We start from the raw sequence: 144,179 nt of genomic DNA on the forward strand, positions 1-144,179 counted from the left end.
ACTATGCCTAGTCATGAAACATTTTCCAGTTCTATCGGGATATCATTTTAGCCATCATGCTTCAGAGTTAAACTATGTACAAAAGATATAACGTGTCGGTTCAACAGAAAAAGTAATCAGTCTTTTGGGGAAAAAGAACACAGGCAAGAAAACCCCAAAAGAGGATAGTGAGTTGGGCTACTCGACTTCACCCTAACACTCACTTTCCATTTACCCCACCCCCAAAAAAAAAGCATGCAATTGTCCCTAATGCATAAAAAAATCTAAAGATTAGAGGGGTAGGTGAAGCAAACCTGTGGCGCATAGCACCGTTGATCAGCAAGCTGGTGGGTTCGGTTTCCAAGAACCCACATCCTCTGCAATCTGGACACCCTCAGTGGTGTCCTCAGCAATCTGGACACCCTAAGTGATGTCTTCAGCAACAACCGCACCATCAGTATTGCCTCCTGCTGTCTCTACAGTGCGGGAGCTAGACGCCCCAACCGCTATCTGCAATGCTCTGATTTGGTGTGCCTCCGCCTCAGCAAGTGAGGCTCTCCTCGCGGCCTCCATCTCTCGGTGCTCCTTCTTCCTTGCTCGCGCCTCATCCTCTGATCGACCCCTATGCCTCTTGGCACTCTCTCGAAGGGAAGGTGGGTGAATTTCTGAAGTAGCAAACATGGCCGCCAATACAGCATCCTCAACAGGCTCGACAGGCTCTGGCACTCTCGCCTCTAGGATCGTGTCGATGTCTGCACGAAGACTGTCGACTGCAGCCTGAAGAGTCGACACATCTACCGGAGGGGCTGGGCGGGCTAACACTCTCAACTCAAATGCATCTAGGCGCTGGTGAACCTCAGCAATCTTCCGCTGCATCTTCCTCTCCATACGCGCTTTAGACTCAGTAATAGACTTCTGCATCCACGGCTGGATATGATGCAGAAGAGTGGCCATTTGTGCCTCCAGTTTTTGGACCCTAGCAAGCGGGGCTAGTAACGGTAGAGGGGCTGTGCGAGAGGAGCTCGGGGCTAGGCTACTACCCGGGATAGACTCGACCGGGGTAGTGTCAGTGGACACCTGTGTAGCGGTGCGTGCCTGGGCCACCGTATCCGCAATATCATCAGCAAGTGGTGGAAGCTCGGGACGGGGCCCTCGACGCGGGGCCAACTCATTGGCCTCGTCTCTGATGAGGCCGACGTCAACGGTGCCCTACGGGGTCTTCAACTGATCTATGTGTCATATGGGCACACCTGCGGTCCTGCAAAGGGAAAAAATCATACACGGGAAGGGGTAGGTAGTAGTGACCTTGAATTCCCTCTCGTGCATGACTGCCTGGAGAAGCCATGCAAAGTCGACCTCGAATCCGGCTATCATCGCCGCTATCAACACTGCTCGATCCCAAGTGACGACGTTATCAACAACTGTGGGGGAAAGGCAGTGACGGACGAGCAGCCACAAGAACTTCGCGATGAACGTGAGGTTGGCCTTCTTGATGGCCCCCTTCGGCTCAGTGACCCAATCTGCACCCTTTCCGTCGACTGATAGGTGCAGGGCCATCCACCTCTTAGTGGTATCTCTCATTGACTGCTCGCGCAAGAACTGGCCATCCTTCACTATCTGCAAGCGGTAGTCAAACTCGACAATGTGGGGAGTCCGCGTAGCATCTGCACTCTCTCCGTATAGGAACTGGCGGATAGCTGGCAGGGAAATGTCAACCTGCACACCCCGGACTCGAACCTGCTCCAGTGGGGCCTGTTTAGCGAGAGCAGCCCGCCTATCGATCTATGATCGGAGAGTCCTACGTAGGATGCGTAGAACTCTCGGACCACTTCCTCGCTGTATCATCCCAACGGACGGGCTGTCCACTCTAAGCGATGCCTGGTGAATAGGTCGTGGATCTCCGGCATCGATGGGAGACTCCCTGTAAGTACCCACCACTCCAAGGTGAGTGTTCGAGTCATTACTCCTTTATCAGTCAGGAATTTAGCGTCGGAGTAAACTTGAAACTGGCCTTCGACGCACCACCGGTTTGGTTGGTCAGAGGCTGGGGTGAGGACCTGGGCTGGTGCGCCGGATGTAGAGTCTGAACTGTCAGCCTCATCAGACGAGGCTGACGCTGCAGCAGTGGCGGGTGCGGGAACCTCAGCAGAGCCTGAAGCTTCCTCGGACCAGGATACTTCTAAGGAGCCAGACGCTCCTTCCTCATGTGTGGCTGACCCAGAGGGTGTGCCGTCAGTGTGCGCTCCTCATCAGACTGGGAGGCAGTGACTACGCCGGACGCCACCGTCTTGGGTGTGGCCTCTGGGGGCACGTGCAGCACGGGAAGGTGCAGAAGTGCCTGGGGGCACATATTAAGGGTCCCGCTCATCATCAGAGCCTATGATCAAGTGTGCAGACGGGGCAACAGACTTGGATCGCCCGCGTGCGTAGGCTCAGTCTTGCTTGGGTGCCATAGTAGATAGTACCTGCAACGGATCACTATTAGTACGAGTAGTGTCAAACAAGACAGGCAAGCCTATACAACATAAAACATTTAAAATAGTGTGTTAGTGATAGTGAAACTGTATCACACAACGGGCTAGATGACGGCTCGTCGTGGATATGACGGACCGTCAGGAGGTCCGTCGTGTTGTACTTAGTCTATGTATATAGAAAGAACCCTGAAGGAGGGGTCTCTGACCATCATGACGGTCAAGCAGGACGGACCGTCATTGGTACGATGGTCCGTCGTAAGAGTCCGTCGTAGGACACTTAGAAAATGTTGGGAGACCCTTATCAGAGGGGTCTCTGACCATCATGACGATCGTGCAGGACGGACCGTCGTCGGTATGACGGTCCGTTGTAGGACACGTAGAAAATTTTGAGAGACCCTTAGAAACAGGGTCTCTGACAACCAGAATGGTTGTGCAGGACGGACCGTCGTGAAGACAACGGTCCATCACAGGCGTCGTTGGGCAGGGGTGCTAGGGCTTGTGCAACAGACCCTACGACGGTCCATCGTGTGGGCGACGGTCCGTCATCGGGGTCTCGTTCTGAGTAGCAGTGTTAGAACTGGGGGTACCCTACGCATCCATGATGAACCCTCATGGTCTTGTAGTGTGGTGGACCTATATGTGTCTATCCCAACGACCTAGGAAACTACCAAAGCAAAATCACCTATGCCTAGGGTTATCAACATGGCACATACGAACATTTTGAGTCTAGGTTTAGACATAATCATATAGAGGAAATAGTATATGACTAAGAACTAAGCTAATACTAACTACAAAACCAAAATGCAAGATAAATAAGTATAAATGTAGAGACACATACCTTGGAAATGGAGAAGAAAACAAACGGAGAATGATTCAGTTGGCAAGGTAGACACCTACAGCAGCAGCACCGACTAGTGGATGATAAGTATAAGGCTTAGGAGGATTTTGGGAGCAATGATCAGTGAGGGGAAGTGTGGAAGTTGAAAAGAGAGGGGAGATGAGGGGAATAAGGAAGTAATGGGGTGAGATATGGAGGGGGGAGTATAAACGGTCAGATTTTGAAAAGGGTCCAGCCGGGTCGGGTCGGGTATAATTCAGTAATCACGCGACGGTTCCCCGACGACGGTCCGTCGCATCTGTGACGAGCAATCGTAGGTTCCGTCGTGTGTGCCCTAATATTCAAAATGACAGAATACGTACCTGGTGTGACGGATGCATACAACGGTCCGTTGCATGCGCAACGGTCCGTCGTTGTATCCGTCAGTGGCTACTGCGGAGTAGTTTTCTGCAGAATTTCCTGGTGATGTGCCTGCAAATTTAAAACCCATTAATAGAAAAAATGCTACCATTATTAAAAAGATGATAAGTATTGGGTTGCCTCCCAACAAGCTCCTGATTTAATGTCGCGGCACGACTAGGGCCACTTGATTACTCAGACTTCATCAAGATGGTATGCCTCGATCACTTCATTCGCCGATTAAGCATGCCCGAGATAGATTTTTATGCGCTGTCCATTCACCTTGAACCGCACACCCTCCTTAGTTTCCAACTCAACTACTCCATGAGGGAATAGTTGAGTAACCGTGTAAGGACCAGTCCATTTGGACTTGAGTTTGCCTGGAAACAAGCGCAATCTAGAATTGAATAGAAGCACTAAATCCCCGACCATAAACTCTCGTTTTTCAATTTTGTTGTCATGATACTTCTTCATCTTTTCTTTATATAGGGCTGGGCTTTCATAGGCTTTCAAGCGAAATTCATCAAGTTCATTCAACCCATTTAACCGTTGCTCTGCAGCTTCGCTCCAATCCATTTTTAACTTCTTCATAGCCCACATGGCTTTATGCTCTAACTCAACCGGAAGATGACAAGCTTTCCTATATACAAGTTGGTATGGAGACATACCTATGGGAGTCTTATAAGCTGTCCGGTAGGCCCAAAGAGCATCATCAAGCCTCCTTGACCAATCCGTTCTACTAGCATTCACTGTTTTGGACAATATCTGTTTGATCTCCCGATTCGATACTTCAACTTTCCCACTAGTTTGAGGGTGGTAAGGAGTGGACACATTACGGTGAACACCGTATTTCTCCAATAACCCCTTGAACAATCTGTTGCAGAAGTAGGAGCTTGCAGAAGTAGGAGCCCCCATCACTAATAATGGCCCTTGGAGTGCCAAAACGGGAGAATATATTCTTTTTCAAGAATGCAGTGACACTCTTCACTTCATTGTTTGCGAGGGCTATGGCTTCGACCCATTTAGATACATAATCAACTGCTACAAGAATGTACTTCATCCCATGAGAACTCACGAAAGGGCCCATAAAGTCAATACCCCATACATCAAATAACTCAATCATAAGAATGGGGTTTAGAGGGAGCTCTTGCTTTCTTGAAATACCACCATCTCGTTGACATTTGTCACATGCTTTAGCAAACCCATGAGCATATTGATGAAGAGTTGGCCAATAGTAACCACATTGCAATATCTTGTGAGCGGTTCGTATACCACTGTGATGTCCGCCAACAGGTGAAGAATGGCATGCCTCCAACACACTCAACATTTCACATTCTGGCACACAACACCGAATAAGCCCATCGGCACAACTCCTATACAAGTACGGTTCATCCCAAAAGAACTTCTTCACATCGTACATGAACTTTTTCCTTTGATGAAAGGACAAGTCTGATGGAACAATATCACTAGCCAGATAGTTCGCAAAATCTGCGAACCATGGAATCAAGTCTTGTGAAGCAGCCAATACATGTTCATCGGGGAAAGTATCATCAATGTCAGTCTTATCCCCTAACTCTCTCATAGCTTCATCCTCTAGACGAGACAAATGATCAGCAACTTGATTTTCAGTCCCTATTCTATCCAGCACTTCAAAGTTAAATTCTTGCAGCAGTAATACCCAACGAATTAGCCTTGGTTTTGCATCCTTTTTCGCCATCAAATATCTCAATGCTGAATGGTCAGTATGCACTATAACTCTAGTACCTAGCAAATAGGAATGAAATTTCTCAAAAGCAAAGACTACTGCGAGAAGTTCTTGCTCAGTCACTGTGTAGTTCTTCTAGGCTTTATTTAGGGCTTTACTAGCATAGTAAATTGGGTGAAGGATATTGTTTCTTCTCTGTCCCAATACTACACCAAGAGCCACCCCACTGGCATCGCACATTACCTCAAATGGACTGTTCCAATACGGAGAAATAATGATAGGCGCAAACACTAACTTCTCTTTTAGCTCACCGAATTCTTTAAGACAGGATTCATCAAAACAAAATTTACATTCTTTCTCCAGCAATTTGCACAATGGGTGTGCAATCTTTGAAAAGTCTTTGATGAATCTCCGATAAAAACCTGCTTGCCCAAGAAAGCTTCTCACACCTTTCATAGAGATCGGCGGGGGAAGTCTCTCTATTACCTCAACTTTAGCTCGATCAACCTCTATGCCCTTTTCTGAAATGCGATGACCCAACACAATACCCTCTTTCACCATGAAATGACACTTTTCCCAGTTTAGTACCAAATTGCAGTCTTCACATCTCTTAAGAACCTCAGATAAATTGGTCAAGCACCGCTCGAATGAATCACCAACCACAGAAAAATCATCCATAAAAACCTCTATAGTATCCTCCACCATGTCAGAAAATATTGACATCATACATCTCTGAAAGGTTGCGAGTGCATTGCACAACCCAAACGGCATTCTTCTGAACGCAAAAGTCCCATATGGACAAGTGAAAGTGGTTTTCTCTTGATCTTCTGGTGCAATAGAAATCTTATTATACCCCGAATACCTATCAAGAAAACAATACCACCCTTTTCCGGCAAGTCTATCCAACATGTGATCCATGAAGGGCATAGAAAAATGGTCTTTTTCAGTCCATGAGTTCAGTTTACGGTAATCCATACACACCCTCCATCCAGTAACCGGTCTCATTGGAACAAGTTCATTCTTTTCGTTGGGGACCACAGTCATTCCCCCTTTCTTAGGTACACACTGAACCGGGCATACCCAACCACTATCGGCGATTGGATAGATTACTCCAGCATCCAACCACTTGATAATTTTCTTTTTCACAACCTCTTGCATAGGAGGATTCAAGCGTCTCTGGTGCTCAATACTCGGCTTATGATCAGGCATGAGTTGGATTTTATGAGAGCAAATACCAGGAGGGATCCGAATAATGTTCGCAATGGTCCACCCAATAGCTCTTTTGAACCTTTTTAGTACCTTCACCAAACTCTGAACCTGTTGTTCATCAAGGTCTGATGCAATGATTACCGGTAAAGTGTCACCATTTCCTAAGAATTCATACCTAAGATGAGGTGGGAGAGCTTTTAATTCAACTTTTGGAGCTTCCTCTGTAGATGGTTTAGCGGGTGGGGACTCACGATTCTTCATATCAAGCTCAAATTTCTTCGGCTTAAACCGAACATCACCTCGGTCAAGAGCCGCGACTAATGACTCATACTCTTCAATGCAATCGCTATCAAAGTTCATTATCACTGCCGCTAATTCTTCGACACCTAGACGTTCTTCTATTTGTGTCTCAAATGTCTCACCCATGTTGTAGCATATAGCAGATGCCGATTGGAGCTCACCACTCTGCCTCATGGACCTACAAATATTAAAGGTCACTTCCTCACTGTTCAACTGAAATTTCATTTGCCCCTTTTCCATGTCTACTAAGGCTCTTCCCGTAGCTAGGAATGGCCTCCCAAGGATAATAGGCACTTCAAAATCAACCTCACAATCAAGAATAAAAAAATAGACTGGAAAGATGAATGACTCCACTTTTACTAGCACATCACGAAGTATCCCTATGGGCCGTTTTACTGTTCGATCAGCCATCAGTAGCTGCATCGCAGTGGGCTTTGGGTCACCTAAACCCAACTTCTTGTAAACCGAGAGGGGCATGAGATTTATGCTTGCCCCCAGATCACATAATGCTTTCGCAAAATGTAATAGCCCGATTGTACAAGGAATAGTGAATGCACCCGGATCTTCTTTCTTTTGGACCAGAGATCTTGTAGCAATAGCACTGCAATGCTGTATTCTATCATCATCCTCAAAAGTAACCGATCTTTTCTTTGTGACCAAATCTTTCATAAACTTGGCGTAACCGGGCATTTGTTCTAAAGCTTCTACCAAAGGGACATTGAAAGAAATTTGCTTCAACATTGTTATAAAACGCCGATATTTTCCATCCTCAGTCTTTTTCACTAATCTTTGAGGAAATGGGGGTACCTTTTTAGGCACGGGAGTTACCTTTTTAGGCACTTCAGTATCTTCTGCACTGTTATCCTCTAAATTAGCATCAACATTTACCACTTTATCAGTGTCTTTTGTCACCTCATTCTCATTAGATGGCATAGGTGGGTCAATGGTTTGCTTGCCACTACGAGTAGTAATTGCCATACAATGTCAATCATTTTTAGGATTTTGGACAGTGTTTCTAGGAAGAGTGCCCGGTTGCCGTGTGTTCACAGTTGCAGATAATTAGGCCAATTGTAACTCAAGTTGCTTAATCGATATTGCATGTGTATCAACTTTTTGCCCAATACCCGCTAAATCATTCCTCAACTCTTTATTGTGCTCATCACTAGCATCGAACCCCCTCATATTTTATGCAACATATCCTCAACTCGCGACATACTACCTCCACCATCCCTAGGAGTAGCTTCACGATTTTGAGGAGGAACATAGGGTCCATTCCTGTCGTTTCTATTACCATAGTTACCCCTGTTGAAGTTGTTGTCGCGATTGTAGTTTCCATCTCGCACATAATGACCCTCACGATTGTAGTTACCATAGTTCCGACCTTGCTTCCCTTGACCTTGGCGCCAATTCTCCTTATTAGAGCCTTGGGCACTTGGTCGGAAACCCCCCATCTATTCATTTACTGCATAGGAATCCTCCTCATAATAACACTCATCGATTGGAGGTGGTGGTTTAGCCAAGTAGTTGACTGCATTAATCTTTTCTGCACCCCCAGTGACATGTTTTAGTACCAACCCAAGCTCAGTTCTCATCTGAGCCATTTCTTCACGAATATCATCTGTGGCTGGGTTGTGAGTGGACTGCACTGCGAAGGTGTTTCTCCCTGTATCGAACTTCCTAGTACTCCAAGCTTTGTTGTTACGGGAGATTTTCTCTAATTTCTCAGCGATCTCAGCATAAGGGCATTCTCCATAAGATCCACCTGCTATAGTGTCCAACACCGCTTTATTGTTATCATCCTGTCCCCGATAGAAGTATTCCTTCAATGACACATCATCAATACGGTGATTTGGAACACTTCTCAAGAATGAGGTGAATCTATCCCAAGAACAACTAACTGACTCTCCTGGTAGTGCCACAAAGTTATTCACCCTGTCTTTGTGGTTTAATTTCTTGGAGATCGGATAGTAGCGTGCTAGGAAGACATCCCGTAGTTGGTTCCAAGTGAAGATGGAGTTGTATGGGAGCTCAATAAACCACATAGCAGCCTTTCCTGTCAGTGAGAGAGGAAACACTCTGAGACCTATTACATCTAGATCCAAATTAGGCCTCCCCACACAACTTTTACACACTGACCTTACCTTAGCTATATGGGCATGTGGATCCTCAGAAGGTATCCCTGAAAACAAACCTCTGGCAGTGAGCATTTGCATCAGACTACTAGTTACCACAAAAGTGTGGCCTGTGGGTAGAGGGGGCAAGACAAGTGGCCCATCCGAGTCTGCGATGTTATCATACCCTCTGTAGTATGCTTGGGGCCGTGGAACGGGATTTTGTCCCCTCTGTTGATGTTCACCCGGAGCGTCGGGTAACATCTGACCATGAACGTCCACTAGATTTGGGATGTTCTGGTTTGGATCCTCATCATTTATTCTCAAGTTTCGTTTCATATTGCGCAGTGTACGCTCTAGCTCGTCATCGTAGGGAAACAAGGGTTCTCTTCCTCTCCGTGTATTTGGCATACAAGGAGGATAATTCTGAAAAGAAATCAAAAACAATAAAAAAAAGTAAAATCAAGAAAATATCAACTAAACTTTAGTAATAAGTTCAGGTTAATCTAAAAGCTAATTTCCCCGGCAGCGGCGCCAAAATTTGATATGCTCAAACTTACTTCTCAAATGAGAAGTAAAGCGCTCGCGTCAAGTAAATAACCCAACTAGTGAGGTTGGGATCGTTCCCACGAGGAAAATAGTCTAGACTTAACTTCAACTTGTTATTACTATTGTTCGGTTGATGATTTCCTTAGAAAGTGAAAGCATAAAAAGGGGGGTTTGTATTTCCTAATGAGTAAAAATAACTAACGAACTTGAAAGAGACATTTAACAGCTTTTAATGTTGGGTTTTAATCAATTAATTAAAGTAACTAGGGTTTACGTGTTCCCCATAGGTTCATAACTTGATAATTCTAACTATAACAATTCTTTCCTAGTATCTTGCATGCAAAGTGATAAGTTATGTATTTCTAAATCCTTGGTCCGGCATCTAGAAAATCTCACTCCGCACCTTGGTCCGGCTACGTGTGTTGCTTTCCTAACCCTTATCTTTACCTCATATTAAGCATTGTATTCGATATTTGACTACGTTATTACCTCGTACCAATCAATACTAGCCTATTAGATAGTATACACTAAATCTATGTTAATAATTCTTTTCCTATTATCTACCTACTTGGTCCGGCAAGTAGCATTAAGGCGAGTTCTAACGTTGATCATCCATTAAAAAGACTTCTAAGCGAAAGAATTATTAATACATGCAAGACACTATTCTAGAATTGTTATTTTAGCTAGGGTTTATCTCATTATTTGCCTATGGTTCCCACAACCCTAATTATGGAGTTTAGTTCCTCATAGCCATAAACACAATATTCAAATATGTTAAACAAGAATTCATGTACTTACTTCAATGAGAAAGAATAAAGTCCGAAAATTTGCTTGATTAATCACCAAAAATCACTTGTAAGAATCTCTAAAAATCAAACACTCAAACACAAAGTCTAATAATATGATGTTTTATCTCACAGAGTCTAACCTCATAAACGAGGTTTTTCGAACTATTTATAAAAAAAATAAAAACCTAATTAAACAAGGATTTTAATTACTGGAAATCTGCCAAAACGCGGTTGGGTCGACGGACCACGCGACAGACCGTCGTGGTCATGACGGACCGTCGTGGACTCCTTCGTCCCATACTTGATGCAATTTCTTCTGCTGCTTTCTTCATTTCCCTCGACGGCAAGTGTGACGGACCGTCATAGGCACAACGGTCCGTCGAGGTTCTCGTTTCAAAATACTTCAACTCTTGGAATCTGGATACTGGGATCACTTCTCTGATCTTCACGAAGAACCTGCATGACGGACGTCATAACCATGACGGACCGTCACAAGCTTCGTAATCCCACACTTGGTCAGACTTCCCCATCTTCCTTCAGCAGCTTCTCTACGCTGCCACCTACGGACCGTCACAGGCACGACGGACCGGCATAAGCTCCGTCGGTGGTCTTTTCTGTATTTTTCACTCAAAATCTCGGCATTCAGCTTTAGACAGATTTCCTGCAAAACAAAGAGAAACTTATATCAAAATTAGCACAAAAAAGGCTTTCGGACACACTAAACTTAAGGAAAAAGTATTAATTATACCGTGAAACCATGGTATATCACTCGTTATATTGGAAGCTGTCAGAATTTGCCCATAGTGGCCTAACTATTCTGATTTTGTCAGGGTCTTGCCAGAAATTGCCTTATAGTGGTCTGATTTCGCCGGGAACTGCTTGAAAATCACCGGAACCCTAATTCCGGTGATCGGATCTAGAAGAAAATTGACTGGGTTCTGGTCGGATATACTGGGCGACCCTAATGGAAGAAAACTGCTAGAAAAAAAGTGACTGAAGCAGCACTCATGTGCCAGCGCGTGAACAGATCTCATCAGAAAACTATCACCTCCGATCGGCGCGTGGGGGCGTGTGGAGGGTTATTTTACGGTTGGTCTGGTTGGGGTTTGGTCGCCTGATCTTCCCAAGCCTCGTGATGATGTTGTCTTTTGCAAAACACCTTCAGAACAAAAGATGACACAAATCAGTCCCACCGTCGTCGCCGAAATTTGACGTGGTATTCTCACCAATGCTCTGATACCATGTGTAATTAGGTCTTAGGTTTAACTTACACCCAAGAACTAGCTCAAAGGGAGGAGTATTGCCCAAACCTTATAAGGAGTCTACCCATGTCATTAACCATCGATGTGACACTTTTGTCATTTTTTAGCACCCAACCTCACGCCCAGTGTTTAGCATCTAGTGCGTGGACAATTTTGATTTTGGGGGCCCCAATATCGGGTGAGACAGGCCCTGCTCTAATACCATGTGAGAATTATATGGGAAAAATATTATTGAATTGTGTATCTAAACTATTGCATTAAGACCCTATTTATAGACACAACATTAGAATCTTTTTCCAACTAGGAATCCTATTTCTATTCCTATCCCCATTTTAAGTAGGAAATACTTATTTCTATTCTAATAATTATATATTTTAGTTCTTCTTTTATATAGAATCCCAGTAGATTGTAGAGCTTTCTACACTTTCATCCTTGACAACATTGTCAGAACGGGACAGGGTATTGTAAGAACGACTAGTGAAAATCAGCATGGCGTGTCCTAGACAACCATAGTCAATGCAGTAAGTGTTACTGGGTCAGTCATTGAAAATAAGCGCCACATCGTAGAAGGGTCACCATCAATAAACATACTCCCTTTGCAAGGATCACTAAAAGTTAGCACTGTACAATTTAAATTACGACTATAGATAGAAGTGTGCCGCTTGAATGGAAGAATTTACTTGATCCCTCTGCCAATGCCTTAGTGGCTGAGATAAACTTTGAGATATCTATGGAAAGGAAGAGATAGATTAATAACATGATGATTTGGTAAACACTAAAATACTTTTTTGTAGTTTGTGGTTTGTCATGCACAATGTAAATGATATTCTAACTTTAACACACTAACAAATTAGAGCTTTGAAGAAGTTTGGAGCTTCCACTGGTCCTTTTGTGGAAAAAGAAAGATAAGAAGAAAATCTAGCGGGACAAGCACATAAGAAGGCCACTAGATAACTGAAAGTTATTTGAGTGTCTATCAAGATAGTTGAGGCTTTGATATAATGTGAGAAAATAAGAGAGATATTTTGATTAAAGAATGCAAGATACCTGTTTCCGTCGTTCTCACAAGACACATGATAATTTGGCAACACGAGGAAATATCTAACATAAACTTAATACTTCAAACGTTCTGACAATTATATTTATAGTCATTTAACATTTACAAACTCAAATCTCTATGCCCAATTTTTTATTTTGAAGCTTGTTCCTCGCTCCTGAGGGAGGAAAAGGAAAAAAATGAAATGTTAAGACATACCACTCATACAAGCCTGAATTGGTCATTTTCGTAAAGGGTATGACCCTTGATCTTTAGCTTGTTATGACAGATCTCATTTCATTGGCAGGATGGTTATGTTTATCTGGTAAAAACATCCTTGGTGTGGACTACGTGATGAGAACTTGATAAACTTTCTTGATAAAATGAACAGTCCATTATCTGTGAAAAATAAATAACTAAACAGTTCATTTGGTGATCTTGATTCTTTTGCATGTTCTCTTACCTCATTTGATCAGACTTGTGATTGAAAAAATACTCAAAATTAATTGAGACATAAAAAAAGGAGTATAGTTATCTTTTCTTTCCAATGATTCTGGTCAGTCTTAATTGATTGTGACTTTGTTAAACTTAGAAATAGCAAAGAAGAGGATGAAGAAGTGAAAAAGGACTACATGATAAGATTGAGAGACAGATCATTACTTATACAAGTTAACCTCATGCTTAATCGAGTACAACACTTAAACAGTAAGTGGCTCCACTTAAGAGCCGGTAGTTGCTAAACATCTTCATTTCTGTTCTATTTTCCTTTCCATTCCTTTTCTCTTTTTCTTGGGGATTGAGAGTGTGGCAAGTGCTGAATTTGCTATGAAATTGTTTTATATTTTATGATTCTCTAAATGACAAATTCTAACCTTAGTGTCGCATCACACCATCAGTTCCAATCAAGCTTTTCAGATTTTGTGAATCTTCTTTCATTTCTCTGGGTATGTTAAAACATGTCATACTTTTTGAAGTTTCTATCGTTGAGAAATGTCTGCTTCTAGAAAAAATTACCCTCATCTTGATGTTCTATTTTTAACTACCAAATTTCCAAAAATAGACATTTGATTGAGTTCATCTGTTTTAAATATTTTGCAGGGTGGAGAAAGTACACTAGAGAATTGTTAAGTTTTGCAGGTGAGATTTTCTCTCTGATAGAACATCTTTGTTTGTGCTTGCTGTGGAGTATCTTGAAATTTCCTTGCTGCATCATCGTATAATCACGGTTTCCTGTTATTGTATGATTTGCTTTCAGTTAATCTGTCTTTTAATTCATAGTATGTGCTACTTTAGTTGAAGATATTATTTCATTGATATTTGAAATATATTCTAGATAATTCTTTCAAGAATACAAGGAGTGTTAAGACTACTTAGGGATTATGTATCTTGTGCCTTTATTTCCTTAATCAACTTGATGCTTGGTTCTCCATCTTTATCGATGTTATCTGGACGAGTTATTACTCCCTCCTGACGACTTTTATCGTCCTTATTAAAATTAAATTATCGTGTTAACCAAAAATGAGACAAGTAAAACTGGCCCAGAGGGAGTATCTTTTACTGCTCCATAGTGATTGCTAGAAGTGTATCTGTTCCATTGACCCAATGTTGATCTCGCTGTTCGATCAAGTAAAGGAAAATGAATGGAATTCATAACTGTCTCAATCTTATTTTTTCCGTTTTTCTTTTTATTGTCTGAATATTCAGGAGCTAAGACAATATTGAAATGCAACTTTGGTGCCTTGCCTTCACTCCCTCCTCTCCTTCACCCAAAGGGATGGGGTGGGGGAGCAGAAGAGAAACGAAAGGGCTATGCTGCTTCTGTAGAAAGTTGAGGGAAGAAAATGGGGAATCTGTGTGTAAAAGTTAGATAATTGATGGGATAAGTCTCTTCATGCAGGCGACAGTTAGTAGATCGAAGGGGAACTGAACTGATATATCAGAAGTTGAACTCATTCAAAGAAGTTCGTATTGTCGGGTTTCAGGTAGATGCAATCTTCTGTTCAAGTCTTTGGCACTCAAGTTTGTGGTCATCTATGATAATATTAACCTTTTAAAACTTTATCCAGGTCGCGACATGGATCTTCTTGAACTTTCTGCCTACGGCGATGTCCGACGTGGAGAAGATTCTGGGGGATGTAAAATTCAATGAGTCATTTTACAACAATATACTCAAGAATGACATTGTATGCTTCCCCTTAATTATCAGTATGACACTAGTTATTCCTCTATTAAATTTGTAACTTACAATTATTGGAAGTTTCATATGCCTGTATGCATCATTTTCTTGGGCAATAGTAATAGAGTTACATCATAAAATCTTATATATATATCTGCAGAAGTTTGTACATATGCAAACCAAATGGAGTCCTATTAACTATGTTATTAGGTTCATATGTACCACTGCTAAAGCACAACAAGTTTCTAGCTTTCCACATTTGCCGTTAAAGAGACTCAATTTAAGTATCTCAATGAATTCTGGATATTGACTTGTAAAAATATTCTCATTTCATCATATTGCAAAAGTCAACATTTTTCAAATTAAGCCAATTGTTAGGGGTCAAATTCCACACTAATTGAGTTTTAGGACAACTAAAAATTATATGGTCAATTATTTTAGTTAAGAGGTGAACAAGATTGATTCGAAAATCTTATTAAGAGGAAAATCTTTTGACTGTTAGTTTGGTATTAAAGATTAAAAAAAATGAATATATTGGGTTTATTTGGTTTTGACTTTAAAAAGTCAATCCAAGATCAAACCAATATGACATCATACATATAATTTTTAATAATTATTTCATGCATAAAAATATTTCTTTTGATATAATTTAGAAACTGTTTCTTAATACGTTTTCATAAATTTTATCTTTAACAAAATTTTTGAGTTTGACTTAAAATTTTGAATAGTTCTAAAGGTTATATTCCATAGATATTAGTAATTTTAACGAAGCTCAATCAAATCAATATTATTGCTAACCCAAAATAAAAACAACTAAATACTAAGAATAACAATAATGTTCAATAATTGTTCTTTAATTATATCTTGATATAGACTAAATAAACTTATCTTAACATGATTTATAATTTAAAATTATGATTGTTTTCGTTTTGGCTTATTTATTTGCAATATTTGTTTTACATGATTTCATTATTATTGTGTTGAATATTTTACTGTCATCATTATCATATTTCATATTATTTTCTTAAAAAACATCTTTGATAAATATATTTTGGCGAGACTAAAAAAATGTTTAAAACACAAGTTAATTATTATGTATATCATATGAATAATTTGTCGGAAAACCCCCAAAACTCGAGAAATCTGGAAAAAAAATTCTAAATTGAAAAATCATAATTTATTAGTTTAATTTGATTTATAGATTAAAAATTTAACACAATTAATTTGATTTGATATTTAAAAAAATTCAAACCAATTAATTTCATGTACACCCCTAATTTAGTTTACAGACCCCGCAAACATAAATTGAACGCAATCTCTTAGAAATGTAATAATTAAGGAGAAGGACATAAAGAATGGAAAATGTTTTTAAAAAAAAGTTTCAGTGACCACCAAAAACTTTTTTTTGGGGGAAAAGATTGAAGGTTTTAGAGTCTTGAGTAATAAACACTGTTTCATAATTGTTAAATAATTTTGTTAATTTATTACCAAATAAATTGAGATCTTATCGACTTGTTTGTGAATTAGTACATTTAAAATTGAAAAAATTAGTGAAGTAGTCATAATTCCTAACTTAATTAGTAAAAACATTTACATTTTAAAATATTTAGTCAAAATGTCAATATTTTAAAAATAATTTGTAAATATTATTATTTGTCTTTCTTTTTATTTCTCAAAACAGTCCAACATTAAAAATATTCACTATCCATTTAGACTTCTTCTAGAATTTAATAATATTAAATTTATTTCCATCTTTAAGATTTTCAAATTTTTTTCTCTTTTACCATTTTCACCATTATTGTCTCTCATTGTTGAAAAAGAACTAATTATTCAACTTCATATCAATTTGTTCAGATCTATCATTCAAGAATTCTCTCAATATATAAAGGTATTTTCGTAATCATCTTTTATTTTGCGAGATTTCATAAGATTCTATTTTCGAAATAAAAATTATGTTGAATTTTGTATTGCATGTATTATAATTTTTTTGTCATTTTTTTATTTTTGTATGAGTTTGTTAACATACTCATCAAATATTTATACATTTTGGAATTTTAGTATTTGAAACACTATCTTTATGATTTTATTTTCATTTTTGAGATTTAGTAGATTGTAATTTGTTAGTAAACCACAAAAGCATTCATACATAATATATTGCTTGATTTATATATATATATATAAGGTTATAAATTCACAAAATAAACACAGATTCAGATTTAAATTTGGTGAAAAGAATTGGGAAAAAGGAACATAGCAGACGACGAAGAAAGAGAGAGTCAAAGAAGAAGTTTGCGAAATTATATTCATATCAGAATAATATTCATATTAATTTTTGTTTGTCAATTATTTTTCTTTTACTTATTATTTGTATTTTTATTAAGAATATGGTATTTCTTTTTATTTGTAGTCATTCAAATACGTATCTTATATGAATTTGTATTTCTTAAGCATAGATGTATTCTATTTTTTAACAGTCAATTTGTATTTTTTAGAATATTATATTCTGATTATATCATTTTCACTATGTATGCTATCTCATATGAATTTGTATTTCTTAAACATATATGTATCCTGTTTTTCAACAGTTAATTTATATATTTTTTTAGAATATTGTATACTATTATATTATTTTACTATGTATGCTATTTGTTTTTCATAATCTTGTATTCTTATTTTTTTCATAGTTAATTTGTATTTATTTTTTTGGAATATTATATTCTTCCTCAGAAAATTTAGTATTTCCATCAAATATGCTATTTCCCCTCAAAAATCTTGTACCCTTTCATAAATCATATTCATACATATTGAGATACGTATATATATATGGTAATCAAGTAATACAATTTTGATCACCGAAATAAAATTTGTAGTTTGAAAGAAGAAAAAAATCGATTTTAATTTGAATGGTAAAGTAAGCACATAAAATGTACAAAATATTGGTATACAATTAAAATAAAAACATAACAAAGGAAAGTTGATCTAAAAACTATTATCTCACTTTTTCATCATACTATTTTTTTGTATTTATATATTATTATACAATATTCTAAATAAAAATTAGAATAAATAGAAATACGAATAAAATACATATTGAAATGAATACGAAATACAAAATTTTCGAAGAAACAAATAAATACACATGAAAAAAATATATGAATACAAATATGTTTCTTAAATAACTATAAATTCATTTGGCATACCTATTGGAATGAACACAAACTAATAAAACAAAGATTAAGATTATGGAGGAAAATAAAAAACAAAGTTTGAGTTTTATTTGAAAATGTAACTGATGAGAAAATTAAGTGATCTTTATCTTTTTTTGAAATATTCTTTCCCTTGATTTTCTTCCTTTTATTATTAAATAATTTTATTTCTTTAAATGAAAACAAATAATATAAACATAAATAAGATACATAACAAATTAAAATTTTGACATTTTTATTAAATATTGAAAATGTTACTAATGAGCCCTCTTAAATGTTAAAATATTAACATTTAAAAAAATTTCTGCTCAATAAGCAGCCATGTGAAATAAATTGACCTCGACTATTGAGCTATTATACTCAATAAAGTAAAAAGTCTGCATAGTATCTTAAAAGGCTTAAAATAGTATAACAAAGTAAATTTCACCTATTATCTTAGCACTTATAATTTATTTTTACATTTATATTTAATATTTTTATTTATCATTCAAGTCATAATAACAAATTAAATACGCATTATTAGTTAACTAGTAAACTTAGTCGCGCTATGTGTGGTGTATAGAAGTTTTAATTTAATTTTATTTTCAAATTTAAATAGATTAGTCAATAAATTTTAACATATAGATTTGTAATTTCAACTCAATTCATGAACTAATTTTATTAAAAAATAAATATCATTAAATTATGTTAAATACCTTTACTTTTTTTTGGTTGAATAGTACCTATTATTTTATGTTAGTTATAATATATAATTAAGAATTTATGACTTTATTATCCATTTGAATGAGTTCACAAAATTAAATATAGTAAGTAACCTTTGATATTTTGAAAAAAAATTAAAGAGGGATTTTTAGTCTTTGAAATTTTTAAAAAATGTCAAAAGAATTAAACTAGTAACACATATAAAACCGGTCTTAGAAATATGAAAAATTATTTGCAATAGATAAGTTATCTATAATTTGAAGACTTAAAAAAATACTTCAATATTTTGCATATTAAAATTTAAAGCTTCTTCTCTATATGTTGATTCTTTAAAAGGAAATAGGATACATGATTTTAGTTCTGCAAAATAATTTTTGGTGATGAAGAATTAACAAAAAATATATATATTATATTGTTAGAATACAAAATAAAATGAGTAATAAATGAGAAATTATAAAAGAATGATAAAACATTTTATGTTATAATGATAAAAAAAAATTCTTACAATATCTAAATAAAACTTATAATTTGACTCTAGGATTTTTTCTAAATAAGGTAATTATAAAAAGAATTGTTCGCAAATAATAGGAATATTTATAATTATTAACGATAAATAATATTTTCATATAATTTAAGTGTAAGATAAAAAGTTAAGTAAATTTTTAGAAAAACTTCTACTAATTTTTAAAAAGTTAAGTAAAATTAGTACTAATTTATATTTTTTTAAAATATTAACAATTAGAATCATATCTTAACATAATTAAGTTAGTTTGTCTTTAGTTCTTTCACTAATTTATGCAAAATGTTAAAAATCCTCTTAATTAATTTTTCTAATATTTTTCACGATTCATATTTTATAAAAAATTTAAAAATAACTTTATAATAAATATGATTATCTCCCCCCACTAAGCGTATCCACAACTACATTTTAATGCTTTAAAGAATTATTTTGTATGCTAACTTTTTATTAGTGATCTTGCTCTTATAATTTCATACAAATAAATAAATTAATTATTATCTTTATATATCTTATTTTGTATCATCCTTATTAGAAGTAAAAATATTTATACAAAGTAGTCTTTCTCTATAGGTTTTGCATTACAAAATTAGAGTAGAGGACAATTAAGCTAAACATAAATGTATTTTGTTAGAAATAATTTTTGATGTACTTTTAAGTTGTCATAAATTTAACAATTTATGTAATTGAGAGTTATGAAGGTTTAAAATTGGAAGTTAAAATAAGTTACTAATTAACTATATATAGAGGTTATGAAAAATGAAGAGGTGTGAGTTCATGATTAAAAAAATAAAAATATATAAAAATAAGAGAAAAAGTGAAAGAGATTACACATTTTTCTAATAAACCCATTTTTATGATTTAATTTTATTAAATGATCTATTTTTTTTACCTCATTTAAGAAATTTTAAATTAATTAAAAGTCTTTAAATATGCTTCTATTAATAAACATTTCTTTTTAATAATTACTATTATTTTGAACAATATATACTTTAGGAAAGAAATCTATTAAGGAAATAATTATTTAAGAACGAATTTAAAAACGGTAGAGAATCAGTAAGCTAATCAAAAGGAGGAAAAAATTTAAAATTGTCAAGAAAGGTAATGATGTGGATGTCATAAAATAAAATTTAAAAAAATACTTAATTTTTGTTGATTACATTCTCAAAATTGTGAAGCAACTTTTTGGCTTATAAATAATTTTCTATATAAATAATATAATTAAGAATGTAGCGTTAAAATTATGTATTTTTGATCATATCATTGTTATGTGACTGTGAAATACAAAATTGTAAGAGGAATCGATTTATTTGTTTTTTAGCTATATAACATGTTTGTATTTAATATTTACTATTTTATTATACTTTATATTGAGATTTGAGATACTACTTTTTCTTTTATTAGTTATATTTTTTATATATTTGTATAACAATTTTATAGCTAGTGAGAAGGAAGATATTGATAGACAAATTGAATATTGAATTAATAAAAATAAGATACATTGGTGGTTTTTAATTAACTAATTAAGTTGATTAGAAACAAATTAGCTCTGTTGTATTAGAGGTTTTACTGGATAACTATAAACAATCCTTACGATAATAACAACAAAAAGACATAAAATTATAGTTAACTTATCAAGCAAAAATAATAAAAATATTTAGTTATGATTTAAAGAGGAAAGAAGGATCATGTTCTCAACATAACATAATTCAGTTCTCCAAAATTTACAAAGAGACAAAGAGAATAAAAACAATCACTGTCTTTAGAAACTACAAAAATAAGAAAAAGAATTTCAAAAAAATATAAAGAGAAGCAAAAGAGAAAATGAACAAATTATTTTTTTCTACAAAAAGAATCATGATTTGTGTCATTCAGAATCCAAAAATAATAACAGTAAATGTATAATTACAATAGAGAAAAAGTGATAGTAATAATTATACATGTCAAATTATTGTACCTCTCAAAATCAAACTATCCAAAATATCTAACATTTTTCATTATACATCCTCTCTTACAAAATTAGATCAAAGAAGGTAAAAATTAACCAATCAAAGAATAAGAAAAAATGAAGAATAAGAAAAATAAAAAATAAAATGACCATCATACATTCTAACGATCCATTTGGTCATTTTGAGTACTAGAGCTTTTTATTTCATAAAAGACTCTTTCAAGATTTTAAATGATTGTTTAGGACTATTCGTAATTACAATTATGAAATTAAGGAGGTAGTTTAAATAATAAATTTAGTTGGTGGTTAAAGAAATTAATATTACAATTAGTGATGGGCCACTTTCATTATTCATATAATTAGTCTTATATAATAATTAGGGTATAATTCATCCATCTCCAGAGGAAAAGAAGTTAAGGAGTTCATTAATTTTTGGTGATAACACAAAGTGATTGTTGCACAAACCCTTAGAGGAGAGAACGACAAGATCTATCGCAGGTAAACAAATTTTAATTGAAATCTATTATCTACCAATGTTTATTATTATCCGTATGATGTTATGATTAGAAGTTAATGGATGTATAAACTCAAATTGACAAATTCCCCTTCTTTGGCTTATATAATTAGTTCTCTGAATCAAGTTACTTATAATTTGGTGGTCCTTATTTTATTGTATTGTCATATGATTATTATATTGTAAAACAGTATGATTATATAAGGATGTCAATTGAATATTAATGGTGTATTGTGATTGGAAGGTGGAGACCAAACATTAATGAGAAGGAACTAAGGTTATACTATGATTGTTTATCAAATATGGTTATGGGCGTGTAGTTGGATTGAGTTTGAATTAATGTTACTTTGTCTGCTAACCAGTGGCCTCAACTTTAATCATTTGTTATTATTATTATAATATATTATAAAGTGGAAATGTACATTTGCATTGCATTTGATGTTAGATGAATGCTGCTAGAAAAGTTAGGCCAGAACGTTAATGAATTAAAGAATTGGAGTATCAAAGTGTGGGTTAAGGTGTTCATTGTCTCTTGAACTTTAAACATAAAAAACTTGTTATCTTATTTTAAAATATATTTTTAATGCATTGAGATAAGTAATTAAATATTATTTAACTTTCATTAAAAATTATGCTAATTGGAAGAATTTAGAAAATTCTTAGGCTTGAACTTTGGGAAATTGATTGTAGTTTTGAGTGTTTATAGATTCAATAACTCAAAAATTACGCATATTGCATAGATTGGAAGGTTCGGAGGCACTGAGAAAAAGAAAAGTATTTGAAAAATAGCTTGGTTGACTTCTGTTCTTCGGTGGAGGTAGGTTGTAGTTTATGCTATTTGATAGTAAACTCTTAATAGTAATTGATATGCATTGAGTGATTCTTTAAAGTTTTCTATGTACTTGATTGTGTGACTTGATTGTGCGGTTTGTGGTTGGTCTAAGATCCTGAGAGCGTGAAACTGAAAACCTCCTTATCGAAGTGATGTCTTGAATAAAGAAGGCTTGATGAAATATTATCAATGAATTGAAAGTGATGATAATAAATGATAAATTAATAGTATAATTGAATCGGAGTTTCACGTTCTGACACGTCACTCTTGGATTGGAGTGTCACTTTCCAACACAATAATATTAAAGGAAAAATATATCAAAATAACAGAATGTACTCAATCTCAAAGAACTCAATTCCCTAAATGGTTTGGTTAGAGGCATGAGTCCTCATGGATGATCTTGGTATTATTGACTTATTATATACTTACTTTAGTGTTGTTGACACTTGTTCATGTTATTTCATGTTTATCACCTATTAAGTTCTATAGTTGAGTTCACACTATTATTCATTGTATATTAGTTTCTATTTTGGTTTGGCCAATTATACCTACTCAGTACATGTTGCCCCGTACTGAGACCTGCTTGTGTTTTTCTTTATTTTCCTTTTATGGAGTGCAACGAGTATACCAATGATTTCGAATTTCCCTCAGCTCTAGCAAGTCTCAGCATATCAGACTCAAGGGTGAGCTATTCATTCAAGCTTGGGTTGGATTCTCTCTGTCATTACCTGATATCCTTAGTTTTCGGACACAAATTACTTTAGTTCATTTATTTTGATATTTTTTATACTCATAGACTTAGAAATCGGAGATTAGATGTCTTTGTTGTGATGACTTTCAGGTTTTGAGAAAACGATAGTTAATAAGTTTTGGAGTTTCCACGTTATTTTGTTATTCGTAGTTGAACTATTGGTATATGTTGGGATTTGGATTCCTCCGTTCGCCCACCTAGGAGGTTAAGTGTGGGTGTCACTCACGACTCATTTTGGGTCGTGACATACATGTCTCAAAGTAGGTTTTTATAGATGTAATATTTAGAAGTTATAAATTTTATATTAAATAATTTGCAGGATATGAATATGAAAGGTTAAGAGTTACATAAATTATTAAAATATTAGAAGCTATATATATTATAAAATGTTTGGGATTATCTATATTGTTAAATTAATTAAGATTTGAATTTATGTAATTGAAAGGTATAAATTACAGATATGATTTTATAAAATAAAACAATTGAAGAAAATAAGAAAACATCAAAAAACCACAAAAATAAAAAAAATTAGTGCGTGCGCGTGTGTGAGAGAGAGATTGAATTTTTTATTTTTTATTTTTAAAAATAATAGAAATAAAAGGTATAATAATAATAATAAAAACTAAAAAAAGGATATATTATATTGTGAGACGAAAAATAATTCATCACTAAAAGTATACAAAGATGATTTTGTTGAATATATTATATTAACTACAGAAAGAAAAGTCGTCCCCAAATCCTTAAACAGTTGTGACAAATTTATTTATCATATAAGGTATGTCCACTTATTTGTACTGAATAGTATGTTTGTCACTAAAAAGGTTATTACTACATACAAAATTATATTGTTGTTATTATTTTACTTCAACTAAATGTATTTTGTAGTTAAAGAAAATCTAATTTCGCTTTTATTGACTATATTTTATATACAAAAAACTGTTCTGTTCTTTAATCTATTAGGGATAATTTTATCATTACAAAAAAAATTTATTTTTCATATGAATATTGCATAATTATTAAAATTACTATTAGGAATTTTCTATTTTTGTCATCTCTTTATGAATATTAACCAACTTAAATTTATTAACTTCTCTAACCCATGTATTGATTTCATGGGTTTCAATCTTAAGTTCTTATTTGAGACAAATGAATAACAATATTAAGTAAATAAAATAAATAATCTACTATAATTAAATAAATTTTAATTTAGTTAATTTTAAAATATAAAACATTTTACCATCAAAATATTCTTATTATCAATGTACATAAAATTGAACAGAAAAAATATTATTATTTCTCTTCAATATTTGATTCACAATATTTTAAAACTCTAACCAAAGAACTATTATTATGAATTTAGTAAGACTCTTAGTTTACTTTAATTTCATTGTGACTCGATTGGTGAAATAGTACCACTCTCCCAAAAAGCACATTTTTTTTACCGACGCACAAAAAAAATATTTTCTTGCGAATGAACAAGATATTGAGAAGTTGTCATTAGTTTATCTATCTATCTATCTATCTATCTATCTATCTATCTATTTATCTATCTATCTATTTATTCTTTATTTTTTATTTAATGTTCCCTATTAAAGATGTTTTTACCGCCATTTGATACAATTTAATTCATATTTATTTTAGTGAAAAAAGAAAAGGTGTTAATGAAACAATAAAAATAATAAGCACTCTTCTAAAAAAATGGATCCCACAATGTTAGATAAACACATAGTCTTCATAATTACAATATTATATTACCCTGGAAAATGAGATTATTTACAATTTTGTCATTGGTCGTCCCTCACTTTACTCTTCAATATAGTACTAGATATCGCGTTCCTGCGCTAGCGTAGGCCCAACGTATGTTAGTTTTTTTCTTTCAATTTATGTGATATAAATGAAATTTGAATAAGTGAACTTAATTTTTATATGTGTTTTTAAAATATATTTTAAATTATTAATTTATGTACCTTTTTTTGCGATATTTTCGAATAATATATGTTACTATATCTATTTTATTTTATGTGATACAAGTGATTTTAAGAAAGGCAACGGAATTTCTCACATATTTTTAGTTGTCATTTTAATGTGATTCATAGTACTTTTTAGTTCTTATATTGTTCTCAAACAATATATGCATTTTGTTTTTTGTTTCGATAAAAATAAGGGAGTCAACCAAATTTCATTATGTTTTTTAACTATGTTTTTGTAACGACCTGTTTAGTCGTTTTGAGGAGCAGATTTTATTTCTGGAAAAACAGGCTGAGGCGACGGACCCAACGACGGACCGTCAGGGACACGACGGACCGTCGCAGGGTCTCGTTTCAAAACACTTAGAAAATCTGAAATTGGGTACTGAAAATCGACTCTCTGAACTTCGTAACGGAGTGGCAGGACGGACCGTCACAGGCCAATCACCCAAAATCAAGTTTCTGAACTATGCGACTGACAGCAGGACGGACCGTCGCAGGCGCGACGGCCCGTCACAGCTTGCGTAATCCCAGTTGAAGTCAGATTTCTGGTTAAGTTTTAAGGGACGTTTTTGACTATTCTTGCCTTAATTATATCGTGGGTTTATATTAATAACTCAAATTCTTGGGGGTTAAAAGAGGTAACCTTAAGTTAATTAGTGGGGTATTATTTCCATCTTTTATTCTTAATTATATGCTAATTAGGGTAAAAGAAAGAGGGTTTGAATAAGAAAATAGAAAGAACAAGAAGGGAGAGAGAGAAACGATCGAGAGAAGAGGAAAGCACCAAGCTTTGAGGATTAACTTGCTTGATTTCAATTCTTCGGTGGAGGTAGGTTATGGTTTTCATGCTATTCGTAGTAAACTCTTAATAGCGAATGATATGTGTTAGTAGTATTGTAAACCCTTCTATATGCTTAATTGTATGCTTGCATGAATGATGTGATTATGTAATTATGAATAAATAAGCATGATGAAGCTATTGAATCCCAAATCTTGAAAAGAAACCCTAATCTACTTTGTTAATGATGATGCCTTGGTATAAAAGAAGGCTTGATGAATGAAAGTAGTGAGATTAGGGGATCGGGTGCCACGTTCCGGTACCAGTATAGAATATGGATCGGGTGTCACGTTCCGACACCAGGATAGAATATGGATCGGGTGTCACGTTCCGACACCAGGATAGAATATGGATCGGGTTCCACGTTCCGGTACCAGGATAGTATATGAGGATCGGAGTGTCACGTTCCGATACCAGGATAGTATATGGATCGAGTGCCACGTTCCGGTACCAGGATAGAATATGGATCGGGTGCCACGTTCCGGTACCAGGATAGAATGAGGATCGGAGTGTCACGTTCCGACACCAGGATAGTATATTGAGGAGCGGAGTGTCACGTACCGACACGAGGGGAATAAAGATAATGAATCTTGAAATATGTTAATATATTCAATCTAATGAACTGAATTCCCAAATGAGTATGATGAGGAGGTGTGAGTCCTCATTGATGTGCTTGGTGTTGTAAAAAACGGTTATGGTAACTGTAAATGCTGCATGCTAAGGATATTAGTTGATTTTGCGATATTGCTTAATACATACTGTTTTCTATTTTGAGTTGGCCGATGATATCTACTCAGTACCCGTGTTTTGTACTGACCCCTACTTTTATTGTTTTCTTCTTGTTTATTTGTGGAGTGCAGCAAACGTGCCGTCATCTTCGACTTAACATTAACTCAAGCCAGTCTTACTACATCGGAAATTTAGGGTGAGCTAATGCTTCTAGCTTGGACTGGATCTTCTTCTTCAAGTCTTGATGCGTTGAACTTCCGGCATGGACTAGCATCTTATGTATTTTTAGCTTCTTAGAATACTCTTAGTTTAGTAATTTGATTATAGATGTTCTTGTGATGATGACTTCCAGATTTTGGGAATAATAATAGTTATTGATTTTATTAATGAGTTTAAGTCTTCCGCGTTACTTTATGTCGATATTACCTTGAAATGTTAAGGTTTAGATTGGTTGGTTCGCTCACATAGGAGGGTAAGTGTGGATGCCTGTCGCGGCCCGGATTTGGGTCGTGACAAACTTGGTATCAAAGCATTAGGTTCGTTGGTCTCATCACAAAAGAACAGGTCTATTAGAGTCTTAAGGAACGGTAGGGGGACGCCTTTACTTTTCCTTGAGAGGCTATAAGACTTTAGGAAAATTTCACTCTTTAATTCTTTCTTTCGTGCTACTACTTGAGTCCAATTGGTATCTAGGCGATACGAATTGGTATCTGACCATCTTCACTCTCTTTCGCAGATGGTTAGAACTAGAGAAACGACTACGCCAACACCAACACCGGCCAGACAAGAAACAACTGAGCCAGCCACTGGGCTATGGCTCGAGGAAGAACAGCGGCAAGGGGCCGTGGTAGAGGTCGTGGGAGGACGTCCTCTAGGGGAAGAGGACGAGCGCCTAGACCATCTGATACTAGGACAGTGACTCCTCCACCGACTGTGGAAGTAATAAGAGAAGGGGAGGATGGGGAAACTGAACAAGTGCAGAATGAGGGATTGCCACCCCAACCTACCCCAGAGATGATCAATCAGGTTCTGGCTTATCTTAGTGGGTTATCTGATCAGGGCCAGACACCCCCAGTGTTTTCTGAACCAGCACCTCAGGCTCCGGAGGTACAACATGCGGCTACTACGTCTCCCCGCATGGATGTTCCATTGGAAATAGGCACGTTTCCACGTCTGACTACTGGGCCTATAATGACAAATGATCAGCATGAACTTTTCAGTAAGTTCTTGAAATTGAAACCTCCAGTCTTCAAGGGTGCGGAATCTGAGGATGCTTACGATTTTCTGGTTGACTGTCATGAGCTACTACACAAGATGGGTATAGTAGAACGGTTTGGTGTTGAGTTTGTGAGTTATCAGTTTCAAGGGAACGCCAAAATGTGGTGGCGGTCACATATCGAGTGTCAACCAATAGAGGCACCACCTATGACTTGGGCCTCCTTCTCTGGCTTGTTTATGGAGAAGTATATCCCCCGAACTTTGAGGGATAGGAAAAGGGATGAGTTCTTGAGCCTGGAGCAAGGTAGGATGTCGGTCAATGCATATGAGGCTAAGTTTCGTGCATTATACATGTATGCCACCCAACTGTGTTTCAGTCCACAAGAGCGAATTCGCCGGTTTGTGAAAGGGTTGAGGTCAGAATTGCGGATTTCGGCCTTACAGATAGCGGCAACGGCAAAATCCTTCCAAGAGGTGGTAGACTTTGTGATAGAAGTGGAAGGAGTGAAGCCAGATGACTTCACTACGACATCGACATCAAAAAGGTTTCGAAAGGGAGGTGAGTTTAATGGTGCTTACACTAGAGGACAGGGTTCAGGAAGTTACTCAGTCCGACCAATTCAGTCTTCACTACAGACTGTAGTTGGGGTCCACCTCCGACCGGTCAACACTTCTCTGAGAGACCTATGCATGAACCCAGAGAGTGCTATGGATGTGGGGAGATTGGACATATTAAGAGATATTGTCCAAAACAGAATTACAGACCTCCAAATGTTAGAGGTAGAGGTGGTCATGGCAGAGGCCATTATTTTGGAGGACGTGGTGGTCGAGGAAATGGTGGTCACCAAAACGGCCGAGGTGATGGGAAAACTGAAGCCACTACATCACAACAAGGTAGGGGCAACGGACAGACGAACGATAGGGCCCATTGTTACGCTTTCCCTGGGCGGTCTGAAGCGGAGGCATCTGATGCTGTCATCACAGGTAATCTTTTGGTTTGTGATTGCATGGCTTCTGTATTGTTTGATCCTGGATCCACATTTTCTTATGTATCTTCCTCATTTGCTAATGGTCTAACTTTACATTGTGAATTACTTGATATGCCTATTCGTGTTTCTACTCCGGTGGGTGAGTCTGTGGTAGTTGAAAAGGTGTATAGGTCTTGTTTGGTGAACTTTGTGGGGAGCAACACTTATGTAGATTCGGTTATCTTAGAAATGGATGATTTTGATGTAATTCTGGGTATGACTTGGCTTTCTCCGCAATTTGCGATCTTGGATTATAATGCTAAAACGGTGACGTTAGCCAAGCCTAGGACAGATCCGTTAGTGTGGGAGGATGACTACACTTCCAATCCGGTGCGTATCATCTCCTTTCTTCATGCTAAGAAAATGGTTAGTAAAGGGTGTTTAGCTTTCTTGGCACATCACAAGGATGACACTACCCAAGTGCCTTCGATTGAGTCGGTTTCAGTAGTCCGTGAGTTTCTGGATGTGTTCCCTGCAGATCTTCCTGGTATGCCACCAGATAGGGATATTGAATTTTGTATCGATCTCGAACCGGGCACACGCCCCATTTCTATACCCCCTTATAGAATGGCTCCCGCAGAGTTAAGAGAGTTAAAGGCACAACTTCAAGAGTTATTGAACAAAGGCTTTATTAGACCAAGTGCATCTCCTTGGGGTGCTCCGGTTTTGTTTGTGAAGAAGAAGGATGGGAGTTTTCGAATGTGTATAGACTACAGACAACTAAACAAGGTAACCATAAATAACAAGTATCCTCTTCCCCGCATTGATGACTTGTTCGATCAGTTACAAGGTGCTTGTGTCTTCTCTAAGATTGACTTGAGATCCGGTTATCATCAATTGAAAATACGGGCAACGGATGTGCCAAAGACTGCTTTTCGAACGAGGTATGGGCATTACGAATTTGTAGTGATGTCTTTTGGTCTTACGAATGCCCCTGCTGTGTTCATGAGCTTGATGAACGGGATTTTTAAGCCATATTTGGATCTCTTCGTGATCGTATTTATTGATGATATATTGGTATACTCAAAGAGCAAGAAGGAACATGAAGAGCATTTGAGAATGGTATTGGAAATGTTGAGGGAGAAAAAGCTTTATGCCAAGTTCTCTAAGTGTGAGTTTTGGCTAGATGCAGTGTCCTTCTTGGGGCACGTGGTTTCTAAAGAAGGAGTGATGGTGGATCCTTCTAAGATTGAGACAGTGAAGAATTGGGTAAGACCTACTAATGTGTCAGAAATAAGGAGCTTTGTTGGGTTAGCTAGCTACTACCGCCGATTCATCAAGGGATTCTATTCTATTGCTTCCCAACTGACGAACTTGACTAAGCAAAATGTTCCATTTGTATGGTCGGATGAGTGTGAGGAAAGCTTTCAGAAGCTCAAGACTTTGTTGACTACCGCACCTATCCTTACCTTGCCAGTAGAGGGTAAGAACTTCATTGTTTATTGTGATGCATCCTATTCTGGTTTGGGTGCAGTACTAATGCAAGAGAAGAGTATGATTGCTTATGCTTCAAGGCAATTAAAGGTGCATGAACGTAACTATCCGACCCACGATTTGGAATTGGCTGCGGTGGTGTTTGCATTAAAGCAACGGAGACACTATTTATATGGGGTTAAGTGTGAGGTCTACACGGATCATCGTAGCCTTCAGTATGTCTTTACTCAGAAAGATTTGAACTTGAGGCAGAGGAGATGGATGGAACTACTGAAGGACTACGACATCACTATTTTGTATCATCCGGGGAAGGCAAATGTTCTACCGGATGCTCTAAGTAGAAAGGCGGGAAGCATGGGAAGTCTAGCTCACTTGCAAGTTTCTAGACGACCATTGGCTAGAGAGGTTCAGACTCTGGCTAACGACTTGATGAGGTTAGAAGTAAATGAGAAGGGAGGATTGTTGGCTAGTGTGGAGTCAAGATCTTCTTTTCTTGACAAGATTAAGGGAAGACAGTTTGATGATGAGAAGCTGCGCAGAATTCAAGATAAAGTATTGCGAGGGGAGGCTAAGGAAGCACAAATCGATGAGGAAGGTTTTTTGAGAATCAAGGGAAGGGTATGTGTACCCCGCGTCGATGATTTGATCAACACTATTCTGACAGAGGCTCATAGTTCAAGGTATTCTATACATCCGGGTGCAACCAAGATGTATCGTGACCTAAAGCAACACTTTTGGTGGAGTAGAATGAAGCGTGATATTGTTGACTTTATTGCCAAGTGTCCAAACTGTCAACAAGTAAAGTATGAACACCAAAGGCCCGGAGGAACACTTTAGAGAATGCCCATTCCTGAATGGAAGTGGGAGAGAATTGCAATGGACTTTGTGGTTGGTCTTCCCAAGACGTTGGGAAAGTTTGATTCTATTTGGGTAATTGTGGATAGATTAACTAAGTCTGCTCACTTCATTCCGGTCAAGGTGACTTACAATGCCGAGAAGTTAGCCAAACTTTACATCTCGGAAGTGGTGCGATTGCATGGGGTTCCACTATCCATCATATCAGATAGAGGTACGCAGTTTACTTCTAAGTTTTGGAAAACATTGCATGCGGAATTGGATACTAGGTTGGACCTTAGTACTGCGTTCCATCCTCAGACCGATGGTCAGTCTAAGAGAACGATTCAAGTGTTGGAAGATATGCTTCGTGCATTTGTGATAGAGTTTGGTGGTCATTGGGATAGCTTCCTACCCTTAGCGGAGTTTTCATACAATAATAGCTATCACTCAAGCATTGATATGGCTCCATTTGAAGCATTGTATGGTAGGAGATGTAGGTCTCCCATTGGTTGGTTTGATGCGTTCGAGGTTAGACCTTGGCTACTGATCTCTTGAGGGATTCGATGGAAAAAGTGAAGTCTATTCAAGAAAAGCTTCTAGCGGCGCAAAGTAGACAAAAAGAATATGCAGATCGAAAGGTTAGAGACTTAGAGTTCATGGAGGGTGAACAAGTCTTGTTGAAAGTTTCACCAATGAAAGGGGTGATGCGGTTCGGTAAAAGGGGTAAACTAAGTCCAAGGTACATCGGACCATTTGAAATACTTAAGCGAGTAGGAGAGGTGGCTTATGAGTTAGCCTTGCCTCCAGGACTGTCCGGAGTACATCCGGTATTCCATGTGTCGATGTTGAAAAGATACCATGAGGATGGAAACTACATTATCCGTTGGGATTCAGTTTTGCTTGATGAGAACTTGTCTTATGAGGAGGAGCCTGTTGCTATTTTAGATAGAGAAGTTCGCAAGTTGAGGTCAACAGAGATTGCATCCATCAAGGTGCAATGGAAGAATCGACCCGTTGAAGAAGCCACTTGGGAGAAGGAGGCGGATATGCGAGAAAAATACCCACATCTGTTTACAGATTCAGGTACTCCTTTTCGCCCTTGTTTTCCTTCTTGTGATCGTTCGGGGACGAACGATGGGTAAATTGGTATCTATTGTAACGACCGTCAGGGACACGACGGACCGTCAGGGACACGACGGACCGTCGCAGGGTCTCGTTTCAAAACACTTAGAAAATCTGAAATTGGGTACTGAAAATCGACTCTCTGAACTTCGTAACGGAGTGGCAGGACGGACCGTCACAGGCCAATCACCCAAAATCAAGTTTCTGAACTATGCGACTGACAGCAGGACGGACCGTCGCAGGCGCGACGGCCCGTCACAGCTTGCGTAATCCCAGTTGAAGTCAGATTTCTGGTTAAGTTTTAAGGGACGTTTTTGACTATTCTTGCCTTAATTATATCGTGGGTTTATATTAATAACTCAAATTCTTGGGGGTTAAAAGAGGTAACCTTAAGTTAATTAGTGGGGTATTATTTCCATCTTTTATTCTTAATTATATGCTAATTAGGGTAAAAGAAAGAGGGTTTGAATAAGAAAATAGAAAGAACAAGAAGGGAGAGAGAGAAACGATCGAGAGAAGAGGAAAGCACCAAGCTTTGAGGATTAACTTGCTTGATTTCAATTCTTCGGTGGAGGTAGGTTATGGTTTTCATGCTATTCGTAGTAAACTCTTAATAGCGAATGATATGTGTTAGTAGTATTGTAAACCCTTCTATATGCTTAATTGTATGCTTGCATGAATGATGTGATTATGTAATTATGAATAAATAAGCATGATGAAGCTATTGAATCCCAAATCTTGAAAAGAAACTCTAATCTACTTTGTTAATGATGATGCCTTGGTATAAAAGAAGGCTTGATGAATGAAAGTAGTGAGATTAGGGGATCGGGTGCCACGTTCCGGTACCAGGATAGAATATGGATCGGGTGTCACGTTCCGACGCCAGGATAGAATATGGATCGGGTGTCACGTTCCGACACCAGGATAGAATATGGATCGGGTGCCACGTTCCGGTACCAGGATAGTATATGAGGATCGGAGTGTCACGTTCCGACACAAGGATAGTATATGGATCGAGTGCCACGTTCCGGTACCAGGATAGAATATGGATCGGGTGCCACGTTCCGGTACCAGGATAGAATGAGGATCGGAGTGTCACGTTCCGACACCAGGATAGTATATTGAGGAGCGGAGTGTCACGTACCGACACGAGGGGAATAAAGATAATGAATCTTGAAATATGTTAATATATTCAATCTAATGAACTGAATTCCCAAATGAGTATGATGAGGAGGTGTGAGTCCTCATTGATGTGCTTGGTGTTGTAACCAAGGGTTATGGTAACTGTAAATGCTGCATGCTAAGGATATTAGTTGATTTTGCGATATTGCTTAATACATACTGTTTTCTATTTTGAGTTAGCCGATGATATCTACTCAGTACCCGTGTTTTGTACTGACCCCTACTTTTATTGTTTTCTTCTTGTTTATTTGTGGAGTGCAGCAAACGTGCCGTCATCTTCGACTTAACATTAACTCAAGCCAGTCTTACTACATCGGAAATTCAGGGTGAGCTAATGCTTCTAGCTTGGACTTGATCTTCTTCTTCAAGTCTTGATGCGTTGAACTTCCGGCATGGACTAGCTTCTTATGTATTTTTAGCTTCTTAGAATACTCTTAGTTTAGTAATTTGATTATAGATGTTCTTGTGATGATGACTTCCAGATTTTGGGAATAATAATAGTTATTGATTTTATTAATGAGTTTAAGTCTTCCGCGTTACTTTATGTCGATATTACCTTGAAATGTTAAGGTTTAGATTGGTTGGTTCGCTCACATAGGAGGGTAAGTGTGGATGCCAGTCGCGGCCCGGATTTGGGTCGTGACAGTTTTCTAAAAATATCTAAAATTGCTACTTTGCGTTTTTAAGTTTTTTTTTCCATGTAATTTTTAAATATGTAACAAATTAGAAATTAAAACGAACAATTAGAGTTTTCAAATCATTATATTTCTATATTAGAATGTCCAAATCTTTAAAACTCCACATCTATGCACAAATTAATAGAAGGAAGCCAAACGACTTTTAAAATATATATATATATATATCTATATATATATATATATATATATATCTATATATATATATATATATATATATATATATATATATATATATATATATATATATATATATATATATATATATGGGGAAGCTTATTTTAATAATAACACATATATATTTCATTTTCAATATATGAGTCTCTCATTTTCGATTTATATGAACTTATTTTTTATTTTGTTTCAAAAAGAAAATAACTTCTGAATTTTAATTTTTTTATATAGTATATTTAAGATCAAAAAACTAAAAAATATTTCAATACACAAAATTTAAGTATACATATAAATTTTAGTTTTTATTTTAATTGATTTCACCTAATATTATACTTGATATATAATTACTAATCGCTAAGCTAATCATTATTTATTTACTTTCATATAATAAATAGATATCACAATAACTCTTAAAAAATGAAGAAATAACAAAAATGAGGTAATACTAATAATAATAACTAAAGATGATTCTAGAATTATTTAATTTTCTTATTATCGTTCATGGTAGATTTTTACTTGCATGAAATTACATTTTTACCTTTGATCATCATTTACTTTATATATAGAAAGATGTTTATATAATTACTTATTCTTAATAGATTTTTTTAGAATGAAATTAAATTTAATTCTTCTTCGTCTTTAATACAAATATATCATCGTATTCATATTTATTTGTAAATTTACCTTTTAACATCTTTTTCTTTAATTTCAATCTAATATATATTATTAATTTTATCACACTTATTTATTTTCAAGTATACTATTATAGCCAAAATAAAGATGAAAATAATTAATTCATGGTAAATTTTTATATAAAAAGTAGATATTTTTTATAAGCATGATGAATAGAAAAAAGTATTAAGAATTAAATTAAAGTTACAGTAACACAAAGTAATGTTAAAATAGATATCATAATAACTCACAAAAGAAAAGTAAGCGAAGCAATAACAAAATAAGTTAATGGTAATAAAGTAACTTAAGTGTTTCTAGAACTATTTAATTTTTTTTGTTATCATTCTTGATACGTTTTTTGTTAGCGTGAAATTACATTTTTGCCCTTGGTAGTCCTCCCACTTGACTCTTCTATATATATATATATTGATTGACATTAAAAGTTTCACTAATACCAAAATTAAGATAATCTGAGTGTATACCTAGAATCTTCAAATCCTAAGTTTGCTTTTGCTTGTAAATTTAAGTTCCTCCCCATTTTTTATTATTACGGTATTTCAAGTTGGGCCAAATCATGGTTAATAAAAGTATAACTTACATAAATCACATAGTGTAAGGAATAAATTACATTTTATCCCTGATTTTATTCTAATTACAATAATCCCTTAAATTTTTTACTTTTTTTGATATATAACTCACTACCCGTATACATTAATTCTAATACAAGAAAAATATGTTTATTGAGCTAAAAAAGGGAACAAAATCTTTTTTGTTGCACTTAAAATGGAAAAAATAGGTAAATTAACTATCCAATCCATAAATTACGTAATTAATTTATTGTCACTGCTAATCAGTCTCTACCAAAGCAAAACAACTTTAGAAAAATTCAAATTTTAAATTTGTTCTCCCAAATTGTTAAAAATCTTTTATATTTCGATTCAAAATCATTGAAAAATCGAGTTGATACTTCATAAATATATCTATTTTATTGAGAGATTCAAGAATCTAATATGAGAAAGAGAGATGAGTTGAATCAATCATTGTAGCTTGGAGATTGATGAGTTGAGGAAAATCTGAAGATCCGATACATTACAGAGACGATTGTTGTTTTATCCCTATACAATTGTTTGACGACCCTGTTAAAAAATTTTGAGATTCAAAATTCTTCTCTGTGTTCATTGAAAATCGTTTCAGTTTTGTTATTATTCTTGTTCTTCTAGTAGCATTAGCTGGGCAAAATTATGGTGAAGTTTTGAGTGAAATTTTTTTATTTTACGAAGCTGAGAGATTTGGGTATCTTGCTCATAATCAGAGAGTTAAATGGACGAGTAATTTTGAAATTAATGATGAAAAATCTTGCGGGGTATGTTATAAAATTAATTAGCTATATTTTAGTTGTGATTGGTTTGTGATGAATTTGAGTTTTAATTTTTTGGAGGAATTTTTTTCCAGATTGATTTGCTTGGAAGTTATAATGATTCCGGTGATATATGAATCTAGTTTGTCCGTGGCATGTTGTCATGGAGTATTTTGGAATATGATAGACAAATGGTTGCTAGTGGTGAACTTAGTCATGATAAGAATGTTGTTAAGTGGAGTATTGATTATCTACTCAAAGCTCATTCTGAACCTTATCTTCATTACGGAGAAATATTGTGTAGTTAATTTTTTGATTTGTGATCTCGAGATGTTGTGGAATCAATTTTTTGTGAATAGTTGTATCATTAGTTATTGTGATGTATCCGATAGTTGATTTTAGATTGATACATTGTATGTGCTAGTTATTAAGTATCAAATACCATTTTTAGTTGCCAAAAGAATGAATATTTAGTAGTAATTTATGTTCATGTATCATAGTCATCAATGTATATCAAATATGTGTGATACACATTAGCTATTAATATGTATCTGTATTGGTTGTCAATTTGGATTTTTTACTTCTTCCAAAGGTAGTAGAAAATTACATCAATGCGCTTCATAATGAATCATAAAAATTAAAATACAAGGGTTAAAAAAATAAATATCATAATTTGATACATAAAGTAGTTAAACATTGACAATGTTATGTATCATATACCTATTATTGAAACTGATATGTAGTACTCTAATTATAAAACATGATGATCTATGTATCAAGATTATTATTGGATAGTATATAGATATACATATACATAACCTTCGAAATTGGATAAGATTGAAGAATCATGAAAGACTGTAGATACATAACATACAATTGATTTGGTATTGTCTATATAGCCTTTTAAACTTGAATTGAATTGAAGATACATTGTAGAACTCGATACATATAAATTATATATTAGGTAGTGTTTATGTCTCAAGTACATTTATATTGAGCAGGATAAACACTACACAACAACGATATTAGAAAATTATAGATGAAAAAGCTAAATAAATATTTAAACGATAATTCAAGAACTAGAAGAAAATTTAATGAAAAAATAGTTCTATCTCTTTAGGAACTAGAAATTGATAAACTAGAAAAAGAATAAATTTGAAATTAAAAAAAAAGTAACAAATTGCTAATCCGTGAGAGTGATTTCAAGACTGAAAATAGGAACAAAAATCTTTGGGTTAAAGAGTTGTGAGTTATGTATATGGAAAAGTAGAGATGGAAAGGAATATAGGAATTTTTCTAATATTTTGAAATGGTAGGAAACTTTAGAAAAAATGAAAAGAAAGATCGTATAGTTAAGTAATTTTTTCTTAAAACAATAGATATTTCCATGTATTTGCTCCGAAATTTGTAGTACAACCAAAGTGTTGTAACGTGTAATTTGTTTATATTAGACATAAATAATATATTTTGTCAACATAAAGAAGATTTTCACAAAAAAACATTGACTCCTTAATACTACAACAAAAATAACTTTTAGCGGCATTAAATATTGACACTAATAAAGAGTGCTAACATCTTTATCGACATTAGTTAAGTGCTATTAGAACCAATGTCGCTAAAGGCTTTAGAGACATATATAAAGAGTGATAATTACCGCTAAAAAAATATTTAACAATAATTAAGAATTAAATATCGCTAATAGTTATTTTTGTTATAATGTAACTAAATAAAAACATTCATTACATAGATTTATGTGGAACAATTGGTCAAATATATGATAATTTGTTGTTCCAAAAGTTAAACGTTTTGTAGAGCATGAAGGTGTCTAGAAGCAAGTGATTAAAAATGGGTTATTAAGTAGTAGAGTCTTACCCTGACAACACGTATATCATGTGCACAGTGACATGTACTAATTAAAGAGCATTTTGTGTGAATATATAAAGCTACACATAGTCTATACTTGCAAAAAATAATTGAAAGATAGGAAAGAATTATTACAAAGTGACTATTCCACTTGTAACTAGATAATGTAAACCACACCATTCATGTCAAAGTTCATGTATCAATCTCAAAATCATTATAATAATTTTATTTTTACTTGATATTTAATTTTTATATTGGAATTCAATTAAATTTAAATTTGCATTGAAAAGTCACACAGTAGAAGATAAGCAATTCTTAGACTATATACCTAAGGAAATTAAGACCCAAGACCTTTCTTTAAGAATAAACAAATAGTTATCACTCCATCATAATTTTGTGAGTATTTTTGTGTCTTGAAATTATTCATTATATGTTCCACTAAGGCTTGGCTTATATTGAGACACATCATTATTACTTGGTAATCTTCCACTACCGGAGTGTGCTCATCCTTGTTCCCCATTTTGACTTAATAAATTTCCTCATTATACCTACCACTTCAACCTAAATTCCATTCTCTCTCTTAGCCTTAATTTATATTATATAATATATATGATCTTCAAGTTTCATATCAATGGTTCACATACACATTATCTTTTATCAACTCACTCTATAACATATATTTAGAAAATTATTATGATAGTCGTATAAATTCTTATAATAAACATATTAGTAATTAATATACTAAAAATACTATTTCGTCCGTCTCATTTTATATAAAGTAGTTTCGGTCGAAAAATAAAAATTTTTAAAATTAGTGGTTCAAAATGAATAATAGAAATTTATGTGACTTAAATCATATTATTAAGGATAAAATAGACAATTCATCGTTAAATTATTACATAATATAGAAATGTATCATTCATTTTGAAATAAAATAAGTCCCATAAATTGGAATAATATAATTTTGTTGGTTTTTCAAAATCAAATGGAATAGCAAAAAAAGGTTGAAAAAGTCTCTCTATAATTATCTTTAAATAACCAACTTAAACATAAAATCTGTCAAACTTAAAATTCAAAAATCCCAAAATATCTCAATAAAGCTGACAAAATTTTGTGATTTGTTAATACACACATATGGTATTTCTTAATTATATAATACTATATGCATTGGCTAATAGTGCACGTCTTTGTATCATAAGATAGTAGCTTGCTAGAATCACCTTTTTGACTTTAATTTGTGATTTGATTGCCTCAAGCAATAGGTACACTCACTCTCAAAGTGCTTTAATTTTATATATATATATATATATATATATATATATATATATATATATATATATATATATATATATATATATATATATATATATATATATATATATATATATATAATGAGTGAATTTATAAAATGAGGCACTAGTCTCAAAACACTTGATTAATTAGGAAAATGGCTACCACTTTGTTTCTGGCTTTTCTTTGTTTTTCTCAAGTTATCTACTTGAATGCCATCCCAATTACAAGTAAGTTATATTTCAAATTAATTAACATCCATCAATACATATATATTGTTTTTTTTAAGGTTGTGTTACATATACTTATTTTCATTGTTAGGACGCAATAATTTAGTGTACAAAGCTCAACAACATGAGAACACACAAACTATGGTAACTATTTGTCTATCTTCTTTATTTCTTTCGAAGAAACAATATTACTCCTTTCTTAATTTATTATTTTATTTTGGTCAAATATTTATCAGCAGAATATGGAGGCCGAGAATATGAAACTAGGTGATGTTGTCATTAGAAGAATGGATGCTGAGGTCAATGACTATCCAAGTTCTGGAGCGAATAATCGCCACACTCCGAGCCACCCCTAGAGATATATGTATGTATTTAGAGGCGGATTTGGGATGTCAAGCTAAGATCAATGCGTTCGCTCACGATCCGGCCTCAGGCTATTTGTGTGTTAGTAATAAGTAGTGATAGATATGTGTGCTTTAGATGTTTAGGACTATTATGTTATTATGGAAATCTAATAATTAAATGGATTCATCTTTTGTCACGATCCAAAAATAGACGTGATGACACTGGTCTTATCCCACCAAGACAAGTCATCTTAAAACTCAACTATTAAAATAAAATGCGAAAAGTTTACTATCAACTTACATTATACCCCAAAACCTGGTGGTCACGTGTACAAGCCTCTAAAGTATTACAATTGAATCAAACGAAAATATAAGCCTCAAATGAGCTTGTTTCTAGAATAGAACAAGATCAAAACTATGAAGAAAGAGAGTCCGCTGAAACAACAAACAACTACCTCACAAATCTCCAAGAAGCCTCGGAAAAGAAGAGAATGACAAGTACAACAAAAATCCAGGCTTAATAACCTACAAAAAAATTGTAGAAGCAAGGGGTGAGTACCAAACTACCCAGTACTCAGCAAGTAAACCTCTAAGCACAAGCCATAGAAAAAAATACAGGTACTCCTACCAACCCCAACTGAACCTCCACAACTACAACTTGCATAAAAATAAGCCCAACCTAACAACTCACGATTTATAGTGCACATAGTTCAACAAGAACACTTAAACAAATTATATATTCTCAACTACAACACTTTGACAAATTACACATCCTCAACAACAATACTTCAATAAATCACGTATCCTCAACAACAATACTTCAAAAAATTACATATCCTCAATAACAAGCTCAATATTAATCAATCACCAATTCCGCAGAAAGGCAATCACAAGATCAGTAAAACACGATATCAAGTTCACTAATGATAAGTTTGTGCAATGCAATGGAATGCAATGTCAAGTATAATGATGTATGTCTGACCTAGTGATACACACCCGCTGTCTCTCAGTTCGGGACCCATGGGGGATATATCTGTCCATGCATCTGTCGTGGCGCTCGACACGACCCTCGATAAAAGTAACCATTGCGACGCGCGATACGTCTCTCAAAATATTGTATCCATCGCGGCGCGCGATACGTCTCTCGAAATATAGTATCCATCGCGGCGCGTGATACGTCCCTCAAAATGGTACATCCTCTTTAAGCTCTCATTCTTTCTCAATGCACATAACACTTGTCGCAACCATGTCATAAAATAATGCAAATGACATGTTCACACAAATAAAGAGGATATGACCATTTTCATAACACTGCACAACTCACAACAACATAAAAAATGATTAAACAAACATTTCAAACCATTCTTTATTATCAACACATCACACACAAGCAATTACTCACATTGCCTTTTATTACCTTTTGTTTTCCATCATTAGAATTATTCAATGTGGACAAGTCAACCCATCAACAAGTCCCATTACTCCCACACATATACCACAAAGAAGTACATGCATTTCATACACTTAACAAGAGTTTTGAAATCCACTTGCCTCAATTAGTCGAATAATCTCGGGACTTGAGTCTTTCCTTTACGTTGAACTTCCAACTCAAAACAATCTATTCAAATAAATGACCACGATAAGATTTCAAAACTAAGAATACACGTGTTATTATGTGTCTAGCCTTTACCCAGAAACTCACTCCAATGTATAAGAAACTCACTCCAATGTATAATAAAGTTCCTAGATTTTTATTCCAACCAACATGTTAATTTCCATATTTTCTAAATTTCAAGTATAGGATTAAATCATACTTTCTCCAAAAAAAAAAAGGCTAACACAATTTCATTTTAAGAACCCTAGACCTAAAACCTTTATTTATCAAAATTATTGTGATAATTCTATGCGATATACGCACATTAGCAGCTAGACTTGAAATTGATCGTAGTCAAACCATTCGGTAACCGTCATTAATATTATGCATAAAACACACTGTTATCCAACATTGAATATCATTATATAATTATTTTTATATTAAATTCCATCAATTCATCACCAACATTCCTTCCTATCATTTAGTCTAATATTACCTAATCTTAGACTGAGGCCTTGCCATTTATTATTAACCAATATTGAACTATTAAAATTGAATCCTATATGATAATATAAACAACAATAACAATGTCCTGCCATCCCACTCAATTTTGTCTCCTGGCCCTAAGTGAATTACGTACTACTACCATTAAAATATTAATACAATTGTTATTCACTAATATTATAACATGATGCTAGTAAATTATAGAAATTAAAGGCATTCCAATAAGCTAAACCTTGCGTTACTTTCCTTTCTTTTACTGAAACAATACTTGTGTTGATCATCATTCCACACATCATCCGACACGAGTAAATACTTTCTTTTTTGTATTGCAAAACCTCTCCCAAACAACCAGCCAATTAAGCTTTCGCCTCCCTTTCTATTTTCTTTTTCTGCTTTTTGCGTGAATGCTACGAAGCAACAACAATTTTTAACCCTAATTTTTTCCAATTGGGTGTAGCTCATTTATTATTATTTTGTTATTAAATAAAACTTAAATAACTCTTGATGTATTTTATAAATTATAATACTCATTTTCATAATTCATAAATTATTTATAAAAGTTACTAAAAATGTTTAACTTATAAAAATTGGTAAAATTCATAAACCGACTAAGAGGGTCATTACATTATTCACCACTAAAAATCATGTTCATCCTCGAACATAATAAAGTAAAATAAATAATAATCGATGTTATCAAAAGCCTGAGTTAAGACCCACCAGTCAGTGTTCATCTCTCTTAGTGAGCTCCTCCTTAAGACCATTCCATCAAGATCAACTACTAAAAGCTACACTCTTAAATCAAACTTTGGAGCATCTACAAATCAGGAGTGATAATCAAGCCACTGACTAACCCATGAACCCAATCTAAACTTAAACCCATTGGATCTTAGCACAACCATCATGATGAATATTGTCTCACATAAACAAGATAACATTCTAAATCGATATAGAGTACAACCAGAAGTAAACTTTAATCAACCATCACATACTTATAATGCTCACTATCACAAATTTTATCAAGATTTTTCTTTATACATCACAACCTTTTCACGAGCTTAAGTTATAAAAATCTGATCTTTAAACATCGGGTACCCATCAAGGTAGAATCAAACTTATCTAACCCAAAGAAACATAAGATTAAGTAAACACCCAACACGCGATACACTTCAAATGTAGAACCTCTAACAACACTCTTAGACTATTTTAACTCTTCATACGTCTTATATGAGTTCTCATAAGCAAGGTTATAAATGTAGACCTACTTATATACTTCAACTATCCCAATGAAAACCAGATCTATCATAGCTGAAATAACCAATGTCTTCCGAAAGATCTGACCCTATTAAGAGGACATAAGAGGATCGGGGACATAAGAGGATCAGTACATCTGATGTACCACTAAGGGTTCACCCACAGATATAGAAACATATATGAGCATATGCAACGAATCATACTCTAAACCATGTCTGGAACAAAGAAAGTGGATCAAATAAAGATGCACGAAACCAAAACCGAATAACACAATTTTCCCTCCATAGTGCCCATATCAACATTTTCATTTAGTCCATCCTTATATTGTCTAGACTTAATTCACCAGTTTGGTTTCATTAAGATTGTACCTATACTCGATTTATTAGACCCAACATACTTCTTACAGTTTTCCATTTAAGCTAATATTCTTAATACCAACAAAAAACATAAGTACACCAGTCATTTACCCAAATTGTTTCTAGTATCAAAATCTTCTTAACAAACACATTATCGCCTCCGTAATTTTAAAACTATGTCTCCCTCTTTTTTTCCATTTAAGCATTTCATGAAAAATACAGGTCACAATTGAGACTGATAGCACTAATTTCAGATCTAAAAGTACTTTACCATCGAGATACAACCATTGAATCAAACATAATGTCAATTCCACAAAATATTCGGATACAAAATTTTCATTAATATTCAAAACCATCGTATACCTCATACCAATACTTAAAAAATTCTTGGTTACTCTAATAATTAATATACCATAACCTCATAACATCTACTCACTATCGAATGCCTATGTAACACATCATAACAGTCTGTAACGTCCCATCAACGAAGTAGTTTTGATATCCTCATTAATTATTTAAAACTATAGGTCCACACTGTTTAACATAAATAAATTACCTATCATAATTTGAAAATTTTTAGCTTACATAAGAATACATAATCTTACAACCTCACTGTTTTTCACCCAAATCAAAATTCTATATTCATAAAAATTGATGACAAATTCCTGGTAAGCCTATACCGAACAAATTCACATCCATAGAAATATTAGAACTTATATATGTAAATTCATACATCCTTCAACTTCGAACCAAGAATTCTATATTAGAGGTCTTATTCCTTAACTTCTCTTAAATTCTTCCCATAACACAAAATTATGAATATCTTGAACTCTTCAATACACTAACTCTTATTCCTTTAGGTCACTCGCTTACCAATCTTATCCTTTGACCAACAACCCATGATATTTTTACGTTATCCTCTAAATCAAAATATAATGTGTAATCCCCCTTCGGTATAACAATCAAAAGTAACTAAATTTACTATTCAAAAATGCATAAGTCCTTCCAAATGCTTCATACTTAATGTGATCAATCATTTCTTAGCCTACCAATCCATACCTTGACAAAACACACTACCACAAATCTAAATTCACAATGAAGAATTTCAATTTATTCCAACCGTGTAACACATTCTTATTATCTATCAACATTAATTCATACATTGAAGAACTTTATGAATTCACGTTTGTTAACTTATCATTGATCGCCTCTCCATCGACCTTATAAATTTTTTTTGCTAAAAATTCCTACCATATTCATTATCAAACTCAAAACCACAAAAAAATAATTACCATACTCGAGATGAACATCCATACTCTCCTTTTTAATTTTTATCTAATAGTTTTTAACCAATATGATGATCCTGTAACATTATATATTACCATAATCAAATAAAAACAGGTGAAATCACGTATTTGTAAATTCAATTCTCAAACCCTCTGAAGATACCTCTTGAACCCTTGCAGTCAAAGGAAATATTCTTCTTCTCACCTCTTTCCAAATGCTACACTATATCCCGCTAATTTATTTAATTAATTTCTTATTATGACTCTAGCCCTTTTGAATTCTACTCGAGCAGTGTTTCAACACCTCCTATAACTTTTTTTTGCAACTCTCTACTCACCAAATAATAGCAAATCATAACATTAGATACTCGCAAGTTGTCATTACCATGCAAAAATCTGTTTAGCCAACAATCTTTATCATATAGTTCACCTCAATCGTAATTCATCACGAACTCTTATCACCGTCATGCTTAGTTATCTCTATTCATCACCACGAAATCAACCTTTTCATCAATATGCCACTTTAAAATCCAATTAAACCAATCAATATCAAAGGACTAACCAAATATCATATGCACTTTCTTACTAACATTTTCAATTACCTCATACTCATTGAGACTTCCTTTACCTATAAGTTTTTCATTCTGGTATCTATCCATTTACTTTGACTACTTCTCATTTAGAAACCTCGAGATACACTCCACAAATTAACGTGTTAATACCATACCAACAATCCACCACTAAAATATCCTTTATAACAATGTTTTAACTCAAGCACCCGTAGTAATAAACTAGTTAGTTTCTCAAATATGAATGTAAAATTGAATCTAATTATACTAGCATGTTATACAACTTATAACTCTTTACGTATTTAATATTCATGCTTAACGATAGACATATCCGTCTTCGTATATCATTAGTAGCACAAATGAAAGTCTGTTAAATCCACCACTAGGATTCTACATACACCTCGAGAAGATTATACTCAATAGGTCACACATTTCTTACCATAAAGTAACTGCAATGCACTACTGAATTCATTCGGTCTCTCACCTAATGTGATTCATTAATAGATCAGGTCAATAGTACGAGCAACACACTCCATAACTCTTACCAAGTGATGATCGATACCTTTATAGTAGTAATTTTGGAATTCTCTTTGTCATTCCATCAATCTATGAAACTAAAATAAAGATTCTGACCAATTAGTGTAATATCACTCTCATCATTCACTAAGTAGCCCATATATAATATAAAACTTTAATTAAATTTAGCTTTTAAAGTTATCACATTCATTATCTAACCTTATTTTTAGTCTTTTCACTCTCAATTGTCAAACAACTCAAGATATTGCATGTACCACACAAGTATAGATCCCACTACTAGATGACAAGCCTAAACAAAGTATAAGACGCTCATGAAGTCCGCTAAACCACTGTTCAACCTAATCCTCAAAATTTTTCATCAAGTAATCACCTAACTTAATCTATTTGAGTCGTTGAACATTCCGAATATGATACACATCTTTCCCATAAATATATCACTTCAACATTCGTAACAAATCTGACATCAAAGATTAATACAGTACACCAAATACTTAAATGAGGAACTACGCACGATCATCACTATAAGTGAGAGTGAACCAAATAAGGAGATAAGAATCAAAATCGGACCAAGTATGCACGATAGAGATTAAAGAAGTAAAATATTTTCCTAGAAGTCATTATAACCTCTCGAAGATAAGTACAGACGTCTAATTACCGATCTTCGAGACTTTACATAGACTCGACTTGTACACATGTTAGACCTACAAACCTAGGATCTGATACCATTTTGTCACAACCCAAAAATGGACGTGATGGCATTCGTCTTATCCACCATGACAAGTCAGCCTAAAACACAACTATTACAATAAAATGCGAAAAGTTAACTATAAACTTACATTATACCTCAAAACCTGGTGGTCACGTGTACAAGCCTCTAAAGTATTACAATTGAATTAAACGAAAATATAAGTCTCAAATGAGCTTGTTTCTAGAATAGAACAAGATTAAAACTATGAAGAAAGAGAGCCCGCTAAGACGACAAACAGCTACCTCAGAAATCTCCAAGAAGCCTCGGAAAAGAAGAGAATGACAAGTACAACAAAAATCCTGGCTTAATAATCTACAAAACAATTGTAGAAGCAAGGGGTGAGTACCAAACTACACACTACTCAGCATGTAAACCTCTAAACACAATGTAAGAGAATGAAATACAGGTACTCCTACAAACCCCCATCGAACCTCTACAACTACAACTTGCATAAAAATCAGCCCAACCTAACAACTCCCGATTTACAGTGTACATAGTTCAACAAGACCACTTAAACAAATTACATATCCTCAACAACAACACTTTGACAAATTATATATACTCAACAACAATACTTCAACAAATTACATATCCTCAATACTTCAAGAAATTACATATCCTCAATAACAAGCTCAATATTAATCAATCACACGTTTCACAGAAAGGCAATCACAAGATCAGCAAAACACGATATCAAATTCACTAATGATAAGTATGTGCAATGAAATGCAATGTCAAGTATAATGATGCATGTCTGACCTAGTGATACACACCCGATGTCTCTCAGCCCGGACCCATGGGGGACATATCTGTCCATGCATCTGTCGCGGCGCACGATATGACTCTCGATAATAGTAACCATCGCGGCGCGCTATACGTCTCTCAAAATATAGTATCCATCGCGGCACACGATACATCCCTCGAAATGGTACATCCTCTTTAAGTTCTCATTCTTTCGCAATGCACATAACACTTGTCACAACCATGTCTTTAAATAATGCAAATGACATGTACACACAAATAAAAGAGGATATGACCATTTTCATAACACTGCACAATTCACAACAACATCAACAATGATTCAACAAACTTTTCAAACCATTCTTTATTATCAACGCATCACACACAAGAAATTATTCACATTGCCTTTTATTACCCTTTGTTTTCATCATTAGAATTATTCAATGTGGATAAGTCAACCCATCACCAAGTCCCGTTACTCCCGCACATATACCACAAGGAAATACATGCATTTCATACACCTAACAAGAGCTTAGAAATCCACTTGCCTCAATTAGTCAAATAATCTCGGAACTTGGGTCATCCCTTTATGTTAAACTTCCAACTCAAAACAATCTATTCAAATAAATGACCATGATAAGATTTCAAAACTAAGAATACACGTGTTATTATGTGTCTAGCCTTTACCCAAAAACTCACTCCAATGTATAATAAAGTTCCTAGATTTTTATTCCAACCAACATGTTAATTTCCATATTTTCTAAATTTCAAGTCTAGAATTAAATCATACTTACTCCAAAAAAAAAAAAGGCTAACACAATTTCATTTTAAGAACCCTAGACCTAAAACCTTATTTATCCAAAGTATTGTGATAATTCTATGCAATATATGCACATTAGCAGCTAGACTTGAAAATGATCGTAGTCAAACCATTCGGTAACCGCCATTAATATTATGCATAAAACACACTGTTATCCAACATTGAATATCATTATATAATTATTTCTATATTAAATTTCATCAATTCACCACCAACATTCCTTCCAATCATTTAGTCTAATATTACCTAATCATTAGACTAAGGCCTTGCCAATTATTATTAACCAATATTGAACTATTAAAATTGAATCCTATATGATATTATAAACAACAATAACAATTTTTTGCCATCCCACTCAATATTTTCTCCAGGCCCTATGTGAATTACGTTCTACTTCCATTGAAATATTAATACAATTGTTATTCACTAATATTGTAACATGATGCTAATAAATTATAGAAATTAAAGGCATTGAATTAAGCTAACCAGAAACAATACTTGTGTTGATTATCATTCCGCACATCATGCGACACGAGTAAATACCTTTTTTTGTATTGCAAAACCTCTCCCAAACAACTTGCCAATTAAGCTTTCACCTCCCTTTCTATTTTCTTTTTCTGCTTTTTGCGTGACATTTACGAAGCAACAACAATTTTTAACCCTATTTTTTTCAATTGGGTGTAGCTTATTTATTTTTATTTTGTTATAAACTAAAACTTAAATAACTCTTGATCTATTTTAAAAATTATTACACATTTTTATAATTCATAAATTATTTATAAAAGTTACTATAATAGTTTAACTTAGAAAAATGGGTAAAATTCATAAAACGACTAAGAGGGTCGTTACATCTTTCTTATATATATTAGATGAGTATTGTCCGTGCTATGCGCGGGCTCAAAAACGCAAATCTGATGATATTGTTTTGAGTTTAATTTGAATTATCACAAGAGATCTAGGACCTAATTTGTATATATATATATATATATATATATATATATATATATATATATATATATATATAATATAATATAATTGTTTATATATATATATATAAATATATATATAAAAAAGAAAGATTACTCGATTCAGAATTTTTTTGATTTTCTTTTACAAAATGAGAAATTCATCCTACTTGTTTGGCATGGTATACACTTAAACAATAATCCACAATTTTATTAAATATTTATTTAATAAATCGGTTCGATGCAATTTTTTTTGATTGGTTCGGTCGATCTTGGATATTCTTTTTACACCACTACATACAATCATATTTTTTCACACTTACCAATTACTTCCTTTAGTACACTTGTAAAATCAAACCCAAGCGTATGTGTCATTACTCTTTACACTATCCACCATTATATGCTACATGATTAACACAACGTATCACTTTTCTACCAGTGTTGGTACTTCAAAGTTTGCACCATGAACACATAAATTACATAGGATATTGAAAATGTTGTCCATAGCCAGAATATTTCGTTGTTTTGTACTTTTGAAGAGTTGTTCCTATTCCAAAAATAAAAAAAGAAATTATTTCAAAATAGAAAACGCTTAATCAATAAAAATCCATAGCCTCATTTAATATTACTATGAAGAATATGTGTGTGTGAGAGATAGAAAGCAAGACAACGTATTTGATCAAATCAAGGAACAGTGAAAAAAACTACTTATAAGTACTATACCCAATAGTCTAGACTTCAAGTTATACTCCTTTAGAGAGGGGCAGAGGAGGGCACAAAGTTAATAAAGGCCAAAAATTGTTTCTACAATTTAATGATATATCAAAATTTTTTAATCAAACATGATAAGTAATTATTATAAAAAATCAGATGTCCCTCGTGATTATTTTAACATCATGTGAAACATATATATTGAATTAAATAATTAATTTAATGATATTATTTTTCTATTTTATTTGAAAATCATTCAAGAAAATTGATCAAAATTTTGAGTCTCAAGATATTAAAAATTTTCCTATTGATCCATCTGTAGATTAATTTTGAGTACACTTATATATTTGTTTTTATAGGCGTTCAAGAAACAAAAATAATGACCTGCTTGATAAAAATTAGAATGAATCATCTCATTCTTTACAAAATGATAAAATGATAAAAAGAAAGTTATGACTTTATATTTTGCCTTAATATTCATCAAAATTGGGTGAACAATTAAGTATAGTAAGGAAATAACTTTTTTTAAAACTAATTTATATAATTGATGAATGCATATTTTATCTCAAATAATGGGAACTTTAAAAATATTAATAAAAGATATATCATATATATTGCAGTAATTTAACATAAGTGTCGCTATCCAAAAACGGATGTGATGACACTCGTCGTATCCCACCAAGACAAGTCAGCCTAAAACTCGATCATTACAATAAAATAAGGAAATTTCATAATTTACTCAAAAATACCCCCAAAATCTGATAGTCACGTGTACAAGACTCTAAACTTTTACAATTGCTTCTATTAATGTATTTCGAGGGAAGAGGGGATACATTGTGAAAACATGATATTTATCTTTCATTACTAACTGATTTTTATTTCCTAAATTGGAGTTATGAACAAGCAAGATGACTTGGGATTTAGCAACGTGCTCCATTCTTAGTCATTCTCAAATACCCTCTGTGTTTTACATTAATTACTACTTATGTTTATGTCATACAATCACTATGATCATGGATATGTTTTGCCACTTCATTGTTGTCACGACCCAAATTTGCAAGTCGTGATGGCACCTATGTTCCCAACCAATAGGTAAGTCAACCCAACATATTAACCCAACTAAACCAACAAATGAGTAAAAAGACTAACACTTAGCAAGAATCTCCAACATTGAGTTCCTTATAAGTACGAAATGCGGAAGCTAAAAATATATCACCCCAAGAATTGGTGTCTTAAGTACAAGAGCTTCTAAAATTCGATGCAAGTCTGAAACTAAATGACTAATCTAACATAAGGGATATCCTGTCTGAATACTAATAACATAATAAATAAAAGATAGAGGGAGGTGTGGGCCACGGAATAGCCAAGCAGCTCACCACAACTCCAAAAACTTCAAGCTCAGACTCAATTTCCTCCACGAGATGTGCTCCTACTCGGAATCGAATCTGCACCACAAAGAGTGCAACAAGTGTAGTATGAAACCACGTGTACCAAGTATGTCTCATTGACCGACAACAAAGAAGTAGTGACGGAAGTTATATAAGAAAATAAATTCTTAAATTATACAAGTATATATATATATATATATATATATATATATATATATATATATATATATATATATATTATTTAAGTTTCATCAACAAAGGAAATCAACATTAAGTATTTTCCAAACACCAAACGAAACATATTATCATCAAGAATGAATGATGGGATGAAATGCAATGCAATATGATACTATGTAATGATATGTCTCAGAATACCCACTACTAACTCAACCGTATATACATGATACTCTTCGGAAATACATCGAGAGTTCATGACCCATGGGGGACTCGCGAAGTCCATATACCAGCACGGACGATCTCCACGTGTCTGTGTTGACGATCTCAATGCACTATCATACTATCAAACAATTTCCGCACGGACGGTCTTCACGTGCCCAAATTACAATCTTAACATCTCACCATCCCCAGCACAGACGATCTCCGCGTTCCCAACTTATACTCAATCTCATGTCAATGCATGTATACAATATTATTTCAATAGAAGGGGATAATGATGCATCTCGCTCAATCAATATCAACATAATACATAACCACCTCAATTATCACAATTATACGGGTGTAATAAAGAAAACACAATCACACAAAAATTTCAAGTTAATAATATATCAGCTAATGTCCATATACTTTAGAGATTCTCATATTACAATCCGCATTATATAGTAGAAATTTTCCGTTTAATAACACCGGTACTCGTACCAATGCTCGTCACACCATTGATACGAGACCCCCATCTTTCGCCCTTACCTCTTTGTCTATTTTCATTTTTTTAAAAATCTTTACTTAGGAAAACATCCTTCAACAAGTCTAAAAGTCTGAACATACCTTAAATGCCGAATCTCGTGCCACAATCCTTCAAGATTATTCCTTTCCCTTTCACAAAGTTTCAGAACGTTCCTAATCTACGAATTATGCAATATTCGTAAGTAAGCGAGCTCATAGGTACTCAACTTATTATGTGTCTAACCTAAACTCCAAAACTCACTCATATATCCAATTAGCTCCTACTCTTGTTACAAATTATATGTCAAAGATTCCATATTGCTAAATTTCAAGCCTAGTGTTAAGTCTCAACTCCTCTAAATATTATGAATTTAAGGATACTCAAATAACACGATATCACCAAAAAATTAGTTAGCTATACCCATAAACTTTGAGGAGTATTACTATATGAAAATTAAATAAATAATAATTAAATAAAAAAAATCTAAGACAACAATTAACTAACTGTAACTTAATGGACGAAAACAAAATTTTATTTTTTAGTAAATAATGGCCATGGAATTTGCAGATTCCATCTATGCAAACATAGCTGTTCACCAATGATTATATTAAATCATTATTCAATAATTACCTTTTATGATTAAAATAAACAAAAATTTTCTTTCCTATTCTAGTTCAAATAATTTTATCACCCATTAGATTTGTCCACCTTTTCATATGTTCTTTTTTTTCAATCTAATCAAATTAGTCACCTAACTGTATATTCACACTAAGAGAAACCTCATATTCTACTAAAACTTTTCATCACCGATATCATATCTAACTTAACCCATCCAATTCCTCCCCCTAATCTGATTGATCCTTCTCAACACCGTTTACATAAAAATAGGATTTACTTTCTCTAATAAACAAAATTATTACATGAGCATTATAAAATTTTCGTATACAAATTGAAGAAAATTAGGTGCTTACCAGGAACCACCGTAAACCTTTCGCCAACCGCTGCTCTTTGCACTATTGTATTATTTTATTTTTTTGAGTTATTACTATTATTAACACCTCTTTACCGAATAAACTAGGCCCACTAAATATTAACTATATTCATTATTTATTAAAATTTTCATCAACTAGATACTCTTAGTTATCGAATACTTTAGAAATACCCCCTTTAAATGTTTAAAAGGAGTCAAATTAATCCTAGTTTTCAAAATGACCTACAGGGTCATTACAAATGTTGGGTAGTAGTTGAAATTCTCCAACCATGTTATTGTGTGTGTCTTGACTGCCTTTCTAAAATGAACCTCTTGCACTATTTGCTTCACTATTGCATTTGGTAGATTTATCTTGTCATGAAAATGTTCTCAGTCTCTTTTTCTCTATAGGTAGTATACAATAGCTAAAAATATCATCCAAAGACCACATCCCTTGGACGTTTCCCTCTTGTATGATGAATGGTTAAAGAGAGCGATTGAAAAGCTGCTTGACTACTACATCTTCTATAGTAAGGAAATTGTGCACATTAACTACTTAGTGCAGCATTACAATTCAGTTTCTTGCAATTGTCTACTGTCCAAGTCTGTATTTGGTTTATCACTATACAATTATTGTTAATGCTTGTGTCTCCCATGTTAGTTGTTGAGACATATCATGCTTTGAGATTTTTGACCATCCTTCTTAAAAATAATATATACAAATTTAAATTAAAAGAACAGATTTAGCTAATTATCAGAACAAACATAGTTAAATTCATGTAAAGATTGTTGCGGAAGCCGAATATATAGAGAGTGATGGAATCACAACTGCTATATCTAAATGTAGCTAATAAATAGTAAATGAGTTAACAATAGAAATAACGCCATAAATTAACGAGGTTCGGCAAACTTTTGTTTTCTTTTGCCTAGTCCTCGGACACAACCAACCAATATTTATTTCACTCCAAAAAAGTACAAGTGAAATACCACAAGAGAGAAAGAAGAACAAATGCCTTAGGAGATGAGAAGGCAAGTTAGAGGTGTATTACAAATGAAATAGGAGCTACCTATTTATAGGATTGAATTCTTCCTATTGATGTCATCTATGACATCACAATATGTAAAAATGTCAACATTTACCTTGTGAAATCAATTTATGGTTCACCTAAATTTCACCTACAAAAGGTGCTATCTTGACTTTTCTACCAATGAAGAATTATCCTCCTAACTACAATATCTTCTCATTAATCCATTTTGAATCTTGTCAAACTTAACAAATCTCCACCTTGGCAAGATTCTCCATTTTCTACTTTCTCTCAACAACAATTTCGATTGTATCTTCAACCTTAATCTCCAATGTTCAACAATGTTGATAATGTTCAAACAATGTTGAAACTTGACCGCAGTCACCACTTTTGTCAACATATCGGTAGGATTATCTGTTATGAATTTTTCTGCATTATGACTCCACCATTTTCTATGATTTCTCGTATGAAATAATATCACACGTCAATGTGCTTCATCCTTGCATGATAAAATTGGTTCTTTGCTAATTGAATAACACTCTGACTATCACAAAATATTGTGATTTATTTTTGTTCCAATACCAAGCTCTCTAAGCAATCCTTGAAGTCAAATTGCTTCCTTCACGACCTCTGTAATTGCCATGTACTCTGCCTCAGAGGTAGACAAAGCAACTGTTGACTGCAAAGTAGACTTCCAACTAATTGGTCCATTTGCAATAGTGAGAACATAACCAGTTGTTGATCTTCGTTTGTCCAAATCATCTGTATAATTGAGTCACAATATCCAACAAGATATTGACTATCTTTCTGCTCGAAAACCAAACCAACATCTACAGCATTATGAATATACAGTAGAATCCATTTTACAGCCTACCAATGATCCTTTCCAGGATTGTGCATGTACCTGCTTACAACTCCAACGGCGTGTGAAATATCTGGCCTTGTGCAAACCATTGCATACATCAAGCTACCAATAGTATTAGCGTATGGTACTCTTGACATATATTCTCGTTATGCTTCATTATTAGGTGACATAGCATCACTAAGCTTAAAATGAGGAGCAAGCGGAGTGCTAACCGACTTCGTTTTTATTCATACCGAATTGCTTTTGTACTCTCTTCAAATATTCCTTTTGAGATAAAAAGAGTTTCTTTGAATGTCTATCTCTTTTTATCTCCATGCCAAGAATCTTCATTGCCTCACCCAAATCCTTCATCTCAAACTCCTTTCTTAGTTGAATATGTAGCTTCTGAATTTCCTCTTGACTCTTAGAATTTATCAACATACCATCAACATATAGAAGAAGCGATATAAAGGAATTATCTTCAATCTTGAACAAATACACACAATGATCGTATTTGCTTCTTATGTACCTTTGCTGCAACATAAATTTGTCAAATCGTTTGTACATTTGACTAGGAGATTGTTTCAATCCGTACAATGATTTTTCAGGTTTGCACACCATATTTCCTTTTCCATCAACTTTGAATCCTTCTAGATGAGTCATGTAGATTTCCTCTTCCAAGTCTCCATGTAAAAATGCAGTTTTTGCATCCAACAGAACTAGTTCCAAATTCAACTGTGCTACCAAAGCCAACAAAACTATAATGGAGGAGTGTTTCACAACTGGAGAAAACACCTCATTATAATCAATTCCCTCCTTTTGAGCATATCCTTTGGCCACTAATCTTTCTTTGTAGTGAACATCTTCTAGGTTAGGAAATTCTTCTTTCTTTGAAAATACCCATTTGCACCCAATTGCTTTCTTGCCCTCCGGAAGATTCACTAATCTCCATGTATGATTTTGATGAAGGGACTGCATTTCTTCATCCATGGCAATCCTCCACTTATCCTCTATTGAACTTTGGACTGCGTCTTTATAAGTGGTAGGAATGTCATCCGCTGCAATTGAGTCCGAACAAGTCACCATATCTATGAGTCGAGCAGGTTTTCTTATTGTCCTTTTTGGCTTGCCGATTGCTATTGATTCAAGTTGTGGTTGAGGTTCTTGATAGGGAACCTCATCTTCAACTGGCTCTCCTTCTTCTGTTGTTTCCTCGTTTGATCCTTGAGTTGGTAAAATTATTTTTCCCTCAAACTCCATCTGCTTTGAAACACCATCAATTTGTTTGACTTCTTCAAGTGTTACCGTATTTGTCAAGGTAGATTCATCAAAGGTAACATCCCTGCTGAAAATGACTTTTCTTGTCTCTAGACACCAAAAATGGTATCCTTTGAATACAGAAGTAATTCCCATAAATAAAGCTTTCTTTGCTCTTGGGTCTAATTTTGACTCTCTTACATGATAATATGCAATTGAGCCAAATACATATAAAGAACCATAATCTTCAGCAGGTTTTTCATACCATTTTTCAAATGGTGTCTTCCCACAAATAGCAGCAGATGGTAGACGATTTAGTGTCACACATATGTTATTGCCTCAACCCAAAATTCTTTTCCAAGCCAGCATTGGACAACATACACCGCACTTTCTCCAGCAAAGTTCCGTTCATGCGTTCTGCCACTCAATTCTGTTGTGGTGTATTTTTGACGATGAAATTTCTAACGATGCCATTTTCCTCACAAATTTTCTGAAAAAGATCATTTTTGTATTCGCCACTATTGTCTGTGCGAAGACACTTGATCTTTCTGCCACTTTGAGCTTCTATCATCGCCTTCCATTTGAGAAAAATTCCCAATATTTCATCTTTTATTTTCATTGTATACACCCACAATCATTGAGAAAAGTCATCAACAAAGGTTACAAAATAGTGTTTCCCACCTAATGAAGGTGTTTTGAAAGCACCCCAAACACATGAATGAACATAATCCAAAATACCTTTAGTATTATGGATAGTTGTTTCAAATTTAACCCTTGTTTGCTTTTCCTTGATACAATGCTCACAAAACTCCAAGTTGCAAGTTTTTACTTCTTTTAGAAATCCTTGATCTGATAAAGTTTTCAAGGATTTCCTCCAGCATGTCCCAAGCGCATATGCCACAACTTGATCATTTCTGCCTCCTTCTCGTCATTGGATGTTGTTGCCGCTGTCCCAATAACTGTACTACCTTAATAGTGGTACATGCTATTATTTCTTCGAATTGCCTTCATTAGCACCAGTGCACCAGAGAATATTCTCATCACGCCATTATCTGCAAAGAATTTGAACCGCTTTGATTCTAGGGCTCCTACAGAAATGAGATTTTTCTTCAAATCTGGTACATATCGAACATCTATTTCCTTAATCAGATTGAACCGACACCATATGTGGTAAGAAGATTATTGTTTGCAGTATGAATAATTTCACATTCTCCTTCTTGTAAATCAATAAATCAGTCCCGATTAGGACACATATGATAACTACAAGCTGAATCCATCAATTATACATCAGATGATTTGGATGGATCTATTGTAACTAGTGAGTAATCAGAATCATCACAATCAGCCACATTTGAATCCATGATAGCCTTCCATTATTTGGTTTAGGTTTGCTATTCAACTTTGGGCAGTCTTTCTTCCAATGCCCTTTTTCTCGGCAAAAGGCAGATTCATCTTTGCTGAGTCTCAATCTTGACTTGGATCTCCCTTTCTTCGTTCTCATATGATTTTGAGAACGACCTCTCACAACTAGTGCTTCTGCTTATCCGCCTTTTTATTTTTCTCTCTTTCTTTGTTCATAACTGTATAAGGCAGAACAAACTTCTTTGAGAGATACTTCATCATTCCAATGCAGTAGAGTCGTTTCAAAATGCTCAAACTCATCGGGAAGTGAACTTAACAACATTAAGGCCATATTTCCATCCGTAAAATTCACGTCGATATTTTGCAAATCTGTCGCCAACTTATTAAGCTGGTGATATGATCATTCATTGTGCTACCGGGAACATAAGTGAAGCGTAACAATCTTCTTTTCATGTAAAGTTTATTTTGACTGTTTATCTTCAAGAATTTCTCCTCCAATGAATTCCATAATTTATTTGTAGATGTTTCCTTTGTGCATGGATACTTTTGTTCTCTTGCAAGGTAAGGTCGAATGGTACCGCAGCAACATGGTTGATAATCTTCCGATCTTCTTCTCCTACACCGTCTGGTTTTTTTCTTCAATGGTAATATCTAGTCCTTGTTGAAAAAGAACATCAAGGACCTCGCATTGCCACATTCTGAAAAGTCCTGACCCGTCAAAAATTTCAACTGCAAATTTTGCGTTTGACACAATTCTTGTCATAAGCGAAGATGCCAATGATGACGTATTATTGAGATTTGATGTGGATTCATCATTTTTCTTGTCCCCAATTTTACTACAAATACTATTTACTAGCTAACAATGCAAAGACCAAAGTAAATCCTTTTCTAATGTGGAAGTTCAGACTATGCTGCAACCACAGAGTCAAGATAGCACCTTTTGTAGTTAGGAGGATAATTCTTCATTTGTAGAAAAGTCAAGATAGCACCTTTTGTAGGTGAAATTTAGGTGAACAATAAATTGATTTCATAAGGTAAATGTTGACATTTTTACATATTGTGATGTGACGGATGACACCAATAGGAAGAATTCACTCCTATAAATAGGTAGCTCCTAATTCATTTGTAACACACCTCTAACTTGCCTTCTCATCTCCTAAGGCATTTGTTCTTCTTTCTCTCTTGTACTATTTCAATTATACTCTTTTGAAGTGAAATAAATATTGGTTGGTTGTGTCCGAGGAGTAGGCAAAAGGAAACAAAAGTGTGCCGAACCTCGTTAATTCCTGGTGTTCTTTTTGTTGTTGTCTCATTTACTATTTATTAGCTACCTTTAGATATAGTAGTTTTGATTCCATCACTCTCTATATATTAGGCTTCCGCAACACCTTTGGAGTATGTTTTTGATTTCATCAGGCCTTGGTATCTTCCTCTCAAATTCCTTATTTATTTGTTCTTGGAACTCATTCTTGTTGCCTTTCCCTTTATCTCTTATCTCCTGTTGTGTTCCTTCATCAACTCTCTTCTCATTAGTGTGTTTGTCTTGGATTAGTGTGTTTGTCTTTATCCACCTCCTTATGTTGCTTTTGATCTCTCTCTATATACCTCCTTTCCTTTGGGTAAAATTCTCGATGCAATACATAGTTATCTTTCTTATTATGCCCTGCAGTATTTCGGGATATAATCTGTATCCATATTTCCCTTGATTTTACCCTTATTACTACAATATTGGGAAAATCTCCTAGTAAATCCACTCTTACTGCAGCACAACTATGTCTTTTCTTTTTCATATCATGTCCACTTGAAAAGGCTTTCCCAGTGCAGCTGCACACCACTTAGATCTCTTCCCAATATGGTTTCGAGGCAATGATGGATGGAAAAGTAACCATGCAATAGCAATTGTTGTTTCCTCTTTTAGATTAAACAATACATGCCAGTCATTGGGTAGTACCAGTTCTTGTGGCCTGTGTAAAAATACCTAACATTGATGGTAAATGGACCTAGTCCTACACGCGAATATTAACATATCTACTACTCAAATTGATTTTGATTTCACATTGTTTTGGCTATATATAATTTTCTTATTACATCCTGCTGTAAATGAGATCATCGTAAGACAATTGACCTATCACGTCGAATTGTACATCTTCATTTACTGTGATACTTCCTCCATTAAGAGTGGCGATGAAGTAGACATGAGGGTTTAATTATTTCTTGGTTTACACAATGTTCTATTCTTTTCTTGTTTTCTGCGTGTGCTGTTTTTTTTTAAAAAAATTCTAATTTGTGGTTGTTGCCCTATGTTCTTTTTTTCTGAATATAATTATAAGATTAGTAGGACTTAGAACAATCTAATTAAGTTATTTTCCCCCATTGTTTTTATAAATTTTACAACAACTTGATTACCGAAGTTTAGAAAAGGAGGAGGTAGCAATTCTTTGGGGAGGCCAAAGATGCACATGAAAGCTGGATGATACTAACATGATTTTATTATTACAATAATAATCTAAGCATTATTAATAATTTATTAGCAGTCTTTGCTCTCAAAGTCTCAGCGTATGATTTATGAACAACAACTATGGACTTGTCTAGAAGATAATAACCTCACTTAGTACTCCTTCCGTTTCGTAATATGAAATATAAACTATAATTTCTCCTTTTTAAAAAAGAGATAAAAGAATTATTTTAAAAGTTTGGTTCTTCAGGTACCAAAATTTTGAGATTCTTATTTCGAATATCAAAGAATCAAAAAATTAGATTAATTTCATTCGATTGGATTTTTCGATCTTTCTATATTTATGCCCGATAATTCTCCACAAATATGAGTTTAGTCATTGATCGTAATTTTATTATCTTTTGATGCTTTCAACATCAATCTTTCTTTCTATTTATTTAGTGAGAAGAGTTCAGATTCTAGAAGGAAAAAAAATCATAAAAGACAGCTCACTCACAGTTCAAAGCCAAACTACTACCTAATGATCACTTCATCAAATATTTGGAATTACTACATTAGAATTTTGCAAATGTATGATTCACAAATTAAAAATATAAATGTTAACTCACAACTTCCACCAACTTCTCTAAGTACTAGGCAAGAGTTGCCCCTGCAAGCACGGCCCAACATTGTAAAATTTTTGTGATTCAGTAACGGTGGTGTACACATGGAGACAGGAGCAGACACGCACACATATATATAAATTTTGTTTGTTACCATGACTCTGTTATTTAGATTGGATATCTACATTATACAGTATTTCCATAAGCAGCAAAGTTGCTATCGACAGCAAAAGTGTACACCATCAACAATTGTAGTAGTTGAGCAGCCAAAAGTGTGTTGCGAACCATATTGCAAAAAGGTACTACATTAACAAAGAAAAAGAGAAATTATCATGTTATGATATTGACATACAATCATATTATTTAAATCAATAGAATATTTGACTATGAAAAAACTTATTGAGATTCAAATCTAAAGTATAAACTATTCAATTGGTGAACTTCCGAGGAAACATGCGTTATCAAAAATCAAAAGAGAAATCAAACAGAAAGTCTTTATATTGAACAAAAAGTAGAAAATGAGTATAAAATATGTTATACACTAACAAGCGAAAATTGAAGAAGACAATCCTTTGTATCCTTAGCTATCGAAAAGTGGAGAAGACAACCCTTAGCTATCGAAAAGTGGAGAAGACAATCCTTCTGTACCAAAGACTCATTTCTTTAAGCATTTAAATTTAACAAAAGACAAGGTCAACTAGATAGTAGGGCATCCTAGCAGTAACTTTACTTCTTTTCCGTGTAGCAACATTTTCCTTTTGGTTATTACAACAGTTGAAATTTTCTGGTGCATCAAAAGATATATTGTTGGATAAAAATTGGAAGTTGTGTGGAGAGAATACCTTTTAGTCTTTGTCATGATTTGCTTCAGCTAGTGTTTACTTCTTTCTAGCGTTGTTAGTGCAGAGTGAGAAGAATGCCCATGAGCCATAGCATATTTAAGAGTATTAAGCTCTTCACCAGTAACAAAGACAACAACTTTGTATCCTTAAACTTCTTAAACACACCCAAATTTCATATCAATCAAAACGGTACAGAAAAACGTGACCGGACCGCTACTAATCATGGAGATAAAAGGAGGAAGGAAAACGTGGATCGTTATCTATTGTAGAAATCACACTAAAATTGCATACTCCGATAGAGCGAGTCACACTAATTAGTTTTGAAGTTTTGATTTATCACCAATCTCGTAAAGTTTTTGATTTTTTTCATATTTGACTATTCAAGAGTATCTAGTGAATGTGGTGTTTCTCTTAGATATGGAACATTTAGCATGGAATACAAAAAATACCCTGAGTATTTATTGAGTGATACCTTTCTCTAATATTTGAAACATTTCGTATGGTCGATAGAGCAGTGACAATGCATGAATTCTGTTGATATATTTCACTATTTATCTATCAACTCACCCAATAACAAAAACCAATTGTTCCACTCTTCCATTTCATGATTCTGTTCGATTCTAATATTTAAATTATTGAACAATGATTTTAATTAAGGTATTGAATCGATCTTTTAGAGTTATGCTTCTAGCCTATATATTATATTGCTGGTTTCATTACCACCCTACTAAAAATTGTAATGGCTTTTTCTAGCATACTATTATACCCCGTTTGAAGTCCTAGATTTGCAAGGTCGTAATGGAAGAAAAAGATGAAAAAAGTGCTCTAAAGGGAAGACCAAGTTTCGCGGACAAAGCTATTGTTGTTGCAAAATCAGCAGCTGTTGATGTGGCCCGCTCAAGCCAGGAGATGCTCCCATCTAAAACTGAAGGTTTGTTAGTAAGGTTCTCTGCGTTAACACTGAAATAGTTTCTCTTGCTTTTTTAATTGCATTACCCCATGCTAAGCTTATCCATTCATCAATATTTTGCAATGGAAATCTTCCTAGCAATTTGACTTGTTGTCCTCCACAAAAAGAGGTACTTTAAGGAACGAAGGGACGATTTCTAAGACAGAGGTTTGAAATGACTCGAAGAGGTTGGATATTCACTCTTATCCAAGGAAACATGTTATATATAGGCTATTATAGAAGGTCGTATAGTGTGGATCAGAGTTATATTGGATAGCTATAACATGTCAAAAAATCAATTAGTTATTGCATAAAGCTTGCAAACTCAAAGATATGTCTGACTAGATTAAACAAATTATTAACAAAATTCAACTTGCATACCTAAAATGTATTATCAGTTATAATATATAAGTGGAACATAAAACAATTGGTATATATCTATAAAGGAAAAGATGATTGCTTCATTTTTTTGTATCAAATATTAATTAATGTACATGTCTTAACATCGCGAGGCTTAAATCACAATCTCCAATTTTGAACGTTAGGACGTAAAATGTACTTACTGATAGTCGATGATGATGAGTTCTTGAGTTCTGCTCCCATTTGAGACATATGATGGAGGGCTACCATTTATCACGATGGCAAAAATATCTTGCACAAAGTAAAATGTTATTATTTAGTTAGAATAGTTATGAAAAATGGATTATATGTTTTAAGTATAGTGTAAGGATATTTTGAGAATTATAATGAGCATAAATTAGTAAGCATTATGTCAATAACAACACGGGACTGATTGATAACTCAATAAAGAACCACATTGTAGCATACAACATTTTCAACATTTGGGAAAATTTATATTTTATAGGATATATGAAATTTAAAACACACGAGTAGTGGGGAAAGTTTATCCATGGACGTGATATATAAACCCGATGGTCAGACAGTAATACATTTTTTAAAGATACTTCATTTATATCAGTGAAGTGACTAATATCAAACAATTACACAAAAAACTCTGGAATTACCTAGTGATGCACAAAGTTAATTGTGCTCAACTAACCTGAATAAGTCTGTTTTCATTAAAGGAGGACATGAATAAACATGAAAATCTAGGATATATTTTATTATTTCAGTAGGTCGAGTCTCAATTCTTGTTGAAGAATAGACCAAAATTTCTAAACATGATGCCATATTTAGTTCCTATTTCAGTTATTGGAATCGTCAATTATTCGAGAAGAGAGTTTCAATACTTTCAGAATTCTGGAGAACTAAGATCTATTGTATAAGAAGATAATATAAGAACAAAATTTGAAAGAAAGACCAAAAATTGAATTAAGAGTGTATTGGATTGAAACATTTCTAAATGTAGAGCAGTTGAGGTCCAAAAAGATGCAAAATTAGGTGAAATAACTATGGTTCCTTTGGACAAAGAATAATGAATTATATAACTCAGACATACGTGTGTTTTTGATAGGATATAACTACTGATTTCGCACACAATTATTTTCTTACAAAAAGCAACATGGAAACAACATTAAGCAAAAATCTTAGCACAAAAACTAATTCTTAAGATCAGTTGACAAACTTATGAGATTTTCCTTTGTTTACAAAATCAGTTGACAGACAATTTTCTAAACACCGATCCTCCCTCATTATTTGTATAATATTTCACTTATTCTATGATCCCTCAGCACTGGTCATCCCTGAATACTTCCATGAGCCTTGACTTATCCTATGTCATCTTAAGCCTTACACAACAATGATTATAAAGCAACAAATTACATTCTTAAATGGATTGGTATCCATACAGATTTCAGTTCAACTTTCCCTAAATTTCACAAAGAAAATCAACAATATCCAACCCAAACAATAATTTTTCAATAACACAAATTATGCCTACAAAACAAAAGAGTAAAACGTAGATTTCATTTATGTGTCTCATTGTCACAATTTTTAAAAATATTTAATTAATATTTGAAAAATTATAATAAACAAATATAATAACAAAGACACAATGAAGAAGTTTCAATATATTTTCAAGAAATGAAAATTTGTATAAAGAATCAAGCACTCCTACAAACCAAAACTCAATGGCAATAATATTTCAACTAACACTATCAAATGTAGCAAATAAGGTTTAATTGAAAAAAATTTACAGAAAATTTCACTTATCAATTTCAAAAGCTTTGGAGATTAGATTTTTTTAGTTTAGCAGGATCCAAAAAGTTGTTACGACACAAAAGTAAATCAGAAAAATGAAACAATGAGTTATTTTTTGAAAAGAAAACCATAACCACCCTGGTCAAATAACACAAAGACGAGAGAATTCAACTCTACGTTGAATCAAATTAATCAATAGCCATCTTTAACTAAAAAGACACCTCAGAATTCATCTTGCCATAATTCCACAAAGAAAATCAACCACATTCAACCCAAACTGTAACTTTCATATACCAAAAAATTATACCTATAAAGCAAAGAGTAGAACATAGATTTAGAGTGACAATAAGTGCTCCACATCAAAACTCACAAGCAACCGAACAGAACTCTAGCGCGAAATCAATTATATCAATAGCCAAATTAAATTTAAAAGAAACCTCACAATTCTTTGAGCAAGTAAAAAGCAAACTAAAAATAGTATTCAACATATCAATTTAACTAGAAAATTATTTGTGAAAATAGATGTCTATTTTGTTAGTTTAGTGGCAAATACCTCTTCATCTTGTAATATCATTAATTGATATTTCTTATTTCCCTCACTGCTGGTTTGAGGATGACCTCTATCTACCACTTGGACTTTACATGTCCATTATTCTGCTCATGTCGATATTGTTGATATTCAATCTTTCTATAATGACTAAAAACTCAGGTTGAAATACGCAAACCAACATAAAAAACGGGAGAAGAATGGTAAAAAATAGAAAAATATACAAGGTTAAATAGCATTTCAGAAATTTTGAATACTACCCTGCTCCACCATTTCCCCTCTCCAGCTTAGTTGAAAAAACTTAACAGTAAACCTCCCTCACTCCTTTTACTTTCTCGGTTAACTTATACCCTGTTCAATGAACTTAACTTACCTACATTAATATATTTTATAATCACTTACTAATTCAGAATTCATGTACCGAAAAATCAATATAAAGCGCCATAATTTAGAGCTTATTTTTTGATTGAATTAAAAGTTCATCAAATCTACAAGTTAATATTAAATTTTGGGAGAGATTTTCAGCTCCATTGATCACCAAAAAGTTGCTATATGGAATAACTGTAAGGTAAGTTCTTTAATTCAAATGCGTAGTTACAATGTGAGTGTTGACTGTTTCACTTGCTCATTTGTTCTTAAGGCTTGTGTGGGTTATGAGATCTTTTATGTGGGAGAATTGTTCATGTGTATGCATACAAATTTAGGTTTCAATCGAATTTATTTTTGTTAAATGCACTTTTTCATTTGTATGCAACTTATGGAGCAATAGATGATGCGATCTTTCTATTATCCTAGATCAGTAAGTCCATTCGAGTATAAGTAATTGAGCATCCTTAAACTCCAAGCTAAACCGCAAGATCCTAGAAAACTGGTTCTGATGGAGAACTCATATATAAACAGAGGAAGTTCAAAAGGATTTCAATAAAGAAAATCCAACTAAAATAAAGAAAATCATAAAATTAATTCCAAAGGAAAAAAGATCAAACTAATTACTTTATGTGAGAAAACATAACACAAATCTGAATTACTCTACTCTTATATTAGAAAAGGCTAGTAAAAACTAAAATTGAATGCTAAATTGTGCTTTTTGTAACGACCCTTTGGGTCGTTTCATGTGTTAAAACCATATGTTTCATAAAATATTTTCTCATATATTTTAAGTGAATATTTTGGACTATTCTGAATTATAATTATGAAATTAGTGGAGAAGTTTTTAGTATTTATTTAGTTGGTGGTTAAGGAAAATAACATTCGAATTAATGGTGGACCTCTTTAACTATTTTTATAATTAGTCTTTTAATAACTAGGGTAGTAAATAATCTGTAGAGAAAAAGAAAATAGATAAAGAAGAGTAACGAGAGAAACATTATCGGCGGCGTCAATCAGAAACGATTGTTATTCAGGTAATGCTTCAATTTTTTAAGTTTCCTTTAAGTAATATGTGACGGGCTATATTAATCAGGTGGAAATTCTTGGAATGCATTAATGATCCATTTGTTTTATATGTTCAATAGGTTAGTTTTCCAATTTTAGTTAGTAAATGTTAGGCAAGAATTTATGATTATTATTATATTATTAAAAATTAGAAGGATGATAAGATAACTTTTGTATATGAAAATGTTAGGGATAAATTTGTTCTGGGTTTGTATGGGAAATGGCGGTACATAATTGGAGGATGATTATGGCATCGTGATGGTAAAGATTTGATGTTAGTGATTTTAAGGTGTGTAGAAAATTGTGATTAGAGAAGAATTAATATTACCGTGATTAGATTATAGTAGAAAATTTCATATTTAGATAAGAATGTTACTAAGGTGTAGTGTGATTTTTAAAAGACATTGGAACAAGTATTAGTGAAAAGTTAATTATATGGAAGGAAACGAAATTTGTTAATAGCAGAAGGATTATTATCTTTAAACTGATAAAAGTATAACGATTAAGAACAATTAAATAAATTGAGGAGTTGAGTGGCATACAGGAACTCCTAATGGGATATTAGTCTTATTGATAAATAATTTGAGGAATTGAGAAAAAATAGATTTAATTAAATTGTGGCCATATAGTAACATTTTGTAAATATGTTCTTTGGGCAAATTTTTAGTTCAAGACTAGTTAATTTTTGTTTTAAATTTGGTTCTTCTAATTATCATATTATAGACTATATTTTAGATATTTTGAGATAGGTAATTAAACATTAAGTGTATTGAATTACTTAAATTTCATTAAAGTTGGGCTAAATGGTGGAACCAAGACATACCTTTAGGTTTGAACTTTAAGAAAATGATTATATAATCAGGTGAATTGATGGGTGTAGGTTAGACATATTATAATATGAGTGTTTATTAGATTGTCAACTTACACCTTATGCCTATATATACTTGATATATTGGAAGGGTTCAGAGGCAATTACGAAAGGAAAAGTGTTGGAGAAATAGTTGCTTCACTTCGATTCTTCGGTGGAGGTAGGTTATTATTTATTTCTATTTGATAGATAAACTCTAAATAGCGATTGATATGTATTGAGTGATATTGTAAGGTCTCCTATGTACTTGATTGTGTGGTTTGTGGTTGGCCTAAAATTATGAGACTATTGAATTTTTAATCTTGAACGCTCTCTATTAACATGACGCCTTGAATAAAGAAGGCTTGCTGAAATAAAATAGTGAGATAATTGGATCGGAGTGTCACGTTCCGACATGGTATTATGGGATCGGAGTGTCACGTTCCGACACGGTATTATGGGATCGGAGTGTCACCTTCCGACACAATAACATTAAAGGCAAGGAATGTTTAAGTAACTTAATATATTTAATCTCAAGGAACCTATTTTCCAAATGAGTATGGTGTGGAGGCATGAGTTCTCATAGGTGTGCTTGATGTTGTGATTGATGGTGTACCTATTATGGTGTTGTTGTTGTCAATGGTTCATGTGTTTGTTGCTTGACACCTGTTAAGTATTGTAGTTAATTTTATATTACTATTCATTATATATTGATTTCTATTTTGAGTTGACCGATGATACCTACTCAGTACGTGTTCCTTGTATTGACCCCTATTTGTATTTTCTTCTCTGTTCTTTTGTGGAGTGCAACAAGTGTACCATCGACTTCAACTCGCCCTCAGCTCTAGCGAGTCTCCAGCACATCAGAGTTCAGGGTGAGCTATTATTTCTTGCTCGTGCATGATTCTCTCATTCACGTCTTGATGTCTTTGAATTTCGGACATGCACCATCTTTTTGCTTTTTTTTGTTTCTTAAATATTCTTAGCTTGGTGATTTGAGGATAGCTGTCCTTGATGTGATGACTTCCAGATTTTGGGGATAATAATTTTTAAACATTAGAAGCTTATTTAATTGGTTACGTTAAAAAGTTTTGGATCTTCCGCTTTTTTTATTATTCATTGTTGATCTATTGGTAAATTTTGGGGTTTAGATTTGTTGGTTCGCTCACCTAGGAGGTTCAGTGTGGGTGCCACTCACGACACATTTTGGGTCGTGACAAACTTGGTATCATAGCATTAGGTTCGTTGGTCTCATCACACAAGGACAAGTCTAGTAGAGTCTTGAGGAACGGTATTGGGATGCCTTTACTTTTCTTCGAGAGGCTATAGCACTTTAGGAAAACTCCATTCTTTCTTTCTTTCGTGCTATTACTTGGATACAATTGGTATTTCGCAGATGTTTAGAACTAGAGCAACAACTGTGCACACACCAACACCGACAAGACAGGGTGCCTCTGAGCCAACCATTGGGGCTATAACTCCAGGAGGAGCAGTTGCAAGAGGCCCTTGTAGAGGTCGCAGGAGGACGCCCACTAGAGGTAGAGGATAAACACCTGGTCCATCTAGGAGTAGAGCAGTGACTCCTCCACCGACTGATGAGGTAGTGAGAGAGGGTGAAGAAGGGGAAAATAAGTAGGTCCAGGATAAGGAAGTACCACCCCAGCCTACCCCAGAGATGATTAATCAGGTTTTTACTTATCATAGAGGGTCATCTGATCAGGGTAAGACACCTCCCGTGTTTTTTGCACCAGCACCTCAGGTTCAAGGAGTACAACATGCAGCTGCTGTGGCTCCCCGCATGGATGCATCATTAGAAGTAGGCACGTTTCCACGATTGACTACAGGGTCTATTATGACAGGTGATCAGCATGGACTTTTCATTGAGTTCTTAAAGATGAAATCTCCAGTCTTCAATGGTGCTGAATCAGAAGATGCATATCATTTTGTAGTTGATTGTCATGAGCTGCTACATAAGATAGACATAGTAGAACCATTCGGTGTTGAGTTTGTGACCTACCAGTTTCAGGGGGATGCCAAAATGTGGTGGTGGTTGTATGTTGAGTGTCAACCAGCAAGGGCAGCACCTATGACTTGGGCATCATTTTCTAACTTACTTACGAAGAAGTCTATACCCCGGACATTGAGGGATAGGATATATGAGATCCTGAGCCTAGAGCAAGGAAGGATATCTCTTGCTGCTTATGAGGCCAAATTTCATGCACTATCCAGGTGTGCCACTCAGCTTTGCTTCAGTCCACAAGAGCGGATTCATCGCTTTGCGAAAGGATTGAGGTCAGATTTGCAGATTCCAGCCTTACAGGTAGCTGCTACAGCAAAACCCTTTCAGGAAGTGGTTGATTTTGTGATAGAGATAGAGGGGGTGAAGCCAGACGACTTCACCACAACATCTACATTTAAGAAGTTTCATAAGGGAGGTGAGTTTAGTGGTTCTTACTCCAGAGGGCAAAATTCAGGAGGTTATCAAGCCCTTCCTACTCACTCTTCATTGCAGACTTCAGTTGGGGGTCCGTCGCAGACCAGTCACCTTTTTTTTGAGTTTGGAGGTTATCTCTAGACTTTGTCATTTTAACAGAGACCTATACTTGACTCCAGGATTTGTTAGGGATGTGGAGAGGCTGGACATATTAGAAAATACTGTCCAAAACAGAGTTACAGATCCCCAGTAGTTAGAGGTAAAGTTGGTCATGGTAGAGGTCGTCATTCTGGAGGACGTGGTGGCAAAGGTAATGGCGGTCACCAGTTCAGTCGGGGTGGCGGGCAACTTGGAACTACTGCAGCACCTCTTTGTAGGGACAATGGACAGAAAGGTGATAGGGCCCATTGTTATGCTTTCCCCGGGAGGTCTGAAGTAGAGACATCTGATGCTGTTATCACAGGTACTCTTTAGGTCTGTGATTGCATGGATTCTGTATTGTTTGATCCTGGATCAACATTTTCATGTGTCCTCCTCATATGCTACTGATCTTGATTTGTATTGTGATTTTCTTGACATGCCTATTTGTGTCTCTACTCGTGTAGGTGAGTCTTTGATAGTTGAGAAGGTGTATAGATTATGCCTTGTGACTTTTGTGGGGAGCAATACTTATGTAGATTTGATTATTCTAGAGATGGTTGATTTTGATGTAATTCTAGGTATTACTTGGGTTTCTCCAAATTTTGCAATCTTATATTGTAGTGCTAAAACTTTGACATTGGCCAAGCCTGGGACAGATCCGCTAGTGTGGGAGGGTGACTTTATTTCCACTCAAGTTTGTATTATCCCTTTTCTTCGTGCTAAGAGGATGTTGAGTAAGGGTGGTTTAGATTTCTTGGCACATCTCATGGATGATACTTCCAAAGTACCTTTGATTGTGTCTGTTTCGATAGTCCATGAGTTTCTGGATATGTTTCCTGCAGACCTTCCTGGTATGCCACCAGATAGGGATATTGATTTTTGTATTGATCTGGAGTCGGGTACTCGCCCCATTTCCATTCCCCCTTATAGAATGGCTCCAGCTGAGTTAAGAGGCCCAACTTCAGGAGTTGTTAAGTAAAGGTTTTATTAGACCAAGTATATCCCCTTGGGGTGGTCCTGCTCTATTTGTGAAGAAGAAAGATGGAAGTTTTCGGATGTGCATTAACTACAGGAAGCTGAATAAGGTAACTATTAAGAACAAGTATCCCATTCCTCGCATTGATGATTTGTTCGATCAGTTACAAGGTGCTTGTGTCTTCTCTAAAATTGATTTGATATACGGTTATAATCAATTAAAAATATGGGCAACAGATATGCCAAAGACTGCTTTACGAACCAGGTATGGGCATTATGAATTCTTAGTAATGTCTTTTGGGCTTACGAATGCCCCTGCTGCTTTCATGAGCCGGATGAAAAGAAGTTTTAAGCTATATATGGACCTCTTTGTTATTGTATTTATTGATGATATACTGATATACTCAAAGAGCAGGAAAGAACATGAGGAGCATTTGAGAATTGTATTGGAGTTGTTAAGGGAGAAAAGGCTTTATGCCAAATTCTCCAAGTATGAGTTTTTGCTCGATTCAGTGTCCTTCTTGGGGCACGTGGTTTCTAAGGATGGAGTGATGAAGGATTTTTCTAAGATTGAAGCAGTGAAGTGTTGGGTAAGACCTACTAATGTTGCAGAGGTAAGGAGCTTTATTGATTTAGCTAGCTACTACCGTCGATTCGTCAAGGGATTTTCTTCAACTGCTTCCCTGCTGACCAATTTAACTAAGCAGAATGTTCCATTTGTATAGTCGGATGAATGTGAAGAAAGTTTCCAGAAGTCAAGACTTTGTTGACTAGTGCCCCGATTCTTACCTTGCCAGTGGAAGGTAAGAATTTATTGTTTATTGTGATGAATATTATTCTGGTTTGGGTGCAGTGCTAGTGCAGGAGATGAATGTAATTGCTTATGCTTCGAGGCAATTGAAAGTGCATGAACGTAACTATCCGACCCATGATTTGGAGTTGACAGCAGTGGTATTTGAATTAAAGCAATGGAGACATTATCTATATGGGGTCAAGTGTGAAGTTTACACAGATCATCATAGTTTACAATACGTCTTTACTTAGAAAGATTTGAATTTGAGGCAGAGGAGGTGGAAGGAATTATTGAAAGACTACGATATTACTATTTTGTATCACCCAACAAAAGCCAATGATGTGGTAGATGCTTTAAGTAGAAAAGCAGGGAGCATGTGTAGTTTAGCTCACTTTCAGGTTTCTAGATGCCCATTGGCTAGAGAAGTTCAAATTCTATCTAATGAATTTATGAGGCTAAAAGTACTAGAGAAAGGAGAATTTTTGGCCTGTGTGGAGGCAAAATCTTCTTTTATTGACAAGATTAAGGGAAATCAGTTTGCTGATGAGAAGCTGACCCGAATTCGAGATATGGTGTTGCGAGGAGAGGCTAAAGAGACAGTAATTGATGAAGAAGCCGTCTTGAGGATTAAGGGAAGGGTATGTGTGCCCCGTGTGGATGATTTTATTCACACTATTCTTAGAGAGGCTCATTGTTTAAGGTATTCTATACATCCTGGTGCAACCAAGATCTATCGTGATCTAAAGCTACATTTTTGGTGGAGTAGAATGAAGCGTGACATTACTGATTTTATTGCCCAATGCCCGAATTGTCAGAAATTAAAGTATGAACACCATAGGCTCGGAGGGACACTTCAGAGAATGCCCATTCCTGAATGGAAGTGGGAAACAATTGCAATGGGAAAGAATTGCAATAGATTTTCGTAGTTGGTCTTCCAAAGACGTTGGGTAAGAATGATTCTATTTGGGTAATTGTTGACAGGTTAACTAAGTCTGCTCACTTCATTCCGATCAAGATTACTTACAATGCATAGAAGTTAGCTAAACTCTATATCTCAGAAATTGTTCGATTGCATGGAGTTCCACTTTCCATCATATCAGATAGAGGTACACAATTTACTTCTAAGTTTTAGAGAACATTACATGGTGAATTAGGTACTAGACTGGATCTTAGTACTACATTTCACCCTCAGACTGATGGTCAGTCTGAGTGAATGATTCAAGTGTTTGAGGATATGCTTCGTGCATGTGGTATAGAATTTGGTGGTCATTGGGATAAATTTTTATCTTTATTAGAGTTTTCATACAACAATAGCTATCACTCGAGTATTGATATGGTGCCATTTGAGGCATTGTATGGGAGGAGATGTAGGTCCCCCATTGGTTGGTTTGATGCATTTGAGGTTAGACCTTGGGGTACTGATCTTCTAAGGGAATCATTAGAGAAAGTGAAATTTATTCAAGAAAAGCTTTTAGTAGATCAGAGCAGGAAGAAGGAATATGCAGATCGAAAGGTTAGAGACTTAAATTCTATGGATGGTGAGCAAGTCTTTGCTGAAGGTTTCACCCATGAAAGGTGTGATGCGTTTTGGTAAGCGAGGCAAGCTTAGTCCGAGGTATATTGTTCCATTTGAAGTTCTGAAGCGCGTGGGGAAGGTGGCCTATGAATTGGCATTGCCTCAAGGAATGTCAAGAGTGCACCCGATATATCATGTATTTATGCTAAAAAAATATCATGGTGATGGAAACTACATCATTGGTTGGGATTCGGTTCTACTTGTCGAGAATTTATCTTATGAGGTGGAGCCTATAGCTATTCTAGATAGGGAGGTCCGCAAGTTAAGGTCAAAGGAGATTGAATCTATCAAGGTTCAATGGACGAATCGGCTAGTCGAAGACTCCACTTAGGAGAGTGAGGCTGATATGCGTAAAAGATATTCACACATTTTTACCAATTCAGGTACCTTTCCTTACTCTCACTTTCTTTTGAGAGGAAGAACAATGGGTAAATTGGTATATATTGTAATGACCCTTTGGGCCGTTTCATGTGTTAAAACCTTATATTTCATAAAGTATTTTCCGATATATTTTAAGTGAATATTTTGGACTATTTGGAATTATAATTATGAAATTAGTGGGGAAGTTTTTAATATTTATTTAGTTGGTGGTTAAGGAAAATAACGTTCAAATTAATGGTGGAGCGCTTTAACTATTTTTACAATTAGTCTTTTAATAACTAGGGTAGTAAAAAATCTGTAGGGACAGAGAAAATAGATAAAGAAGAGTAACGAGAAAAACATTACCGGCGGCGTCAATCAGAAACGATTGTCATTCAGGTAATGCTTCAACTTTTTAATTTTCCTTAGGTAATATGTGTTGGGTTATATTAATTAGGAGGAAATTCTTGGAATGCATTAATGATCCATTTGTTTTATATGTTCAATAAGTTGGTTGTCCAATTTTAGTTAGTAAATGTTGGGCAAGAATTTATGATTATTATTATATTATTAAAAATAGAAGGATGATATGATAACTTTTGTATATGAAAATGGTAGGGATAAATTTGTTGTGGGTTTGTATGGGAAATGGCAGCAACATAATTGGAGGATGATTATGGCATCGTGATGGTCAAGAATTGATGTTCGTGATTTAAAGGTGTGTAGAAAATTGTGATTAGAGAAGAATTAATATTACCGTGATTAGATTATAGTAGGAAATTTTATATTTAGATAAGAATGTTACTAAGGTATAGTGTGATTATTAAAAGACATTGGAACAAGTATTAGTGAAAAAGTTCATTATATGGAAGGAAAGGAAATTTGTTAATAGCAGAAGGATTGTTATCTTTAAAATAATAAAAGTATAACGATTAAGCACGATTAAATAAATTGAGGAGTTGAGTGGCATACAGGAACTCCTAATGGGATATTAGTCTTATTGATAAATAATTTGAAGAATTGAGAAAAAATAGATTTAATTAAATTGTGGCCATATAGTAACATTTTGTAAATATGTTCTTTGGGCAGATTATCAGTTCAAAACTAGTTAATTTTTGTTTTAAATTTGGTTCTTCTAATTATCATATTATAGACTATATTTTAGATATATTGAGATAGGTAATATTAAGTGTATTTAATTTCTTAAATTTTATTAAAGTTGGGATAAATGGAGGAACTAAGACTTACCCTTAGGTTTTAACTTTAAGAAAATGATTATATAATTAGGTGAATTGATGGGTATAGGTTAGACATAGAATAATCTGAGTGTTTATGGGGTTGTCAACTTACACCTTATGCATATATATACTTGATAGATTGGAAGGGTTCGGAGACAATAAGGAAAGGAAAAGCGTTGGAGAAATAGTTGCTTGACTTCGATTCTTCGGTGGAGGTAGGTTATGGTTTATTTCTATTTGATAGATAAACTCTAAATAGCGATTGATATGTATTGAGTGATATTGTTAAGTCTCCTATGTACTTGATTGTGTGGTTGTATGTTTTGATTGTGTGGTTTGTGGTTGGCCTAAAATTATGAGACTATTGAATTTTTAATCTTGAACCCTCTCTATTAAAATGACGCCTTGAATAAATAAGGCTTGCTGAAATAAAATAATTAGATAATTGGATCGGAGTGTCACGTTACGACACAGTATTATGGGATCGGAGTGTCACGTTCTGACACAATAACATTAAAGGCAAGGAATCTTGAAGTAACTTAATATACTTAATCTCAAGGAACCTATTTTCCAAATGAGTAGGGTGTGGAGGCATGAGTCCTCATAGGTGTGCTTGATGTTGTGATTGATTGTGTACCTATTATGGTGTTGTTGTTGTCAATGGTTCATGTGTTTGTTGCTTGACACCTGTTAAGTATTGTAGTTAATTTTATATTATTATTCAATATATATTGATTTCTATTTTGAGTTGACCGACGATACCTACTCAGTACGTGTTCCTTTTACCGACCCCTACTTGTCTTTTCTTCTCTGTTCTTTTGTGGAGTGCAGCAAGTGTACCATCGACTTCGACTCTCCCTCAGCTCTAGCCAGTCTCCAGCACATCAAAGTTCAGGGTGAGCTATTATTTCTAGCTCGTGCTGGATTCTCTCATTCACGTCTTGATGTTTTTGAATTTCGGACATGGACCATCTTTTTGCTAATTTTGGTTTCTTAAATATTCTTAGACTTGGTAAATTGATGATAGCTGTCCTTGATGTGATCACTTTCAGATTTTGGGGATAATAAGTGTTAAACTTTAGAAGCTTATTTAATTGATTACGTTTGAAAGTTTTGGATCATCCGCATAATTTTATTATTCATAGTTGATCTATTGGTAAATATGGGGTTTAGATTTGTTGGTTCGCTCACCTAGGAGGTTAAGTGAGGGTGCCACTCACGACTCATTTTGGACCGTGACAAACTTGGTATCATAGTGTTAGGTTCATTGGTCTCATCACACAAGGACAAGTCTAGTAGAGTCTTGAGGAACGGTATGAGGATGCCTTTACTTTTCTTCGAGAGGCTATAGGACTTTAGGAAAACTCCATTCTTTCTTTCTTCCGTGCTATTAGTTGGATCCAATTGGTATATAGGTTATACAATTGGTATCTGACATTCTCACTCTATTTTGCAGATGGTTAGAACTAGAGCAACAACTGTGCCAACACCGACACCGGCAAGACAGGGTGCATCTGAGCCAACCATTGGGGCTGTAACTCGAGGAGGAGTAGTGGCAAGAGGTCATGGTAGAGGTCGTAGGAAGATGCCCACTAGAGGCAAGGACAAACACCTGGTTCAGCTAGGAATAAAGAAGTGACTCCTCCACCGACTGATGAGGTAGTGAGAGAATGAAGAAGGGAAAATAAGCAGGTTCAGGATAAAGATGTACCACCCCAGCCTACCCCAGAGATGATTAATAAGGTTCTTACTTATCTTAGCGGGTTATCTGATCAGGGTAAGACACCTCCTGTGTTTTCTGCACCAGCACCATAGGTTCAAGGAGTACAACATGCAGCTGCTGTGGCTCCCCCCATGGATGCATCATTGGAAGTAGGCACGTTTCCTCGATTGACTACAGGGTCTATAATGAAATGTGATCAGCATGAACTTTTCATTAAGTTCTTAAAGTTGAAACCCCCAGTCTTCAAGGGTGTTGAATATGAAGATGCATATGATTTTCTGGTTGATTGCCATGAGCTGTTACATAAGATGGACATAATAGAATGATTCGATGTTGAGTTTATGACCTACAAGTTTCAGGGGGATGCCAAAATGTGATGGCGGTTGTATGTTGAGTGTCAGCCGGCAAAGGCACCACCTATGACTTTGGCATCATTTTCTACCTTATTTATGGAGAAGTATATACCCTGGACTTTGAGGGATAGGAGGAGAGATGAGTTCCTGATGCTAGAGCAAGGAAGGATGTCTGTTGCTGCTTATGAGGCCAAATTTTGTGCACTATCCAGGTATGCCACTCAGCTTTGCTTCAGTCCACAAAAGTGGATTCGCCGCTTTGTGAAAGGATTGAGGTCAGATTTGGAGATTCCAGCCTTACAGGTAGCTGCTGCAGCAAAATTCTTTCAGGAAGTGGTTGATTTTGTGATAGCAGTAGAGGGGTGAAGCCAGATGACTTCACCACAACATCGACATTTAAGAAGTTTCATAAGGGAGGTGAGTTTAGTGGTTCTTACTCCAGAGGGCGAAGTTGAGGAGGTTATCCATCCCTTCCTATTCAGTCTTCATTGCAGGCTTTAGCTGGGGGTCCGTCGCAGAAAAGTCAGCCTTTTTATGAGTTTGGAGGTTATCTCCAGACTTTGTCATTTTCACAAAGACCTATACATGACTCCAGGACTTGTTATGGACGTTGAGAGGCTGGACATATTAGGAAAATATTGGCCAAAATAGATGGTAAAGGTCGCCTATATAGAGGACGTGGTGGCCAAGGTAATGGCGGTCACAAGTTCACTCGGGGTGGCGGGCAACTTGGAACTACTGCAGTGCAGCTTGCTAGGGGCAATGGACAGACAGGTGATAGGGCCCATTGTTATGCTTTCCCCGGGAGGTCTGAAGCAGAGACATCTGATGCTGTTATCACAGGTACTCTTTTGGTCTGTGATTGCATGGCTTCTGTATTGTTTGATCCTGGATCCACATTTTCATATGTATATTCCTCATTTGTTATTGATATTGATTTATATTGTGATTTGCTTGATATGCCTATTTGTGTCTCTACTCCAGTGGGTGAGTCTGTGATAGTTGAGAAGGTGTACAGATCATGCCTTGTGACTTTTGTGGGGAGCAAAACTTATGTAGATTTTATTATTCTAGATATGGTTGATTTTGATGTAATTCTGGGTATTACTTGGCTTTCTCCAAATTTTGCAATCTGAGATTGTAATGCTAAAACTGTGACATTGGCCAAGCTTGGGACAGATCCGCTAGTGTGGGAGGGTGACTATATTTCCACTCCTGTTCATATTATCTCTTTTCTTCGTGATAAGAGGATGATGATTAAGTGTGATTTAAATTTCTTGACACATCTCAGGGATGATATTACTAAAGTACCTTCGATTGAGTCTATTTTGATAGTTCGTGAGTTTCTGAATGTGTTTCCTGCAGACCTTCCTGGTATGCCACCGGATAAGGATATTGATTTTTATATTGATCTGGAGTCGGGTACTCGCCCCATTTCCATTCCCCCTTATAGAATGGCTCTAACTGAGTTAAGGGAGTTAAAGGCCCAACTTCAGGAGTTGTTAGGTAATGTTTTATTAGACCAAGTACATCCCCTTGGGGTGCTCCTGTTCTATTTGTGAAGAAGAAAGATGGAAGTTTTCGGATGTGCATAGACTACAGGCAGCTGAATAAGGTAACTATTTAGAACAAGTATCCCGTTCCTTGCATTGATGATTTGTTCGATCTGTTACAAGGTGCTTGTGTCTTCTCTAAAATTGATTTGAGATCCGGTTATCATCAATTAAAAATATGGGCAACAGATCTGCCAAGGACTGCTTTTAGAACCAGGTATGGGCATTATGAATTCTTAGTAATGTCTTTTGGGCTTACGAATGCCCCCTGCTGCTTTCATGAGCCTGATGAACTGAATTTTTAAGCCATATCTGGACCACTTTGTTATTGTATTTATTGATGATATACTCATATACTCAAAGAGCAGGAAAGGAAATGAGGAGAATTTGAGAATTGTATTGGAGTTGTTAAGGGAGAAAAGGCTTTATGTCAAATTCTCCAATTGTGAGTTTTGGCTCGATTCAGTGTCCTTCTTAGGGCACGTGGTTTCTAAGGATGGATTTATGGTGGATACTTTTAAGATTGAAGCAGTGAAGAGTTGGGTAAGACCTACTAATGTTGCAGGGGTAAGGAGCTTTATTGGTTTATCTAGCTACTACCATCGATTCGTCTAGGGATTTTCTTCTACTGCTTCCCCGCTGACAAATTTGACTAAGAAGAATGTTCCATTTGTATGGTTGGATGAATGTGAAGAAAGTTTCCAGAAACTCAAGACTTTGTTGACTACTGCACCAATTCTTACCTTGCCAGTGGAAGGTAAAAATTTTATTGTTTATTGTGATGCATCTTATTCTTGTTTGGGTGTAGTGCAAATGCAGGAGATGAATGCAATTGCTTATGCTTCGAGGCAATTGAAAGTGCATGAACGTAACTATCCGACCCATGATTTCGAGTTGACTGCAGTGGTATTAGCATTAAAGCAATGGAGACACTATCTATATGGGGTCAAGTGTTAAGTTTACACAGATCATCATAGTTTACAATACGTCTTTACTCAGAAAGATTTGAATTTGAGGCAGAGGAGGTGGATGGAACTATTAAAAGACTATGATATTACTATTTTGTATCACCCAGGAAAAGCCAATGTTGTGGCAGATGCTTTAAGTAGAAAAGCAGGGAGCATGGGTAGTTTAGCCCACTTACAGGTTTCTAGACGCCCATTGGCTAGAGAAGTTCGAACTATGGCTATTGACTTTATGAGGATGGAAGTACTAGAGAAAGGAGGATTTTTTTCCTGTGTGGAGGCAAGATCTTTTTTTCTTGACAAGATTAAGGGAAATCAGTTTGATGATGAGGAGCTGAGCCGAATTCGAGATATGCTGTTGCAAGGAGAGGCTAAAGAGGCAGTAATTGATGAAGAATCCGTCAGTAGGATTAAGGGAAGGGTATGTGTGCCCCGTGTGGATATTTGATTCACACTATTCTTAGAGAGGCTCATAGTTCAAGGTATTCTATACATCCTGGTGTAACCAAGATGTATCGTGATCTAAAGCAATATTTTTGGTGGAGTAGAATGAAGCGTGACATTGCATATTTTATTACCCAATGGCCAAATTGTGAGCAGTTAAAGTATGAATACCATAGGCCTGGAGGGACACTTCATAGAACGCACATTCCTGAATAGAAGTGGGAAAGAATTGCAATGGATTTTGTAGTTGGTCTTCCAAAGACATTGGGTAAGTATGATTCTATTTGGGTAATTGTTGACAGGTTAACTAAGTCTGCTTACTTCATTCCGGTAAATATGACTTACAATGCAGGGAAGTTAGTCCAACTCTATATCCCAGAAATTGTTCGATTCCATGGAGTTCCACTTTCCATCATATAGGATAGAGGTACGCAATTTACTTCTAAGTTTTGGAGAACATTACATGCTGAATTAGGTGCATGATTAGAAAGGGACTGGAGAATGAGAGTGAGTCGAGCATTGGCAGCATCATTGTCCTTAATTGCCTTCTCTTGCAAGGCAGGAATCTTGGCCCTCAGCTCTGCATTTTCCCTCTCCAAGGCTTGAACCATAGACGTACCAGGTCCCTCAGTTTGTGCAGTACGTAGTTCAACTTTGAGTAAGGAAATTTCAGCATCTTTACCACTCAGACGCATAGTTAGATCCTCAACCTCATGCTTGAGTTGATCCTAATCATCTATGAGTTGAGCCATCTTGCTCTTGGGATTGCTTTTCCCTTCGATACACTCACATTCGACCAAGGTACTCTGAGAAAAAGCTTGTTTCACAGTCCCAACCCTGCCAACACTCAGAGAAATTTTAAAATTTTTGAATACTTCAATGAGAAAGTATCCGTATCCCATTCCATGAATGACTTTCCTCTCCATGACAGTTTTGTACATGTGCTCAAGCATAAGTCCTGGGATATTCAGAGCTTCAAATCTGCACAACATCTCCATCACAAATAAGTCAGCAGAAGTTGTTGAAGTCCTCTTTTCAGTCCGAGGAAGGAGAACTTTGTTAACAAATTCGAACACCAATTGGTACTCACTCTTCATGACCTTCTTAAAAACCCCAACAACCTATGTTGTAGGAAGATTAGAAACCAAGGACATAAAATCGATCGAACAAGCTTTCCCAGTCACAAACCTGGTCCCCTCTCTAGGTACCCTGAGAATTTTGCCTAGCAGAATCTCATCCAGATGCACTGCAATGTCATTTACTCTTGTGAGGATACTCCCATATTCTTTGAATTGAATGTTGTAATTGAATTTGCGCACTTATTCTTCAGAGAGAATAGGAGATTTCCTGTTGAATAGATGCATCCATGATTGAATTTTTACCATGTCATGAAGAGAGTCCATGCCGGGAAGATTGATGATTCCCATGTCAAAGACTCTACTAGCCAACACAGCCTGCTTTCTCAAATTGTCAACAATTTCCTGCATGTTGACCTCCTCTTTATTTCTCTGTTGGGTACCAGGTCCTTGTGATCTCTTCCGTTTTCCTGCAGAACTCTTCTTCTTGGATTTTGTTTTCTCAACTTTCTCTGGATCTTTTTACATTGTTTAACTTGACTTTTTCTTCTCATTTTTCTTTTCCATTTCTTTAGTAGACACCTCAATTACACCAAATTCACGTATTTTAATGTTTGATACTTTAAAAGTCCTGACACTCCTAATTGCAGCTGTAGATCTTGCACTAGTCGTTAAGGCATCCGCCATCAATTTCCTAGCATCAGACTTAGTAGTAGGTCTTCTTCTAGGAGTTTATTCCACTACCTTTTCTTTTCCTTTTCTAGACACTCCAACCTCCCTTTTTTCAACCTTCCATTTAATGGGTTCCTCATCACTTTCAGAATCTGAGGAGTTAGAAGAAGGATACCTCCCAAAATCTGGAGTTTTATCAAAAATAGGTTGAGTGTCTCTTAACTTTTCTCCTTGTAAAGCCTCATTTTGCTTAGCCCTCGCCTCTTCTCTCATTATTGCAAGACTTTCTATAACCAGTTCTTCACTTGCTCCCAAAATGTTTGACTCAAACAATTTATTTCTTGGCAAGTCTCCCTCAAACAGATTGTCAGGCAACATTTCATTGTAAAGACCAGGTCCAGTAGGTATACTAGTGGTATTCAGATCTATGGAACGGAAGGGGTTTTCATAAGTGTCATGCTGAGAACTCAAATGAACACTAGATATGGACTCTACTGCTGATGGAGAGTAAAAAGCGATAGGTTCAATTTCGTTGAGAGCAGTGAGCATTTTCTTAGAGGTTGAAGAAGGATCATACTTCTTTGACTAGAATAAGAACAAAGAATAGCTTTTTGGAGAGAAAAAAAGGAAGAAGGAAGAACAGATTTTTTGTTTTAACTTTTCCCATTTTTTTGAGTGAAGAATGTTGAGAGACGGATGAGAAATCAATAAAAGGAATAAAGAGCGTTTAAAAAGGATTTAAAACGGTGTTAGGTCCTTGATTTGATGTGGCGCTTGAGGAATAAGCGATGGGACTAACGGTCAGAATGACCGATGACTGACACGTGGCATTATTAACGGTCATATGTTTTCAGTTTAAATTTAATGTACAAAGGCTAACCTGGACAGGCACCAGGTCCCATAACACAGTTTTATCCTCATTCCCCAGTAGTTCTAGCCATCTCTTTACTAAGCTAGTCCTTCCTGAAAGTATACCTACAAAAGGTACCAAAATTATCTAATCCAAATATTAAATTATTAACACAACGGATACATGTACTGAAGATTTAGCCATCAAGGGAATTCAACTATTTGAAGCTACGAATTTCACTTAGAGATCATTATACCCAACTTCAGCCTATTTCTCTCAAATTGAACTTTACTAAGAGCCTTGGTGAAGATGTCAGCAATTTGTTCCTCTGTTTGACAATATGTAAGCACAATATTCCCTTTTTCACCATTGTCTCTCAAAAAGTTATGTCTAACATCAATGTGCTTCGTTCTTTTATGGTGAACTGGATTTTTTCCCATACTAACTACACTAGTATTGTCACACATAAGAGGAATAACTTTGATGTTTATACCAAAATCCTCCAATAGTTGCTTGATCCATAACAACTGTGAACAACATGCAGCTGCTGCTACATACTCAGCTTCAGATGTTGAAAGAGCCATAAAATTTTGTTTCTTGGTTCCCCAAGAAATGAGTGAAGATCCAAGGAAATGAGCCATTCCAGAAGTACTCTTCCTGTCAACTTGATAACCAGCAAAATCAGCATCTGCAAAACGAACTAGATCAAAAGTGTCGCCTGCTGGATAGAAGAGAACCAGGTCCCCTGTCTTCTTCAAGTATCTTAGAATACGTTTTGCAGCCTTAAGATGTGAATCACGAGGACATGCTTGAAACCTGGCACACATTCCAACAGTGTAAACAATATTAGGTCTGCTAGCAGTCAAATATAACAAGGATCCAATGATTCCCCTATACATGGTTTGATTCACAAGAGGATCAGATTCCTCTACTACAATCTTGGAATTTGTTCTCATAGCAGTATCAATAGGTTTGGAGTCAAGCATATTGAATTTCTTTAGTAGATCCTTAATGTACTTCTCCTGACTGATTGAGATTCCATTTGATGATTGCTTGATTTGTAGCCCAAGGAAGAATGTCGGTTCACCCATCATGCTCATTTCAAATTCCTTTCCCATTAACGATGAGAATTCTTCACACAAATTTTTTGAAGTAGCTCCAAAAATTATATCATCCACATAAACCTGAATAATAAGTAATTTTTGTTCTCTTTTTAATAAGAACAAGGTATTGTCTATTTTTCCTCTTTTGAAACCATTCTTCAACAGGAACTTTGACAGCCTTTCATACCATGATCTAGGTGCTTGCTTTAAGCCATACAGTGCCTTATTCAATCTGAACACATGATCTGGTAGTTCATCATCTTTAAACCCAGGAGGTTGTTTAAAAAATACTTCCTCTTTCAGATCTCCATTTAGGAATGCACTTTTGACGTCCATTTGATATGGCTTGAACCCCATAAATGCAGCAAAATCTATAAAATTTCTAATGGCTTCCATCCTTGCAACAGGTGCAAAAGTCTCATCATAGTCTATTCCTTCTTCTTGATTATATCCTTCAACCACTAACCTGGATTTGTTTCTAGTAATCACTCCATTTTCATCAAGCTTGTTTTTTAAAACCCATCTGGTTCCTATCACTGTTCTGCCAGCAGGTCGAGGAACCACGTACCATACCTTGCTTCTTTCAAACTGGTGAAGTTCTTCTTGTATAGAGTTGATCCAATCTGCATCACCTAATGCCTCTTCACATTCTTAGGCTCAATAGATGATATGAATGCTGAGAATGCAACTATATTTCTTGTTTTTGATCTAGTGTGAATTCCAGAGTTCAAAGGAGAAATAAGATTATTAAGAGGATGTGATGAACTATGTTTCCATCCTGGTCTCTCAAAGCAGACAAGTTGAGTTGATCAACATTTTCTTCTTCTTCTTCAATGATGGCATCATTTTCTGGAAAGTTTGATGTACTCTGACTGGAATTCAGAGTAGAACCAGGTACCTCATCATACTTTTCAACTTCATCGGTCTGTTCAGATAGATTATGATTATTATTATTACAGTTATTTTTCAACTGATGTTCTGCATCCGCTTCACTTCCTTCAATCTTCTGTGAATTGAACAACTTGATCACCTCATCTTCATTATTTGATCCATTTCTTTTAAAGTTTCCATCTTCATCAAACACCACATGGATGCTTTCTTCAGTGCATTGAGTTCTTTTATTGAATATTTTGTATGCTTTACTTGATGAAGAATATCCAACAAACACTACTTCATGAGTTCTAGAATCAAATTTTCCCAGATCATCCTTTCCATTATTTAGTACAAAACATTTGCAGCCAAAAGCCCTAAGATAACTCAACATAGGCTTTCTGTTGTTGAGCAACTCATAGGGGGTCTTATTCAAAACAACCCTTATCAGACACCTGTTAGTAACATGACATGCTGTGTTGAAAGCTTCAGCCCAGAAATTTTGAGGAAGATTTGACTCAATGATCATGGTCAATGTTCACCAAGGTTCTATTTTTTTTCCACCACTCCATTTTGTTGAGGATTTCTTGGAGAAGAAAAATTATAACTTGTACCATTCTCCATGCAGAATTGATCCAGTTTTGAGTTCTCAAACTCAGTTCCATGATCAGATCTAATCCCAACAATCACTTGATTCAGTTTAGTTTGAATCATTTTGAGAAACACAACCAATTCATCAGGCGTCTCTGCTTTTGATCTTAGGAATCTTGTCCATGTGTATCTTGAGTAATCATCAACTATAACCAAAATGTATTTCTTGCCATTTCTGCTTTGAACCTTCAAAGGTCCACATAAGTCCATGTGTAACAATTCCAGTACTCTTGATGAGGTTACTTGCTTCTTTGGCTTGAAGGATGATCTGATTTGTTTTTCCTTTGACACAGGCTTCACATATTTTGTTTTTACAAAACTTCAACTTTGGCAAACCTCGGACTAGGTCCTTAGAAATAAGTTTATTCAATAAAGATGAGCTCACATGCCCTAGCCTGCGATGCCAAAGATCAGCATTTTCATTTTGAGCACTAAGACATGTCAGATCATCTTAATGAGATGTTTCTAAGTTGGCCACATAGATGTTTTTACTTCTAAAGGAAGTGAGAATCACTTTCTTTGTAGTTAGACTACCCACAATGCACTTCTCAGAAGTAAACTTGACTTCATTTCCCTTGTCACAAATTTGAGACACACTCAAAAGACTATACTTAAACCCATCAACATGATACACATTCTCAATTGATTCTTCAAGAGTCTTTCCCACTTTACCAACTCCCAAAATTTACCCCTTTTTTCCATCAATAAAAGAGACACCTCCTCCATGAAGTGTCTTGAGTGAGAGGAAATTTTTGATGTCACCAGTCATATATTTTGAGCATCCACTGTCCTTATACCAACATTGACTGCTGCTCCTCTCACTCACCTGCAACAAGAATCACTTGTTAAGCTTGGGAACCCACTTCAATTTGAGTTCCCAGAAGGCAGACAAAAGAGTGATCAGATTGTATCTAGTCGAATAGTGCCATTTTTGAAACGTTCTAACAAAGGATTTTGGAGTAGAGACAGATTTTTTTTTTGAAAATCTCTCAGTTGAAACAGGTTTTGGAGGACAAGGTATCTCTTTTGGTACTCTTTGCCTTTCAGTATAATTAGAGAGTATTTCATGAGAATTTCTCCAGCCAACACACTCTCCCTTTAAATGCCCGTTTTTACCACAGTGATGACAAAACAGATTGTCAGACACAAACACATACTTACTGTGAGGGTTAAAGGGAGGAGTGAAATTCAAACTACCTAGACATTTCTTATTGAAATTACTCTGATTTGTTGCACTAGACAACAACTTAGAGGATTTTGTCCACTTAAGAGATTTTTCAAGTTCTTCCTTAAGTTTGACAATATCCTTTTCTAAGTTGTTGCTCTTCTCCAAGGCCAATCCCATGTTTTTCTCAGTGATTTTCAGTTTTTCTTCAGTTTCAACTTGTAAACCATTTGACCTTCCATTTAGCATTTCAGCTTCTTCAGTTATCTGAGTGAATTGATTTTTAAATTCAGTGTTGTCAGACTCTAGAGATACCATTTTAACTTCCATTTTCGACATCTTCTTCTCCAATTTAACCTTTTTTCAGTTAAACTATCAAGTTGAACATTCATAATGTCTATTTCAGAGGTTAACTCAATTATTTAATCAATCATAACATTTGCTAATGTTTTCAATTTTTTAAGAGAATAATTATTTAGATCATGTTTCATATCGAGAAGAGTTACCTTGTCATCCTCTTATTCATTTTTTGTATGAGCCATGAAAGCAAACATTTCATTGAATATGGTTTCCTCTTCATGAACCTCCACCATAGACACATCATTTGGTTCATCAGGATCTTCTGAGTCACTTGAGGAGTCTCCCGATGCAGCAAGAGCCTTTTTGACAACATAGTCAGCAGCAGCTTTGTGATCGTTTTTATTGAGTACCAGGTCCCTTCTCTTCTCTTTGTCACTTCTTGGTTTTTGATATTCCTTGTTTTCAGTTTTGAGTAAAGGACACTGTTTAATAAAATTCCCAGCTTTTCCACACTTGTAGCAGATATTATTTTGAGTAGCAGTTCGAGGACCATTTGTTTCTCTTCTAAAACTTTTGTTCTTTTTCACAATTTTTTTAAATCTATTGATAAGATAAGCCACATCATCATCACTGGAGTCTTCATCTGATTTGTATTTCAGCATCAAGGACTTATCCTTTTTTACTTCCTTCTTTGACAAATCATGATATCGATTTATCTCATGAGTCTTCAGATTTCGAATGAGTGCATCCATTGTCAGTACCTTCAGATCTTTAGCTTTAGTAATGGCATCAACCTTGCTTTCCCATGACTTTGGAAGAATTCGAAGCACTTTCCTGACTTGGTTGCTCATATTGATAGGTTCCCCAAGACTTCTCAACTCATTTGTAATAGAGGACAATTTTGTGAACATCTCATGAATGGTTTCTCCTTCCTTCATCTTGAAGTTTTCATACAAAGAGGTGAGCATATCAATATTTGATTCTTTGACTTGTTCAGTTCCTTCATGAGCTATTTTTAAACAGTCCCAAATTTTTTTCGCAGACTCACAGGCTGAGACACGATTCAACTCATCTCGTCCTATCCCACAGACAAGAAGAGTTTTTTCCTTATAGCCTTTTTCTATCTTCTTCCTATCAGCTTCATCATATTTTTGTCTAGGCTTAGGAACAAGCATGGTTTTCTCTCCATCCTTTTCTTCTATCATCGAAATAAACGGTCCATCTAGTACGATATCTCATAGCTCACTGTCTTCAGCCATGAGGAAATCATGCATTCTAACTTTCCACCAACAGTAGAAATGTCCATTGAAACGAGGAGGTCTTGTTGAAGACTGAACTTCTTCTAGATTATGTGGAGCAGCCATTCTAGAACATATATATCACTTCCTTGGTGTTAACCAAATAGAGAGTGCCTGCTCTGGTACCACTTGATAGAATATGTGCCTTCACTTATCAGTCAATGGACTAGGTCCCTTGCCACACTAACAAGAATGAACAGAAAGTAAATGCAATTTAAACAACACAATGGTTTTACGTGGAAACCTCCTTTCTTAACGAAGTAAAACCACGACCCGTCTCACAGGATTTTTCAATCATTTTCACTAATCTTCACAGGAAAAAGTGAAACTCGATTACAACAAATGTGAGAAGAAGTTTTTAATCTCACGTTCAAGCAAAAATCTATATTGCTTGACAAGCCTAAGTAGAAGTAAATCTACACACTAAGCTATCTCACCTAGACAACTTAGAATTTTAATACCACCCACTAATTCCTTTATAGATTCAGGAATAGTTTACAATGTTAGACCAAGAGAATATATTCTTGAACAACTATGCTAAATGCTCCAGAGATTTCAGTTATTGTCTGAATAATTCTGTTGCTTGTATTTTTGATAGCCTTTGCAAATGTTCTTGAAAATGCTTTATCAAGTAGCTAAAACTAAGGAATAATGTTTAGGAAAGTGACTTTATAAGGACAAGTTACTTTCCTTAAACTCTTTGCCATTGGTTGGAGAAGTCTGACATTCTGATGCCGTTGGGAAATGTGCACCCACTTTCTGTACCTTCTCTAGCTAGTAGTCAATCGGCTAGTCACATTGGGAACCTGGTACCTTTACTAGGTCCCTGAGTTTATTTCATCTTCAAAACTCAAGTAAGATCCTGGTACCTTTACAAGGTCCCTGAGTTTGTCAAATCATCAAAACTTCAAATAACAGGTACTAGACTGGATCTTAGTACTGCATTTCACCCTCAGACCGATGGTCAGTCTGAGCGAATTATTTAGGTGTTGGAGGATATGCTTTGTGCATGTGTGATAGAATTTGGTGGTCATTGGGATAAATTTTTATCTGCAGAAGATTTTTCATACAACAATAACTATCACTCAAGTATTTATATGGCGCCATTTGAGGCATTCTATGGGAGGAGATGTAGGTCCCCCATTGGTTGGTTTGATGCATTTGAGGTTAGACCTTGGGGTACTGGTCTTCTAAGGGAATCATTAGAAAAAGTGAAATTTATTCAAGAAAAGCTTTTAGCAGCTCAGAGCAGGCAGAAGAAATATGCAGATTGAAAGGTTAGAGACTTGAATTTTATGGAGGGTGAACAAGTCTTGCTGAAGGTTTCACCCATGAAAGGTGTGATGCGGTTTGGTAAGCGAGGAAAGCTTATTCCGAGGTATATTGGTCCATTTGAAGTTCTGAAGCGCGTGTGGAGGTGTCCTATGAATTCGCATTGCCTCCAGGGTTGTAAGGAGTGCACCCATTATTTCCTGTATCTATGCTAAAAAAATATCATGGTGATGGAAACTACATCATTGGTTGGGATTCGGTTCTGCTTGATGAGAATTTATCTTAGGAGGAGGAGCCTATAGCTATTATAGATAGGGAGCTCCGCAAGTTAAGGTCAAAGAAGTTTGCGTCTATCAAGGTTCAATGGACGAATCGGCCTGTCGAAGACTCCACTTGGGAGAGTGAGGCTAATATGCGTAAAAGACATTCACACATTTTTACCAATTCAGGTACCTTTCCTTACTCTCACTTTCTTTTGATCATTTGAGGACGAACGATGGGTAAATTGGTATCTATTGTAACGACCCTTTGGATAGTTTCAAGTGTTAAAACCTTATGTTTCATAAAATATTTTCCGATATATTTTAAGTGAATATTTTGGACTATTCGGAATTATAATTATGAAATTAGTGGGAAAGTTTTTAATATTTAGTTAGTTGGTGGTTAAGGAAAAAAATATTCGAATTAATGGTGGACCGCTTTAACTATTTTCATAATTTGTCTTTTAATAACTAGGGTAGTAAATAATCTGTAGAGAAAAAGAAAATACATAAAGCAAAGTAACGAGAGAAACATTACCTGTGGCGTCAATCAGAAACGATTGTCATTCAGTTAATGCTTCAACTTTTTAATTTTCCTTACGTAATATGTGATGGGCTACATTAATTCAGTGGAAATTCTTGGAATGCATTAATGATCCATTTGTTCTATATGTTCAATAGGTTGGTTGTCCAATTTTAGTTAGTAAATGTTAGAAAAGAAATTATGATTATTATTATATTATTAAGAATTAGAAGGATGATATCATAACTTTTATATATGAAAATGGTAGGGATAAATTTGTTGTGGGTTTGTATGGGAAATGGCAGCAACATAATTGAAGGATGATTATGGTATCGTGATGGTCAAGAATTGATGTTAGTGATTTTAAGGTGTGTAGAAAATTATGATTATAGAAGAATTAATATTACCGTAATTAGATTATAGTAGAAAATTTCATATTTAGATAAGAAAGTTAGTAAGGTATAGTGTGATTATTAAAAGACATTGGAACAAGTATTAGTGAAAAAGTTAATTATATGTAAGGAGAGGAAATTTGTTAATAGGAGAAGGATTGTTATCTTTAAAATAATAAAAGTATAACGATTAAGCACAATTAAATAAATTAAGGAGTTGAGTGGCGTACAGGCACTCCTAATGGGATATTAGTCTTATTGATAAATAATTTGAAGAATTGAGAAAAAATAGATTTAATTAAATTGTGGCCATATAGTAACTTTTTGTAAATATGTTCTTTGGGCAGATTATTAGTTCAAGACTGGTAAATTTTTGTTTTAAATTTGGTTCTTCTAATTATGATATTGTAGACTTTATTTTAGATATATTGAGATAGATAATTGAATATTAAGTGTATTGAATCACTTAAATTTCATTAATGTTGGGCTAAACGGAGGAACTAAGACTTACCCTTAGGTTTGAACTTTAAAAAAATGATTATATATTTAGGTGAATTGATGGGTATAGGTTAGCAGTAGAATAATATGAGTGTTTATGGGGTTGTCAACTTACACCTTATGCGTATATATACTTGATAGATTGGAAGGGTTTGGAGGCAATAAGGAAAGGAAAAGTGTTGGAGAATAGTTGCTTGACTTTGATTTTCGGTGGAGGTAGGTTATGGTTTATTTCTATTTGATAGATAAATTCTAAATACCGATTGATATGTATTGAGTGATATTGTAAAGTCTCCTATGTAAAATTTGATACTCTAAAACTTACTTCTCAAATAAGAAGTAAAGCGGTCTGTCAAGTAAATAACCCAACTAGTGAGGTTGGGATCGTTCCCATGAGGAAAATAGTTTAGACTTAACTTTAACCTATTATTACCATTCTTAGGTAAATTATTTCCTTGGAAAGCAAAAACAATAAAAGAGGGGTTTCTATTTCTAAATGAATGAAAATTACTAACGAAATTGAAAGAGACACTTAACAACTTTGAATGTTGGAGTTTAATCAATTAATCAAAGTAACTAGGGTTTATGTATTCCACACAGGTTCATAACTTGATAATTCTAACTATAACAATTCTTTCCTAGTATCTTGCATGCAAAGTGATAAGTTATGTATTTCTAAATCCTTTGTCCATCATCTAGAAAATCTCACTCCGCAACTTGGTCCGGCTATCGGTGTTGCTATCCTAACCCTTATCTTTACCTCATATTAAGTATCGTATTCGATATTTAACTAAGTTATTACCTTGTACCAATCAATACTAGCCTATTAGATAGTATACACTAAATCTATGTTGATAATTCTTTTCCTATTATCAACCTCCTTGGTCTGGCAAGTAGCATTAAGGCGAATTCTAACGTTGGTCATCCGTTAAAAATACTTCTAAGTGAAAGAATTATTAATGCATGCAAGACACTATTCTAGAATTGTTATTTTCGTTAGGTTTTATCTCATTATTTGCCTATGGTTCCCACAACCCTAGTTATGGAGTTTAGTTACCCATAGTCACAATAACAATATTCAAATATATTATATAAGAATTCATGTACTTACTTCAATGAGAAAGAGTAAAATCCGAAAGTTTTCTTGAGTAATCACCAACAATCACTTGCAAGAATCTCAAAGTAATCAAGAATCTCACAAAAAGTCAAATGATAATCAAAAGTCTAACACTAATACACAGAGTCTAATAATGATCCAGAGTCTAACCTCAAAATCAAGGTTTTTCAAACTATTAATAGAAAATAAAAACCTAATTAAAAAAAGACTCTATTTGCTGGAAATCTGTCAAAACACGTCTAGGTCGACGGACATCGCGACGGACCGTCGTGGTCACGACGGACCGTCATGGACTCCGTAGTCCAATACTTGATGAAATTTCTTCTGCTGCTCTCTTCATTACCCTCGACGGCAAGGATGACGGACCGCCATAGGCACAATGGTCCGTTGAGGGTCTTCGTTCCAAAACACTTAAACTCTTGAATATGGGTACCGGATTACTTCTCTGAACTTCATGAAGAACCTACACGACGGACCGTCATGGACTCCGTAATAACACACTTGGAAAGACTTCCCCATCTTCCTTCAGCAGCTGCACTACGCTGCCACCTACGGACCGTCACAAGCATTGCAGACCGTCACATGCTCCGTAGGTAGTCTCTTCTGCATTTCTTCGCTCAAAAACCTCCGCAGACATCTTTGAACATATTTCTTGCAAATAAGGAGAAACTTATATAAAAACTAGCACAAAAAGGCTTTTGGACACACTAAACCTAAGGAAACAGTATTAATAATACTGTGAAACCATGGTATATCAACACCCTCAACTTAATTTTGTTGTTTGTCCTCAAGCGACGCACTATGACTCAATACAAAATCTTTGTACAATAGTATCCATGTTTTATCCTTTGCAATCATTTGGCTATCAATCCCGATTAATCTCATCTTATCTATGCATGCTATCACTATTAGGCTTGAATTATGTGGGATCAGAACATGACACAGACTAACCATGCACTAACACCTATCATCTTCAATTTCTCACCAAGATGCTAATATTTCCGGTATTCAACTACTGTCCTCACTTTGAAACAAAATCCACATTTTTCACACAATGATTTCAGTTTGAGTATAAGGATTACTTTTCAACACTCGCTCTCAGAACAAAGTCACACTCATTCATACCTATTGCCATAAGCTTGCCCTTATTTTCACTGCCTTAAGTTCGCTATACAACCCTTAGGATCACGATAGGACTTTCTTAGTTTGTAACATAGACTCATGGTCAGGTAGGGTATATTTAGGTTTACTTTAGTGACTTTTTGCCCTCCTTGACATATCGGCTATACATACCATTTTCTATCATTTTATCTCGCCCTGTTTCTCATATCCTCACCTTGCTATTTTCTCTTCTTTCTTCATATGTGTACGTGACTCTCTTCTTTTTTTGCTTGTATTTCTTGTATATTTTTCTTTTTCTTTACTTATATTTCAACTAATTCTTGAGTCACTTTACTTTTGTTCTTTCTTTCTCTTTGTTCTTTCAACCACACTTTCCAGAGCATTCCTCATAATAGCCACCCTCAACTCATGGCTTTGCCATGAGTCAAGGTACACAATACCCAAAGTTGGGTCAGGGCCATAACGATGGTTGTTTACTACATTAGCCACCCTCAACTTATGCATTTGGCATAAGCTGAGGTGCACATGTCCAAGGAGGGACCAGGGCCAATACATTGTTCACAGAAAAGATCAGTTGGGGTGAAAAAGAAAGGTCTAATTTAAGCTCAGATAATTCGGATCAAAGAAGGATAAATTCATTTGATTTTCTTTTTTTAGGCTAAAAATAGGCTATATTGAATAAGGGCCTATGATCCTTTCCTAATTGTCTATTAAAGCTTACTTTTAGTAGGACTAACCAGGCAAGTTCTAGCTCAGTACAAATAGTGGATTATTCAAATTCTCCTCACGCTCACTTGATATCTCATCACTCTACCAGATTATCAGACACCTAGTTCGAATTTTAGACATAGGGTAATGCAATGGTGTACCTCCATGTAATGCTTAGAGCCACACATTTATCAATTACTATGCCTAGTCGTGCATCATTTTCCAGTTTATCAGGATATCATTTTAGCCATCATGCTCCAGAATTAAACTATGTACAAAAGATATAAACATGCCAGTTCAACAGAAAAAGTAATCAGTCTTTTGGGAAAAAAGAACACAGGCAAGAAAACCCCAAAAGAGGATAGTGAATTGGGCTACTCAGAATTCACCCTAGCACTCACTTTCCATTTACCCCACCCCCAAGAAAAAAACATGCAATTGTCCCCAATGCATAAAAAATTTAAATACTAGAGTGGTAGGTGAAGCAAACTTGTGGCGCAAGGCGCCGTCGATCAGCAAGCTGGTGGGTCTGGTTCCTTGGAACCCACGTCCTCTGCAATTCGGACACCCTAAGTGGTGTCCTTAGCAACAATCGCACTATCAGCAGTGCCTCCCGCTATCTCCATAGTTCGGGAGCTAGACGCCTCAGCCGCTAACTCTCCTGCTCTCATCTGGTGCGCCACCTCCTCAGCAAGTAAGACTCTCCTCGCAGCGTCCATCTCACGGCGCTCCTTCTTCCGTGCTTGCGTCTCGTCCTCTGCTCGACCCCTACGCCTCATGGCATGCTCTCGAGGAGGAGGTGGTGGAATCTCTGAGGTGGCGAATAGGTCCGCCAACACTGTGTCTTCAGCAGGCTTGACAGAAGGGACCTCAGACTCAGGCACCCTAGCCCCTAAGATCGTGTCAATATCTGCGCCGAAGACTGTCGACCGCAGCCTGAAGAGTCGACACATCCACCGGAGGGGCTGGCCGGGCTAGTACCGCAACTCAAAAGCGTCCAAGCGCTAGTGAACCTCAGCGATCTTCCTCTCTGTATACTGGACCATTTTCCACTCCAACCGCTCTTTTGTCTTGGTAATGGACCTCTGCATCCACGGCTTGATATGATGCAGAAGTGTAGCCATTTGCGCCTCTAATTTTTGGACCCTAGCAAGCGGGACCAGCGCAGGTAGAGGGGCTATGTGAGAGGAACTCAGGGCAGTGCTACTACCCGGGATAGACTCGACTGGGGTAGTGTTAGTGGATACCGCCTGCGTAGCCATGTGAGCCTGGGATACCATATCAGCAAGATCGTCAGCAAGTGGGGGAAGCTCTGGACGGGGCCCTCTGCGTGGAGCCAACTCATTGGCCTCATCTCTGATGAGGCCGACATTAACAGAGCCCAGATGGGTCTTGAGCTGATCAACGTGCCATATAAGCACACTTGCTAACCTGCAGAGATAAAAGATCATGCACGGGAAAGGGTAAGTAGTTGTGAACTTGAAAGCCCTCTCGTGCATGACTGCCTGCAGAATCCACATGAAATCCACCTCGAACCCGGCTATCATCGCCGCCATCAACACTGCTCGATCCCATGTAACGATATTATCAGCGGCTATGGGGGAATGGTAGTGGCAGACAATCAACCACAAGAACTTTGTCGTGAATGTTAGGTTGGCCTTCTTGACTTCCCCCTTTGGATCGGTTACCCAGTTGGCACCCTCTCCAACAGCTGACAGGTGCAGGTCCATCCACCTCTTGGTTGTCTCTCTCAGCGATGGCTCGCGTAGGAAATGGACATCTTTAACACGCTGCCATCGGTAGTCAAACTCGGCAGTGAGAGGGGTCCGACTAGCATCAACACCCTTGCCGTATAGAAATCGGCGGATGGCAGCAAGGAAATATTGACCTGAACGTACTCGACCTGCTCCAGTGGGTCCTGTTTGGCGGGGGCAGCCCGCCTATTAATCTGTGATCAGAGAGTCGCTACGTAGGATGCATAGAACTCTCGGACCATTTCTTCACTATAATGTCCCAACGGACGTGCTGTCCACTCTAGGCGATGTCTGGTGAAGAGATTGTGGATCTCATGCATCGTCGAGAGACTCCCTGTAAGGACCTGCCACTCCAATGTGAGTGTTCGAGTCATAACTTCTTTGTCATTCAGGAACATGGCGTCAGAGTAGACTTGAAATTTCCCGTCGACACACCACTGGTTGGGCTGGTCAGTAGCCGGGGTGAGGGCCTGAGTTGATGAACCTGATGTGGATTTTGAACTGTCATCCTCATAAGACGAGGCCGACGCTGTAGCGGTGGCGGGTGTGGGAACCTCAGCAGAGCCGGAGGCTTCCTCCGACCACGAAACTCCTCAGGAGCCAGGCGCTCCTTCTTCGTTGGTGGCTGACCCAGAAGGTGTGCCGGTTAGTATGTGCTCCTCATCAGACTGGGAGGCAATTACTACGCCGGATGCCACTTTTTTAGGTGTTGCTCTGGTGGCATGTGTAGCACGGGAAGGGGTGGAAGTTCCTGGGGGCACGTACTCGGGGTCACGCTCATCCTCAAAGCCAATGACCATGAGGGCAGATGGGGCGACAAGCTTCTATCGCTCGCGTGCAAATGCTTGATCTTGTTTAGGTGCCATAGTAGATACGACCTGTAAAGGATCAATATTAATACGAGTAGTGGCAAACAAGACAAGAAAAACCACACAAAAAATTAAAATAAATTGACATTTATATAGTAACAGTGACACACGACGGGCCTGGTGACGACTCGTCGTGAATATGACGGACAGTCATGGGGTCCATCGTGTCTTCCTTAGACTATGTACATATGGAAAACCCTGAACTAGAGTCTCTGACAAGTATGACGGTATGTGCAGGATAGACCGTCATAGGTACGATGGTCTGTCGTAGGTGTCCGTCAATGGACACTTGAAAAAAATATGGAGACCTTAGGAGAGGGGACTCTGACCGTCATAACGGTCATGCAGATGGATCGTCGTGGTTATGACGGTCTGTCGTAGGTGTCCGTTAGAGGACACTTAGAAAAATGAAGAGAGACCCTTTGCAGAGGGGTCTCTGGCCGTCATAATAGTCATGCAGGATGGACCGTCATGGGTATGACGGTCCGTCGTAGTCTTCCGTTTGAGGACACTTAGAAAAAGTGAGAGACCCTCAAGAATAGGGTCTCTGACAACCAGAACGGTTGTGCAGGATGAACCGTTGTGGGTATGACAGTCCGTCGCATATGTCCGTTGGAGGACACTTGCATAAAAACGGGCAGTGGGGTGTTAGGGCTTTTTGAACGGACCATGCGACGGTCCGTCGTGTGTACGACGGTCCGTCATCGGGGTCTCGTTCTTTAGATCAGTGACAGAACTTGGGGTACTCCATTCATCCCCCATGACCCAAATCGAATTTGTAATGTTTTTGACCTACATTTGTCTAATCCAAATACCTAGTAATTAGTAATTGCAGAAGCACCTATGTCTAGGGTTGTAAACACGACAATTTCGAAGATTTTTAACCTAGGTTAGACACAATTTTATATAAAAGAAATGAAGATATCTATCAATAAGAACTAGGCTAAAACTAATTGATGAACAAAAATGCAAGATAAATGAGTAGAAATTAGAGACACATACCTGAGAATTGGAGAAAAACAAGATGGAAAAGTATTTGGTGACCAAGAAGACACCCACAACGGCAACTCCGACTAGTAGATGATAATATTTAGGCTTCTGAGGATTTTGGGGGAACAATGATCGGTTGGTAGAGTGAGAGATTTTGGAAATTAAAAAGGGAGGTAAATAGGAGGAATAGTGAAGCAATGGGGGTGAAATGAGGGGTTGGAGAGTTTAAACTGTAACATTTTGTAAAAAAAACTCCAGCCAGGTCGGGTCGGGTACGCCTTATTAATGACACGACGATTCCCCGACGACGGTCCATCTCAATTGTGACAATCCGTCGTTGGTTCCGTTGTGTGTGCCCTAGTTTGAAAATAACAGAAAGACGTACCTGGCACGACGGATTCATGCGATGGTCCTTCACAGGCGCAATGGTCCGTCATTGTATCCGTCAGTGACTGCTGCAGAGTAATTTTCTGCAGAATTTCCTGGTGATGTGCCTTCAAATTTAAAACCCATTAGTAGAAAAATGCTACCATTACTAAAAATAAAAACTATAAGTATTGGGTTGCCTCCCAACAAGCGCCTGATTTAACGTCGCGGCACGAGTGAGGACACTTGATTACTCAGCCTTCATCAAGATGGTATGCCTCTATCACTTCATTCACCTATTCACCATGCCTGAAATAGGGTTTATTCGTTCTCTGTTCACCTTAACCGCACTCCCTCCTTGGCTTTTAACTCTACTGCTCGATGAGGGAATACTTGGGTAATCAAGTAAGGGCCAGTCCATTTGGACTTGAGCTTGCCCGGAAGACAAGACACCCTAGAACTGTCTACAAGCACCAAATCCCCAACCATAAACTCTTGTTTTGCACTTTATTGTTCATTCTCCTTCTTCATCATTTGTTTGGGATATGGCGGATACCGCTTGGAGCTCACCACTCTGCCTCATAGTTCTACAAATGTTGAAGTTCGCTTCTTCATTGTTCAACCGAAATTTCATCTGCCCCTTTTCCATATCAACTGAAGCTCTACCTGTAGCAAGGATTGGCCTCCCAAGAATAATAGGCACTTCAAAATCGACTTCACAATCAAGAATAACAAAATCTGCCGGTAATATGAATTGACTCCACTTTTACTAGCATATCATGGAGTATCCCCATAGGCCTTTTCACTGTTCAATGAGCCATCAGTAGCCGTATTGCAGTGCATTTTGGGTCACCCAAACCCAACTTCTTGTAAATCGAGAGGGGCATGAGATTTATGATTGCCCCCAGATCACATAAGCTTTCGCAAAATGTAATGACCTGACTGTACAAGGAATAGTGAACGCACCCGGATCTTCTTTCTTTTGCACGAGAGATCTTGTAGCAATAGCACTACACGCTGCAGTCTATCATCATCCTTGAAAGTCACCGATATTTTCCTTGTAATCAAATCTTTCATAAACTTGGCATAACCGGGCATTTGTTCAAGAGCTTCTACCAAAGGGACATTGGTAGAAAGCTGCTTCAGCATTGTTATAAAATGTCGATATTTACCATCCTTAGTCTTTTTCACTAATCTCTGAGGGAAGGGTGGTGGTGGTCTAGACATGGGAATTACCTTGATAGGGACTTCTGCATCTTTTCCAGTGCTCTTTTCTGCTTTACCACTACCCTTTACCACCTTATCATCATACTTTCTCACCTTTTCCTCATTAGACGGCATAGATGGGTCAATGGTTTGCTTACAACCCCGAGTAGTGATTGCCATACAGTGCACATCATTTTTTGGATTTTGGACAGTGTTGCTAGGAAGAGTGCCCAGTTTCTGCGTGTTCACTATCGCAGATAATTGGGCCATTTGTAATTCAATCTGTTTAATCGATATTGCATGGGTATCAATTTTTTGCCCAATACTAGCTAAATCACCCCTTAACTCTTTAATGTTCTCATCACTAGCATCGAACCTCCTCATCATTTTGGGCAACATATCCTCAACTCGGGCCATACTATCTCCACCATACCTAAGAGTAACTTCACAATTTTGTGGAGGGACATAGGGCCCATTCCTATCATTTCTGTTACCGTACTTACCCCTGTTGAAGTTGTCGCGGTTGTGGTTTTCATCTCGGACATAATGACCCTTACGGTTATAGTTACCATAGTTTCGACCTTGGTTCCCTTGACCTTGGCGCCAATTATCCTCATTTGAGCCTTGGGCTCTCGGCCGAAAACCCCCCGTCTGCTCATTTACCGCATAGGAGTCCTCCGCATAATACCATTCATCATTAGATGGTGGTTTCGACAAGTAGTTGACTGCATTTATTTTTTCTGCACCCCAGTGACATGTTTTAGTACCAACCCAAGCTCAGTTCTCATCTGAGCCATTTCTTCACGAATTTCATCTGCGGCTGGGCTGTGAGTGGACTGTACTGCGAAGGTGTTTCTGCCTTTATCAGACTTCCTATTACTCCAAGATTTATTATTCCGGGAGATTTTCTCTAATTTTTCAGCAATCTCAGCATAAGGACACTCGTCATAAGATCCACCTGCTATAGTGTCCAACACCGCTTTATTATTATCATCCTGTCCACGATAGAAGTATTCCTTCAGTGACTCATCATCTATACGGTGATTTGGGACACTTCTCAAGAACAAGGTGAATCTAACCCAAGAACTACTAACTGACTCTCCTGGTAGTGCCACAAAGTTGTTCACTCTGTCTTTGTGGTTTAGTTTCTTGGAGACCGGATAGTAGCGTTCTAAGAAGACATCCCTTAGTTGGTTCCAAGTGAAAATTGAGTTATAAGGGAGGTCAGTGAACCATATAGCAGCCTCTCCCATCAGTGAGAGAGGAAACACTCTGAGCCCTATCACATCTAAATCAAAATCAGGCCTCCCTACGCAACTTTTACACACTGCCCTTACCTTAGCTATATGGGCATGTGGATCCTCAGAAGGTAGCCCCGAAAACAAACCTCTGGCAGTGAGCATTTGCATTAGGCTACTAGTTACCACAAAGGTGTGGAATGTGGGTAGAGGAGGTAAGAAAAGTGGCCCATTGGATTCTGCTATGTTATTATTGACTCTGTAGTATGCTTGGGGCCGTGGAACGAGATTTAGTCCCCTCTGTTGGTGTTCACCCAGAGCATCGGGTAAAAACTGACCATGAACATCAACCGGAGCTGGGATGTTCTTGTTTGGGTCATCATCATTTATTCCTAACTTTCGATTCATATTGCATAGTGTACGCTCTAATTCGTGATCGTAGGGAAACAAGGGTTCTCTTCCTCTCCGTGTATTTGGCATACAAGGAGGATAGTTTTGAAAAAAATCAAAAACAATGAAACAAAGTAAAATCAAGAAAATATCAACTAAACTATAGTAATAAGATTAAGTTAATCTAAAAGCTACAATCCCCGGCAATGACGCAAAAATTTGATACGCTTAAACTTACTTCTTAAATAATAAGTAAAGCGGTCGTGTCAAGTAAATAACCCAACTAGTGAGGTTGGGATCGTTTCCACGAGGAAAATAGTTTAGACTTAACTTTAACCTATTATTACTATTGTTAGGTCAATTACTTCCTTGGAAAGCAAAAACAATAAAAGGGGGGTTTCTATTTCTTAATGAATGAAAATAACTAACGAAATTGAAAGAGACACCTAACAGCTTTGAATGTTGGAGTTTAATCAATTAATCAAAGTAATTAGGGTTTACCTGTTCCCCACAAGTTCATAACTTGATAATTATAACTATAACAACTATTTCCTAGTATCTTGCATGCAAAGTGATAAGTTATGTATTTCTAAATCCTTGGTCCGACATCTAGAAAATCTCACTCCGCACCTTGGTCCGGCTACGTATTTTGCTATCCTAAACCTTATCTTTACCTCATATTAAGCATCTTATTCAATATTTAACTAAGTTATTACCTCATACCAATCAATACTAGCCTATTAGATAGTATACACTAAATCTATGTTGATAATTCTTTTCCTATTATTTACCTCCTTGGTTCGGCAAGTAGCATTAAGGAGAGTTCAAACATTGGCTATCCGTTAAAAAGACTTCTAAGAGAAAGAATTATTAATACATGCAAGACACTATTTTAGAATTGTTATTTTCGTTAAGTTTTATCTCATTATTTGCCTATACTTCCCACAACCCTAGTTATGGAGTTTAGTTACCCATAGTCATAATAACAATATTCAAATATATTATATAAGAATTCATGTACTAACTTCAATGAGAAAGAGTAAAATCCGAAAGTTTTCTTTATTAATCACCAAAAATCATCAACAATCACTTGCAAGAATCTCAAAGTAATCAAGAATCTAACAAAAAGTCTAATGATAATAAAAAGTCTAACACTAACACACAGAGTCTAATAATGATCCAGAATCTAACCTCAAAAACGAGGTTTTTCAAACTATTTATAGAAAATAAAAACCTAATTAAACAAGGACTCTATTTGCTGGAAATCTGTCAAAACGCGGCTGGGTTGATGGACCTCGCGATGGATCGTCGTGGTCACGACGGACCGTCATGTACTCCGTCATCCCATACTTGATGAAATTTTTTCTACTGCTCTCTTCATTCCCTCGACGGCAATCATGACGGACCGTCATAGGCACAACGGTCTGTCGAGGGTCTTCGTTCCAAAACACTTAAACTCCTGGAATATGGGTACTGGATTACTTCTCTGAACTTCATGAAGAACCTGCGAGATAGACCGTCATAGACACGACGGACCGTCATGGACTCCGTAACCCCACACTTGGTCAGACTTCCCCATCTTCTTTCAGCAGCTGCACTACGCTGCTACCTACGGACCGTCACAAGCATGATGGACCGTCACAAGCTCCGTAGGTGGTCTCTTCTGCATTTCTTCGCTCAAAAACCTCCGCATACATCATTGAACAGATTTCCTGCAAATAAGGAGAAACTTATATAAAAATTAGCATAAAAAGGCTTTTGGACACACTAAACTTAAGGGAAAAGTATTAATAATACCGTGAAAAAACGGTATATCAGAGGTAGGTTATGATTTATTTCTATTTGATAGATAAACTCTAAATAGCGATTGATATGTATTGAGTGATATTGTGAAGTCTCCTATGTACTTGATTGTGTGGTTGTATGTTTTGATTGTGTGGTTTGTGGTTGGCCTAAAATTATGAGCCTATTGAATTTTTAATCTTGAACACTCTCTATTAAAATGACGCCTTGAATAAAGAAGGCTTGCTGAAATAAAATAATGAGATAATTGGATCGGAGTGTCACGTTCCGACATGGTATTATGGGATCGGAGTGTCACGTTCCGACACAGAATTATGGAATCGGAGTGTCACGTTTTGACACAATAACATTAAAGGCAAGGAATCTTGAAGTAACTTAATATACTTAATCTCAAGGAACCTATTTTCCAGATGAGTATGGTGTGGAGGCATGAGTCCTCACAGGTGTGCTTGATGTTGTGATTGATGGTGTACCTATTATGTTGTTGTTGTTGTCAATGGTTCATGTGTTTGTTGATTGCCACCTGTTAAGTATTGTAGTTAAATTTATATTATTATTCATTATATATTGATTTCTATTTTGAGTTGACCAATAATACCTACTCAGTACGTGTTCCTTGTACTGACCCCTACTTGTATTTTCTTCTCTGTTCTTTTGTGGAGTGCAGCAAGTGTACCACCGACTTCGACTCGCCCTCAGCTGTAGCTAGTCTTCAGCACATCAGAGTTCAAGGTGAGCTATTATTTCTAGCTCGTGCTGGATTCTCTCATTCCCATCTTGATGTCTTTGAATTTCGGACATGGACCATTTTTTTGCTTATTTTTGTTTCTTAAATATTATTAGACTTGGGTAAATTGAGGATAGTTGTTCTTGATGTGATGACTTCCAGATTTTGGGGATAATAAGTGTTAAACTTTAGAAGCTTATTTAATTGGTTACGTTAATTAGTTTTGGATCTTCCGCATTATTTTTATTATTGATAGTTGATCTATTGGTAAATGTTGGGGTTTATATTTGTTGGTTCGCTCACCTAGGAGGTTAAGTATGGTTACCACTCACGATTCGTTTTGGGTCGTCACATTTTCTTATATCTCGGATGTTCGACTATAAGATCGAAGACCAAATGGAAAGTCAAAGAATCATACTGCACACAATCAGTCCTACAAGGCTCACAGGACTGGAAGCAAGAAGCCAAAGACTTACCGTCACAGCTCCACCAAAGGGGTATGTAAAAAATAACCCAAATTTTATTTACAGACTTTGCTTCTTATGATATTTTTCTATTGATATCAATCTCTTTTACAACATTGGTTGTTGGCTACATTAGCTCCTGTTACGCTGTAAATTTAAAATTTGAGTTGATGAAGTGTTAATTTTGGAATATGAAAATTGTGTTTGAACACCAAGGATGTAGTTTTCCAACAATCCAAAATAGAACAACGAAGCATAAACACCCAACCAATAAAATATTCCAACATCAATAACAAATCCAAATGAAGAAAATAAGAAAACACTTCCGCATCCAGATCAAATTTGGAACTTTGATTTTGACGAAGAGGAAGATGACACAAAAAAACCTTAACTGAAACATGTAAAAATCATACATGGAGAATGCTGAAGAAAAATTTGAACATTGATGTGCACACGGTGGAGAAGACACGTCAGAATAAGGAACTGAAATGACAAAATTGTTAAGCAGAACGAAGACAGGTATACATTGTAGAAAATGAAAAGGCAAAACTACCCTTGACAACATTGAAATAGGCATGTTGAATGTATATATAAATATATATATATATATATATATATATATATATATATATCTGTGTGTGTGTGTGTATGTATATATATATATATATATATGTGTGTGTGTGTGTGTGTGTGTGTGTGTGTGTGTTTGTGTGTGTATAAATATGTGTGTATATATATATATATATAGATATATCCGTAATACTGGCCCAATATAATTTCACATATTTTGTTGAAAAAAATAGATAAAATTCACAATTTAAGATATTATAGTGCTCTCTCGGATACATCCCTATTTCTCATGGATACATCTATTTCCTCTCGAATATATATATCTATTTCTTCTTGAATATATCCCTTACCCTAAGTAATATGTCATTTGCAATGCATTGGACAATTAAGGAATGTATATCGAGAGAAATGAAAAATTTAAGATTTTTGTAATTGAGAAAACTTCTGGGATATGAGTTAAAATATTTCATGTTCAAGGAATATATAAAATGTTGATTAAAAAAATTCATCGGTCTTCATATAAATTCGCAAGTGATTTCTATTTTTCACAATGTTATTATCTTCGTTTTGTGATATTTGCACCATAAGCTTTGCATCTGATAAAATTTTGATCATTGATCAATCAATTCGTAAAGATTGTTTTAAAGTCTTTCAGATCTCTATTACTTCAACTTAAGAATAATCTGTTTGTATTTGACTTTGTCGATAAATTTTGCGATACATTTTATTATTTTCTTCCATAAATAGAAATACTTACAAAATTAATTTCTAACTTCACAACAATAAAAACAATCATGAAAGAATTTTTTTTCTTTATATAATAACAGTTATCATAATGTTATATTCTAAATATTGAAAATATTTATAAAAAAATTGCCTCCACAAAATAAAAAAAACATGAAATAAATTTATTCTATATACAAAAACAATTATCGTACTGTTATATTCTAAATTACATTAATTAATTTTTTTGATACTACACTTAAATATCATGTCGTAAAGAAAATTCTAAAGCTTTCCCCTACAAAATAACCAATATACTTTTTTCAAATTTTTTTTCTAATTTATTTATTTTTTAGTTTTTTCTTCCTCTATATTGCTAAACAATGTTTTTGTCTGTTGACATTTTCTTTTGTTGTTGTTCTTTATTTTTTAATTACTCATTTACTTTATTTTGAATTTCAATATTCATTAGGATTTGAATATTAAACTTTGACCTTATAAGATTTATCATATTTGAAGTTAAGAAAATATAAAAATAAAAATTTTATATTTTATAATTTTTCGATGAATATATTATCAAATTATGGATTTCTTTATAGTCAAACATTGTTCATTCTTTTAGTCATGAGGTTTGATACTTTGTTCAAATTATTTAAAAACTACTGATACGTCATCTTAAAGACAATTTTAATGTCACGACCTAAAAATGGACGTGGTGGCACTCGTCTTATCCCACCAAGACAAGTCAGCCTAAAACTCAACCATTACAATAAAATGCAAAAATAAAATATAAGTAACTTAATAAAAACCCCAAAAACCTGGTAGTCACGTGTACAAGCCTCTAAAATATTACAATTGATTCAAAAGAAAACTCAAGTCTCAAATGAACTTGTTTCTAGAATACAACAAGATAATAATTAAGGAGAAGAAAATCTGCTGAGATGGAAACAACTGCCTCACAAATCTCCAAGAAGCCTCAGAAAAGAAGAGAATGACAAGTACAACAAAAATCAAGGCTCATAACTGTAACGACCTGTTTAGTCGTTTTGGAGCAGCAGATTTTATTTCTGGAAAAATAGGCTGAGGCGACGGACCCTACGACGGACCGTCATGGGCACGAAAGACCGTCGCAGGGTCTCGTTTCAAAACACTTAGAAAATCTGAAATTGGGTACTGAAAATCGACTCTCTGAACTTCGTAACGGAATGGCAGGACGGACCGTCACAAGTGTGACGGACCGTCACAGACTCTTCAGAGAAATTGAGTCTCTGAACTCTGTGACGGGCAGTAGGACGGACCGTCGCAGGCACGACGGGCCGTCACAGGCTGCGTAATCCCAGTCTGAGTCAGATTTCCTTAATTATTTTAAGGGACGTTTTTGACTATTCCTGCTTTAATTATAAAGTTAGTGGGTTAATGTTAATAAGTCTAATTACTTAGGGGTTAAAAGAGGTAACCTTAAGTTAATTAGGGGGTTATTATTGCCATCTTTTATTCTTAGTTATATACTAATTAGGGTAAAAGAAAGAGGGTTTGAATAAAGAAAATAGAAAGAACAAGAGAGAGAAAGTTGAACGAGAAAGAGGAGAAACGAAGAAGGCACAAGGCTTTGGGAATTTGCTTGCTTGATCACTAATCTTCGGTGGAGGTAGGTTACGGTTATTTTTATGCTATCCGTAGTAAACTCTTAATAGCGAATGATATGTATGGGTAGTATTGTAAACCCTTCTATATGCTTAATTGTATGCTTGCATGAATGTGATTATATGATTATTATAAAATAAGCATGATGCAGCTATTGAATCCTAAATCTTGAAAGATAACCCTAATCTACTTTGTTAATGATGATGACTTGGTATAAAAGAAGGCTTGATGAACGAAAGTAGTGAGATTAGGGGATCGGGTGCCACGTTCCGGTACCAGGATAGAATATGGATCGGGTGCCACGTTCCGGTAACAGGATAGAATATGGATCGGGTGCCACGTTCCGATACTAGGATAGTATATGAGGATCGGAGTGTCACGTTCTGACACTAGGATAGAATATGGATCGGGTGCCACGTTCCGGTACCAGGATAGTATATGAGGATCGGAGTATCACGTTCCGACACAAGGATAGAATATGGATCGGGTGCCACGTTCCGGTACCAGGATAGTCTATGAGGATCGGAGCATCACGTTCCGATACCAGGATAGAATATGGATCGGGTGCCACGTTCCTGTACTAGGATAGTATATGAGGATCGGAGTGTCACGTTCCGACACCAGGATAGTATATTGAGGAGCAGAGTGTCACGTACCGACACGAGGGAAATAAAGATAATGAATCTTGAAAGATGTTAATATATTCAATTTAATGAACCAAATTCCCAAATGCGTATGATGAGGAGGCGTGAGTCCTCATTGATGTGCTTGGTGTTGTAAGCAAGGGTTATGGTAACTGTAAATGCTGCATGCTAAGGATATTAGTTGATTTTATGATATTGCTTAATATATACTGTTTTCTATTTTGAGTTGGCCGATGATATCTACTTAGTACCCGTGTTTGTACTGACCCCCTACTTTTATGTTTTCTTCTTTGTTATTTGTGGAGTGCAGCAAACGTGCCGTCGTTTTCAACTCAACAGTAATTCTAGCCAGTCTTCGTCACACCGGATCTTCAGCGTGAGCTAATGCTTCTATCTTGGACTGGATCTTCCTCTTCATGTCTTGATGCCTTGAAGTTCCGCCATGGACTAGCTTTTATGTATTTTTAGCTTCTTAGAATACTCTTAGTTTATAATTTGATCGTAGATGTTCTTGTGGTGATGACTTCCAGATTTTGGGGATAATAATAGGTATTGATTTTATTAATGAGTTTAAGTCTTCCGTATTACGTTCTGTTGATATTATATTGAAATGTTAAGGTTTAGATTGGTTGGTTCGCTCACATAGGAGGGTAAGTGTGGGTGCCAGTCGCGGCTCGGTTTTGGGTCGTGACAAACTTGGTATCAGAGCATTAGGTTCGTTGGTCTCATCACACAAGAACAAGTCTAGTAGAGTCTTAAGGAACGGTAGGGGGACGCCTTTACTTTTCTTTGAGAAGCTATAAGACTTTGGGAAAATTTCAATCTTTCATTCTTTCTTTCGTGCTATTACTTAGGTCCAATTGGTATCTAGGTGATACAAATTGGTATCTGACCATCTTCACTCTATTTCGCAAATGGTTAGAACTAGAGCAACGACTGCGCCAACACCAACACCGGCAAGACAAGAAACGTCTGAGCCAGCCACTAGGGCTGTGGCTCAAGGGAGAGTAGCGGCAAGAGGCCGCGGTAGAGGTCGTGGGAGGACGTCTTCTAGAGGAAGAGGACGAGCACCTAGCTCATCTGGTACTAGGGCGGTGACTCCTCCACCGACTGAGGAAGTGGTAAGAGAGGGTGAGGAAGGGGAGAATGAACAAGTGTAAAATGAGGAAATTCCACCCCAACTACCCAAGAGATGATCAATCAGGTTCTGGCTTATCTTAGCGGGTTATCTGATCATGGCCAGACACCTCCAGTGTTTTCTGAACTAGCACCTCAGGCTCTGGAGGGACAACATGCGGCTACTGTGGCTCCCCACATGGATTCCTCATTGGAAATAAGCACATTTCCTCGTCTGACTAAGGGTCTATAATGACAAATGATCAGCATGAACTTTTCAGTAGGTTCTTGAAATTGAAACCTCCAGTCTTCAAGGGTGCTGAATCTGAGGATGCCTACGATTTTCTGGTTGACTATCATGAGCTACTACACAAGATGGGTATAGTAGAACGGTTTGGTGTTGAGTTTATGACTTATCAGTTTCAAGGGAACGCCAAAATGTAGTGGCGGTCACATGTTGAGTGTCAACCACAGAGGCACCACCTATGACTTGGGCGTCATTCTCTAGCTTGTTTATGGAGAAGTATATCCCCCAGACTTTGAGGGATAGGAAAAGGGATGAGTTTTTGAGCCTAGAGCAAGGTAGGATGTCGGTTACTGCATATGAGGCTAAGTTTCGTGCATTATCCCGGTATGCCACCCAACTATGTTTCAGTCCACAAGAGCGGATTCGCCATTTTTTGAAGGGGTTGAGATCAGAGTTGTGGATTTCAGCCTTACAGGTAGCGACTACAGCAAAATCTTTTCAAGAAGTGGTAGACTTTGTAATAGAGGTAGAGAGAGTGAAGCCAGTTGACTTCACCATGGCAACTACATCAAAAAGGTTTCAAAAGGGAGGTGAGTTTAATGGTTCTTACTCTAGAGGACAAGGTTCCAGAGGTTACTCAGTCTGACCAATTCAGTCTTCACTACAGACTGTAGTTGGGGGTCCACCTCAGACCGGTCAACACTTCTCTGAGAGACCTATGCATGAACCCACAGAGTGTTATGGATGTTGAGAGATTGGACATATTAAGAGATATTGTCCAAAACAGAGTTACAGACCTCCAAATGTTAGAGGTAGAGGTGGTCATGGTAGAGGCCGTTATTCTGGAGGACGTGGTGGTCGAGGTAATGGTGGTCACCAGAATTGCCGAGGTGATGGGCAACCTGGAGCCACTACATCACAACATGGTAGGGGCAACAGGCAAACAAACAAAAGGGCCCATTGTTATGCTTTCCCTGGGAGATCTGAAGCGGAGACATCTGATGCTGTCATCACAGGTAATCTTTCGATTTGTGATTGCATGGCTTCTGTATTGTTTGATCCTGGATGCACATTTTCTTATGTATCTTCCTCATTTGCAAATGGTCTAAATTTACATTGTGAATTACTTGATATGCCTATTCGTGTTTCTACTCCGGTGGGTGAGTCTGTGGTAGTTGAAAAGGTATATAGGTCTTGTTTGGTGAACTTTGTGGGGAGCAACACTTATGTAGATTTGGTTATCTTAGAAATAGTTGATTTTGATGTAATTCTGGGTATGACTTGGCTTTCTCTGAATTTTGCAATCTTGGATTGTAATGCTAAAACTGTGACGTTAGCCAAGCCTGGGACAGATCCGTTAGTGTGGGAGGGTGACTACACTTCCAATCGGTGTTTATCATCTCCTTTCTTCGTGCTAAGAAGATGGTTAGTAAAGGGTTTTTAGCTTTCTTGGCACATCACAAGGATGACACTACCCAATTACCTTCGATTGAGTCGGTTTCGGTGGTTCGTGAGTTTCTGGATGTGTTCTCTGCAGATCTTCCTGGTATGCAACCAGATAGGGATATTGACTTCTGTATTGATCTTGAACCGGGAACTCGCCCCATTTCTATACCCCCTTATCGAATGGCTCCCGCGGAGTTAAGAGAGTTAAAAGCCCAACTTCAAGAGTTGTTGAGCAAAGGCTTCATTAGACCAAGTGCATCTCCTTGGGGTGCTCCGGTTTTGTTTGTAAAGAAGAAGGATGGGAGTTTCCGAATGTGCATAGACTACCGGCAGTTGAACAAGGTAACCATAAAGAACAAGTATCCTCTTCCTCGCATTGATGACTTGTTCGATCAGTTACAAGGTGCTTGTGTCTTCTCTAAGATTGACTTGAGATCCGGTTATCATCAATTGAAAATACGGGCAACGAATGTTCCAAAGACTGCTTTTCGAACGAGGTATGGGCATTACGAATTTGTAGTGATGTCCTTTGGTCTTACCAATACCCCTGCTGCGTTCATGAGTATGATGAACAGGATTTTTAAGCCATATTTGGATCTCTTTGTGTTCTTATTTATTGATGATATACTGATATACTCTAAAAGTAAGGAGGAACATGAGGAGCATTTTAGAATGGTATTGGAAATTTTGAGGGAGAAAAAGCTTTATGCCAAGTTCTCTAAGTGTGAGTTTTGGCTAGATGCAGTGTCCTTCTTAGGGCACGTGGTTTCTAAGGATGGAGTGATGGTGGATCCTTCTAAGATTGAGGCAGTGAAGAATTGGGTAAGACCTACTAATGTGTCAGAAATAAGGAGCTTTGTTGGGTTAGCTAGCTACTACCGCCGATTCGTCAAGGGATTCTCTTCTATTGCTTCCCAACTGACGAACTTGACTAAGCAAAATATTCCATTTGTATGGTCGGATGAGTGTGAGGAAACCTCTCAGAAGCTCAAGACTCTGTTTACTACTGCACCATTTCTCACCTTGCCAGTGGAAGGTAAGAATTCCATTGTTTATTGTGATGCATTCTATTCTTGTTTGGGTGCAGTGCTAATGCAAGAGAAGAATGTGATTGCTTATGCTTCAAGACAATTAAAAGTGCATGAACGTAACTATCTAACTCATGATTTGGAATTGGCCGCGGTAGTGTTTGCATTAAAGCAATGGAGACACTATTTATATGGGGTTAAGTGTGAGGTCTATACGGGTCATCGTAGCCTACAGTATGTCTTTACTCAGAAAAATTTGAACTTGAGACAGAGGAGATGGATAGAGCTACTGAAGGAGACATCACTATTTTGTATCATTCGGGGAAGGCGAATGTTGTATCGGATGCTTTAAGTAGAAAGGCGGGAAGCATGGGAAGTCTAGATCACTTGCAAGCTTCTAGACGCCCATTGGCTAGAGAAGTTCAGATTCTGGCTAACGACCTTATGAGATTAGAAGTAAATGAGAAGGGAGGATTGTTTGCTTGTGTGGAGGCAAGATCTTCCTTCCTTGACAAGATTAAGGGAAAGCAGTTTAATGATGAAAAATTGATCCGAATCCGAGATAAAGTGTTGCAAGGAGAGGCTAAAGAAGCGACAATCGATGAGGAAGGTCTTTTGAGGATTAAGGGAAGGGTATGTGTACCCCGCGTCGATGATTTGATCAACACTATTCTGACAGAGGCTCATAGTTCAAGGTAGTTGATACATCCCGGTGCAACCAAGATGTACCGTGACCTAAAGCAACACTTTTGGTGGAGTAGAATGAACTGTGATATTGTGGATTTTATTGCCAAATGTCCAAACTGTCAACAAGTAAAGTATGATCACCAAAGGCCCGGAGGAACATTTCAGAGAATGCCCATTCCTGAATGGAAGTGGGAAAGGATTGCAATGGATTTCGTGGTTGGTCTTCCAAAGACATTGGGAAAATTTGGTTCTATTTGGGTAATTGTTGATAGGTTAACTAAGTCTGCTCACTTCATTCCGGTCAAGGTGACTTACAATGCAGAGAAGTTAGCCAAACTATACATCTCGGAAGTGGTGCGATGCATGGGGTTCCACTCTCCATTATATCAGATAGAGGTACGCAGTTTACTTCTAAGTTTTGGAAAACATTGCATGCGGAATTAGGTACTAGGTTGGACCTTAGTACTGCGTTCCATCCTCAGACCGATGGTCAGTCTGAGCAAACGGTTCAAGTGTTGGAGGATATGCTTTGTGCATGTGTGATAGAATTTGGTTGCCATTGGGATAGCTTCTTACCCTTAGCAGAGTTCTCCTACAACAATAGCTATCACTCAAGCATTGATATGGCCCCATTTGAGGCACTATATGGGAGAAGATGTAGGTCTCCCATTGGGTGGTTTGATGCATTTGAAGTTAGACCTTGGGGTACTGACCTTCTGAGGGTATCGTTAGATAAAGTGAAATCGATTCAAGAAAAGCTTGTAGCAGCGCAAAGTAGACAGAAGGAGTATGCAGATCGGAAGGTTAGAGACTTGGAGTTTATGGAGGGTGAACAAGTCTTGTTGAAGGTTTCGCCAATGAAAGGGGTGATGCGTTTTGGAAAAAGGGGTAAACTAAGCCCAAGGTATATTGGTCCCTTCTAGGTTCTGAAGCGCATAGGGGAGGTGGCTTATGAGTTAGCCTTGCCTCCAGGGCTGTCCGGAGTGCATCCGGTATTCCATGTGTCTATGTTGAAAAGATACCATGGGGATGGAAACAATATTATCCGTTAAGATTCAGTATTGCTTGATGAGAATTTTTCTTATGAGGAGGAACCTGTTGCCATTCTAGATAGAGAAATTCGCAAGTTAAGATCAAGGGAGATTGCATCCATCCAAGTTCAATGGAAGAATCGACCCGTTGAAGAAGCCACTTGGGAGAAGGAGGCAGATATGCGAGAAAGATACCCACATCTGTTTACAGACTCAGGTAATCCTTTTCGCCCTTGTTTTTCTTCTTGTGATCGTTCGGGGACGAACGATGGGTAAATTGGTATCTATTGTAACGACCTGTTTAGTAATTTTGGAGCAGCAGATTTTATTTCTGGAAAAATAGGCTGAGGCGACGGACCCTACGACGAACCGTCATGGGCACGATGGACCGTCGCAGGGTCTCATTTCAAAACACTTAGAAAATCTGAAGTTGGGTACTGAAAATCGACTCTCTGAACTTCGTAACAGAATGGCAGGACGGACCGTCACAGACTCTTCAGAGAAATTGAGTCTCTGAACTCTGTGACGGGCAGCAGGACGGACCGTCGCAGGCACGACGGGCCGTCACAGACTGCGTAATCCCAGTCTGAGTCGGATTTCCTTAGTTGTTTTAAGGGACGTTTTTGACTATTCCTACTTTAATTATAAAGTTAGTGAGTTAATGTTAATAAGTTTAATTACTTGGGGGTTAAAAGAGGTAACCTTAAGTTAATTAGTGGGTTATTATTGCCATCTTTTATTCTTAATTATATACTAATTAGGGTAAAAGAAAGAGGGTTTGAATAAAGAAAATAGAAAGAACAAGAGAGAGAAAGTTGAACGAGAAAGAGGAGAAACGAAGAAGGCACAAAGCTTTGGGAATTTGCTTGCTTGATCACTAATCTTCGGTGGAGGTAGGTTATGGTTATTTTTATGCTATCCGTAGTAAAATCTTAATAGCGAATGATATGTATGGGTAGTATTGTAAACCCTTCTATATGCTTAATTGTATGCTTGCATGAATGTGATTATAAGATTGTGATAAAATAAGCATGATGAAGCTATGAATCCTAAATCTTGAAAGATAACCCTAATCTACTTTGTTAATGATGATGCCTTGGTATAAAAGAAGGCTTGATGAACGAAAGTAGTGAGATTAAGGGATCGGGTGCCACATTTCGGTACCAGGATAGAATATGGTTCGGGTGCCACGTTCCGGTACCAGGATATAATATGGATCGGGTGCCACGTTCCGGTACCAGGATAGTATATGAGGATCGGAGTGTCACGTTCCGACACCAGGATAGAATATGGATCGGGTGCCACATTCCGGTACCAGGATAGTATATGAGGATCATAGTGTCATGTTCCGACACAAGGATAGAATATGGATCGGGTGCCACGTTCCGTTACCAGGATAGTATATGAGGATCGGAGTGTCACGTTCCGACACCAGGATAAAATATGGATCGGGTGCCACGTTCCGGTACCAGGATAGTATATCAGGATCAGAGTGTCACGTTCCGACACCAGGATAGTATATTGAGGAGCGGAGTGTCACGTACCGACACGAGGGAAATAAAAATAATGAATCTTGAAAGATGTTAATATATTCAATTTAATGAACCGAATTCCGAAATGAGTATGATGAGGAGGCATGAGTCCTCATTGATGTGCTTGGTGTTGTAACCAAGGGTTATGGTAACTGTAAATGCTGCATGCTAAGGATATTAGTTGATTTTATGATATTGCTTAATATATACTATTTTCTATTTTGAGTTGGCCGATGATATCTACTCAGTACCCGTGTTTGTACTGACCCCCTACTTTTATGTATTCTTCTTTGTTATTTGTAAAGTGCAGCAAACGTGCCGTCGTCTTCAACTCAACAGTAATTCTAGCCAGTCTTCGTCACACCAGATCTTCAGAGTGAGCTAATGCTTCTAGCTTGGACTGGATCTTCCTCTTTATGTCTTGATGCCTTGAAGTTCCGGCATGGACTAGCTTTTATGTATTTTTAGCTTCTTAGAATACTCTTAGTTTATAAATTGATCGTAGATGTTCTTGTGGTGATGACTTCCAGATTTTGGGGATAATAATAGTTATTGATTTTATTAATGAGTTTAAGTCTTCCGCATTACGTTCTGTTGATATTATGTTGAAATGTTAAGGTTTAGATTGGTTGGTTCGCTCACATAGGAGGGTAAGTGTGGGTGCCAGTCGCGGCTCGGTTTTGGGTCATGACAAACTTTGTATCAGAGCATTAGGTTCGTTGGTTTCATCACACAAGAACGAGTATAGTAGAGTCTTAAGGAACGGTATGGGGACGCCTTTACTTATCTTTGAGAAGCTATAAGACTTTAGGAAAATTCCATTCTTTCATTCTTTCTTTCGTGCTATTAATTGGGTCCAATTGGTATCTAGGTGATACAAAATTGTATCGGACCATCTTCACTCTATTTCGCAGATGGTTAGAACTAGAGCAACGACTGCGCCAACACCAACACCGGCAAGAAAAGAAATGTCTAAGTCAGCCACTGGGGCTGTGGCTCGAGGGAGAGTAGCGGCAAGAGGCCACGGTAGAGGTCGTGGGAGGACGTCCTCTAGAGGAAGAGGACGAGCGCCTAGCCCATCTGGTACTAGGGCGGTGACTCCTCCACCGACTGAGAAAGTGGTAAGAGAGGGTGAAGAAGGGGAGAATGAAAAAGTGCAGAATAAGGAAATGCCACCCCAACCTACCCCAGAGATGATCAATCAGGTTCTGGCTTATCTTAGCAGGTTATCTGATCAGGGCCAGACACCTCCAGTCTTTTCTGCACCAGAACCTCAGGCTCCGGAGGTACAACATGTGGCTACTGTGGCTCGCCACATGGATGCCTCATTGGAAATAGGCACATTTCCTCGTCTGATTACAGGGTCTATAATGACAAATGATCAGCATGAACTTTTCAGTAAGTTCTTGAAATTGAAACCTGCAGTCTTCAAGGGTTCTAAATCTGAGGATGCGTACGATTTTCTGGTTGACTGTCATGAGCTACTACACAAGATGGGTATAGTAGAACGGTTTGGTGTTGAGTTTGTGACTTATCAGTTTCAAGGGAATGCCAAAATGTGGTGGCGGTCACATGTTGAGTGTCAACCCACAGAGGCACCACCTATGACTTGGGCGTCATTCTCTAGCTTGTTTATGGAGAAGTATATCCCCCGGACTTTGAGGGATAGGAAAAGGGATGAGTTTTTGAGCCTAGAGCAAGGTAAGATGTCGGTTACTGCATATGAGGCTAAGTTTCGTGCATTATCCGGGTATGCCACCCAACTATGTTTTAGTCCACAAGAGCGGATTCGCCGTTTTGTGAAGGGGTTGAGATCAGAGTTGCGGATTTCAGCCTTAAAGGTAGCGGCTACAGCGAAATCTTTTCAAGAAGTGGTAGACTTTGTAAAAGAGGTAGAGGGAGTGAAGCCAGATGACTTCACCATGGCAACTACATCAAAAAGGTTTCGAAAGGGAGGTGAGTTTAATGGTTCTTACTCTAGAGGACAAGGTTCCAGAGGTTACTCAGTCCGACCAATTCAGTCTTCACTACAAACTGTAGTTGGGGGTCCACCTCAGACCAGTCAACACTTCTCTGAGAGACCTATGCATGAACCCAGAGAGTGTTATGGATGTAAGGAGATTGGAGATATTAAGAGATATTGTCCAAAACAGAGTTACAGACCTCCAAATGTTAGAGGTAGAGGTGGTCATGGTAGAGGCCGTTATTCTGGAGGACGTGGTGGTTGAGGTAATGGTGGTCACCAGAACGGCCGAGGTGATGGGAAACCTGGAGCCACTACATCACAACATGGTAGGGGCAACGGGCAGACAAACGAAAGGGCCCATTGTTATGCTTTCACTGGAAGATCTTAAGCGGAGACATCTAATGCTCTCATCACAGGTAATCTTTCAGTTTGTAATTGCGTGGCTTCTGTATTGTTTGATCCTGGATCCACATTTTCTTATGTATCTTCCTCATTTTCTAATTGTCTAAATTTACATTGTGAATTACTTGATATGCCTATTCGTGTTTCTACTCCGGTGGGTGAGTCTGTGGTAGTTGAAAAGGTATATAGGTCTTGTTTGGTGAACTTTGTGGGGAACAACACTTATGTAGATTTGGTTATCTTAGAAATGGTTGATTTTGATGTAATTCTGGGTATGACTTGGCTTTCTCTTAATTTTGCAATCTTGGATTGTAATGCTAAAACTGTGACGTTATTCAAGCATGGGACAGATCCGTTAGTGTGGGAGGGTGACTACACTTCCAATCCGGTGTGTATCATCTCCTTTCTTCGTGCTAAGAAGATGGTTAGTAAAGGGCGTTTAGCTTTCTTGGCACATCTCAAGGATGACACTACCCAATTACCTTCGATTGAGTCGGTTTCGGTGGTCCGTGAGTTTCTGGATGTGTTCCCTGCAGATCTTCCTGGTATGCCACCAGATAGGGATATTGACTTCTGTATTGATCTTGAACCGGGTACTCACCCCATTTCTATACCCCCATATCGAATGGCTCCCGCGGAGTTAAGAGACTTAAAGGCCCAACTTCAAGAGTTGTTGAGCAAAGGCTTCATTAGACAAAGTGCATCTCCTTGGGGTGCTCCGGTTTTGTTTGTAAAGAAGAAGGATGGGAGTTTCTGGATGTGCATAGACTACCGGCAGTTGAACAAGGTAACCATAAAGAACAAGTATCCTCTTCCTCGCATTGATGACTTGTTCGATCAGTTACAAGGTGCTTGTGTCTTCTCTAAGATTGACTTGAGATCCGGTTATCATCAATTGAAAATACAGGCAACGGATATGCCAAAGACTGCTTTTCGAACGAGGTATGGGCATTACGAATTTGTAGTGATGTCCTTTGGTCTTACGAATGCCCCTGTCGCGTTCATGAGTTTGATGAACGGGATTTTTAAGCCATATTTGGATCTCTTTGTGATCGTATTTATTGATGATATACTGATATACTCTAAAAGTAAGGAGGAACATGAGGAGCATTTGAGAATGGTATTGGAAATATTTAGAGAGAAAAAGCTTTATGCCAAGTTCTCTAAGTGTGAGTTTTGGCTAGATGCAATGTCCTTCTTGGGGCACGTGATTTCTAAGGATGGAGTGATGGTGGATCCTTCTAAGATTGAGGCAGTGAAGAATTGGGTAAGACCTACTAATGTGTCAGAAATAAGGAGCTTTGTTGGGTAAGCTAGCTACTACCGCCGATTCGTCAAGGGATTCTCTTCTATTGCTTCCCAACTGACGAACTTGACTAAGAAAAATGTTCCATTTGTATGGTCGGATGAGTGTGAGGAAAGATTTCAGAAGCTCAAGACTCTGTTGACTACTGCACCAATTCTCACCTTGCCAGTGGAAGGTAAGAATTTCATTGTTTATTGTGATGCATCCTATTCTGGTTTGGGTGCAGTGCTAATGCAAGAGAAGAATGTGATTTCTTATGCTTCAAGAAAATTAAAAGTGCATGAACGTAAATATCCAACTCATGATTTGGAATTGTCCGCGGTAGTGTTTGCATTAAAGCAATGGAGACACAATTTATATGGGGTTAAGTTTGAGGTCTATACGGATCATCGTAGCCTACAGTATGTCTTTACTTAGAAAGATTTGAACTTGAGACAGAGGAGATGGATGGAGCTACTGAAGGACTACGACATCACTATTTTGTATCATCCGAGGAAGGCGAATGTTGTAGCGGATGCTTTAAGTAGAAAGGCGGGAAGAATGGGAAGTCTAGATCACTTGCAAGCTTCTAGACGCCCATTGGCTAGAGAAGTTCAGATTCTGGCTAACGACCTTATGAGATTAGAAGTAAATGAGAAGGGAGGATTGTTGGCTTGTGTGGAGGCATGATCTTCCTTCCTTGACAAGATTAAGGGAAAGCAGTTTAATGATGAAAAATTGATCCGGATCCGAGATAAAGTGTTGCAAGGAGAGGCTAAAGAAGCGACAATCAATGAGGAAGGTGTTTTGAGGATTAAGGGAAGGGTATGTGTACCCCGCATCGATGATTTGATCAACACTATTCTGACAGAGGCTCATAGTTCAAGGTATTCGATACATCCAGGTGCAACCAAGATGTACCGTGACCTAAAGCAACACTTTTGGTGGAGTGGAATGAAGCGTGATATTGTGGATTTTATTGCCAAATGTCCAAACTGTCAACAAGTAAAGTATGAACACCAAAGGCCCGGAGGAACACTTCAGAGAATGCCCATTCCTTAATGGAAGTGGGAAAGGATTGCAATGGATTTCGTGGTTGGTCTTCCAAAGACATTGGGAAAATTTGATTGTATTTGGGTAATTGTTGATAGGTTAAATAAGTCTGCTCACTTTATTCCGGTCAAGGTGACTTACAATGCAGAGAAGTTAGCCAAACTTTACATCTCGGAAGTGGTGCGATTGCATGGGGTTCCACTCTCCATTATATCAGATAGAGGTACACAGTTTACTTCTAAGTTTTGGAAAACATTGTATGCGGAATTAGGTACTAGGTTGGACCTTAGTACTGCGTTCCATCCTCAGACCGTTGGTCAGTCTGAGCGAACGATTCAAGTGTTGGAGGATATGCTTTGTGCATGTGTGATAGAATTTGGTGGTCATTGGGATAAGTTCTTACCCTTGGCAGAGTTTTCATACAATAATAGCTATTACTCAACTATTGATATGGGCCCATTTGAGGCATTATATGGGAGGAGATGTAGGTCTCCCATTGGTTGGTTTGATGCATTTGAGGTGAGACCTTGGGGTACCGATCTTTTGAGGGAATCGTTAGATAAAGTAAAATTAATTCAAGAGAAGCTTCTAGAAGCTCAGAGCAGGCAGAAAGAATATGCAGATCGAAAGGTTAGGGACTTGGATTTTATGGAGGGTGAACAAGTCTTGCTGAAGGTTTCACCCATAAAAGGTGTGATGCGGTTTGGTAAGCGAGGTAAGCTTTGTCCGAGTTATATTGGTCTATTTGAAGTTCTGAAGCGCCTGGAGGAGGTGGCTTATGAATTGACATTGCCTCCACGACTGTCAGGAGTGCACCCTATATTTCATGTGTCTATGCTGAAAAAATACCATGGTGATGGAAACTACATTATTCGTTGGGATTCAGTTCATCTTGATGAGAATCTTTCTTATGAGGAGGAGCATGTTGCTATTCTAGATAGGGAGGTCCGCAAGTTGATATCAAAGGAGATTGCATCTATCAAGGTTCAGTGGAAGAATTGGCCAATTGAAGAGTGCACTTGGGAGAGTGAGGTTGATATGCATGAAAGATATCCACATCTTTTTATCGATTCAGGTACTCTTTCTCGCCCTCGCCTTTCAGTTGATCGTTCGTCCTCGAACGATGGGTAAATTGGTATCTATTGTAATGACCATTTTTAGTCGTTTTGAGCGCTAGAACTTTTTATGTTTGAAAATACATTCCGATAGATTTAAATGGGTGTTTTGGACTATTCATAATTATAATTATGAAGTTAGTGGGGTAATTTAAATAATTTATTTAGTTGGTGGTTAAAGAAAATAATATTAAAATTAATAAGGGTCACTTTTACTTTTTTTATTATTAGTCTTATATAATAACTAGGGAGTAAATATTTTATAGGCAGATAAGGGTTTCAAACGCAGGAAGACCTTCATAGGCGGCACCACCTAAAGGGAAGACATAATTGTCCAGGTAAAGGATGTATATGTATATGTAAATTTCATTAATAGGTTAGATGAAGAATTTATTATTATTTTTTATAGGGGAATATTGGGTTGCATATAGTTGTAGTTTGTTAGATTGTTTCTTTTTGTTAAAGTAGAGAAAGAGTCGTGGATAGTATGATATCATGATGGAAAAATAGTAAAGGGTTAATTATATACAATTAATGGCTGAATGTTGGAGGGATGCATAGAATATAAGTAGCTGCCAAAACAGTTCTTTCTTTTTTTTTCCTTCGAGCTGGGCTTACTGAGTTTGCGTGATTAACATAATGTTGAATTCGATAAATACATTAAGACATCGTATTATGTATACTATAGGATTTATACAGAATATTTGATTATAAGTGAAATTTTGGGTTCTTAAAGGCTAAATGACAATTCCTATTTGCTATGTCTTTTAAATTGGATGATTTTGGAATAAGTTTTTAGGTGGGTAATTAATAACTAATTGTGATTATTGGGGAATGATAATTAAAAGTATATGATAAATTTAGGGATAAGTATACAAGGTTGTTCAAGTTACTGGTTGTAATGTTTGGTCCTTATTTTATTGTATTGTTATACGATTATTAATATGGCTATATAAGGATGACATTGGATAGTTAAAGGTGCACACATGTGATTGGAAGGAGGAGATCAAATAAAAAGGAGAAACTAAGGTTGTACAATGAGTGTTAATCAAATTTAAATTTTGGACTTGTTAGTCTGGCACTGTTTTCGTAATCAGTGGTTTCTACATTTATATATTAAAATATTTTGTTCTCACTTATAGACTTTATTTGAAATATATTAAGATACGTAATTAAATATAAGGTGTAGTATATTATATGAATTACATCAAAGTTATGCTAATGAGATGAAATAGAACTTACCCTTAAGTTTAAACTTTAGGAAATTGATTATAGAATTAGGTGAATTGATGGGTATAGGCTAGACACAGAATAATCGGGGTGTTTACGGTGTTATTAACTTACACCTTATGTATATATATACTTGATAGATTGGAAGGGTCCGGAGGCAATAAGGAAAGGAAAGGCATTGGATAAGTTGTTGCTTGACTTCGGTTCTTCAGTGGAGGCAGGTTATGGTTTATTTCTATTTAATAGATAAACTCTAAATAGTGATTGATATGTATTGAATGACATAACCTCGACTGGGTCGAATTTCAGCTAAAAGTTTTTAAGGGGCGTTTTGGACTATTCATGCTTATAAATATGAAATTAGTGGGGTAAGTTTAATAATTTATGTTCTCAGGGGTTAAAGGAGATAACCTTGAAATAAATAGTGGGTTACTTTTATCATTTTTTATACTTGATTATATGATAAATAGGGTAAAAGAAAAAGAGTTTGAATAAGGAAAAATAGAAAGAACAAAGAGAAGAGGGGAGAACGAACGAGAGAGGGAGAAGTGAAGAGGAAAGCAAAGGCTTTGAGAAGTAGCTTGCTTGATCACGATTCTTCGGTGGAGGTAGGTTATGGTTTTTGCAATTTCATAGTAAACTCTAAATAGCGATTGATATGTATTGGGTGGTATTTTAAAGTCTTCTATATGCTTAATTATGTTGTTGCAAGTTGTGATTATGTAAATAGTGATGGATTATAATGATGATACTGTGGAATCTTAAAAACCTTAAATCCACTCTGTTAATGATGATGTCTTGATACAAAAGAAGGCTTGATGAACTAAAAGAATGAGGTTAATGGATCGGGTGTCATGAACCGATACGTAGTATTAGGGGATCGGGTGTCACGAACTGACACGTAGTATTAGGGGATCGGGTGTCACGAACCGACACGTAGTATTAGGGGATCGGGGGTCACAAACCGACATGTAGTATTAGGGGATAGGGTGTCATGAACCGACATGTAGTATTAGGGGATCGGCTGTCACGTACCGACACGTAGTATTAGGGGATCGGGTGTCACGAACTGACACGTAGTGTTAGGGGATCGGAGTGTCACGTTCCGACACGAGAGGAATAAAGAGGATGAATCTTGAATTATGGTAATATAATCAAACTTAAAGAACCTTTTTCCCCAATGAGTATGGTGTGGAGGCTTGAGTCCTCATGGGTGCGCTTGGTGTTGTTATCAATGATTCTTTTACTTGTTGTTGTCACCTGTTAAGTATTATGGTTGATTTTATACTATTGTTTAATATATATCGAATTCTATTTTGAGTTGGCCGATGATATCTACTCATTACTTGTGCCTTGTACTGACCCCTACTTGTAATTTTCTTCTTTGTTATTTGTGGAGTGCATCAAACGTACCATCGACTTTGACTCGTCCGCAACTCTAGCCAGTCTTCAGTATATCACAATTCAGGGTGAGCTACTGTTCCTAGCTTGGACTGGATTCACTCGTTCACGTCTTGATGTCATGAAGTTCGGACATGGACCATCTCTTTTATTTGTTTTAGTTTCTTGAATACTCTTAGACTTGGAAATTTGAGGATAGGTGTTCTTGGTGTGATGACTTCCAGATTTTGGGAATGATAAGTATGGAGTTATTTAATCGATTTTCGTTAATGAGTTTAAAGTCTTCTGCTTTATAATCTTTTTATTATGGTTGAAATGTTGGGGTTAGATTTGTTGGTTTGCTCACATAAAAGGGTAAGTGTGGGTGCCACTCGCGGCTCGTTTTGGGTCATGACAGGAGGCATGAGTCCTCAGAGATTTTCTTGATGTTGGAATTGATAGTGTACCTGTTATGGTGTTGTTGTCGATGGTTCATGTGTTTGTTGCTTGCCACCTATTAAGTATTGTAGTTGATTTTATATTATTATTCAATGTATATTGGTTTCTATTTTGAGTTGGCCGATGATACCTACTCAGTACGTGTTCCTTGTACTGACCCCTATTAGTGTTTTCTTCTGTGTTCTTTGTGGAGCGCAGCAAGTGTACCATCGACTTCGACTCGCCCTAAGCTCTAGCCAGTCTCCAGCACATCAAAGTTCATGGTGAGCTATTAATTATAACTTGTGTTGGATTCTCTCATTCACGTCTTGATGTCTTTGAATTTCGGACATGGATCATCTTTTTGTTTATTTTGGTTTCTTACACACTCTTAGACTTGGTAATTTTGAAATAGATGTCCTTGATGTGATGACTATCAGATTTTGGGATGATAAGTATTGAACTCTAGAAACTTATTTAAATTGGTTGCTTAGTATCTTTTGGAGCTTCCACATTATTTATATTATTTACAGTTGAACTATTGGTATATGTTGGGGTTTAGATGTGTAGGTTCGCCCACCTAAGGAGGTAAGTGTGGGTGCCACTCCCGACTCGTTTTGGGTCGTGACAATGAATTATTTCGAATAGTTTATGAATATCTTTTATCCTTTTTCTGTTAAAACTGTATGAATACTTATGTTTTAAAAATATTGTATGTAATTGAAAAGGAAATTACATCATGATAGATGGTAGGTTATACTGAATATGTTGTAGTAGCAATAAAAATATATGAATAATTTAAATTGTATAAATATTTTTTATATTATTATAATCAAATAAATACAAATTAATTTTTAAAAATTAAATAAAATTATTATGTGGGGCCACAAATAAAATAAAACTTTTTGTGGCTCTTGAAAAAATTTATTGGATTCTTCTTGAAAATTATTTTTGACCACTATTATGAAATTTTAAAGTTATAACTTTGCCCATATATAATGTTTGAAATTACAATATTGCCATTGGTCGTCCTAATCATAAAATGAGATTATTTACAGTTTTGTCATTGGTCGTCTCTCAATTCACTCTTGTATATAGTACTAGATAATTGAAGGTCGGCTCGTTCACCGGCCCAATATAATTAATTATCTTTTAAATTTTAATTTAATTTTTTTTACCTAAATTCTCATTTTATTTTATTATAGTTTCTAAAATTTTCTACCATTTCAAAAAATTAAAAAAGCCCCCTCAGATACATTCCTATTTTCTGTCAGGTACATCACAATATCATCTCCGGTACATCTCTATTCTCTCTCAATTACATCTTTATCTCCTCTTGAATACATTTCTCCTCTCGGATACACTCATATTCTTTCTCGTGACACTCCTCTTCTCTCGAATTCAACCGTGAGATATATGTCTGCATGTTTTTTTAAATAGTGTAACGACCGATTTATCCCCATTTCTGTTGATGTATCAAAAAATTTTAATTCTAATTTTTTTTTGTAATTTGAAAAAGAGTATGGAAATAATATAATTAATTCGTAACACTATGAAAATTTATGTATTTTATATTTAATTTATGTGACATATTTTTCTCTGTAGTCAATTTCAAAAGAATGATATATGTATCTATTTAATAACATTTTGACTTCAAAATTCTTTTTATTTTTAGTAAGATGATTTATAATCATATGAACATCTATGGTTTGCTTTAGACTACGAGTGTTTAAAGTGTTCTTTTTTTTAAAAAAAAACTTCATGTTAAGTCAAATAAACATTATTAAGTACAAACTTTAGATCCACTTTATATTAATGAAATTTATGTTTTTATAACTATTTTTCCTTTTAACAAAAATTAAAATTAAAATACTAAATCTTTTTCATTATTATTTTTAATAGTATATTTTTATCAATATTTTGCCGATAATAACCCAAACTGTAATAAAACAACTTAATTTAAAATTCAAGTATTGGTATCAATTGTGGAAACATTTGATTTTGACTTATAAAACATTCATAATCTAATATTTAATATGCTCCTTACTCTCAACGAATGACACTAATTTATTATAATTCAAGATTGTAAGAAGTAGAAAATCAAGACTAAAAAGTGCAACTCACAATTATATGAAGGTTGTTATGAGTTAATTGTCACTTATTAGGAATATATATGTCATATGTTAATTGTCATAATGAAACAAAATTAAAGTTATAAGAGATAATTTATTAATATTTGAAAATTATTTATGAAAAAGGGAATACGAATTATATACTTTAATATGTTTATGTCGTACATATATTAGTGTAAAGAGTTTTCACACTGTAAATTAATTTACTTTTATTAATATGTAATTTATTTTAATTAAGAAAAATTACAAATTTGATGTTTGATGAAAAATTGGTATGAGTATTTATGTCCTCATAGTAAGAAGTTCTTCAGTTTTTAATAAGAGCAATACTACTTAAAATAAATTATCAAGCATATTAGTTGTAATCCATTAATATGATTATTTAGACAAACATCACGTAAGTCAATTTTCTAGGTCTTAACAAATCATTAATTTAGAATGACTTTTAGACCTATTAAAATCATTACTATGTTTTAAAAAAATAATCCTATATTTTTTAATATATATTTTTGGTTTGATGAAAATTTTACACTGTATAAAAAATAAATATATAGGAAGTGTAATATGATAGAAAATGTGGGTTCATATTAAATGTCACATCATTAGGATACACATGACATTTAGAAAAATATATTTGATTGTTTTGTCATTACAAAGCTATTACAAGTGTCGTGATCGAAGATGAGTCATGAGTGGCATCCACACTTACCACCCCAATTGGACGAACTAACAAATCTAAACCCCAACATATACCAATAGTTCAACTATAAATAAAAAAATAATGTGGAAGCTCCAAAACTTATTAAGTAATCAAATTAAGTAAGTTTCTAAAGTTAAATACTTATTATCCCAAAATCTGATAGTCATCACGTCAAGGACATCTATTTTTAAATTACCAAGTCTAAGAGTGTTTAAGAAACAAAAATAAGCAAAAAGATAGTCCATCTCGGAAATTCAAAGACATCAAGACGTGAATGAGAGAATCCAGCATGAGCTAGACTTAATAGCTCACCCTAAACTCTGATGTGCTGGAAACTTGCTAGAGATGAAGGCGAGTCAAAGTCGATGGTACACTTACTGCACTCCACAAAAGAACAAAGAAGAAAATACAAGTAGGGGTCAGTATAAGAAACACGTACTGAGTAGGTATCATCGGCCAACTCAAAATAGAAATCAATATATATTGAATAAATAATATAAATTAACTACAATACTTAATAGGTCACAAGAAACAAACACATGAACCAATGACAACAACACCGTAGTAGGTACACCATCAAGCACAACATCAAGCACACATATGAGGACTTATGCCTCCACACCATACTCATTTGGAAAATTAGTTCTTTGAGATTGAGTATGTTAAGTTAATTCAATATTTCTTTCCTTTAATGTTATTGTGTCAGAACGTGATCGTGTCGGAACGTGACACACCGATCTCATAATACCATATCGGAACGTGACACTCTGATCCAATAATATCATGTCAGAACGTGACACTCCGATCCAATTATCTCATTATTTTATTTCATCAAGTCTTATTTATTCAAGGCGTCCTTTTAATAGAGAGGGTTCAAGATTAGAAATTCAACAGTCTCATAATTTTAGGCCAACCACAAACCACACAATCAAAACATACAACCACACAATCAAGTACATAGGAGACTTTACAATATCACTCAATACATATCAATCGCTATTAAGAGTTTATCTATGAAATATAAATATACCATAACCTACCTCCATCCAAGAACCGAAGTCAAATAAGATAATTCTCAAATACTTTTCCTTTCCTCAGTTCCTCCAAACCTTTCCAATATATCAAGTATATATGCACAATTTGTAAGTTAACGAGTCTATAAACACTCATATTATTTTATGTCTAGCCGAGACCCAATAACTCACCTAATTCTATAATCATTTTCCTAAAATTCAAACCTAAAGGTAAGTTTCAATTCCTCCAATTAGCTTACCTTTAACGGATAAAAAAATGAATACACCTAATATTTAATTATCTATGTCAATATATCAAAATATATTTTATAGTTTATAACAAAATATAATGATATTTCCGAAATGAATTAACTGGTTACGAAACTCGTGGAATCAACCATGAGTCCAATTAACAAGCTTTCAGCTCGAACATTCACTAATTATGACAACCTTTAACAGTTCTATCATTTTCTATTGACAGTAACAATTTCATTATATATAAAAAACTGCCCTGCTATTCATCACTAACATCAATAATCAATAATTTCCCCATATTTTTTAATAAAACACTAGAAAATAATAAACTAATGTAACCATGAGACAACTTTGTCTTCACCCAAAACCAATCAGTAGCACGTGATTCCTTAAATTGCAACTTTCAATTTTTTAATTCTTTTCCCGATCTTCTAATTCAATATTTTATTTAATTTCCTTTACAACAAACACTAATAATAATAATTATACTAATAATAACATGAATAAGGGTTGATATATTTGGATGACAACTTTTACCTGAAGAATTGGCAGGCTTTGACGCAGACGCTCTCTGTTGCTTTCTTTCGTAATCGACCTCTATTTCATCTTATTTTCTTTTACTACATATTTACTATCCTAATTTTATATGACTAAATATAAATAAAGTGGTAAAAGTGAACCTACTATTAATTTTAATATTTTCTTCTTTAACCACCAACTAACTCAAATATTAAACTACCCTACTAACTTCATAATTGTAATTATGAATAATTCAAAATACCCAATTAGAATCTATCAAAAAAATATTTTATGAAACACAAGTATTTAGCACTCAACACGACCAAAAGGGCCATTACAATAGATGCTAATTTACCCATCGCTCGTCCTCGAAAGATCAAAATAAAGGCGGGGGAGGGCGAGAAAGAGTATCTGAATCGGTAAAAAGATGGGGATATCTTTCATGCATATCAGCCTCGCTCTCCCAAGTGGACTCTTCAACTAGCCGATTCGTCCACTGAACCTTGATAGATGCAATCTCATTTGATGTCAACTTGCTGACCTCCCTATCTAGAATAGCAACAGGCTCCTCCTCATAAGACAGATTCTCATCAAGAAGAACTAAATCCCAACGAATAATGTAATTTCCATCACTGTGGTATTTTTTCAGCATAGATACATGAAATACCGGGTGCACTCCTGAAAGCCCTGGAGGCAAGGACAATTCATAGGACACCTCCCCTGCGTGCTTAGGAACTTCAAGTGGTCCAATATACCTCGGACTAAGCTTACCTCACTTACCAAACCTCATCACACCTTTCATGGGTAAAACCTTCAGTAAGACTTGTTCACCCTCCATAAAATTCAAGTCCCTAACCTTTTGATTTGCATATTCCTTCTGCCTACTCTGAGCTGGTAAAAGCTTTTCTTGAATAAATTTCACTTTCTCTAATGATTCGCTCAAAAGATCAGTACCCCAAGGTCTAACCTCAAATGCATCAAACCAACAAATGGGAGACCTACATTTCCTCCCATTCAGTGCGTCAAATGGGGTCATATCAATACTTGAATGATAGCTATTGTTGTACGACAACTCTGCTAAGGGTAAGAATTTATCCCAATGACCACCAAAATCTATTACACACGCACGAAACATATCCTCCAACACTTGAATTGTTCACTCAGACTACCCATCGGTCTGAGGGTGAAATGCAGTACTAAGATCAAAACTACTACCTAATTTAACATGTAGGGTCCTCCAAAACTTAGAAGTAAATAGCATACCTCTATCTGATATGATGGAAAGTGGAAGTCCATGCAATTGAACAATTATCAAGATATAGAGTTTGGCAAACTCCTCTGCATTATAAGTCATCTTGACCAGAATAAAGTGAGCAGACTTAGTTAATCTGTCAACAATTACCCAAATAGAATCAAACATACCCAATGTCTTTGGAAGACCAACTACGAAATCCGTTGCAATTCTTTCCCACTTCCATTCAGGAATGGGCATTCTTTGAAGTTTCCTCTAGGCTTCTGGTGTTCATACATTACCTGCTGGCAATTTGGGCATTGGGCAACAAAATCAACAATGTCATGCTTTATTCTACTCCACCAAAAATATTGCTTTAGATCACGATACATCTTTGTTGAACTAGGATGTATAGAATACCTTGAACTATGAGCCTCTGTAAGAATATTGTGAGTCAAATCATCAACACGGGGCATACATACCCTTCCATTAATTCTCAATATGCCTTTTTCATCAATTACTGCCTCTTTAACCTCTCTTTGCAATACCATATCTTGAATTTGGATCAGCTTCTCATCAGCAAACTGATTTCCCTTAATCTTTTCAAGAAAAGAAGATCTTGCCTCCACACAGGCCAAAAATCCTCTTTTCTCTAGTACTTCCAGCCTCATAAAGTCATTATCAAGAGTCTGAACCTCTCTAGCCAATGGGCGTCTAGAAACCTGTAAGTGGGCTAAACTACCCATGCTCCCTGCTTTTCTACTTAAAGCATTTGCCACAACATTAGCTTTTCTTGGGTGATATAAAATAGTGATATCATAGTCTTTCAATAACTCCATCCACCTGCTCTACCTCAAATTCAAATCTTTCTCAGTAAACACATATTATAAATTACGATGATCTGTATAAACTTCACACTTGACCCCACGTAGATAATGTCTCCATTGCTTTAATGCAAATAAAATTGTAGCCAACTCCAAAGCATGGGTCGGATAGTTACGTTCATGCACTTTCAATTCCCTCAAAGCATAAGCAATTACATTCCTCTCCTGCATTAGCACTGCACCATAACCAGAATAAGATGCATTACAATAAACAATAAATTCTTACCTTCCATTGGCAAGGTAAGAATTGGTGCAGTAGTCAACAAGGTCTTGATTTTCTGGAAGCTTTCTTCACATTCGTCCGACCATACAAATGGAACATTCTCCTTATTCAAATTTGTTAGTTGGGAAGCAATAGAAGAAAATCCCTTGACGAATCGACGGTAGTAGCTAGCTAAAAAAACAAAGCTTCTTACCTCTGAAACAATAGTAGGTCTTACCCAACTCGTCACTGATTCAATCTTAGAAGGATTCACCATTAATCCATCCTTAGAAATCACGTTACCCAAGAAGGCACCGAATCAAGCCAAAACTCACACTTAGAGAATTTGCCATAAAGCCTTTTCTCCCCTAACAACTCCAATGCAATTCTCAAATGCTCCTCATGTTCTTCCCTGCTCTTTGAGTATATCAGTATATCATCAATAAATACAATAACAAAGAGGTCCAGATATGGCTATAAAATCCCGTCATCAGGATCATAAAAGCAGCGGGGGCATTCGTAAGCACAAAAGACATTACTAAGAATTCATAATGCACATACCTGGTTCAAAAAGCAGTCTTCGGCACATCTGTTGCCCCTATTTTCAATTGATGATAACCGGATCTCAAATCAATTTTAGAGAAGACACAAGCACCTTGTAACTGATCGAACAAATTATCAATGCTAGGAATGGGATACTTGTTGTTAATAGTTACCTTATTCAGCTGTCTGTATTCTATGCACATCCGAAAACTTCCATCTTTCTTCTTCACAAATAAAACAGGGGCACCCTAAGGGGATGCACTCGGTCTAGTAAAATCTTTACCTAACAGCTCCTGAAGTTGGGCCTTTAACTCCTTTAACTCAGCTAGAGCCATTCTATAAGGGGGAATGGAGATGGGGCGAGTACCCGGCTCCAGGTCAATACAAAAATCAATATCTCTATCCGGTGGCATACCAGGAAGGTCTGCAAGAAACATATCCAGAAACTCACGGACTATCAAAACAGACTCAATCGAAGGCACTTTGGAAGCATCATCCCTGAGATGTGCCAAAAAAGCTAAAAAACCCTTACTCACCAACCTCTTAGCACATTGAAAAGAGATAATACAAACTGGATTGGAAATATAGTCACCCTCCCACACTAGCGGATCTATCCCAGGCTTGGCCAATGTCATAGTTTTAGCATTACAATCTAAGATTGCAAAGTTTGGAGAAAGACAAGTCATACCTAGAATTACATAAAATCAATCATCTCTAGAATAATAAAATCTACATTAGTATTGCTCCCCACAAAAGTCACAAGACAAGACCTATACACCTTCTCAACTATCACAGACTCACCCTTAGGAGTAGAGACATGATAGGCATGTCAAGCAAATCACAATATAAATCAAGACCAGTAGCAAATAAGGAATATACATATGAAATTGTGGATCCAGGATCAAAAAATACAGAAGCCATGCAATCACAGACCATACGAGTACCTGTGATAACAACATCAGATGTCTTTTCCTCAGACCTCCCGGTGAAAGCATAACAATGGGCCCTATCACCTATCTGTCCATTGCCCCTACCAAGATAAGCTACAGTAGTTCCAATCGGCCCATCACCATGACTGAACTGGTGACCACCATTATCTTGGCAACCACGTCTTCCAGAATGGCGGTCTCTACAATGACCACCTCTACCTCTAACTACGGGAATCTATAACTCTGTTTTGGATAATATTTCCTAATATTTCCAGCCTATCCATATCCATAAAAATTCCTGGAGTCAAGTATACATCTTTGTGAAAATGACGAAGTCTGAAGATAACCTCCGAACTCAAAAAAAGGCTGACTGGTCTACGATGGACCCCGAGCTGAAGCCTGCAATGAAGATTGAATAGGACGGGTTGGATAACCTCCTGAACTTTGACCTCTAGAGTAAGAATCACTAATTCACCTTTCTTACGGAGCTTCTGAAATGTAGACGCCGTAGTGAAGTCATTTGGCTTCACCCCCTCTACCTCTATAACAAAATCAACCACTTTCTAAAAGGATTTTGCTACAGCAGCTACCTATAAGGCTAGAATCTGCAAATCTGACCTCAATCCTTTCACAAAGCGGAAAATCCGCTTTGTAGGCTGAAGCAAAGATGAGTGGCATACCTGGATAGTGCACTAAATTTGGCCTTATAAGAAGCAACAGACATCCTTCCTCACTCTAGGATCAAGAACTCATCTTTCCTCCTATCTCTGAAAGTCCGCGGAATATACTTCTCCATAAATAAGCTAGAAAATGATGCCCAAGTCATAGGTGGTGCCTTTGCTAGTTGAAACTCAACATACAACCGCCACCACATTTTGCAATCCCCTTGAAACTATAAGGTCAAAATATCAACACCGAATCGTTCTACTATGTCCATCTTATGTAGCAGCTCATGACAATCAACTAAAAAATCATAGGCATCTTCAGATTCAGTACCCATGAATACTGGAGGTTTCAACTTTAAGAACTTACTTAAAAGGTCGTGTTGATCACCTATCATTATAGATCCTGTAATCAATCGAGGAAACGTGCCTATTTCCAATGATGCATCCACACAGGGAGCCACAACAGCTACAATATGTACTCCCTGAACCTGAGGTGCTGGTGCATAAAATGATGTAGGTGTCTGGCCCTTATTAGATAACCCGCTAAGATAAGTAAGAACCTGATTAATAATCTCTAGGGTAGGTTGGGGTGGTACTTCCTTATCCTGAATCTGCTCATTTTCCCCTTCTTCACCCTCTCTCACTACCTCATCAGTCGGTGGAGGAGTCACTTCTCTATCCTAGCTGGACCAGGTGTATGTCCTCTACCTCTAGTGGGATTCCTTCCGCGACCTCTACAACGGTCTCTTGCCACTGCTTCTCCTCGAGTTACAGCCCCAGTGGTTGGCTCGGACGCACCCTCTTGCCGGTGTTGGTGTTGGAAAAGATGTTACTCTAGTTCTAACAATCTACGAAATAGAGTAAGAAGGTGAGATACCAATTTGTGTCACCTATATACCAATTGGATCATAGTAATAGCACGAAAGAAAGAAAGAATGAAGTTTTCCTAAAGTCTTATAGCCTCTTACTTTTCTTTGAGAGGCTATAGGACTTTAGGAAAATTCCATTCTTTCTTTCTTTCGTTCTATTACTTGGATCCAATTGGTATCTACGTGATACAAATTGGTATCTGACATCCTCACTCTATTTCACAGATGGTTAGAGCAACAACTGTGGCAACACCAACACCGGCAAGACAGGTTGCGTCTGAGCCAACCACTGGGGCTGTAGCTCGAGGAGGAGCAGTGGCAAAAGGCCGTGGTAGAGGTCACAGGAGGACGCCCTCTAGAGGTAGAGGACAAACACCTGGCCCAGCTAGTAATAGGGCGGTGACTCCTCCACCGACTGATGAGGTAGCAAGAGAGGGAGAGGAAGGGGAAAATGAGCAGGTGCAAGATGAGGAATTACAAACCCAACCTAACCCAGAGATGATTAACCAGGTTCTTACTTCATCTGATCAGGGCCAGACACCTCCAGTATTTTCTGCACCAGCACCTCAAGTTCCGGGAGTGCAACATGAAGCTGCTGTGGCTCCCCGCATGGATGCCTAATAGGAAGTAGGCACATTTCCTCAATTGACTATAGGGCCTATAATGATGAGTGATCGGCATGAAATTTTCACTAAATTCTTGATGTTGAAACCTCCAATCTTTAAGGGTGCTGAATCTGAGGATGCCTATGATTTTCTAGTTGATTGTCATGAGCTGCTACCTAAGATGGACATAGTAGAATGATTCGGTGTTGAGTTTGTGACCTACCAGTTTTAGGGGAATGCCAAAATGTGGTGGCGGTCGTATGTTGAGTGTCAACCAGCACAGGCACCACCTATGACTTGGGCATCATTGTCTAGCTTGTTTATGGAGAAGTATATACCCCGGACTTTGAGGGATAGGAGGAGAGAGGAGTTCCTGATCCTAGAGCAAGGCAGGATGTCGGTTACTGCTTATGAGGCTAAGTTTCGTGCATTATCTAGGTATGCCACCCAGCTTTGCTTCAGTCCACAAGAGAGGATTCACCGTTTTGTGAAGGGATTGAGGTCAGATTTGCAGATTCCACCCTTATAGGTCGCTGCTGCAGCAAAATCCTTCCAAGAAGTGGTTGATTTTGTGATAGAGGTGGAGGGAGTGAAGCCAGACGACTTCACCCTGGCGTCGACATCTAAGAAGTTCCTCACAGAGACCTATGCTTGACTCCAGAGAGTGTTATGCATGTGGAGAGACTGGACATATTAGGAGATATTGTCCAAAACAGAGTTACAGACCCCCAATAATCAGAGGTAGAGGTGGTCATGGGAGAGGCCGCCATTCTGGAGGATGTGGTAGCCAAGGTAATGGTGGTCACCAAATCAGTCGGGGTGGTGGGCAAGATGGAGCTACTGCAGCGTAACATGGTAGGAGCAACGGGCAGACAAGTGATAGGACCCATTGTTATGCTTTCCCCGGGAGGTCTGAAGTAGAGACATCTGATGTTGTTATCACGGGTAATCTTTTGGTTTGTGATTGCATGGCTTCTGTATTATTTGATCATGGATACACATTTTCATATGTATCTTCCTCATTTGCTACTGGTCTTGATTTACATTGTGATTTGCTTGACATGCCTATTCGTCTCTCTACTCCTGTGGGTGAGTTTGTGATAGTTGAGAAGGTGTATAGGTCTTGTCTTGTGACTTTTGTGGGGAGCAATACTTATGTAGATTTGATTATTCTAGAGATGGTGGATTTCAATGTAATTCTTGGTATGACTTGGCTTTCTCCAAATTTTGCAATCTTAGATTGTAATGCTAAAACTGTGACATTGGCCAAGCCAGGGATAGATCCGCTAATGTGGGAGGGTGACTATACTTCCACTCCAATTCATATCATCTCCTTTTTTCGTGATAAAAGAATGGTTAGTAAGGGTTGTTTAGCTTTCTTGGCACATCTCAGGGATGATACTTCCCAAGTACCTTCGATTGAGTCTGTCTCGATAGTCCGTGAGTTTCTGGATGTGTTTCCCGCAGACCTTCCTGGTATGCCACCGGATAGGGATATTGACTTCTGTATTGATCTGGGGCTGGGTACTCGCCCCATTTCCACACCCCCATGTAGAATGGCTACAGCTGAGTTAAGGGAGTTAAAGGCCCAACTTCAGGAGTTGTTAGGTAAAGGTTTTATTAGGCCAAGTGCATCCCCTTGGGGTGGTCCTGTTTTGTTTGTGAAGAAGAAGGATGGAAGTTTTAGGATGTGCATAGAGTACAGGTAACTGAATAAGGTAACTATTTATAACAAGTATCCTCTTCCTCGCATTGATGATTTGTTCGATCAGTTACAAGGTGCTTGTACCTTCTCAAAAATCAAGTTGAGATCTGGTTATCATCAATTGAAAATACGGGCAGCAGATGTGCCAAAGACTGCTTTTCGAACTAGGTATGGTCATTATGAATTATTAGTAATGTCTTTTGGGCTTACGAATGCCCCTGCTACTTTCATGAGCCTGATGAACGGGATTTTTAAGCCATATAAGTATCTCTTTGTCATTGTATTCATTGATGATATACTGATATACTCAAAGAGCAAGAAAGAACATGAGGAGCATTTGAGAATGGTATTGGAAGTGTTGAGGGAGAAAAAGCTTTATGCCAAATTCTCCAAGTGTGAGTTTTGGATAGATACAGTGTCCTTCTTGGGGCACGTAGTTTCTAAGGATGGAGTGATGGTGGATCCTTCTAAGATCGAAGCAGTGAAAAGATGGGTAAGACCTACTAATGTCACAGAGGTAAGGAGCTTTATTGGTTTAGCTAGCTACTACCGTCGATTTGTGAAGTGATTTTCTTCTGTTGCTTCCTAATTGACAAATTTGACTAAGCAGAATGTTCTATTTGTATGGTCAGACGAATGTGAAGAAAGCTTCCAGAACCTCAAGACCTTGTTGACTACTGCACCAATTCTTACCTTGCCAGTGGAAGGTAATAATTTCATTGTGTATTGTTATGCATCTTATTCTAGTTTGGGTGCAGTGCTAATGCAGGAGAAGAATGTAATTGCTTATGCTTGGAGGCAATTAAAGGTGCATCAACGTAACTATCCGACCCATGATTTAGAGTTGGCTGCAATCGTTTTTGCATTAAAGCAATGGAGACATTATCTATATAGGGTTAAGTGGGAAGTCTATACAGATCATCGTAGTTTACAGTATGTTTTTACTCAGAAAGATTTGAATTTGAGAATGAGGAGGTGGATGGAACTACTGAAGGACTATGATATTACTATTTTGTATCACCCAGGAAAAGATAATGTTGTGGCAGATGCTTTAAGTAGAAAAGCAGGGAGCATGGGAAGTCTAGCTCACCTACAGGTTTATAGACGCCCATTGGCTAGAGAGGTTCAGACTTTGGCTAATGACCTCATGACGCTGGAAGTACTAGAGAAGGGAGGATTTTTGGCCTGTGTGGCGGCAAGATCTTCCTTTCTTGACAAGATTAAGGGAAAACTGTTAACTGATGAGAAACTGATCCGGATTCGAGATATGGTATTGCGAGGAGAGGCTAAAGAAGCAAAAATTGATGAGGAAGGCGTTTTGAGAATTAAGGGAAGGGTATGTTTGCCCCGCGTCGATGATTTGATTCACACTATTCTTACAGAGGCTCATAGTTCAAAGTATTCTATACACCCTGGTGCAACCAAGATGCATAGTGACCTAAAGCAATATTTTTGGTGGAGTAGGATGAAGCGTGACATTGTTGATGTTGTTTCCCAATGCTCGAATTGTTAGCAGGTAAAGTATGAACACCAGAGGCACGGAGGAACACTTCAGAAAATGCCCATTCCTGAATAGGAATGGGAAAGAATTGCGATGGATTTTGTGGTTGGTCTTCCAAAGACATTGGGTAAGTTTAATTCTATTTGGGTAATTGTTGACAGATTAAATAAGTCTGCTCACTTCATTCCGGTCAAGGTGACTTACAATGCAGAGAAGTTAGCCAAACTTTACATTTCGGAAGTTGTGCGATTGCATGGAGTTCCACTTTCCATTATATCAGATAGAGGTACGCAATTTACTTCTATGTTTTGGAAAACATTGCATGCTGAATTAGGTACTAGGTTGGATCTTAGTACTGCCTTTCACCCTCAGACCGATGGTCAGTCTGAGCAAATGATTCAGGTTTTGGAGGATATGTTTCGTGCATGTGTGATAGAATTTGGTGGTCATTGGGATATCTTTTTACCCTTAGCAGAGTTCTCATACAATAATAGCTATCACTCAAGTATTGATATGGCCCAATTCGAGACATTGTATGGTAGGAGATGTAGGTCTCCCATTGGTTGGTTTGATGCATTCGAGGTGAGGCCCTAGGGTACTGATCTTCTGAGGGAATCATTAGAGAAAGTGAAATTTATTCACGAAAAACATTTAGCGGCTCAAAGTAGGCAGAAGGAATATGCATATCGAAAGGTTAGAGAAATTGATTTCATGGAGGGTGAACAAGTCTTGCTGAAGGTTTCACCCATGAAGGGTGTGATGCGGTTTGGTAAGCGAGGTAAGCTTAGTCCGAGGTATATCGGTCCATTTGAAGTTCTGAAGCGCGTGGGGGAGGTAGCTTATGAATTAGCCTTGCCTTCAGGACTGTAAGGAGTGCACCCGGTATTTCATGTGTCTATGCTGAAAAAATACCATGGTGATGGAAACTACATTATTTGTTGGGATTCTGTTCTTCTTGATGAGAATCTGTCTTATGAAGAGGATCCTGTTGCTATTTTAGATAGAGAAGTCCGCAAGTTGAGATCAAGGGAGATTGCATCCATCAAAGTTCAGTGGAAGAATCGGCCAGTTGAAGAGTCCACTTGGGAGAAGGAGGCTGATATGCAAGAAAGATATCCACATCTTTTTACAGATTCAGGTACTCTTTCTCGCCCTTGTTTTTCTTCTTGTGATCGTTCGAGGACGAACGATGGGTAAATTGGTATCTATTGTAACAACCTGTTTAGTCATTTCGAGCAGTAGAATTATTTTTGATAAAAACTGACTGGGTCAACGGATCACGCGACGGACCGTCATGGGCACGACGGACCGTGATGGACTTTGTCGTCCCATACTTGTGCAATTTCTTCTGCTGCTCTCCTCATTACCCTCGACGATAGGTAGGAAGAACCATCATAGGCACGACAGTCCATTAAGGGTCTTAGTTCCAAAACACTTCAACTCTGAAATCTGGGTACTGGGATCGACTCTCTGAACTTCGCGTCGGAATTGCAGCATGGACCTTCGTAGATACGACGGACCGTCACAAACCTCTTACAGAATTTAACTCTCTGAACTTTATGACGGACCAACAGGACGGTCCATCATAGATACGACGGGCCGTCACGAGGTGCGTAACCCCAACTGGGTCGGATTTTTGCTAAAAAATTTAAAGGGGTGTTTTGGACTATTCATGACAAACTTTATGAAAATAGTGGGGTAAGTTTAATAATTTATTTACTTGGGGGTTAATGGAGATAACTTTAAAATAAATAATGGGTTACTTTTATCATAATGAATTATATGATAATTAGGGTAAAAGAAAAAGAATCTGGAGAAGAAAAAGAAAAAGACAGAAAGAGGAGAACGAGCGAGAGAGAGAGAACGAAGAGGAAAGCAAAGGCATTGGGAAGTAGCTTGCTTGATAACGATTCTTTGGTGGAGGTAGGTTATGGTTTATTTCTATATGATAGACAAACTTTAAATAGCGATCGATATGTATTGGGTGGTATTGTAAAGTCTTCTATATGCTTGATTGTGTGTTTGTATGTTGTGAATTATGTAATTGTGGTGGTTAGAACGATGAGACTGTTGAATCTTAAATCTTAAATCCTCTCTACTAAGATGACGCCTTTACATGAAGAAGGATGGATGAACTAAAATAATGAGATAAATGGAGCGGGTGGCACGTTCTGACATGTAGTATTAGGGGATCGGGTGTCACGATCCGACACGTAGTATTAGGGGATCGGGTGTCACATTCCGACACGATAGTATTAGGGGATCAGAGTGTCACGTTCTGACACGGTAGTATTAGGGGATCGAAGTGTCACATTCCGACACGATAATAATTAAGAGAAGAAATCTTGAATTATGTTAATATACTCAAATTCGAAGAACCTATTTCCCAAATGAGTATGTTGTGGAGGCTTGAGTCCTCATAGGGGTGCTTGGTGTTGTTGCTAATGGTTCTTGTACTTGTTGTTGTCACCTGTTAAGTGTTGTAGTTGATTTTGTATTATTATTCGATATATATTGCTTTCTATTTTGAGTTGGCCGATGATACCTATTCAGTACATATTCCTTGTACTGACCCCTACTTGTATTTTTCTTTTAGTCATTTGTGGAGTGCAGCAAACGTGCCATCAACTTCGACTCATCCGCAACTCTAGCCAGTCTCCAGCATATCAGATTTCAGGGTGAGCTATTATTCCTTGCTCGGACTGGATTCTCTCCTTCACGTCTTGATGTCTTGAAGTTCGGACATGGACCCTCTCTTTTACTTTTTTTAGCTTCTTAAATACTCTTAGACTTAGAAATTTGAGGATAGATGTTCTTGGTGTGATGACTTCCAGATTTTGGGGATGAGAGTTGATAAACTTTAGAAACTTATGTACTTGTTATTTTAATCAGATTTTGAGTCTTCCGCATTATATTTTGTTCATTATGGTTGGAATGTTGGTAAATGTTGAGGTTTAGATTTGTTGGTTCGCTCACAGAGGAGGATAAGTGTGGATGCCACTCGCGGCTCGTTTTGGGTCGTGACAGTTTGGTTGTATGAAAACTGCTCGCAACTTTTATTCTTGATTTCTCGTCACCATCGAGACGACAAACTAGAAAGACTACAGGTAAAATTTCATCGAAATCTCAATGTTGTTGGATAAAAATGGATAGCTTGATGAGTATTAATACTTTTTATTATTATTTAATTGTAATCAAATAGATGTTATACATTCTAATAATATTATAATATTGATGGTTAGTCGAGAAGGGATATTTTCATTATTGAAATTTTAGGCGAATGTATAGTATTATTATGTGAAAGTAGGGGGAGACAAATATTAATTTCTCACTGACTAAAGAGGATAGTATATTGATGATGTTATGACATCAATGATATTATTAATTAATTGTTGAACTTAAGAAAGAAACATATTATTAATTCAACCTTGTGGATTTTTGCAGTGCCGTTGTTTGGATTAGTGAAATTCGAAGTTAATTGTTTTCTTTGATTATTATATTACGTTTAAGTTTTATTATATTGAAAAAGTTAATTAAATATTGGGTATATAATGGTACTTAAATAGTATTAAGGTTATGTTATTTGGAGGTTAAGACTTAACCATAGGCTTGAATTTAAGACATAGGAAACTTGACATATTAATTGACCTTAAGATGTTAAAAACTTGAACATAGAAATGTGCTGGGTAAATTTTTGGGTTTAGGGTAGACATATAGTAATAGGGGGGTCTGTAGACTCGTTAACTTACAAAATTATGCACATATACTTGATAGATGGAAAAGGTTCGGAGGCATTGAGGAAAGGAAAAGTATTGGAGAAGTAGCATGTTGATTTCGGTTCTTCGATGGAGGTAGGTTATGATTTATGCTATTTGATAGTAAACTCTTACTAGTGACTCATATGGATTGAATTATATTGTGAAGTTTCTTATGTACTTGACTGCGTGATTGTGTGTCTTGGTCGTGTGTTTTGTGATTGGTCTGAAATCCCGAGACCGTGGAATGTATAATCTTAAACCATCTCTATCGAAGTAATGCCTTGAATAAAGAAGGCTTGATGAAATATTATTAACAAATGAAAAAGAGGTGATATTAAATGATAAATTAATAGAATTAATGTATCGGAGTGTCACGTTCCGACACGGTATTTTTGGATCGGAGTGTCAGGTTCTGACATGGTATTCTTAGATCGGAGTGTCACATTCCGACACGGTATTCTTGGATCGCAGTGTCACGTTCTTACACGATAATATTAAAGGAAAAAATGTTGAATTAATGGAAGATACTTAATCTCAAAGAACTCAACTCCCAAAATGGTTTGGTTTGGAGGCATGAGTCCTCATGTGTGACCTTGATACCGTTGACTTAATACGTGCTTAATTTACTGTTATTGACACTTGTTCATGTTGTTTGTTGCTTATCACACGTGAAGTGCTATAGTTAAGTTCATACTTTTATTCTTTGCATATTAGTTACTTTTGGGTTGACCGATGATACTTACTCAGTGCATCTTGCCTCGTACTGAGCCCTACTTGTTTTCTTATTTGTTTTCCTTTTATGAAATGCAGCGAGTGTACCTATGACTTCTGATTTCCTTCAGCTCTAGCAAGCCTCCCGCATATCAAGTTTCAAGGTGAGCTATCCATTCAAGCTCGTGTTGGATTTTTTTGATCATGACATGATGTCATATACTTTCAGACACATACCATTTTATTCTTTTATTTTGGTATATTTGATATTCTTAGACTTAGTATTGGAGATTAGATGTCCTTGATGTGATGACTTTCAGGTTTTGGAAAATGATATTTAGTAACATTTGAGTTTCCGCGTTATGCTTGTATTTTGTAAGTTAGGTTAAATTGGTTGGTTCTTCAAATTAAGAAGTTAAGTGTTGGTGTCACTCACAACTCTTTTTGGGTCGTGACAAACTTGGTATCAGAGCATTAGGTTTGGTGATCTCAACACACATTGACAAGTCTAGTAGAGTCTTGCAGAACAGTGTGAGGACACCTTTAATTTTCTTTGAGAGACTATAAGACTTTTAGAAAACTTCATTTGTTCGTTCTTTCGTGCCACTACTTGAGTCCAATTGGTATCTAGGTGATACAAATTGGTATCTTGCCTTCTTCACTCTATTTCACATATGATTAGTATTAGAGTAGTAGAATTGAAAACACTTACACCAGCAAGAGAGTATGCGTCCTTAAAAATAGATATGTTTCCACGATTTACTATAGGCATGTAATTACTAGTGACTAGTATGGTCTTTTTATTATGTTCTTAAAGTGAAATCCCCTACTCTTCATTGGTAGCATTTTCTGACTTCTTTATGGAGAAGTATATTCTTCGAATCTTACTGGATATGAGATAGATAAGGTGAATTAAGATGGCTTAGGTGAAAACATTCAAAAAGTTCATAAGAAACGACTAGGTAGTGAATATCATTACTTTGAAAAATATAGTTAGTAAAGTTCTCATAAGATATATGGATTGCTTAGTGAATAATGAAATTTTGCTAAGTCAATTGAGGGAAAAATCTCTACTACAATTTCATAGATTAAGTGTGTGTGTGTGTGTTTGTGTGTGTGTGTGTGTGTGTGTATATATATATATATAGTTCATGATACGAATACTACAATAATATCGATATTTGCTTGGTTAAAGTTATAATGTGTGTCATTTTGTCATAGACCTAATCTAAGAATGAATTTAATAATAGTTTGGAATTATTTAACGGTAGAAATGTGTGACCTATTTGGAGTATGATCTCCTTGGTATATCTGATGTGTTCTAGTGGTGGATCTGTTGTATGGTACTAGTGCATTTAAATTGGAAAATGTATCTTGAGGTTCTGAATGAGGACTGACGATTTTATCTTAAGCTTCAAAAGGTAGATTGAAGCTAGGATGACAAACTTATAGGGAAAGAAAGTCCTATTGAGTATACTTGGGTGAATTAAATCTAAGATTTTAGTAAGAAATCTTTATAAAATTGAGTTTGTCCTTTAAATTTTATTGGTATACCTGAGTTTAAGGTGTCATGTCGAGGAAAAGGTTCACTTCTTGATGATTTAAAGGTCTAGCTAAGCATGATGGTAACAAGTTAAAGTGATATATTACCTATATGATTTATGTTTCTTGTACTAGTATCGAAAACTCTCATTTTGAATAAGTTTTAGTGGCAACAAAGTCTTGCAAGTGTTTCACCAGTTTTGATATTAAATTTTGTATTTGCTTAAGAGTTGGACACTATGCCTAATACTACTTGAAAAAGGATTGAAATCATTCTCCTTATTTGGTTTCCAATTTTATTAGGAAAAGAATTGGAATTGTAATCCTATTGGTAGTTGATTTTGACTTTGTAAGGATTGTTGGTTAAACGAGTTTTGTACGGTACTAACTATTTGCGAGCATCTAATGTTGTGGTTTTATGGAAAGTTTTAGGAGATTTTTGTACACCACATGAATTGAATTTAAAAGAGCTATATTCATAATGAAAAAAATGGGGGATATAATGCAATCTTCAGAAAGAGGTGAGAACAACAATATTTTCTCTAATGGCAAGGAATAAATAGGTATCTTTTGGAGGTCTACAATTGGGTTCTGAGACATGTGATTTCATATATTGTAATATGGGCATTGTTTTAGTGTCAGATGTTTATCAAATTTGTCAAAAGCTATCGAATAAAACATAAGGAAGGAGTGTA

The 144,179-nt window shown here is 36.4% G+C and overlaps 2 protein-coding genes and 2 long non-coding RNA genes across 4 annotated transcripts; 3 read left to right on the plus strand and 1 right to left on the minus strand.

The window, feature by feature from the left end:
* The first annotated feature begins 21,570 nt into the window (after nt 1–21,570).
* On the plus strand, nt 21,571–27,223 carry LOC138340606 (uncharacterized). The gene is made up of 2 exons (XR_011213286.1): nt 21,571–21,697; nt 26,965–27,223. It is a non-coding gene; the product is annotated as an uncharacterized lncRNA (long non-coding RNA).
* Nucleotides 27,224–39,783: 12,560 nt separating this feature from the next.
* LOC101267877 (uncharacterized) lies at nt 39,784–40,487 on the plus strand. Its single transcript, XR_011213223.1, has 3 exons — nt 39,784–39,935; nt 40,027–40,079; nt 40,172–40,487. It is a non-coding gene; the product is annotated as an uncharacterized lncRNA (long non-coding RNA).
* Nucleotides 40,488–69,619: 29,132 nt separating this feature from the next.
* LOC138340327 (uncharacterized) lies at nt 69,620–80,047 on the plus strand. The gene is made up of 12 exons (XM_069292042.1): nt 69,620–70,462; nt 70,568–70,841; nt 70,984–71,213; nt 71,485–71,665; nt 72,348–72,445; nt 72,539–72,685; nt 73,690–73,877; nt 78,169–78,311; nt 78,381–78,524; nt 79,214–79,307; nt 79,459–79,633; nt 79,910–80,047. The coding sequence occupies exons 1-12, from the start codon at nt 69,620–69,622 to the stop codon at nt 80,045–80,047; spliced, it is 2,655 nt and encodes an 884-aa protein (XP_069148143.1).
* Nucleotides 80,048–87,404: 7,357 nt separating this feature from the next.
* On the minus strand, nt 87,405–88,391 carry LOC138340328 (uncharacterized). Its single transcript, XM_069292043.1, has one exon. The coding sequence runs from the start codon at nt 88,389–88,391 to the stop codon at nt 87,405–87,407; it is 987 nt and encodes a 328-aa protein (XP_069148144.1).
* Between the last annotated feature and the right edge of the window lie 55,788 nt (nt 88,392–144,179).

This window comes from Solanum lycopersicum, chromosome 12 (assembly GCF_036512215.1).
Source record: "Solanum lycopersicum chromosome 12, SLM_r2.1".
NCBI classification, from domain to species: Eukaryota; Viridiplantae; Streptophyta; class Magnoliopsida; order Solanales; family Solanaceae; genus Solanum; species Solanum lycopersicum.

Coding starts and splice junctions, on each gene's coding strand:
- LOC138340327 (XM_069292042.1), top strand. CDS start 69,620: ATGATTAATCAGGTTTTTACTTATCATAGAGGGTCATCTGATCAGGGT. Junction 70,463..70,567: donor ACTCTTCATTGCAGACTTCA/GTTGGGGGTCCG, acceptor AGGATTTGTTAG/GGATGTGGAGAGGCTGGACA. Junction 79,634..79,909: donor TTGAAGCAGTGAAGAGTTGG/GTAAGACCTACT, acceptor GTGCAAATGCAG/GAGATGAATGCAATTGCTTA.
- LOC138340328 (XM_069292043.1), bottom strand. CDS start 88,391: ATGATAGAAGAAAAGGATGGAGAGAAAACCATGCTTGTTCCTAAGCCT.